This window comes from Panthera tigris, chromosome B1, assembly GCF_018350195.1.
Source record: "Panthera tigris isolate Pti1 chromosome B1, P.tigris_Pti1_mat1.1, whole genome shotgun sequence".
Taxonomy (NCBI): domain Eukaryota; kingdom Metazoa; phylum Chordata; class Mammalia; order Carnivora; family Felidae; genus Panthera; species Panthera tigris.
This window is the reverse complement of record NC_056663.1, coordinates 9,015,490-9,159,668: the sequence shown is the minus strand read 5'-3', so window position 1 is coordinate 9,159,668 and position 144,179 is coordinate 9,015,490.

Below are 144,179 nucleotides of genomic sequence, written 5' to 3'. Positions count from 1 at the left end.
AGAAGGCTATCTGGGCAAAGCCAACTTGTATACAACGGATCATAGATTTTCTAAAACAACTTCCTTAGAATTGGTGAATAGTATTGTGAAGTTTTATCACAAAGTGCATGATGTTTTTGTACCCACATCCTTTTGGGTATCGAGAAAAGATAAGAATGGAAAGAAAAGTTGGGACCAAACTCTACTGGGCCTTTTTGGCATGCCAAAGCTCTCGGACTGTGCCAGATGGGCAGTGGGAAACCAACTAAGTCTTCTAGATGGAGAATGAGTTAGGTGATCACATCGTTATAATATTAAAACAATAGCTACTATCCATGAAATGCTTTTGATGTACCTTCTCCATACACTTCTAGAAGTTTTACATGCAGTAACTTGTTTCATGCTTATAGTAACCCTCTAAAGTGAAGGTTAGTATTTTCTTCAATTTATAGGTGAAGAGACTAAATCTTGGAATCCCGTGTGTAAGATCACACAGGGTAAAAAGTGACAGATGCAAGTTTCGGTTTTTCTGACTCCAGGGACTGCGTCACTAACCTCTGCATTATATAAAATCAAATTTCTGGTTTACAAAATGCAAGGTACAGGTAAATGATTAAAATTTTGGTGATAGCCTCGTCTTCCATTCAAATCCCTCACCTTGGACTTGGATATGCTTGTTTTAGAGGTGGGGGGTGGAGCTGTGGAGGACAATGGACACCGACTGTACTTTTCTAAACATTTTCCTTGTACCTGAAAAAATAAGTAGAAGTGATAAGGGAAAGCTAAATAATACGTTCCATAAAAAATCTATTACTGCACTCCACTGCATTTAATGCTTGCTCTAAAAAATTATTGATATGCTCAATAGCTTCCTTTTAATTCCTCAAGTAACTTCCAGAGAATTTAGGTGTGGTAGATAATAAAAGAGATAATAAGTGGTACATGAAAGGTGATGAAGTTTAAATTTAAGAACATACTTTAAAAACCTTTCTAATAAGCATTGACTATTTCAAAGCTCTTTTTTTCAGTTTATGACACAGGAACAAAATGGCAGCATTAACAGAGATTCAAAATAGGTTCAAATTGAAAAAGAAGTTATACGATATACAGCCATAAAGAAGGATCTTCTCTCTGTTTTGATGTTCCATTTCTTATTCCTGGTGACCTTGAAACATCATCTTGATTCCATCACTTTTGCTCTTCGATTATGATTTCCAAATTCAAAACTAGATCTGGTAGTTTTATCCTGGTTCTTACATACCTTCTTCTTTCTGGAATTTGTTTTTTCATTGTGAAACTCCTTTCTCCTGATCCACGTTTAAAACCCTGACACAAATTCATCATTCTGCTCCCCTCTATTTAATACTTCATAAAAGAAGGTAACTTTTCACCAAGGGTTAGCACTATCATCCAACTGGATTGTGGAACTAATAAAAAGCCCATATCAACAGATCTCAAGGTATCCAAGAGTTAAGTTACACAAGTTGTAAACAGTATGATTATTAGATGACAATATGTTATTATTATCTCTTACAAATATTTCCAATTAATAACCATAACCCTACAAATCGACAATTTGACAACCTAGAAAATTATTTACACTACTGTATATTTTTACATCAAATTATTATTTCAGTAGGCACCTAAGGTGTATATACAATTCTAATCTGAGAACTTAACATAAACCTGAAATTGCAATGCGTCATTCAAAATTAGAAACTCCAGGTATGTATGGGAATTTCCCTTCCTGTCACAGTAATTTGTCTTCTCGGTCCCCATATGCAGTTAGGTTACTTAAGTTAGGGTCGCCATGGAACAAGCACCACTAAAGGTAACTGAAACAAATAAGCAAGTGAGTAAGTAAACAAATAATCTCCTTGTGAAAATGTAGCATTTCTATTACACTAAAACATCCACCGTCCAATTATCAGTCCACTTTACTATTTTCTCTGTAATCCCTTCTGGTATAATGGCATAATTTAACAAATGGATCAATAATATTTAGCAAAGGCAAAACTAAGGTATTTAAAGTTCATAAATCAAATCTAAGAAATGCGCAATTGATTATGATATGAATATTTCCTATAATTAATGTGCTCCAGTGAAGGGAAACTATCGGGATTTGACTTAATTTTCAGATTTGAACGTGCTGCATTTGGAGTGAATATTTCAACCATAATACAAAGAGGCATCAGCTTATACCTAGTTAGGGTGAGAGTCATACCATTGTATATGGCAATGTTCCACATACTTTATGTCTATTTTTAAATACCCACAGCTCTTTAGTATGGAAATTTGAATTCCAGGCCCTAAGCAAAATAAAATGTTTATCGTTATCCGATTGATTTTTTTTCCAAAACATCAAAAACATTTATCACCCCTGAAGTCTTTCATACCAAAATAAAAATACTTTCCTATTTTAAGACATCTTACATGGATAAGGCACTTGAGTTTAAAATCAATGTAAACTGCCTAATTAACCAATACCACACATTCATAACTTAAAAGGGAGAATTTTAGGGTTTGGCTTAATGTGCGTTTTATACTAAAACTGTGATAACACATAATTTTGGACTGATGTTAGCCTTTTATAATTTGGTGGCAGAGCCTTATTTGATCATCTTTGGAAGTATTCAAAAATCTGGGTAATAGAATCCAAGTGAGGATGAGCTAAAATCTTAAAGGATGTTTTATGTAGAATTATTGCATGATGATATAAATCCATTCACATATAAAATTTTACGTAGAATTGTTGCATAATAATGTAAATCCACTCACATATAAAACTGTATATGCTGGGGCGCCTGGGTAAGCTCTGTTGGTTGGGCTTCCAACTTTGGCTCAGGTCATAATCTCGCCGTCTGTGGGTTCGAGCCCCACGTGGGGCTCTGTGCTGACAGCTCGGAGCCTGGAGCCTGCTTCAGATTCTAGGTCTCCCTCTCTCTCTGCCCCTCCCCTGCTTGTGCTCTGTCTCTCTCTCTCAAAAATAAATAAACATTAAACAATTAAAAAAAACTGTATATGTCTGGATATACATAAATGTATTTTTTTTTAAGTCAAAGGAAAGTAGTGAAGGGTTACATATCAAATTCTTAAAGGTGATTCCTCTGGAAAGAATGGATGTGTATGCATATATATCTGTAGGTTTAGAAAGAATTTATACTCCTCTATTTTCATTTTTTATAAAAAAATATTTATTTCTTTATCACTTGTGTAATACTCTTTAAAAATGACTTCAAGTCAAGAATGTATAATTTCTCATATATCAGAATGAGAAGGTAATCAAGACCATTTTCAGTCAATTCTTCTATGTTACAAATTCATTGAGGGCAGACAATTGGTTCCATTTATATATGCACTCCCCTGATGCTAGTGAAATAATTTATACATAACAGGTTCTTGATAATGACATATTTGGTGAGTGAATAAACAAACACAAGCCACCAGCAGGTAGTGATCAGGAAATCTGTGTCATTATCACAGAGAAGCCACTGTGAACTGTAAAAATAAGGACATGTGACAGGAGATCATCACCATGATTACAGTTTGAGGGCAGAGTTCCAGTTCTCGGGTTCGAGGAATCGGAAGAGAAATAAAGTCCTGGCGAAACCAATAGAGAAACTCAGGCAGGGGAGTAAGAAGACATAAATTCTGTCCCTACAACTCTTAAGCGGATCTTGAAACTGAAGTCTGACTATAATAAAGAGGGTTTAAAAAAAATAAACATCTATCTACAGATGGCATTGATTCAGTGCTGAGCCCAAAGAAAAGAATAAAGTTCTTTTTGTATTACTGTTCCCAGTAATTCCCTAGTCATAGGGCCTTGGGTCAATGTGAAGCCAGTCACCAGAAATTAAGCCGTTGCAGGAAATATAACAGGGTAAAGAGACAAGAAGAGACAGACTCCAAACCTCAAATGTATGAGATATAAGTAGGAGAACCATGGAGGATTTCTAGGTCAAACTATTCTGTGTGACACTATAATGGTGGATACATGTCATTCATTATACATTTGTCCAAACCCACTAAGGGTACAACACCGAGAATGACCTTAATGTAAACCACGCAATTTGGCTGATAATGATGTGTCAATACAGGTTCATCAGTTGTAACAAATACACCCTCTGGTGAGAAATGCCGATAGTGGGGGGTTGTGGGGAGTGCAGAGAATATATGGGAAATCTCTGTCCCTTCTGCTCAATTGTGCTATGAACCTAAAATGGTGCTAAAAAACTAAGTCTGTTGCAAAAAGAAAGAGACAGAAATGGGAAATTAGCAGTAGAATAATAAAGATGAGGGCAGGTGATTCCTTTTTTTTTTAAGTTCACTTATTTATTTTGAGAGAAAGAGAGAGAGAGAGTGGAGGAGGGCAGAGAGAGAGGGAGAGAGAGAATCCCAAGCAGGCTTTGTGCTGTCAGTGCAGAGCCTGACACAGGGCCCAATCCCACAAACCATGAGATCATGACATGAGCCGAAATCAAGAGTCAGATGCTTAACTGACTATGCTACCCAGATGCACTGAGGACAGGTGATTCTAAGAATTTTTCATTGGTAAAAATGTTCCATACCCTAGAATAGAGGCTAGAGGCAACCATTTAATGTTTTGGACGTGTCCCAAGTTTTGTCATTTTTTTCCCCACTTCTATCACTATTTTCACAATTCAAAGCTAACTCTCTCTCTTGACAAGAGTATTTCAATCATGTACTAATTGGCCTCTCTGGGTCCAGTCTTTCCCTCTTCCAGTTCATATGCCATACTTCTTCCAGATTTACCTTTCACAAATTTCTAACATCACTGTCCGATTTGAATGTCTCAGTGACTTCGTATCATGCGCCGAAGGAAATCCAATTTATTAACATGTCTTAGTAGGTCTCAGCAGGTTAAGTGTTCAGTCACCACTTAGTTTACAATAAGGGAATAAATAAAACAATAAGATTATAAGTACAACACACACACACACACACACACACACACACCTTAGTGTATTCTTTCAAGAAATGTTGATTATAGTAAGGAAACAAGTTATACAAAGTAAATACATCTTTTTAATTAGTGCTTTCATTGTCTTTAGGTAAAATCCCAGTAGTGGAATTACTAAATCATAAGGTAGTTCTTACTTAATTTTTCAAGAAGCCTCCATACTGTTTTCCATAGTGTCTGTACCAATTTGGATTCCCTCCAACAGTATTATATTTATTTACAAGAGCTAAGATATGGAAGCAATCCAAGCATCCCTGGAGAGGTGAATGGATAAAGAAGAGGTGGTGTACACACACACACACACACGCGCGCACGCGCACACACACACAATGGAATATTACTCAGCCCTAAAAAGAATGAAATCTTGTCTTTCACAACAACACGGATGAACCTGGATGGTATAACGCTAAGTGAAATAAATCAGAGAAAGACAAATACCATTTGATTTCACTCAAATGTAGAATTACAGAAACAAAACAAATGAAGGAACAAAGAAAAAAAAGAGACAAACAGGCTCTTACACATAGAGAACAAACTGGTGGTTTCCAGAAGGGAGGTGGGTGGGAGGATGTGGGAAATAGATAAAGGAGATTAAAAGTACACTTACCATGATGAACACTGAGAAATGTGTAGAACTGTTGAATCACTGTATTGTATACCTGAAATTAATATAACACTGTATGTTAATTATACTTGAATCTTAAAAACAATACGATAAAATCTGGTAGATAAAAAAAATTTAAACAGTAAATCAGAAATAGAAAACAACATGATTAATTCTAAGGAAGAGACTGTCTCCTGATGAGTGCCTTATAAAGAAACATGGATATGACTGGCTTAGAGGCTGAAAAATTATGCCTGACTGAAACAATTACCTTAAAATATGTTCACTTTAAGAATCAAAGTAGACCATAAAACTAATTTGGGCCCAAACTGAAGAGTATATACAAAACAGATATAACCTCTTAAGGAAGAGGAAATCTCAGTTAGGTTTTTCTGATCTAGTCAAATGATAAACTAGCCGTCTGCAACACAAATATCCCGATGTGTGAGTTCTAGTTACATCTTGAGTTGGCCAGAGGAATTAAAGGTAGTGGATTCTGTTTACTCCAACCTGACCAGATGGCTATTTATGGGTATAATAAAATCAATCCTAGTTTTAAACTAATAAATTAATAAATAATAATAAAACAAGGATATTAATAAAAAGAGGCCGGGGAGGGCGGTAAGTAATGGCATTACAGCCTTTCCCCATGCTTGCTACAAAGGACTATGTTCCCAGTCTGAGCATCTTCCCTCAGGATGGGTGTGACTGGTGGCAGACGATGTTGGTGGTCATTGGATTATGATTCTGCGGTCAGTGATTATCTTCAGTATCTAGTGCAAAAGGTCCAAGTTAAGGCTCAAAATTTATGCACACCAGAATATATGCATTCGAGTAATCCCACTCCACAGACTCTTTCTCTTACTTGCACTTCCCTTTACTACCACCGGGGGGTGAAAGTTGATTTCTCACTGACTTATTTCTTCTTTGGTGACACTTATTAGAAGCCAGTCCCTAAATGTTAGTGGCTCATCATTTTAGTAAAACAGGAAATGTTTAGAAAAAAAAAACTAGATATTAAAATGCTCTAAACTTAGCACTCATTGATTATTCCGAGGTGGTCATTTTTTCTCTTTCATTCTACTACTTAGAATAGGCAAATTTGATCTTTGCCTTCCTTTACCTCGTGGCTAGTATACTATAATGCTTAACATTATGGACTCTAAAATCAGACCACTTGAGGTCAATCTTTGTTCATTTACTCACTGGCCATGTAATCCCATGGCCAAGCTGCTTGTCCTCTGTGATTTCAATTGTTGTATCTCTAAGGTGGCAAGAAAGATAGATTCTACTGCCTAGTTTCTTTTAAGGAGCACAAGAGTCAATACTTGAGAAAAACTTCAAGCATTGCCAGGCATATCAGATAAGACCTCTCAAGGTGAGAATTTCACAAATTGCAATCTAAGGGTCCTCTATCAATATTTAATTACTTCTATTAACCCTTCTAGGGAAATAAAGGTTATCAACAACCCCTACATTGGTACAAGCAATGGTCAAGACATCATCTTACTTGACGCATCAGGACTGGGAAACTCTCTTCCCACTTGGCTTCCTTACACCCACTCTCCTGGACCCCACCTACCATTACTTCCCTTAGTCCATCACTGATTCTCCTTTTCTCATGATATGCCGACAAGGGGGTGTCCTAAGATTCAGTGCTCAGACCTTTCTCTTTTCTCCCTTATTTATCTCATCCAGATCATGATTTCCTAGCCCTTTATCAGACGATGTTTCCTAAATTTAAATCTCCCACACAGAACTTTCCCTTGAACTTAAAATTCACGTATCCACTTACTCCCTGAAAATCACCATGTGGACGGCTAATGATAGCCCACATTTAAATTTTTCTTCATGGAAAATCTGATCTTTCCCAAAATCTGTTTCACTCACAGTTTTTCTGATGTTATTGTACAGCAACAACATCCTTTTAGTAGTTTTCGATAAGGGCCTTGGAAACATTCTGGGTTCCTCTTTTCTCTAAAGCCATCTATCTAAACTGTCAGTAAATTTTGTTGCTTCTGTTGTCAACACACACCCCAAATCTGACCACCTCTGTGCACTGCAACCAGCCTGGGCCAGGCCGCCATCATCTCTTGCTTGATTACTTGGATGGCGTTCAAATTAGACTCCCTGCTTCTACCTTTCCACCATCAGTTCACAGCTTAGCAGTGATTAGTGCTTCCAGAATATAATTCCACTCATGACACTCCTCTGTTCACACTCTGCTGATGACTGTCCTTGTCACTCAGCGTGAAAATCAAAGCCTCTTCCTGGTGCTGTAGGCTGCCCCTGACCCACTCGTTACCTCTCTGAACTTCTCTTCTTCCTCTTCTAACAACTAAGAAGAATTAATATAATTCCGTGTATACATAAAATAGATTAGCCAATACAAACAATTTATCTGTAACATAAAATGAAAGAACCAAACATGCTGTAATGCTTTGTAGAGGTTGATGGGGGGTGGGAGGGAGGGGAGGGTGGGTGATGCGTATTGAGGAGAGCACCTTTTGGGATGAGCACTGGGTGTTGTATGGAAACCAATTTGACAATAAACTTCATATATTGAAAATAAAATAAAATAAAAAAATAAAGCCAAGGAGACAGGAAAAGAGCTTCTGTCCCCTCCAAAATCAAAGAAAAAAAAAAAAAAAGAAAGAAAAGAAAGCTGATGACATTATTTGAGTGCCTGGACAATGATGACCAAAGTTCACTACTTGAACTTCCTAGCTATATGAGCCAATAAATTTCTCCACTTACACCTTAAAAAAAATGTGGGGGCCTTCTTAAATGTACATGTAGAATGTATGGAATATATAGAAATTGTATTCAACTTTTTCAATAACTTTATTGATTTTCTTGAAGACCACTTAAGGGAGTAATACATTAAAATGGCTTTGAAAAGGCAATTAAAGTTTTTACTACTTTGTCTTTCTTATGCTCTCTTTGCAGAAAACAAGGGAAGGGAAGGGAAGGGAAGGAAGAGGAGGGAGGAAGAAAGAGAGAGAGGAAGGGAGAAGAGTATGAAGAGAAAGTGGGGGGAGAAAGAGAGTGAGCAAAGAAAGAGGAAAGATCTGCAAATATAAATAAAGCTGTATGCCAACATACATTGAATTATTTTACATGATATTCTTATTTTTGAAATACATAGCGCAACAATTCATTCCAAGACAAATTACAGTCACACAGGAATCCTAAGTGTTTGTAGAACCACTTACACATTCAAACAAATTGCAAAGCATGTTAAATTACACCAAATATTTCAATATTGATACCTAGTGACACACCACAAGAGTTCCCTAATTAAGGAATTCTTGCTGATGATGACTGCCATAATAGCTAACATCTTCCAAAATGAGTTATCTATAAACAGAGAACCTGCATACAGTTGGCCAATGTACACTTCTACTTATGAATGATTTTTATTTAGAATCCCATATAGACTGGTCAGCCATATGCAAGTATGTAATTCCTGATGGGGTTGTTTTCTTTGTGTTTGAAAACGAGAGCAATCCTGTCCAAATGCCATACCTGTGGGTTATTAATTAATTTCACATTCACCATTATTAAAATATGATTACCCATGATTGAATGTGTTAATGAAAAATAAGTACTTGTCACTGGCAAATGGTATCAAAAGAGCAAGAGGGCATTGAAGGCCACATAACCAAAAATATAATCCATTTGTCTTCTCTTTGAAGAATCCAGTAATGCTAGCAACATGCCACAATATAACTAAATAATCTTGGTTTATTTGCGGGAGAAACATAAAGGAAAAGCAATGACAATGTTTTGGTTTTGATTTTCTTTAAATACTCAAAAAATTCTTATAATACCAAGCATGTCTAGAAACATAGGATAATATTCCTCATGTATGGAAAATATGAGAAATACAGCTAAATTAAGAAAAAGTTACATAGTCTGATAAAATACACTGGGGGAATTAGTTCAGGCCATAGGATGAATTGATCACATAAATCTCTAGCAAAATATATTAATAGCTACAGTAAAATCCAATAAAACAAAATTAGCATCCTATGCCTCAGGGCACATTCGACTTCTCTTACACATCCATTTCCAACACCATGTCAGCTTGAGGCCCGCTGTCTGCCAGGAAAGAGTTTGTGTTCAAGATATTCATTTTTCTCAAATGAGGAAGCTTTCTAACATTGAAAAACTCTGTATTAGAACTGTACAAAGCTTGCTTCGAATCACCATGTGGTCATATAACGAGGGAAAAACTTTATGTTTACTCGCCTTCCTATGATGAGTCTAAGAAAAAACTACAACAAAAATAATGTTTTTAACTGTGGTATAATATCTCCAGGGGTATGTCCATTAAATGAAAGAATACAGTGAAGATATTATAAAAACTGTACAACACTAAAATGTTAGTATGACTATCATTTTATTTACAAGAAAAAAATATAAGACAGGGACTTTGTAATGTAGAGTTGGCCAACAAAACATTACTACTTGTCCTAAAATAAAAGTTTAGATGAACGATCAGAACTCTGGTATTTTTACAGAGTACTCTTTTGCTGATATATTAAACCTTCTGATAGTGTTATTAAATTATTATTCAAAAGCTGACTTAAGTTACTGAACAGCTAGTCTTCAGAATGCTTTGCATAAAAGATCTACATTAGTTGTCTTCTACAATGAGAACAGAATCTGTACCTTCTCAAATAGCTCAAGTAGAGTTTACAGAAAGCCATTTTGTTTTTTCTTAAATCTCATTATTTAGGGTCTGGACATCAAGTACCCCAGGCAAACTGAAGTCATCTCTTGGTGATGAAATGAAAGGCTACACTACCTCTAAAGACCAAGACATGGCAGGAATATTCACTGTCAAGAACCTGAAGGAAGAGTTGAGTAAACCATGGGGTTGACGCGATTTTTCCTAATTGTATCTTATTTGTATTTTCTTGCCCTCTTTAAACCTTTAATGAAGTCCTATCAAAATATTGTAGCCTGGCATACACTTTGCTACAGAGAATTGAGACTGGTGTCTCCTTCCAGTACCCACTTCTTAGGCCCAAAGTAAACCTTCCCTCACATCAGGAGGATGGTGACAGTGGTAATATACGGTCATCATATTCTCCAAAAAAAAAAAAAGAGGGGGGGAGACAAAAACCTTTCTGACACACAAGAAAAAGAGTATCAGTATAATACGTTATTAGTAGACAAGCAGGGGCAAAACAGACAAGTAGCTTTCCTTCCAGCAAAAGAAGACAACTGGGTTTTGATGGAAAAGAGTTGCGTTTTTTTTCTTATTTGTTTAAAGTAGGTTTTTTCATAACACCCTAAATCTAGATGTAAAGTTAGTAAGAAACAAGACTAGAAGGAATTTATACATGTACGTATTTGGAATCAGTCTTTCATGGTTTAGCATGTGATTTGGACAAGCTGAAAAACAATGTTTGCAGATTGAGGACAACATCCAATTCATCAGGAAGATCTTGGGCTGCACCTTTAAAATATATTCAGAATCCAAACACTGATCAACAGCTTCCCTTCTATGGCCTTGGTAATCTACTGCAAAGACCTCCTGATGGGTCCACTTCCAGTCTGTTTTAAGCATGGCAGCCAAAATGATCACTTAAAACGGAAGCCCTGTCATGCCATTCCTTCAGTGAAAACCCTGAAATGCCTCATGGAAGCCATATGATCTGCGCACCCTGCACACCCACCCCCCACCCTGTATGTCTCTACCTCCCTCATCTACCACTCTTGCAAATGATGACTTTATTCACTCACTCTCCTCCAGTGACAATAACCTCCTCGTTCTTCCTCAACTGTGCCAAATAGGCTCCCATCAAAGAGTTTGTCTTATTGTTTTTCTACCCAGAAAAATCTTCTTTCCTCCCACATATTTATAAGGCTAATTTCCTCCTTCAAGTATTGGATTAAAGTCACCTCCTCAATAATACTATCCAGATCCTCTCTCCTCGCCTACATCCAAATCTTTCTTAACTTGTTCTAATTTTCCATTTTCCAAAGAACTTATATTTTTTCTATTATGCTACATAACTGCCTATTTATTATGTTCAGTATTTATCAGCAATTCTGTCTATCACTCACTACAATATAGGTTCTACAAGGGGATAGACTTTTGTTTTCTTTACTACTACATTAAAGCATTTAAAACAATGTCAGATAGGTAATAAGCACTCAGTAACTTGTTGCCTAATAAATTTAAGGAAACAACAGAAGACAATCCAGATAAGACCAGAAAGGACAGCATCTTAATCCCAACAAAAAATTCCAAATTATTGCAAAAAAAGAAGGGTTTGTTTTTTTTTTTTTTTTGCATTCATTCTTTTAACCGTATGTATTGGGTCTAACTATGAGTCAGAGTTGTAGGTGCTGGGGATATAATGGGGAGCAAACAGTAACATGCCCCCTAACTGCTTGAACTTGTGTACTAGAGGGAGAAACAAAAATTAAAGAAACAGAAAATCTCATTTGTTGTAATAAAATCAGTGTCTTACAGGGAGATCTGACCTAGGGAGAAATGCCAGGGAGGCTTTCCTAAGGAAGTAACAATTGAGCTTAAATCTGAGGGATAAGAATGATTTAATAGAGAGGAGGAAAAATCATTTTTGTGAAAATTGTGTAGCATGCTCGCTCTGTGGTGAAAGAAAACACAACACTTACAAGGCACTGAATTCATCCCAGTTGTGGCCAGAACTTAAAAGACAAGGTGAGGGTAGAGAGCTAAATAGTCCCTAGTCATGTAACTTGACAGGTCTGCTCATGAACCTTGTAAATCAAGTTGAAGATTTTCATCTTTGGCTGAGAGAAATGGGAAACTGTTCAAGGGTGTGTCTGTGTGTGCATGCAAGTATGTATGAGAGGAGACAGCGGCTAGTTGTTGGTAAGATCAAGTTTTGTTTTGAAAATGGTACTGTGACAATGGGATACATGTAAGAATGAAGTCGAACCCCATCCTCACACCTTATACAAAAATTAATACAAAATGGATCGCAGATCTAAGTTAGATCTAAGTTAGATCGCGGATCTAACACTTAGAGGTACCTGGGTGTCTCAGTTGGTTAGGCGTCTGACTTTGGCCCAGGTCATGATCTTGTGGTCCGTGAGTTCGAGCCCCACATTGGGCACTGTGCTGACAGCTCTGGAGCCTGGAGCCTGCTTCAGATTCTGTGTCTCCATCTCTCTCTGGGCCCTGCCCCACTGGTGTCTCTGTCTCTCGCTCTCTCTAAAAAATATAAATAAACATGTAAAAAATTTTCAATGTAACACTTAGGAGATGATATATGAGTAAAATGTTGGGGCACCTGGGTGGCTTAGTCAGTGAGGCAACCAACTCCTGATTTCGGCTAAGGTCATGATCTCATGGCTTCATGAGATCGAGTCCCACATCAGGTTCTGCACAGTCACTGTGCACAGAACCTTCTTGGGATTCTCTATCTCTCCCTCTGTCTCTGCCCCTCCCCACCTAGATTCTCTCTGTCTCTCTCAAAATAAATAAATAAACTTAAAAAGACAAGAGTAAAACGTTATGACCTTGATTTAGGCAATGGCTTTTTTAAACATGATATCAAAAGCACAAGGAACAAAAGGAAAATTTGATAAGTTGGACATGGTCATCAACATTTAAAACTCTGGAGATTCAAGGACTACCTTCAAAAATGTGGGGAAAAAAACCTACATTCTGGGAAAAAACAAAAGAGATCTATATGTAGAATACACAAAATTTGTAACTCAACAAAAAGACAATTGGATTTAAAAATTGGCAAATGATTTGAACAGAAACTACTCCAAAGATGATATGCAGGTGGCTTAGAAGCAAAAGCATGCTCCACATCTTTCGTCATTAGAGAGATGCAAATCAAAGCCACAAAGAGATGCCAATTCGTATCCACTAGAGTAGCTTCGATCAGAAGGCTCATAACAAACGTTGGTACGGATGTGAAGAAATCAGAAAGCTCACAGGTTGTTGGTGGGAATATAAAATGGTGCGTGCTTTGGAAAATCTTCCACCATTTCTTCATAAAATTAAATAGAGACTGTATTATCCAGAAATGTCCCTCTAATGTATACACCAAAGGGATTTGAAAACATACATCCTCACAAAAAGTTGGTCACAAAAATACTGCTGTCCTTAGCAGTATTATTCATAATAGCCAGAAATGGGAAAAGATGTCTATCACCTGATTAACAAATAAACAAGTATAATATAATCATACAATGGAGCACGATTTGTCCACACATGATATGCTACATGCATGAGCATATCGTGGATCAGTTTTTTAAACATCATGCTAAGTGAAAGAAGCTACTTACAAAAGGTCACCTATTTTACGATCTTATTCATGATGTGCCTAGAACAGGCACTTACAGAGCCAGAAAGTAGTTTTGTGGTTCCCAGGGTCTGGGAGGGGTTGGGGGGAAATTCAGAGCGACAACTAATGGATACAGAACTTCTCTTTCTAAACGTCTTCTCTTTCTAAATTGATTAATGTCTGGTACATCTCTGTGCATATACTAAAATAACACTGAGGGGTGACTGGGTGGCTCAGTCAGTTAAGTGTCCGATTTCAGTTTGGTCATGATCTCACAGTTTGTGGGTTCAAGCCCCACATCAGGCTCTGTGCTGACAGCTCAGAGCCTGGAGCCTGCCTCAGATCCTGTGTCTCCCTCTCTCTCTGCCCCTCTCTGTTCCCGCCATGTCTCTCTGTGTCTCTCAAAAATGAAAAAATGTTACAATTTTTTGTAAATAACAAAAAAATAAAATAAAGTAGCATTGAGTTGTACGTTTTAAAGTGAGTGAATTGTATGGTAGGTGAGCTATAGCCCGTAAAGCTGTCATATTGTTTAAAAGCTACTGGTTGATGGTCCAGACGGTGTCCAGACTGCCCGGTTGTGAGTCCTTCCAGCGCATCTGGCTGAACGTGGGCTCTTCACTTAAACCGGCTGTGATTGTGGTACCTACCTCGGAGGCCTGTGGTTGGGTCTACAGGAGAGAGCACTTCTCAAATGCTCTACTCCAGTGTTAGCCCTAACCACGTTAGCAGTCACTGGCCTCCGCACTTGAGCACCCTCAGCAATGCATGCCTGTACTAGCCAGCTCCCTAAAGTGCAAAATACCATTTTGCAAACATCACAAATCGTTTTAAAATACTACTTTGTTTCTCACATGCAACTATGTAAATAAATTCTCCACCCACGTATAGACAAAAACCCACAGCGAGAGAGAAACTTAAAATCACTATGTACACTGCTCAAAATAGGAACGTCTATGAAGAAAAACCAAAAACATTACTGGAAAATAAAAAGTAAGTCTTAGCTAAATGGAGAGATTTACCGCGTGTCTGGATGAGGAGACCAAACACTGTAATTTTTTTTTAATAGTATGTGTTTCCAATACAATTACAAGTCACTTCCTTATTTAGCTATAAACTTCACCTGGAAAAATAAAGAAGCGATAATAGCTAAGAACATTTGGGAAGAGTAATAAGGAGGGACATGCCTTTCTGGATATTGAAGGATTGTAAGCTATAAAATAATTAAAACAGGGCTGTACAAAACAACCCGGTCTAATAATTCAGTACAATAATAATCTGGTGCAATACCAGTTTTAACAGGCAAATTAATAGACTACAGTAAAGTGCCATAAAATAGACCTTCGCTGTTTATAAACATTGATTTCATGCTGAAGAAACTATCACAAATCAATGGAGAAAGGACGGACTACTCAGTTAATAGTGTTAACACTTTAAACTAAAATCTGTTTCAAATTGACAGAACAGTGAATATTTAAATAAATTATTTAAAAAATAAAATTTAAAGAAGTATTTAGCTCACTGCTGAACTGGAAGCAATTTGCTAATGACCAAAACAACAAAAGCAATTACAAAAGATGTGAACACACAGTAACCAAAGCTTCTTAATGCCAAAAAAGAACATTACATAAAATTTAAACTTGGTGTAAAAATAGGAAAGTATGCCAAGGTTAATGTTGTTTGTATACACACACACACACACACACACACACACACACACACACACAATTTTAAAATATGTGAAAAATAGAAAAATGTAATAATAAATAGGTGATTGGGCAGAAAAGCAAATAAGAAAATATAATTGTTTAATGAACAAAAATCTTCAGTTTCTGTAGTTACTACAGTGACTGAAGAAAAACATACTTTAACATATAAAATATATTTTTTAAAACATTATCCAGGGCTCATGAGGAGGAACAGGGAATATAAATTAGTTTGAACATCTGGAAAGCAGTCAGCAGTTTGTATCAAGAGACTTTAAAATGTGTGTAACTTTCAACTTAATTATTCTAATTCTGATATCTTTTCTAAGTACATCATTACATACGTAGACACAAAAATATGTTAAAATATCCTCATTACAGTCTTCTTACTGTAATAACAATCTTGTTATGAATTATATATATAACATATATAAGATATATAATTTATATATAAATTATAAATTATACACACATATATATACATATATATATATAAAACAGTCAAATTTTCAATACTTAGTAAATAGTTCATTTAATTAGGGCAAATCTATAAAAAAAAAATTTTTCAGTACCAACAATGGGTTTCTGAAGAATTTTCATGTCACGAGAAAATTTTCACAATATATTAACTCGTGAGAAAAACACTATGTGAACTAAGAATTCGATCGCACCTTGGGCATAGGAAATATATTGAACAGAAATATACAAAATGCAAACATGCTAATGATGTCTATGTTTGATGAGTATAAAGTGATTTTTAGTTTTTCTTAATCTGTTCTCTATTTTCTACAATTAGCAGCTATTCCTGCCCGAACACCGCAGCGGAAAGTAGCTTTTCTGAATATCTATTGTGCTCTTGCTTCAACAATTTTTTCCTTATTTTCTGCTACTTTGCGATTATTAAAATGTGACTGTGAGATGCAGAATTACTTTGAATTTTATTTAAAGGACAAAGCAATTATTTTGGCACTAGCAAAATTACGGTGAAATTGATTTTTATGTTGCCGACTCTGTTATCAACATGGATGAGTTTACGATTCATAAATAGTAATTTTAGAGTCTATAAGTACATCCACATCATGATATTTTCCCCCAACTCTGTCAAGCAATAAATGCTCAAAGAAATAAGTTTAAAAATTATGATTTACCCTTTCTTTAATTTCACACCTTTAATTGGTACTGATTAGGGGGGATATGTTCAAAAAGCTTATGAACAAACTTGAATTCGAAGTGAAATTTGTGAGCTTGAAGTACACATATTTAAATTACGGACACATACAGGAATACCTTGTTTTACTGTGCTTCCCTTCATCGTACGTCCCAGACAGCGCATTTGTTACAAACTGAAGGCGTTTGGCAACCCCGCTTTGAGCCAGTTTTCAGAGCCATTTTTCCAATAGCGTTTGCTCATTACGTGTATCTGTGTCACATTTTGGTAATTCTCACAATATTTCAAACTTTTTCTTATTATTATATGTGTTACGGTGATCTGTGATTAGCGATTATGACCCACTGAAAGCTCAGATAATAGCATTTTTTAGCAATAAAGTATTTTTTTAATTACAGCATGTACTTTATTTTTTCAGATACAATGCTATTGCACACTTAGTAGACTATAGAGTAAACATAACTCTTATATGCACAGGGAAACCAAAAAATGCACTTGACTCATTTTATAAGTGATATTCACTTTATCGTGGCGGTCTGGAACCAAACACGCAATTCCTCAAGGGAGGCCTTGAAATCTGTCTGGACAAAACCACTTTGTAAACAGCAATGAGGTAGAATGTAATACTAATTAATTTGCATTTGCTTAAATTCAAACGCAAATTAAGGACAGAGGATTTCCTCAGATCCCTGTTTCCATTTTAACTAACAATCATCACAATGATGTGACATGGGTATTTTGCTCACATGTGATATTACTTTCAAATAAACAAATACTGCAAGAATAATTTATACAGAACACTTTTTGGTTAAACCATGTAAGTAAGATAAGTGACAGATAATCATTACCTTTCCTGTTCCTTTACCCCTCCCAACCACATCCCCCACCCAAAGCCAAATATTTTGGGCAAATTTAAACACTAAAATGAGGGTAATATTTAGTTGAAACCCCCTCCTTCTCCTAACCCTAAGCCCTTTTTTTTATTATTCAGTAGAATAGCCATAATAGCCAAAAGGATTGAAACAGTATCAACAGCTTAATCTAATCTAAATTTAAGTCCCTTGACTCGCTTATCGGCCTGCATTCCTTAAATATTTTGTTAGAACTTGCTTTAATGAGAATAAATGTCCAAGCATGATTTTTAAAAAGACATTTACACATTACGGTGAAATCTTGTGAAAGATTGGTTCAGCAGACCTTTACAGTCTTTCATTATCATCTAAGCTATTTCAGAAATTGGCTATTGCCCCCCCCTTTTTTTTTTTTGGTAATTTATAGTGCATATTGTTACAAGTTAGATTGTTTTGCCCATCTGGTTTTTACTCCAAGTCTATTTCCCCTGAGCAGTCAAAACTACTGTAGTGTAACATTTATTACCATCTACTTTTTATTACTCCTCAATCCCATAGCTATGCATCACTTCTCTGAATTTTTCTCATTAAAATTAATACATGTATATGTTTCAATCCTATAAATATGTTTCATGTCATATCCTATTGGACTGGCGAAAACGATATTAATAAATCGATTCATGTTTGCAGGGTTTCCATCCCTCTCCTTTTTCTCTCTCTCTTCCTCTTACTTAACTCAGCATCCTTAAAGTATAGAAATGATCGGATTTTCATTAAGTCTGCTAACTACTTCTTCCCACGTTACAATGAGCAGCTATCACTTAGAAAATGTCAATAACCTTAGAAGTCAAACCATGCTGATTCGTTTCCATTGAAGCATGGGAAAAACTATTCCTCTGGATTTATTAGCTTGGTCATATTGAGAACATTCAAAAACAATTAAGCTTTTGAATACGGACAAGAGCCATGAGGAGTGTGCAAAGTGCACTATGTTGAAAACTGAAACTGTGGCTTCTCTTCATGGCTCTATCCCTGACCGACTTTGTGAGCCTTGAAGACAGGCCCATTTTCAGGTCTTTCCGGGATCTGGGATTCATCTGTAAAGACAATATTTGATGACGACTTCAAAAATTTTATTCGATTATTGTTGGGGAAATGTAATCAGAAACAAAATATTTCAACCCACAAAAAAGCAGATAACATAAATTTATATCTATCTATAATATCTAGATATTATATATATATAAAATATATATATAAAAATATAAAATATATATATAAAATATATATATATATATATAAAATATATATATGGGTTTCCTCCACTATCTGTTCCTATGAAAATGTTCATAAGCCAAAATGGCAAAAAGCAAAGAAATAATTACCATTAATCTATATGGAAAAATATTTGAGTGTTCCCAGACTCAAAAAGAAAAAAAAAAAACACCCCTCTTAGGTTTTTACCTTAGATCACCTCTTGCTAATGGACACACAAAACAAATTGAGACAAAGCAGAGATGCTCACAGAGATTTCAAAGCTCTGGTGGCCTGATGCTGAGGTGCTGAGTGTATGTCCCCAGGTACAGAGCTTGGTGGCATTCTCACTGCCCCACATGCACACTGTTTCTCTAAAAGTTCATGCCAAAACCAATACTGCACACCATTTCTGCGTTCTTTTTTCATAAAAGGAAAAATCCTCTTTGATTTATTTTGGTTGGCAAAACAGGTAATAATGTAGGTCTGTCAGAAAAACAAAGTGGCATAACAAAAACTTTCAAAAGCAGGGACACCTGTATATTATGTATACTGGGGGGAAGGCAGGAGGGAGGGAGAAAGGAGGGAGAGAGAGAGAAAGAGAGAGACAGAGAGAGAGTTACTATAGGAATTGGCTCCCATGATTATGGAGGTCAGGAAATCCCAAGATCTGCCATCTATAGGCTGGACAATGAGGCAAGCCTGTGTTATAATTCAGGCCAAGTCCAAAGGTCCAATAACCAGAAACAATGATTCCAAGGGCAGAAGAAGACAGATGTCCAAACTTAAGAAAGAGAGCAAATTCCTCTGCCTTTTTGTTCTACTCAGTCTCTCGGTGGACTGGACGATGCCCACCTGCATACGTGATGGAGATCTTTACTCAGTCTACTTATTCAAATGGTAATCTCTTCCAGAAATATGCTCACAGACATACCTAGAAATTATATTTTACCAGATATCTGGTGTTCCTTAGCCCAGCCAAGATGACATATAAAATTAATCATCACTAGCACAATAAAAATAAAATGTTCTTGCCATGGTCTACAATGTCCTAAAAAAAAGTATAAATGTGTCTAAGAAAGAAACCTGTGGAAGAATAACAGACTGAAAATACACAAACACACCGATAAGAATCTGTCAGTGATGGACATATCACAAAAGGTCCAGTGTGGTGACAAGACAATCAGGAAGTAGGTGAAAGGGAGGAAGTATAAGGGAGCCACTCTAATCCTTGAAAGCTCAGTGATAATTGTAAGACTCCTTGGGCTTTCAATGAATCATAGGTCATCACTGAAGTTGCTGGGAGTACTGACCTATGTTCAATTACACCTGTCCTCCTTCTAAAATCTTAGATTCAATAAAGAAAAAAATCTCGGTCTGTTATTCACTTTTCATTGACGAAGTAACACATGTATTTGGAAGGACAATGTGATCATGTAGAGAATTACTGTGTCTTTTAGACAGAAAATGCTACCGAACCCCTAGGGAAGCATACAGCCACTCCTTTCTAGGATTTGTTTGCATTACTCTGAGTCCTTCTTTTCAAAGAAAAAGATGGGCTTATTTTAGTCAGTAAAGTGCAGAACTATGCACTCAATAACTGCATAGTTGATTTCTTATAAAGTTTTTGAAGTACAGGTGTTGTTTTCTGTATTTTCTGTGTGTAATTTTGCACGAGGGAATTCTGGTGCTTGGGTCTATACTGTCCCTTTAGCATCATTTCTGCTCCTGTTAAGAACTGCATGGAACCTGAAGAAAAGAGAAGGTATTCACAGTATACTGCCTAACACATTTATGGGAATGCATTGAGCTTTGATTGAGATAAATTTGATTTAAACCACATCACGATGACCACAACATCAACACACATTTACCCCACCATGCCTGCAAAAAAGGAAAAAGAAAAAAAACAGGTAGTCAAAGAAAATGCTTTATTACATGTTTTACTTACTTTAAGGTGCTGACTCTTGGATAATTCTGCTGCCTCAGAACTAGGTTAACTACTTAAAGTTGTGTAAATGTTACTGATTATTTCTGTTGCTTTTTCATACAGTTAACATAAACTTGATCTATGTTGGTAATTTTAAAAAACACACACAAAGGATCTTAGGCAGCATTAAAAATGCTGATCTGCAATTTGCTCCCAGGAAGGCAGAAGATCATTCTCACATACCCTGAGGGTGAGTAAGTTTAGGATATTTTAATAAATTCACACATTAAATTATATAAAAGAGAACCATTAGAAGTTAATGCTAAACTCTAAACAGGTTTGGATGTACCGTACTAGATCATAAGTGATATGCAAATGTTTCTTTTCAGAAAAAAAAACTAGCATAATTTATAGAACTATTTTCAAACTATAGGCACCTGCAGAACTGCTCACAAAACTACCCTTTAATTACTGTTGACACGCAAACAAAGAACAAGGGATTTCTAGGGGCCTTCATCCAAAGGGTGGTTCTCAAAACCATTTGCATATAAAATCACCTGGGGAGTTGCCAGAAACTAGTGATCACTGTGACTGGCTCCCTGAAATTCTTCTTTAATTAACCTGAGACAGGTCTCTGATCTGGAGAATGACTGGATTATGCTTGGCATGTAAGCCTGGAATATTCAGACCTTGGCATTACATACATCGTTCCTACATCCCCATATACAAAATACACTAAGGACAGAGAATAACCAAGGAAACCAGCTTTTTTTTTTTTCGATGTTTCATAAAAATACTGTCCACCAGAACCATTAGAGCTTCAATTTAAAACTAGCATTGGAACTTTATGCTAAGTCAACACTCTGAGGGGTACTGAAAAGAGAAGGAATGGACCTGGGACCACATACTCCAGAAAGTTGATGTCCACTTGGCCTCACCTCAGAGGCATTTTCCCATGGATGAGCTATGGTGAAACCATTTCAGCTATGGTGAAAATCTCTGAAACCTCCAATAAGAGGGACTTCTTGGTCCAGGAGACTTTTTGCCTCTCTCCAAGGTGTTTTATGTCCATAGCTGAATGACACAAATTCCAAGTCCAATTTTATTGGTTCACCAACTGGCTCCTGTACACAGAGGGCAAGGAGATGTGGAAGACAGAGGCAGACAACTCCAGGTTTGTGGACAGCAGATTTAATAAGCAAGAGGACTTTCTTCTGAGGCTTGTCCTGGCCAAAAGATGAGTAGATCTCTGCACCTACCACCAAATCTTAAAAGTCTGAATAGAGACCCTATCGGGGCTCAGTCATGGCTACTGCCCAGATGGTCTCAACAACACATTGCTCTCTCAGGTTGCATCCTTGAAGTGGATCCCAGCTCAGGAATGGTGAGTGGACCACATGTTCCAAGAAAAGGGGAGGGATGAGACACCTCCAATTGTCCAGGCCCGGCTCATAGGCCAACCAACGGTCACATCCTCTTGATGACCTCCTCCAACAAGTTTCCCTAATTTGAGATGGACATTTAGAAATAGACACAAGAATGAAGCCACTCAACTCTTGAGGTGAAGAGAAAAAGGTTTGGTTTTAGATACCCTAGAGCAGAACTACTAACAGAGTAAGGTACTATTCATTTGTACTAACCCTAAAATTGTATGCCCCACTATCCAAATTCTAGTTCCTATCAACATTCAAAACTTGGAAACAGATTAATGTTAGGTATACAGAAACAAACCCATATCAAGGCTGGAGAATAACTGAGTATTTCCATCTCCCATCCCCCATTATTTGGGCACAGATACCTTCCTTTAATACTCAAACATGGAGACTTCTGCTTCAGGCCATTTTAGATTTCCTAATACTGAAATTTCCTTCCTGCTGTTAATAAATAGATAATTTGACAAAGTATGTAAGGAAACTGTTCTCAGAGAGTGGATAATCAGCAGCACAAGACTGCCATCTCTAAAGGAAAGAAAACAAACATGATGACTTCTACCAAACCTCAGCTTTCTGCCTAGAGGCGAATCAGTCTCTTTTAGTTGAAAAGAAAGAGATCAGAGTTTAAGGAGACTGAGACAGCCGGACCAGCATACTGAAGAAGCAAAATCTGCACAGAAAAAGAGCTCCAAAAATCTGCTTCCTTTTCCCTTAAGTTTATTGATGGAAACTAAGAGGCACAGGCAGAGTGAAACTCCACGAGGCCAGGTGAAGGATACTAGAAAGCTATGAACTAAACAATTCTCAGAGCTCAAACAGCAAAAGGGGGCATTTTAGTTCTAACCATTCAGAATAGAAAATCCTCACTGAACACATGAGGTATTCAGTAAGGACCACAGACGACTAGCACCTTAATAATAGGTTTAACATGCTCTACGTGAAGATTACACTCTATCCAACTATGGTAGGTAGAGCTCCAAGGTCCCTTCCAGGACTCTTGCCCTCTGTCATACAGGCTTTGTTTGGTCTCCTCCCCTCGAATGTGCACGGAACACTATCCATTTAACAAAGAAGTTACACTTATTTATAATTTTAAGACTCTCAGCAAAATAGGAATGAAAATAAACTTCCACCAAAGAGAAAAAATCAATAAAATAGACAACAAACAGGTAACAATGAAAATAAATTCTCTGAAAAAAATCAATAAAATTGATAAAACACTAACTAGATTGATCAGGGCAGGGGGGAGAGAGGACGCACATTATCAATGTCACAAATGAAACAGGTAACATCATTGCAGATGCTAGACAAATAAGGGAATATGAATAGGCAACAAGCCAGTAAACTTGATAAATTAGCTGAGTTAGATTTTTAAAACATACAAAGACTGACTCAAGAAAAAGTAGAAAATATGAAGACCCTTATATCTATTAAAGAAATTTGATGCTCAATTTTAAAAACCTTCTCATGAGACAATAAAATAAAACTTAAATCTTCTAGGCCCATATACTCCCCTGGCAAAAAAAAAAGAAAGAAAGAAAGAATAAACCTCCAGTAACCATTCATGATTATAACTCCCAAAAGTTATGCATAGCGGAGAATTTTCTTACCTTGAAAAACAGTATGAACAAAAAACCTAGAGCCCACATCACACTAAAAGTGGAAAGACAATAATTTCCCATTAAGATAAGAAATAAAATATCCACTCTCATCTCTTCTACTCAATGTTGTTATGACGCAAGAAGGGAAAAAAAGAAAATAACATTCAGACAGAGTAGGAATGATTTCATGATCCTATAGAGAGAAAATCTAAAGGAATATACAAGAAAGTTACCAGTATTAACAAGCAAATTTAGCAAGATGCAGAATATATAGTCAATAAAAAAACAATTATATCTTTATAGAAAAGCAGGGAAATAAAACTGGAAAATTGAATTTAAAAACGGATTCATCTTACAATATCATCCAGAAGCATGATATTTAAAATAAGTATAATAATTTTGGGCAGATACGTACAGTGTAAACTACAAAATATTGAGAGAAATTAAAGAAGGTTTAAGTCAATGAGGAAATATACCATATTCAAAGACCAAAGACTGGAAATTGTTAAGAAGCCAATTATCTCAAAATTGATCTTTAGAATCAATGCAATCCCAATAAAACATGTTTTATTTTTCCCTCCTCCCTTATTACTACCATCGATTTGCTTTCAGTATTACAGGTTGCTGAAGAGTGTTTCTGAGTGTTTGGAGTTGGGGTCGGGGGAGAAACAGGTAGACTAGAATAAAAGGAATAATAATTAGTGATTTATTCCCAAGAAGCATCAATGTTCAGGACACGGGAGAAGAAGAGACACTAGTGAGTGAGGGTAAGGGTAAGTTACCAGAGAAATCATAGAACAATTGGAGGGTTTCAAGAAGAAAAGCAAGGATGAGTATCATTTCCTGCGAAGAAATCAGGAAGGATAAAGAAAGAAGGCGAACAAAAAGATCATCGAATATAATAAGGAAATGTCTGTGGCGCTGTAACAAACACCTCTAGAAACGTGCATCCAGTTTGTGACATCCCTTCCTTTGAGAATCATCCCTTACCCCCCTACCCAGAGGGCTGTGTGCCTTCAGTCATATTCCTCCTTGTCCCATCAGCATAAGTTGATGATGGATGCCAATAAACTTCTCTCTCCAGATAAATTGGAGTTGCAATTCGTCGAGTTCGCTTACTCAGTACTGAATTACTTAGAGGACTTAAATTTTTTAAACTACCAGGTTAGCCTGTCATTGTGCCTGTCAGCAAATTGTCAGTATCAAAATGTGTCAAACTAGATTCCTGAAACTGATCATAACCTCCAACTTCCTATCTCAATGAATACCACTCCACACACAATACATAACATTTACACCTTCATTTATTCAACCTTGTTTAAGATGTGCACTCTATTTGGCATATATTAATAGTTCTCTTAATTACATTGTTCGAGCCCTCAATTGCTTCGTTACATTTCATGTATTTGACAATAATTTAAAGAGAGTGGTTTATTAATGACTCTTCCAGTAATTGTGCAGTTTTCAATTTACCTTAGATTTGTGCAGGCTTTTGTAATAGATATTTTGTTGCTGTATTATTTGCCACATAGTTTAATGACTGGATTTTCTTCATCACGAGGAGTTAATGCATATAATTAGCCTTCTGTAATCCACACCACCCACAGGCAAAAGCGAGTACTTATTGTCTCACCAATAAAAAGTTACCCCTCTTTGGCCCGTTTTGTTTAAAAAGTGCTTTTTTTTTTCTAGGAACACTATGCACTCATCACTGTGTCTGGCCTGTCACTGTGTCCCCGAAGAATTCACATTTCGGTGAGACTCAGTATTACAGCCTTATTAAAGAATGCAATAATTGTCTATCAATATAAAAATTACTGTCTTTTTAGTCTGATAAATGTGTACCCCTTCCTTGAAAACCTTCAGTGTAACTCTGTTTTAGGTTTTTCCATTGTTAGCAGCATACAATTGAATTTACTTGAGTTTTTGTTTTTAAACACAATCTGAGAGCATTTTTGTTTCAGTAGGGAGCTTTATCCTAGGGCCATTTAGAGGAATAACTGTTGATCTTGGTTCTGTTTCTATTGTTTTATATTTTTTTGGTTTATTAGACCCCCTATTGTTTCGTTTATTTTGTCTATTGTAATATGCACAAAACTCATCTTTTACTCTTCCCAATGATTAGGAAGTCAACCTGTGTTTAAATGTCCAGGGCTCTTTGTCTCTAAGTTTTCCAAAACCTACATAAGTCGACTTCTCCAAACACGCAAGTTAAGAAAATACACAAAAATGTTAGTCTCCTTTCCCTCATACTGAAAGAAAAAATATCTGTGGCCTGTCTACCTCTTACCTCTCATTTCTATTTCCTTATGAACTGAATCTTGAAATGTCAATCCGAATAATCAGTTTTATTTTTCACACCTCATAAGTAGTGCCCTTTTGTTTTATGGATTCCAACGGGAACTGATTTAGATTTGTCTTTTCATGTTAATATTTCAGTCATCCTGAATGCATAAGTGTTTAAATATTATGAGCCACACATTCTTAAATTCTTCCTTTCTATTTGCCTCTAAGTCCTTTGTTCAGTAGAAGTTGAGTCTTTGAGACATTCACTCTCCTGCTGTTACCTCAACATCTAGAAAGCCATTACATTGCTGATCCATTTATATGTAAACATCAACTTGCCTGGGTGTTGACCTTTGATTTCAAAACCGTTTACTCTCAAAATTTGAAGCTTGGCCATTCTACTGTCTTCTGGTATTTTGTGTTTTGGAAGACTATTAATACGAGACTTTTCAGTGTTGTTGTTGTTTTAGTAACCAAGTTGTATTACCTTGGTTAATAACAACCAAGGTTGTTTCTCTGGTTGAGAGCCAGTCAGATTTTATCATCTGCTTGAGACTGAATATGCCATGCCTACTTCTGTAGGTGACGGTCTTTTCCTCAACTATGCCTAGAGAACAGCAATCTCTTTCAGGCTTGAAATGGTATGTTTACTTCACTACCGTTGTTTTCATTCATACTACATTCATTCTGGTTTTTAATTGCTTCCGTTCCATTCGTTTGGTTTCTGATTCGGGATTTTATTCTTTTACAAGCTTAATACAAAACATTTCTACTCACTGTCTTACCTATCACTATTTTATCTATTTCTCTGCCTCTGTGTTCTGAGTAACATATAAAGTACCTCATGTGACTCACTCACTCAATTTTCTGTCAAGAGCTCTCTACAGGTGCCTGTAGTTCTCAGGCCTTTTGTTGTATTTTTAGGATTCCTTGCTCTTCTCATCTCAATGTCTCTCTTCATTTCTGCCCACCTCACAGCTCAGCCTTTTTCTTCCTCTGGATTAAAAGGTTTCCCAACCGTGTGTGGGTTCACTGTTCCCTTCCCCAGACTGGCTTCCCTGCTCAACATCCAACTTGGCCTTCGTGGTCCCTTTGCCACAACTCTGTACCTCTGGAAGGCAAATCTGATTCTTCACCCACAGCCCAATACACGGTTTTCTTCCTCTATTTCTTAACTCATTGATAAGCACATACTGCAGATCGATGTGGACACATCAAAGGTCGGATATGATATGCCTTTGCCAAATGGGGTCTGTCTCATATTAGAGTGAATTTCCCCTGGTAATTGTTCCTGAGGAATCATTTTAAATAACTATTTAGCATATACAACCTAATACACAAGTAGAGACTATCAACAATACTATCATATTTAACTCCTAATAGTTTACATGCATGAATAATAATTTTAAGTAAATCACATAATTATTTTCAGTAAAACTCAATGCACTTTATCTTTATAATTTAGAATCCTTTACCTGTAAGTCTTCTCGAATTACATCATGAAAGTAGGACAAGTGGAAGGACATCCAAAAATAAAAACAGGTATCATTAATTCCTCCATGAATTTTTCTCAGGTCAAAGTCCCACGTAGTACAGAGAGAGTAGGTATGGAGCCTCCAAAGTTACTATGTATAAAATAACATATCATGAAATACATGCACAATATAATATTTTTATGTTATAAAAGGATTTCCTATCTTGCACGCAATATGCCTATCCTATAATACAGTCCCTGTTATGAAAAGTACTTGTTACTAAAGTGAAGGGTCAGTATTTCCCGAAGCTACTTTGGCCGCCATATTGTTCTCTGAGCCTTCTAAACTAACATTTCTCTGCATTCCCCCAAAGATCACACGCAATCAGCCTAATCTCCCTCTGCATCTGAGACACACACATTTCAAAATTAAACGTATCTATTTTGAAATGCTTTCACTACCTGAGTGGGGGTGAATGGGAAGCAGCGTGATTTGAACTGCATACTGTGATTACTGAAGACGTAACATGTGAATTTTAATACCACCTCAGAACTCCTCTTAATGATGCCGCATACAAAATATTTGAAAAACAGTTACCAAAGTAAAAAGCATCAAGCCATGCATATACTTAATATACTCAGAATACTATGTGATTTGCACACATTCATTCATGTTCTGCTTGTCTCTCAGTGAACTTGAAATCATGGTAACACAACTTCATAAAGTATCTCAGAGATAGATAATCCCAGGTAAAATCTTTTTAAGAATGAGGATCCAAATGATTTCTTATTACTTCAGAAGGACCTCTACGTATATTAGATGCATGTTTTTTTTTTATGAAGAAATATGCTAACCCACTGAATTTCAACTCAATCCTCTATAACTCTTAAGCTTAAACTCCATATTCTGCTTCTTCTAAATTGGTTTATATGTGATTCCCAGAATCGAAGCCTGTGAACTAGGGATTGTCTGTTCTCTTTTACAGTGTAGACAGGGCAACATTTTTGTCTATTTCAGTAAGAACATTAGGTCTCTTTGGGGGGTTATTCAGAGCACTGCTAACCCAGGGTTTTATTTTAATGTTGAAATCATTGTTTTGCTATTTTGTAATTAAAGAGATTTTTCTTGATGCAAATATTCAGCAACATCCTTTAGGGACATTTTTAAGCAAATGTTCACATTTTGCGTGGTGTAGCAAATGAAGTAATTCTTGTATTTTTCCTATTATATTGTGTAAGACTGTGAGACAGCTTTGCAAGAATGCCCTACTACGGCTATAAGCACAGCGGTGTGAAGAAAAGCTTTGAGAATACAGAAACACAATTTGAAACAATGTGGAATAACTGTCGGCTTTTGGGAGAATAACAACAGCAGACAGACCCACCTGGCACACAGCAATCAGAAATGAGGTCATTCACATTTAGCAAAAGCCTTGGGCCTTTTAAGGGAAGAGAATAGCCAAAAACAACCATTTCCCCGAGCCAAAAGATTCTTCAGATATACAGCAAAAAGGCTCCCGATTCCATAGGGATCCTTGCAGGTACCTTTATGCCGACAGCTAACAATGACATCAGTCCCCATATTGTCTTCAGATATGGAGTCCACCAATATCATGTATGAGTGGGGTTTCCACAAATTTCAGTTATTTGACCAAGCTATTCAACATTACTCTCTCCATTTTCAACTGCTGACTTTAGCATTCTTATTCTCCATAGTTATTTCTTCAAGTAATTTTCTACATATTCAGAGAACTGGGAAAAAAAAAGTTTATTTGAGAATTGTGAATCATATTCAGCTAGCTAGTAATTGAAGTGCCTTCTAAGCACACACTTTTCAGTAGGGTGTTGCTATCAGGGAAAATCTACCTCCCGTGGATTGTCTTCAAAGCTATAAAAACTCCTTATTTTGTTTTCTTATGCTGAGGGTAGGGTGGGGGGTTGATGTTACATCCTCATTCAGATCAAATGATTTTTGTTCCATATGTTCTGTTTGAAGGCCTGTAATTTCACCACTGTTGATGGTGGAAATGAAGTTTGGTGGAGGAAATGATGTGGAAAGTCGCATTTGATATTTCTGGGCTGTCCCAGTGAGGTTGAGAGTGAGCAAGCTAACAGATTTTATACACAGCATCTTCCATGCCATCAGAAAGCTAAATATCCTTTCCTTTTCAAAGAATAATTATTTTGGTTTGATTTATCAATAATGCTTTCGCTGTAATTATAACAGAAATAATGAATGGATCTTCTGTCTCCTAAGAATTATGCTCTCTTGTATGGAGCTTGTTTGGTGGGCTCTACCAATAAGTCAAACAAATTTAACATATTAAGGTTGTTATGCACAGTAATTTTCAGCAGAGCAGCACGGTAGCTCTATTTCCAGGCAATGGTTTCTTGTAACAAATTGACATCAAAACAAATGAAAAGTTGGAAAGTTATTTCTGCTAATACAAAAATATGTATTATATAATGAACCTGTTTCCATGCAGGTTTATGGTGAAATCAACACTTCATCTCGATGCCTAGTACAACGTTAAAATGTAGAAATGAACCAGGCTCAAGTCGAATGGACATAGAAAGCTCTGAAGTTGATGGTAGAACAAAGCAGAAGTTCAAAGACCATCATTGCTATTTTGATGGGCTTCCCCGCCTTCCCTTCCTTCCCCATTCTCTCTCCTTCCTTCCTTCGTCTTCTTTTCATCCTTCCTTCCTTCCAACAGACCTTACTAAAAAATGAATGTAACCCTTTGAATGAAATAATGCCACATGATTTCTCAATCACTTAGCCTTTGCTTGGCCATTTGGTGTGGTCACGCCTGTCACCTCATGGCTACATGCAATAATGAAAATGGACCTTTTAATTAGTTATATACAACACATAATGGCTGCAAGCCTCTAACATCCTTTATGCAAATGATTCTTTAGAGATTATTAATTAGTTTTTGAGGAATATTAATTTCTCTAACCCTCCAAAATTATTACTACTGGGAAATAGGCCTGAATTCATTTTAACTATGATAAAATTGCACTCAGTGACAATTAATCGAGCACAGCAAAAGAGACCTTGGCGTTAAATGAGAAGTGCACTCGCTATCGCTGCTTGTGAAGGCTTTTAACTTGTAGGCACAAACATGACTTTAAGCACAGTAAGTATGATCTCTGGTCAAGCAAATGTTTTGGACAGCTGTCTTGAAAATAATTTATATGCAGAAACACTGATTTCAGAGGTGATTTTATAATCAACATGCGTATGTTTACATATAGCTTTAAAAAGAAAAGTAGAAAGTCAAAGCACGCCCAGAGGAGCTGATAGTGTTTTGCAGGAACACTATTTAAACTCAACCAATAGGATTGTCACATGATGCCAGGGGTCCGTCTTTTCTGACTACAAATGAGGCCCTTTGTTTTAACTAGAGATACCTTGGGGCAAACCTTAAAAAAAATACATAAAACCCTGATGAAGCACAAAGTTAATTTTATTAAAATTAACAGCATTTTCTCTTCTACCAATTTACTACCAGATACAATACCTTAGGCAATATTATGAAGCAATCTATATTCAAATTCGTGGGTTAGGTATGTCGAAAGTTCCATTTTTGTTTTCTACCTTAGTAGAAAGTGAATATCATTACAGAACTCAAATATATTTTTTCAAATATATTCTCGGAAGACAAAGTTGAAAACTCCACATCAAAAAAAATGTTTAAAAAAAAAACAAAGCAAAACTAAATATTGTGAACCGCATGTTGTGATTTATTTTTTCCCTATATTACATGCTAGTTCAAAAGATTAGTAACCGTGACCTATTAAGAGAGGAAACTGACAAGAGAACAATTCATTTTGCAGAGAAAAATACCCCATGAAGATTTGGAGATTCTCAGGGAAACAAAGGACAAGCTGTATTAATGAGTAGCAAACAAATGTTTCAAGGTGTGGCAAGCTGTTTATGTAAAGAGACACCACAGCATATGCACTGTGTATGTATGTATATACATACGCAACATACATCAAGCAGTAGAGTGACAAGAAGACAATAGCGACCATTGGAACTTTTCACTAATTTTTTCATGCATGCATATGTGTGGACTCCATTCAAAAGTGGTTCTGAAGTCATTAAAAACAGGTCAAAGGTATCTAACCTGTTGAAAGATCTCAGATCCCACCGAGAATGTGAGTAATGCTTTGGACTATTTTTCCAGGAAAATAATAGATATAGTATACATATAATATGTATCTTTACACACATGTATGTGCCATTGTTGCAACTATTTTTAATGTCGTATGTTCTTCACAAACATGTGGAACTCTGCAGGCAATTGTGGAGTCCTCTTGTAACCCAAAGATCCATGGTAACAAAGTATGACTTAACCAGTGAAAAGCTTCAAAAGTTGCTGAAAAACTAACATGTTTTCTTAAAAAAAATCTGAAAACATTACTCTTATTAGTCTGCCTTCATGCCTAAAATGATCCACTATTAATATTACAATATTATATCTCAAAAATTATCCACATGTATGATAACTGTAAAAACATAATATTATAACAGCAATGGCAATTTTATCAGAATACTAGGGTATAACTTTATCAAGAAAAGCCAGGTAGATGTTCAGAAAAGTGTCTACACTGAGGTTTAAAACAAAGTGGACAAATAGAAACGCAGGTCCATTCAGACCCAGGTAAGGTGCTGGGGGAACCAGGGAGAGCATGAGGGCTCTAGGGTCCTGGGGAATGGTTGGGGGCAGGAGCCTCGTAAGAAAGAAGTAGAAGAAGCTGAAGGCCAACATTTCCTCTTTCAAAATTTCTGTACTGAATGTGCCTAGTTTTTGATAGAGCTGATGTGCTGCATATCATGCATTAGGCTGGTGACCATAGAGAACTGTATGAATCCAGAAGCTTGAAAATAGGCTAGTGTTTTAAAAACCGTTATCCAGACTGAATCATTTCAGTACTGAAAATTCCCAGGAAAGAAGCTTTTTCTTCCTGTTAGGAAATTATTGGGAAACATTTCCAGTAATCAGAAATGTGGCCTACTGATCAAACAAGGGCAGAAAATCAGCTTAATCAAGCCCCTGAGTCCAGTATGCCTCAGTAGTCTGTCTTTGTCATTTCCATTTCCTATTAAAATAATTAAATAAATAAATAAATAAATAAATAAATAAATGTATTCACTGCAGGATATGTTATTCATTCACATATACTTATCTGTAACTCCAATCTTTCCCCCTCTTTTTTTAAAAAAATAAGTTCTACACCCAACATGGGGCTTGAACTCATGATCCTGAGATCAAGAGTCACATGGTCTACCACCTGAGCCAGGCAGGCACCCCTCCTTAACTCTAATCCTGATACTCTATGGTAGGTGATAGAGACATAGCAAACTCCCCCCAAATAAGGAGGTAATGATTATAAAGGAGTGGACTAACCTGCAAAGAAATAATTCTACCATGATAAAATGAGGCTATGGTGTAGAGAGCTAACTTAAGGGGAGCACATGTTGAGATGGAACTCTAAAGCAAGTAGGATTTCTACACTTAGAGATTAGAAGCCTGTAAGCAGAGGGTGAGGACACAGAAGGAAGAGGAGAAAGGTGGAAAAATGTGAAAGGCATTAAGTCCAGGAGGCATTTTGAAACCCAAGATTGCCTTGATAATTCACTCTCTTCATGATTCAGAGTAGTATTGGAGGTATCATGAGATCCATCTAAGAGATGGCCTGCTACGCTATTACTACACCAACAATAATCTTGGAAATAAAAATGGATGGTTGTTCCTCTGAGATGAAAAAGTACGGGAGAGGAAAGAGCGATGAGGCCGTTTTAAGGCAGAGCAGAAAGAGGTGGTATTAAATAGCCTTGGTCATTTTATTAAAACCGAAGAGAAAGTCATGTAATGAAAGGGAAGGCAGCTCTTGATGGGAATAAATGAGCTGAGGACAGCTAATGTTCAGAATTCAAAGGCGAAAAAGAAGTGAAAAACTTTGTGGAGCAGCAGGAAGGATCCAGTTAGTGCTGAATAACACGAATTTGAATCGAACTCCATCGGTTCCAACACTTAACTTGCCATAACATTTGTCAGAATAGAAGCGGAGGCAGTGGAATCAAAACTCAGAAATATTCGGGGAAGAGAATTTGTTTGAAAGAAACGTGTTGATAAGCTACTCCAAGGGCAAGGTTAGCCGAATTGACCAAGGACGTGATCTTGTAACAAAGGGTGGTTTCAAACCTAAATGGCACTTGGGTTGCTGAGCGCTGCCATGAGTTGCGGTCAGTAAGTCTGAAGACAGAAAGCAGGTGGAGTAGAATAGGTTTCCGTCATATAGAAGAACGGCACTTGGCTAGGTGATAAATGACTGACTATGCAGCGTGAAAAATTTGCCCTGTCTTCATAAGTGTGTTGGGAAAGTGCCAAGGAATGAGATGATAGAAACAGAATGCCCCTAGTCTTTAAGCCCTGTTAAGAAGTACAGCCCTTTTAACACAAGTACTACAAGGATATTGAAGAGCTTAGTGGGAGCCTCTAATATGGGGGTCTCCATGTACAGCAGCCTAGGTTGGGTTGAGGACAACTCAGGCAGTTACACTTAACTCTGCACAGTCTGGAATTTTACCAGGTAGGTGACACAGAATAGTGACCGCACACAGGGAAGAGAAGGAGGGGATGACAAGACTTAGAATCCAAAGGACATACAGAAGAAAGTAAAAACAGAGGGTGCCATTAAATTGGATAAATATGGAGGCAACAATAGATTGAAATATCTAGTTTAGTCCCTGCGGCTGTTTCCCATGTTCCACTTTCTCTCCAGCTGCTTTTGGGGAGGGGTCCTTTTCCCGTATTCTCCCCCCCTCCCCAGTCTCCATCCTCTCTCCGCCCGCAAAAGCGGTTCCCAACCCTCCGTGGCTTCTCGCTCCCCAAATTCACCTCTGCGCGCTGGGTACCTGCTGAATACTGTGGTTCAGGTTGTGCAGATTGTTGTGTTAATCCTCCAATCAGTTTTCTAAGTGTGTTGGATGGTTTAGTGTTGGTCTGGTTGTATTTCATGGACGTGAGACACACAAACAACTTCCATACTCTTCCGCCATCTTGGCTCCTCCCCCAATAGATTGAAATATCTAAAAAAAAGAAAAGAAAAGAAAGAAAGAAAAAGAGCATACTTAAGAACAGCTGAGTAAAAACTGAAAGGATGTGTTTGGATTTTTCTCTCAACTTTATATTAGTAATACACTTTCTTCATGAACCTCTCTTCACTCAAAACAGTTCTGTCCATCCTACCACACACATACAGTGGATACTTAAAATATTCCAATGGCGGGGCGCCTGGGTGGCTCAGTCGGTTGAGCGGCCAACTTCGGCTCAGGTCACGATCTCACGGTCTGTGAGTTCGAGCCCCGCGTCGGGCTCTGTGCTGACGGCTCAGAGCCTGGAGCCTGTTTCGGATTCTGTGTCTCCCTCTCTCTCTCTCTCTGACCCTCCCCCGTTCATGCTCTGTCTCTCTCTGTCTCAAAAATAAATAAACATTAAAAAAAATTTTAAAAAAAAATATTCCAATGGCATTACACATTAAGGCTTTTTCCGTCTCTGGCAAAGCTCAGGAGACTTAAATATTTCTGTTCTTCATCTTAGCTTCATAATCTCAAGGCTCTTACAAATGGATTTGCTTATAAAATGGTTTTAAAACAGAGTATTATTACCCAGTATGATTTAAATCCTTGCAGTCTCTTCTGTACATGGGGGAAGGGCTCCTGTTTATATATAAATATATATCTATATAAATATATATAAACGTATATATAATATAATATATAGAAGTGTGGCCAATGAATTTTGTATTCCTCAAAAGAATGGTGGAAAATGTATCTCTAGGTCTTTTTTTTTTTCTTTTTATCGATGGCCTATTATTTTATACATGATATATGAAAAATGAAAAGCACGGGGATACCTAAAACTTGGTGAGGAAGTGACTTCAATGTATGATGGGTACTACTCTTTAAGACACCTGTGGGAGCAAACTTAGATGAGTTTGTAGCTTCTTCAGGGGACCCTGGAGTGTCTCATGTAAAAATGTCATTTTAATTATTTATGCAGGAAAAAAAAATTCCATCATGTACGTGAACTTTTTTTTATTAGTTTCAACGCACTTGTAGAAAGAATGAAACTATGGGTTTATACAGTACATTTTGCCTTAGGAGTACGAAGTGCTTTGAAAGCGTTATTGTAGGTTTTCCAATAGAGTGAGATTTGATTTTTATTCTCGCACACAGGGTAGAAGATTAACGTGGGCAAAGTTAGCCAAGTTAGTAAAAGATCTCAGAATTAAATTCAGGACTGTAAATTCCAAAACAATGCGGTATCAACAAGGATAAATACTCCAAGACAAAAAGACTTACTCAGAGGAAAGGAGCACAGAATTTTTGTCCTTAAAATATACGTTATCAGATGGATCTTAAACAGCTTTTGAAAACCAGAATTCAAGACAGGATATACTACTAACAGGATTCTTAGAGGCACATAAGGTAAGTCATGAATGACCCAACCAGTTTAACTAAAATACGCAATGCCGAACAAATGCAAAGTAACCATTTTTCATTTTTCTCAGGAATTAAGCTTAATGACTTAGGAATCATGAAAACACGATTTCCTTCGACAAGAACACAGTGCTGCTTGTTTGGTCTTGCTTGTCATTGAGACTGAGGTTGAGATGACTTTGCTGATTGGGTGACGGCAACCTTAATAAAAAGAAAAGTTCTATGCCTTACATTTTTCTTCAAAATAAACACATATGAGCAAACAAGTCATTCTAACCCCAGAAGAGGGTTCTAGGGTCAGCATTCTCTTGGTCCTCCATTGGAGTTTTCACACTATTGCAAATACAACTTCTGGAAACATTCAGCAATGGTGTCCTTGTGTCTTTATTCTCCTGCTATCTAGTCACATACTGGGGCTTCCTTTACAATCTTGGAAATGTTTTTAACGTAGTAATCTGTTGGCTCAACAGATGTTTATTAAATGGCCTGCTCTGTGTCAAGTTCTGGGGACATGGAAACGAGGGAGAAAGCGGTTCCTATAGTCACAACCCGGGGAAGAGGGCAGTCACATAAACAAGTATTACGCCATGTAAGGGATGTGTCAGCAGAAATACTTACGGAGTAAACCGGAGGAAGCAGAAGGACGGCTGAGGTGCAGCAGAGAGAGCCTTGCCTCTGTTGTGGGTGCCTGGGCAGGCTCCGTGGGGAGGAGCAGACAACCATGGGTGGAGCTTTGGGTGAGAGAGGTCACACTGGTAACATCACCATGCATCCTTTCTAAGGCTGGAAACTATATTTCCCAGAAACCATTTGGCTTAAACAGTGTGGGTTAGAATCTGCCCCTGGGAGGAATCTGTGGAAGATTTGCAAGGAAGAAGGAAAGCTTGATGTCAACCATTAAGCTTGACATTTTGTAGTAGCCTGTGCTGCAAGACTCTGGATCCCTCCACAAACTTCCAGAATCAGCAGCAGCCTCCAGGCAGACATACTGACTATTTCTCTAATCTCCCAGCCTCGGCCTTCTAAGGCTTTTGTCTCCCAAACCCTACCGTATCCAGATAAACTCTAGTTCCCGTATTAGAGGCTACAAAGATTCCTGCACTAAATCACTCCTCTTCCTAATACTCATAGACAATCTTTGCCTGACTAAACTCAGGTGATGCAGATAATTTCAAAGAGAAGTTAAAACTTGGACAGGGTTTTGAAAGCGGAATAGGAACTGATCCGGCAAACAAGCTATAGACATCATTCCTGCGAAACTGAAGAGCGATGGGCATCGGATGCAAATTAACCGTTATAAGCCCATGAGAGAACAAAAAATAGTCATGTCTAAATACCCGCAGAAAGGTCCTTGCCTCTAGCCACGAGGACAGAGGATGCATTTTCCTGCTTAGTCTTAGCTCCTTACCCAAATTCTAAGGGGTGGCCCTGCCTTGGCAGAAAGGCTTCGGTCATCCTTCACCCACGTCACCACCTACAGGTAGTTCGTCTGACAACAAATCCCAGAAGGCAGCTAGAGCCGGACGGCCAAGACTGAGTCCTAAGTGAAATTGGTTTGTCTCTTGGATTTCTCAGTTGTATAAGGAAAATTTAAAAAAAAAAAAAAGAAAGAAAAAAAGAAAACCTTTTTTTCTATAAAAACACTTTGACTTCAAGTTTATATTCACTCAGAAACGAGGGCCCTTGTCAACAATACAGTGAGAAATGTACACAGTTGAATAACATCGAGCTCACTTCTTGGGCTTCGTACCGATGCTGCGATTACCACAAACTGCACGGGAACGAGGCCTCACAACTGTAATTCGTTTTTCAATTAATACTTATTGGGCCAAATTGTGCCTGGCACTGTACCGGGTACTAGGCATTCAAGAAGACAGGCAAAGCTGTTAGCCCTCAAGGAGCTTAAGTTCCCCCCGGGTAGAATTATAAAATAATTGGAAACTTTTCACAAATAAGTATGTAGCACACCACACAGATGTAATAGATTTGCCCTTCCTCAACCACAGGTGACGGAAACAAGAGAGTGTCACTAGTTTGTGACGTCTGAGTGACGGCCGCTTGACACAAGTTCCCTTTGACCCAGGGATGCCCCCAGCTCCTATCACTGGACTCTCCCCAGTTCCCTCCTTCCTTAAATGACACCTTACAACTCAGTTGATAAAGGGTCCTTACGACCTGCTGTGATAAATTTAGAAGAACAGATGTCCTTTTTGGAGACACCTGCAAAGGCTGGTTAAGGTTCAAACCCCGTCAGGTGATGACTGATAAATACAGTCACTCCTGGATCAATACATAAATTCTATTCCTTCTATAATCCTGCATTTCTCTGATGAGCCTGTCACCGCCAATCTCCCGCTGTAACTCCTATCGTCTTCTGGGAGTCACTGTTGGTATGTATATTAATAATAAACCTTGTTCTCTTATGCTTGGGGTTGGTTATGTCCTTAGCTCAAGCATCTGGTACCTTCCTCAGTGTGAAGAGCACAGTGAGTTTCGGGGTTTCTCTAGGTGTCTCTAGGGTTGACTGAAACATGGTTTTATTATTTCACTTATCGGCTCACATCCCCAAATCTCCTCCTTCATCCTTCCATCCACACCTTTAGTTAATGAATTTAGTCGTACTTTACAAAGAAAAATGGGACAACTGCGAGGTAACATTCAACAGACTCTCACCACCACATCTATCACCTACCAGCATCCATCTGTTCTCCCAACCTGTTCTCTTAGATGAAACTTCCATAATCCCATCCAAAACCAATTCCTACACTTTACCCAGGATCCCCTCTCCTCGTGAGGCCTCCAGGACATCGCTGCACCAGTTTTTTCCTCATTTTCCTACATCATTCTCAATTTCTAGATGGTTTATACTGATAATACACAAGTATGTAGTTATTTTTTCATGCAAAAAAATATGTGTATATATACACATCATTCTCGGGTGAACTTGAAAAGGAGCCTGAGAAGAAGGAGCCAATGAAATAGGAGGAAAAGAAAGCACATGTGATTTTGGCAGTTCATGTGAAAAAAAAAAAGAAATAGTGTTTTAAGGAAAAGGAAGAAAACGTCATGCCACTGCCGGTAAATCAGACAAGATGACGACGTCTCGCAGCACGAAGGGTGGTATTAACACAGAAGTCACTGATGAGTCATAAGAGCAATTCTGATGGAAAAGTGAGGGTAAAAACTTGATGGCACGTTTCACAGAGGCTGGGACAAGAGGATAGGAGCTAGAGTGTCAGCTCCTTCGAGGAACAAAGTGCTGTGATACTGACAAGGGAAATGGAGATACTGGTTTTACAGAGTATCACAGAAACTCCTTCTGTGGGAACAGGAAAAAAGCAGTCAGGCATCAGCACAGGAGACAGAGAAGGAGCAGGGAGAGCCTGTGGAAGGACTTCTCTGACTGTTTCATTTCTTTCAGTGAAATAGAAAGTGAGCCCAGAGCGAGGATGATGAAGGAGACTTTGAGGTAGAAAAATAGAACACATGGGGACCCCTGGCTGGCTCAGTCCATGGAGCGTGTGGCTCTTGACCTCAGGGCTGTGAGTTCGAGGCCCACACTGGATGGAGAGATAATTTAATAAAATGTTTTTTTTTTTAAATAGAAGCTATGAAGCGGTCTCCTTGGGAGAATAGACTCTGAACACACAGTATGATCCAAGCAGCCTACTTGAGGTTCATGGTCATGAATTCCAAGTGAGATCAATCAGCATGGTTGTGTGTTGTCTTTAGCCCCATTACAATAAAGGCACGGAATTAGGTGGAAAGTCGAATTTAATCAGGACTTTAGGTTTGCTGAGCCAGTACAAGCAAAAAAGGTGAAAAGAAAAGTTGAGATTATATGCAAAGGACTTACAATAGTGATTGACCATGAAATTTGTGCTGGCTAAGGAATGAGGATGGTAAGCACGTGAGGGATGGTTAAATGATAGTAACACCAGAAGATTAGTGATCTGGGCGGCAGTGATAGATTTCTAGGCTAAGGGTGAGCTATCATTTTAGGAAGTGTGGTAAGGAGAATAGGACACATGAAATTTAGGTTTTAGAGAGGTTATAATTATTGACAAAGTCTAGTACCATTTGTGGAAGTAGATGCCGAGGAAAAGAACGAAAGGCAAATACGATAATTCGAGTAATGTTATAAGGTCTTTATCTTTAAAATTATTGGGCAGCTTTTTGTTATTTGCAATATGAAAGTCACAGCGTCGTAGCACATGACACAGGCTCTTTAGTCTTTAACTCTCTCCCTGTCCTATCTACTCTAACCGCCCCCCCACCTCTCCCTACTGCACCTTATCCATCAGAAATGCTGAACTACCTCAGTTTCTCTGAATATTACTTTCACTGAAGCACATCTTTGTATATAAACATTGTTCCCTCTACCTGTAATTTTTTCCCCTCCTTGCCTGACTGATAAATTCCATTAAGCTCAATCATCTGTGAATTTTTTTCCTGATGAATGTATATATACACATACATATGGGATTTCTCTTTTTAAAATATGACTTTTGGAGAAAAGAGCCAGATTACTCATGTTTGTACATTTTGGCCTCATACCATGTCTGACACATAAAATAAAAATATCTGAGATGAATAAATGGAAAGATAAACATTAATAGTTTTTCTTGTCGATAAAGGGTTCATACTCTATTCCCTAATTCTTTTGACACTTTCACTTATAGATATTTAATCATGAAATCAAAGGTTACTGAGTTGATTGAAAGGCATGTACTAATATGAATATAGAGAGGAAAAACAAATTAAGCTTCTCTTCCTCATATTCCTCTGTGAGCCAAATATCTTCAGATTGCCCTAATCCAGAAGGTCCAAAACTCCGATAGCTCCTCTCCTACATAAACTAAGCCACACATTTACAAATCATCCTTACAATATATTTGGAAAAACCTTGCTTTACAGAAGTCTATACAGAAGATATTATGCTTTGTTATAACAGGAAGGGTCATATTGAATAATGTTCTTAGTTTTTCAAATAGAAAAATAATATTATTGGGCACATGGGCGGCTCAGTTGGTTAAGTGCCCGACTTCGGCTCAGGTCATGATTTCACAGTCTGTGAGTTCAAGCCCCGCGTTGGGCTCCATGCTGACAGCTCAGAGCCCGGAGTCTGCTTCAGATTCTGTGTCTCCCTCCCTCTCTACTCCTCCCCCGCTTATACTCTGTCTCTCTCTGTCTCTCAAATATAAATAAACATTTTTAAAAAAACCTTTAAAAACTAAACAGAAAAATAGTATCGTTAACTGAATGTTGTAACTTAATTAAAAAGACCCCCGGGAATACAAGAAGATATTTAATAATTTCTGAACTCAGCAACTAATGCACGTTTTGATTTAGGGCAAAGGGAGTGTGGCTTGTAAGGAATGGCCACTCCTTCCACTAACCTCAGAAGGAGAAACAACTAAAAGAATCTAAGACAGCCAGACGATGTGAATCAGAGTAACCATAACTGGGCTTGTAATGTAACAGAAGTCTCCCCAAGTCACTGGAGGGTCTCCAACGGGCGAAATTGTAGCAAAAACGGTTATTTTGCAGTTCAGCCCCTTTCTCCGACTGAAAATATAGGCGAGGTCCCCAGGATGTGTCCTATCTGCTGTGCTGGTCCTTCCCACACGCTGTAGGGACAAGTGCCTGTATTTGACCATGACATTTACAAACTGCCCAGAGAATCCAAGCCTTTTTCAAAGAATACAGCAACTGTTGTTTCTCTATGTACAGATTATGGGTGCAACGTTATTTCACATTCAGTCTTTGTGGGGCCTGGGAACCAGAAAAGGGCTACCAGATACCTTTTATTAGCCAGGTAGTCCCAGGAGGTTCCTGCTCCAAACAAGATAGTAAAATCTCCTTCACCTCCTCTGTGCGGACCCTGGGATCCCTCCACCAAGCAAGTAAGCTTCTTTGTTTCAATTCTCTCCCACTCAAGAGGAAGAAGCCCCGGATGAAACCATGAATAATCTCTCAACACAAAACTTTTATTTAGAAAGGCGTAAAAACAGTGGTGTGTATGTGTGTGTGTGTGTGTGTGTGGCATCTGTAAGTAAAGACACGGCTGATTAGAAAAGTATAAAGAAATCCTCAGAAACCAGCTCATGATTATGCCCATGAATGGAGGCTGTGATTGCCTGAGAAACTGTGGTGCTATGGGTAAACTAGGGCTTGAGTAAAAGCCACAAACCAGGACGGGCAAAGAGGCCTTGAGGAATTGTTACTACGAACCCCACATATACTTTAGATCAAGACTCAATACAAGTATATAATAGGAGGAAAAAAAAGGTTCCCACTGACCGAGGAAGACCAAAAATATTTTTTGCCTGGTTTAGCCTGGGCTCTGGTCAGGAGAATTAAAAATCTCTTGGAAATTCATAAATACAATAAGCCTGAGGCCTGAATTTCAAGTATAATCTAGGAATCCCTACTTCAAGAAGTCAACATTAAATGCAGGCTGAACTGAGAAATCTGTAGCACCTGAGAAACACAGACAAAAAAACAAAAAAAAACCAAAATATGCTTCTGTTGAGAAGCATGCCCTCTCTACAGCCCCAAAGTTTTACTGCAAATAAATTCTCACTGAAGATTTTCTCACAAATCTTGTGGAATGTACTAGAAAACAACCCACTGTCAGCGTGAACCAGGGCACAAGAGGTTGAGGAATACTTAGGAACCACAAATAATAAAACTATCAGATATAGGCAATATAATGAGTTCAAATGACTAAGACATAAAAGAATTCATAAAAAAGAAAAATTCCAGATCAACAGACTATTAAAAAAATAGGCATACTTAAAGAAAATAGAAGTTTGAGCACTGAAAAATATAGTAATTGTAGTAAAAAAAGTTAATTGAATGGGCTAAGCAGTCAATTAGAAAGCAAGAGAAAAATGGTGAATTTGAATATTAATCTGAGAAAATGACTCAGAATTTAGCAGAAAATGAAAATAGACATGAAAAATATGAGAGTTTAATAGATACAGAAATTAAAATAAGAAAATCTAATGAAGGGCTAATAAAAAGCTTTTTAAAAAAATTTTTTTAACGTTTATTTATTTTTGAGAGAGAGAGAGACAGAGCATGAATGGGGGAGGGTCAGAGAGAGGGAGACACAGAATCTGAAACAGGCTCCAGGCTCTGAGCTGTCAGCACAGAGCCCGACGCGGGGCTTAAACTCACGGACCTCGAGATCATGACCTGAGCCGTAGTCGGACGCTCAACCGACTGAGCCACCCAGGCGCCCCAGAAGGGCTAATAAAAAGCTTTAACACTGAGAGAAGATGGTTGCAATCCAGGACACGGACACGGTGGGTTCCTGAACTCACCTCCTCCCAGAGACACACTGAACCTACAGCAACACGCAGAATAATTACCTCTGAAAGAAATTCTGTGCGTTGAGTAAACAAATAAACACAAAAAAACCCCACACTGAGTAGGATAGGTGAGATACACTCTCACCTTAAACCTCACCCCAGCACAGGGACATATAATCAGGAAAGAAATCATCAACCCCAGCTTCTTCCTAAGGAGTGACAGGTTTGAACCCCAACTCCCAAGACTTCCGCCTGAGGGATGGGCCCCCAGAACACCTAAGCCTGAAAGTCTACAGGGCTTGTTTCCATGCAATCCTCTCCAGAGGCAGGCGAGACCAGTGGGCACCATTTTCGTGTCATCTGTCTGGCCCACTCCGGGTCACTGGTATCTCTCTGAAAGGAGGTTATGCATCTATCTGACAGTCCGGCTTTTGTGGCTACCACTCAAAAGACACACCTGTTGGCTGCGTGGCTGTATGGCCAGTGAGTCCTGTAGTGGCCACAGGACCATAGCAAAGAAACAATTCTTAACCACTCAGAAGATGCCCCTGTTGACTGCCTGGTTGTAGTAGCTAGTGGGTCCTGTAGTGGTGACAGGACAGTGGCAAACAATGAAACAATTCACCTATTCCCCCAGGGCTAGCTCCTACACAGGAAAAATAATGATGAGCAAAATAAAAATGCAACCTACAAAAAAAAAAGGGGGGATATTTGCAAATTGCATATTGGATAAGGGATTAATATCTAAAACATACAAAGAACACTTGCAACTATTTGGGGGAAAAAATAAACGGTCCAATTTAAAAAATGGGCAAATGAATTGAGCAGACATTTTTCCAAAGAAGATATCCAAATGGCCAAAAGATACACGAAAAGGTGCTCAACATCCATCATCATCAGGTGCAAGCAAACCAAAACCACAATGAGATAGCACCTCATACTTGTTAGAATGGCTATCATCAAAAAGACATGAAAAAGCAGGGGCACCTGGATGGCTCAGCCAGTTAAGCATCCGGTTCTTGGATTTGGTTCAGGGCATGATCTCAGGGGTTCATGAAGTCAAGCTCCACCTTGGACTCCATGCTGACAGTTCAGAGTCTGCTTGGGATTCTCTCTCTCTCTCTCTCTCTCTCTCTCTCTCTCTGCCCTTCCCCCACTCGTGTGCACACTCTCCCTCTCTCTCTCAAAACAAATATATCGACATTTTTAAAAAGACTTGAAATAGCAAGTATTGGTGAGAATGTAGAGGAAAGGGAACTCTTGTTCACCGAGAGTAGAAATATAAATTGATGCAACTACTATGGAAAACATTATGGAGATCCCTCAAAAAATTTAAAAAAAAAAAGAAATACCATATGATCTGACAATCCCACTTCTGAACATTTACCCAAAGAAAATGAAATCAGAGTCTCCAAGTGATATCTGCATTCCCTTGTTCATCGCAACATCACTCACAATAGCTAAGATACAGAAACGACTTAGGTGTCTGTCAGTGGATGAATGGATTAAGAACTTACGGTATACATATGCAACGGAATATTATTCAGCCATGATAAAGAAGGAAATCCTGACATTTGCAACAACATGGATGGACCTTGAAGGCATTATGCTAAGTGAAATAAGACAGAGAAAGACAAATATTTCATGGTATCACTTATCTGTGGATTCTAAAAGAAAGAAAGAAAAAAAGAAAGTAAGAAAGTAAAACCCACAGAAACAGAGTAGAAAAGTAGTTGGCAGGGCCTGGGGCATGGATAAGGAGAGTTTGGTAAAAGGGTACAAACTTACAGCTCTAAGATGAAGATTGTCTAAAGGTATAATATAAATCATGGTGACTACAGCTGATTTAAAAAAGGGAAAGAGGTAATAATATTGAAAAGGATAATCTTAGAGAATTTTCCTTAAACAATAAAAATATATGATTCCTCAAAAAGAACATGATTCCTCATATTCAGAACAAAATATACTACATATGGATTTATTTTAATGGAGAAATAAAGAAAGAAAGAAAGAAAGAAAGAAAGAAAGAAAGAAAGAAGAAAAGGAAATAAAGGGAAAGGATCTTAAATGTTATAATAAGGCAGATTACTTTCAGGGGAACGATATTTAAACTAATGGGAGGTTATTAAGTACGCAAAATAACATATAAAGACAATGGAAAAATATCACCAATGTACTAGTGAAGAAAAAAATCAGTTGTAAGTCTGGGTATGTTGTATATCTTGACTAAAGTTTTGGCTTTGCAGATGTATACATTTGTCACAATGTCTCCATTATATAGTTTAAGTTAATGCAATTTTTGCACTTAAATTATACTGCAAGAAAGTTGGTTTTAAAAATCCAACAGGATCGCGTTTCCAAGGACATCAGACAGGAGGACGGAAAAAAAAAAATTCAACAAATTCAGCAGTATTATGGGCTGAATGGTATCCCCCAACTCCTATGTTGAAGTCCAAACCTTAGTACCCCAGAATGTAGCTATATTTAAATATGAGGCCTTCAAAGGGTGATTATGTTAAAATAAGGAGCTTTAGGACAAGCTTCAGTCCAATCTGACTGTTGTCCTTGTTAGAAGAGATAAAGAGAGAATTAAGGCATGAATGTGCATACACAGAGGAAAGTTCATGTGAGGACAGAGAAAATTTCACTGCAAACCAAGGAGAGAGACCTCATGAGAAACCAACCAGCTGACACATCGATCTCAGACTTTCACGGTCCAAACTCTGAGAAAATAAATTTCTGTTGTTTAAGCCACAGAGTCTGTAGTTTTGTTTTGTTTTTTTTTTTTATGGCAGCCTTAGGAAACTAATACAACCACGTTTCGTGATTAAATACAAAAATCGTAAGTACATTTCAGTGGATACATAAAAGTCATAGGACAAAGTTCAAATTCTTTACATAACTTTAAAAGGAAGTTATTAGCAAAATAGGTATAGAAGGACACTACCGAAAGTGATTATAGGTATCTTTCCAAAAGACCTTGATCAAACATGACACAGATAGAAGTTTTCCTTTTAAAATTCAGGTGCCTAGGTGGCTCAGTCAGCTAAGCGTCTGACGTTGGCTCAGGTCACGATCTCACAGTTCATGGGCTTGAGCCCCGCATCAGGCCCCGTGCTGACAGCTCAGAGCCTGGAGCCTGTTTCGAATTCTGTGTCTCCCTCTCTCTCTCTGCCCCTCCCCGGCTCATGCTCTGTCTGTCTGTCTGTCTCTCTCTCTCTCTCATAAATAAACATTAAAAATTTTTTAAATAAAATATAATGATAAAATAAAACAAAATTCAGGAATTTACAAGGATTCTTACAATTACTACATTTACTCAGGATTCTACTATAGTCCCTAAACAGAAAAATAAAAAGAGTAAAATAAATAGAACCATAAATACTAGAAATAAAATAGGAAAACTCATTATTTGCATATGTTATAATTGTATATTTGGGAAATGTAAACATGTCTACAAACTTTAAGAGCAAAAAAAGTGAGTTCAGCAAGTTTGATGACAGAAACATTGTAAAACATCGATTGCTTTCCTGTAACATAGCAGCAACAACAAAAACAAATCTTTAAAAATTCAACTTTACGATAAAAAATGCAACTAGAATTTATCTAGGAAGGCCTCTGGCAAAGATATGCAGTATCTTTGTGGAATTGTAAATACAAGAAGTAGTATATTAATTGAAGATTCAATATTGGAAAGATGTCAATTTCTCCCAAAATTGGTCTCTAGAGCCAAAACAGTTCCTTTCTACATTAAAACAAGTAATTTGTATTTTTTGCTATTGTTTTGGAGAAACTTGACAAATTGCCCCAAAAAGTATATGAAAATTGCAATATCCAAAAATGGCCAAAATTCTTAAAAACAACAGTGGAAGGAGAGGTAGTGATACTAAACAGTCATATTATAAAACTATATAATAAATCAAAGAGTCTGAATTTGTCAAACATAGAAAAGAAGACAAGGAGAACTCAAAAATGCTCAGAAATGGAGCCACATATTTCTGGAAACTTGATATCAGGTAGATTTATCAGTGCAAATCAGTGGGGAAAGAAATAAGGCCTTTTTAAAGTAATCTGTTCTGGGACAGTTGGGTATCTGTGTGTAAAAGGAAAAAAAAATGACATTAGATCCCTATTTTCAAGCCATACACAAAAATAAATTCTAGGTAGACTAAAGATACATATGTGGAAAACATTTCCATACAACTTTTGGAATATAATATGCAAGAGAATTGTATGATTTCAAGAGCAGAGAGGATTTTTATATAAGGCAAAAATTCATTAAACTTAACATGAAAGATTGAGTAATTTCTGTAAAACAAAATTCAATGTAAACAAAATAGAAAAGAAACCACAAACTGGAAGAACATATCTATAATCTATGCAACCAAAAAAGAGTAAGTATCAATGTATTTAAATAATTGCTTTAATAAGAAAAAGAAAAACTATATATATATATATATATAGGCAAAATATATTAATAACCAGTTTACAGAAAAGGCATATGGCTGTCAAGTACATGTGAAGTGTCTTCAACTTACTAGTTTTCACAAAAATGCTAACTCTAACAATAATGAAATACTGCTTTGGGATTTTTTAGATTTGTCAATATTCAACATTTGATGAGATTTTTAAAATATAAAAGTTTAGCAATACCAAGTGTTGACAAAAATAGGAAGTAATCAGAACTCCTGCAAACACCCTGCAGGAGTATAAATTAGTACGACCTTTTTGGGGAAATATCCGAATATGCAATTTCATACCCATTTACAAACCACTGAAATAATGTTTGCAAGGAGAGCACATATATATATGAATCTTCGCACAGCAGGATTCAGTGACATTCCTTGGGTCACTCAACTAGTAAGTGGTAAAATCATAATTCAAATCCGAGAGTCTGACTCCTGAGTCTCTAGCCTAACCACACCACTGATGTGTAACCTATCAGGATCATAAAACACTCAGTGGCCATTAAAGAGAATTACCCAGCTCTGTGCCTAATAATATTAAACAACCTCTAAAATATACTGTTACACAAAGAATCAATGCTAATGAATGTGAATAATGGAAAAGTATCTACAGATGATATATGAGAATAAGTGAGCTTGAAAAATTTGTTGGCTACTAGGTCAGTATGTAAAAATCATTTTTATTTCTATGCACCAGCAATTATTACAAAATTAAGGGCTTTTTTTTTCAGTTTATTCATTTATTTTGAGAGAAAGAGAGAACCAGTGGGGGAGGGACAGAGAAGGACAGGGACAGAGGGCTCAAAGTGAGCTCTGTGCTGACAGCAGAGGGTAAGATATGGGGCTCAAACTCATGAACCGTGAGATCATGACCTGAGCCAAAACCAGACAATCAACCCGACTGAGCCACCCAGGTGCCCCCAAAATTAAGTTTTAAAAAGGGATACATTTTTATAAGCACATACAAAATAAAATACATAGGTCTAAATCTAAAAGTGTACAATTATTGAAAGAAATGAACAAATCCTAAATAAATGTGTGTGATAATACATATATATACATATATATATATATACACATATATTTTAGCCATAAAAGAAAAGACTGATAAATTAGAATATAGGAAAATTTAAAGATTCTATTCATCAAAGGTACTATTAAGAAAATACAAATCAAATCAGGTAATGAGAAAAGATGCTTGCAATACATATAACCAACAAACAATTTGTGTACAGAATACAAAAATCACGCCTTCAAACCAATAAAAAGTGTATCTAACTCCATCATAAAATGGGAAAAAATATTATCTCACCAAAAAGATATACAAATGACTATTAAAGACATGAAAAGGTGCTCGCCCTCATTAGGAATGTGGTCAATTTGAAATAAGACTTCCATGAGAATGGCTTCAGTTAAAATGAGATTTACAGCCAGGTTTTGGTGAGCGTGTGAAGTAGCAGGAACTCTCATTCAGTGCTAGTGGGCATGTAAATTGGTACACCCACTTTGCAAAACAGTACTTTATCGAAGCTGATCTATGACCCAACATTTCCACTTCTAGTACGTACCAAACATCAATGCATCTTCGTGTGCTCCAAAAGACATCTCCTAAATATCTACAAGCAGTTTTGTTGTTCATCTTCCCAGACTAGAAAACAAATCCATCACCTGTGAAATGAACAACGAACTTGTGATACAGCCATATAATAAAATCCCACGCGCTACTAATGCAATGAAATAAAGTGCCATTACAAACTCACAAGCATAAACTCACAAAGATCACTTTGAGCAGAAGCAGCCAGACACAAAAGGATATAGGTGGTGTTATTCCAGTTGTATAAGTTTAATAAACAGGCAAAAACAATTTTCTGTGATATTCCAAGTCAGCAATGGAGGGGAAAGTACACCTTGTTATTGGAAGGGCACCAGCGGTTATGGTTTGGGGTTCGGGCAAAGTTTGAATTCTTGACCCTGGGCATGGGTACATTGGTGTTAGCTTTGATCATTCTTTGGGTTGTATATTTATATGTTGTACACTTTTTAAAAAGTTTATTTATTTATTATGACAGAGAGAGAGAAAGAGAGAGCAAGCAAGCAGGGGAAGGGCAGTGGGAGAGAGAAAAAGAGAATCCCAAGCAGGTTCCATGCTGCGGAGCCCGAGGCTCAATCCCACCAACTGTGAGATCATGACCTCAACTGAAATCAAGAGTGACACACTTAACTCACTGAGCCACCCAGGCGCCCCTTTGGTACACTTTTATATGTGTGTATCACACTTCAATGAAGAAAGGTGTTTTTTTTAATTCAAAAAACATGCATTTTTTAAATTATCTGCCTATATGTGCAGAGTTTACTTAGATGTATTACTTAACTGATAATGGTTACATTTGAGAGTAATGCAGATAGGTGAAGGACAGGGCTGTCCAACATATTTGAAAATCTTCCCCACATTTAGATAACTCCCACTTGAAATGGCAAGCTAAAACACCTAAAACTTGGTTTTCTATTCAGACTCTCTGAGCTTCCGGGTTGGTGAACAGGAGACGCAGGGAGAGTGGCATACCTGATGAGGGCACCACATGTCTCGTCTTCTACATCTTTTCCATCTGGATGTTCATCTGTGTCCTTTATCATGCTTTTACGTGAAACCGGCAAACAAAAGAGGATTATCAGGGCAGGGTTAAGATGGCGGAAAAGTAGGGGGACCGGGATTTTCCTCATCCCTCAAACACAGCTGAACTGAAATCAGATCACTTGGAATATCCAGGAAATCAATCTGCGGAGTGGCAGAAGGAGACCTCCACAGAGAAGGAGGAAGCTTGGCAGGATTGAGGGTTACTTCAACAAACAAATCAGAGCACCCCTGGTTGAAGGCCCAAACACTCCACCACAACAAACTCTGCCGAGGACTGACTAGTGGGACAGAGCAGCCAAAACGCAACAACACAGTGCATACAACATACACCAAAAACACTCCCTGAAGTGACCGACCCTGGCCAGTGTATGACCCCTTTTTACTACGGTACTACTCACAGGTTCAAGACGTGTAACAAGCTATTAAAACACGAAAAAGACAGAAACTTAGCCAAAATGACAAAATGGAATAATTTTCCCCAGCAGAAAATTCAGGAAGAAATCACAGCCAGAGAATTGCTCAAAATAGATATAAACAATATGTATGAACAAGAATTTAGAGTAACCGTCATAAGACTACTAGCTGGGCTTGAAAAAAGCATAGAAGCAGAGAGTCTGTTGCCACAGAGATCAAAGACCTAAGAAACAGTCATGATGAATTAAGAAATGCTATAAATGACGTGTAAAATAAACTAGATACAGTGACAGCAAGAATGGAAGAAGCAGGGGAGAGAATAGGTGAAATAAGACAAAATTAAGGAAAATTATGAGGCTGAAAAAAGTAGGGAAAAAAATTACTAGACCATGAGGGGCGAATTAGAGACCTAAGTGATTCCACGAAAGAAAACAATATCTGTATCATAGGAGTTCCAGAAGAAGAAAAGCGAGAGAAGGGGGCAGAAGGTTTAACTGAACAAATTACAACTGAGAACGTCCCTAATGTGGGGAAGGAAACAGGCATCCAATTGCAAGAGGCACAGAGAACTCCCTTCAAAATCAACAAAACAGGTCAACACCACAACATACCATAGTGAAACTGGCAAGACGCACGTAAGAGAGAGAGAATTCTGAGAGAGAGAGAGAGAGAGAGAGGGAACGTAAAGAGAGAATTCTGAAAGCAACTAGGGACAAACAGGCCTTAACCTACAAGGGTAGGCACATAAGGGTGGAGACAGACCTGTCCACTGAAACTTGACAGGCCAGAAGGGAATGGCAAGAAATAGCCAGTGTGCTAAATAGGAAAAGTATGCAGCCAAGAATCCTTTATCCAGCAAGGATATCATTCAGAATAGAAGGAGAGATAAAGGCTTTCCCAGAACAAAAACTAAAGGAGTTCATGACCACTAACCAGCCCTGCAGGAGATTCTCAGAGGGACTCTGAGTGGAAGCAGCAAAGACTACAAAGGACCAGAGACACCATTACAAACACGAAATCTATAGATAACACAATGGTACTAAATTCATATCTTTCAATAATCACTCTGAATATAAATGGACTAAATGCCCCAATAAAAGATAGAGGGTATCAGAATGGGTAAAAAAAAAAAAAAAAAACAAAAAACAAGATCCACTGGGGCGCCTGGGTGGCTCAGTCAGTTAAGTGTTCTGACTTCGGTTCAGGTCATGATCTCATGGTTCGTGGGTTTAAGCCCTGCGTCAGGGTCTGTGCTGACAGCTCAGAGCCTGGAGCCTGCTTCAGATTCTATGTCTCCCTCCCTCTGCCCCTCCCCTGATCACACTCTGTCTCTCTCAAAAATAAATAAACATTAAGAAATTAAAAAAAAACAAGATCTATATTCTTCCTACAAGAGACTCATTTGAGACCTAAAGACACCTGCAGATTGAAAGTGAGGGGATAGAGAAGCATCTATTTTGCTAACGGACATCGAAAGAAAGCTGGACTAGCCATACTTATATCAGACAAACCAGATTAAAACAAAGACGGTAACAAGAGATGAGGAAGGGTATTGTATCATAATCAACAATTATTAATAATATAATAATATTAATAATGACAATTAAGGGGTCTATCCATCCAGAAGAGCTAACAATTGTAAATGTTTATGCCCCCAACGTGGAATAACCCAAATATGTAAATCAATTAATCACAAACATAAACAGACTCTCCAACCACCTTGGAGAATCTTCAGGCTCTCTGATATCTTAGTCACATCCCCTTGCTCCAGGAAGAACCAGGGTGGCATCTGTTGCTTGCGTTGGAGAAATAAAATTAAACTAAACTTAAATGGAACTTAATAGAATGAAAGAATGAAAGCACATCTCCCAACTCAGAACACCTCCCATGAAAGTAGAAGAGAAAGAAACCAATTTTATTACTGAGTAAGCAATAAGCCAGAATGTGATGTGCGTCACACAAAAGCCTGTAGATTACAAAGACAGAAGGAAATCTCACCTTTTATAGAGCCAGGCAGATACAGTCTATTACACACAAGTTCTCAAGATAAACGATAACTAGCCCTCACGTCAGAGGACTTGACAAGACCATATGTCACACATGGTTCATCCACCCCTAGTTGGGGCAACCATCTGTTAGTTAATTGGCTCTATCCAAAGGAAAAATAAACTTCTAATGGCTTTATGAATGGGGGTAGTGTAGCACCTTGGAGTGAGGTACCCAGTGAAGGCTCCTAGCTTCCCACAGACACTGAAGCCAGGGGCACTTTCTTCCTTAACAATTACATTTTAACGGGGCACCTGGGTGGCTCAAATGGTTGAGCATCCAACTCGTGATTTCGGCTCAGGGCATGTTCTTGCAGTTCGTGGGCTCAAGCCCCGCATCCGTCTCCACGCTGATGGTGCGGAGTCTGCTTGGGATTCTCTCTGTCCCTCCCCTGCTCCCTCTCCCTCCTTCTCTCTCTCAAAATACACAACTAAACTTCAAAAAATAATTACATTCTAGAGATATAGCTCCTGGGTCCTTGAGAAAGACAATCCTGGGTTGTAAAGCTGGCCAGAGGTTTATTTAGCTATTCAAAATATTCACATACATTTTAAAGAGACGGAGAAAGAACTTGCAAGTTTTGTAAACTACATGCTTTATGAAACGGGGAGAGAGGAAAGTTGCTTTTCTTACTCTTGACAGAGAAAATTAAGTCTCCTATTTTAATTTGCATTTGCCCTAACATTTGCCACCAAAAACCTAATGAATGAAGAGAGAAACATCACTTTTAATGTAACATTTGATGCATATTGAATTTTTTACTATGTCCATGTATTCACCATGTAATTACATATCTCTATACATTTATATATACATATATGCAAATTATACATTGTGCTTAAAAAAAGAGAGAACTGAAAGAGAAACATTAATTTAGTTCAGAGATATAGAAGGTTAAAAAAACTGACTTTAATCATTTCCAGCATAATATCTATAAGTTTCCCAACCATTTTTCCCATTCACATGGCAATATTGAATCAGGCTAAATTCCTAGCGGCAATTCCGAAGAAAATTAATACTTGTTAATTCAACAAAACACTGTCATGAGCTACTAGGATGAAGGGAGATACAGATTCTGATTTGTGGCTGCAGCGGCAGCCCCGATTTTGTCATCACTGTATTTAAAAATAGCATTTTAATATTTTGAAACTCAGCATCTCCATTTTTAAAAATACAGCAAGTCTAATTGCTAGCCTCATCAGGGTCTTACCTGGTTGATTAAACCTTATTGAAAGGTCTAGTGGGGGATTTTCAAACTGCTCGGTTGTCTAATAAGCTTGTATTAAGTGATTCTGCTCACCCACAATATAAGCAATTCAGACGCGTAAGGGACCTAGTTAGGGGATAGTATTAAAAGGTGTCTGGTGAGATTCTTAATTAAAAGAAAAAAAATCTGTGATACAGTGAAAATAGGAATAATTTGTTTAAAAGACTCTGTTACCCTTATTTCACTCCCAAAACCAATGAGGTACGCGTGAAATGGGAAAAGTATGGCTATGCATTTTATTAATGTTATTTTCAAACAAATACAAAACACTCTGTGAAATATAGTTCTTTACTTAATCACGGGAAGCCCAAACCCAGGTAAAATTGAGAGGGAAGGAAGGAGGAAGAACAAGAATTCTTTTTTTTCTTGTCTCCATCTATGATGGCATTTAAACAATTTAAAAAAATGAATAACACCCTGAGACATAACTATCCACAGCAATATATTCCAAAAGCCTGACACCCTTTAACAGGAAATTCTTTCTTATGAAATCAAACTCTATGATGCCAAATTAAATATATTTAAATTTGCTCTTGTTATTTCTTATGCGGACTGTACCAGTATACCTCTCATTCTGTGTTCATCAAATGCTATACATCCTGACAAAGTCGGAATCAGTCGCAATTCTTTTTTTTTTTTTAATGTTTATTTTTGAGAGATTGAGTGCACGTGCAAACAGGGGAGGGGCAGAGAGAGAGGGAAACAGAAGATCTGAAGCAGGCTCTGTAGTGACAGCAGAGAGCCTGATGCGGGGCTTGAACTCATGAATCGTGAGATCATGACTGGAGCCAAAGTCGGACCCTTAATTGACTAAGTCACCCAGGAGGCGCCCCTCATTTCTTTCTAAATAGATTGTTTCATGTGTCCCAAACCCACTGATGCTATTGTCTAAAAAAATACTCGGTGATTAACCCGAATCTCACAATTTAGTAATCAATGCCTATAGCCTCACACTGTTCTACAACTGTCTTATTTTCCAGAATAGATTATAAATTTCTGGAAGCCTTTTCTTAATCATCTCTTCACAGGTAAACTATTTCAAATCGATTCAGACTTTTCAACATCACTATGATATTCTTATTAAACCTCTGAAATCCTCTGCATTCCTTTCACATTTGGCTCTAATACCTTTCTCAGAAATGCTTCACTCTTTATCGATTGTAATTTCACGCATTTTTAGAATGGGACCAAACATGAGAGTCCAATTTAACTTTTGAATTTGACCCCATTTTTTCTTGTGTAGGTACTTAGCCATTTATTTCTTTTTATTTTTTGGTTGTTTATCCAGGTTTCTTGTTTGTTTGCTTATTTTCCTTTTGTGGGGTGTTCTTTCCCAAGAACGTCTGTTCTTGGCAAGCCTCACTGAATGCCTTCATGGTTGCAGTTCCAATTTTCAAGGGTCAATTTTATGATCATCCTACCGCTACAATTCATCTCTCACAGAGTAGCAAAGGGCAGAGTTCAAACTGGTAAACTGGATAAAAGACAAACTACCAGGATCAGATTAAATGCATTTAAGGTGTCTAAAGGAAGTCAAGGGGAAAAATAGGGGAGGCATTAGCAAAGATACATAACCTGCCATTGTGGAAGGTGATTATTACAGAGAACTGAAAGTGCCCAGAGAATTATCAGTCACGTCTGAGCCCCGCCTCCGCCGGCTGGCAAAATAAAGGCCAAGACATGGACAGATTGCCACAGCCCCCTCAGCAATCGGTAGGATCTGGCCAAGTGCCATATCTATATTCCCCTGGCCCCGTGAACTTGCAAGATCTGAATATAGTCTGGATTCCCACTGAATCCCATCTTTCCCTCTACCCTTTTGTTACAAGCTTCACCAGAAAATCAGGTTTCCCTCAGGTCTCTGTATGAAAGTCTTATACGAACCTTCTTTTGGAAATCTGATACTTCAAATGGGAAGATAAATATCTTCCTGACCATCGTTAAAGGATCAAATATTGCCCCTAAGACCACCACCACCATTAGCACCACCAGCATCATGCTACCTGCTACTGGGAAGGTTAAGCAGCCACAGGGGGGAGAGGGTAAAGAGTTACCAGTGAAATGCTCTTGGTGTTCCTCCTATATAAATTTTACTTTTAAAAACTAAAGATAACTCATTCGTGTCTTTAAACTTCTCTACTATCAAAAACTTACCAAATCTCTAACAGTTCACATAGGATTTAGTAAATTCACTTATTTTATTTATTCTTGCCTCTCTCTCCCTTGTTTTTGTTCATTTCATTTTATATTTTTGTTAATGCTTTATTATTCCATTTTGGATTCTGTATTGCATATAGCCTATGAGTTTGTTAAACCTCTTTATCAAATACCCAGTATTAGTTTTTGTGGGGTTTTTTGGTTGCACTAGAGTTACTTTGACCAAAATAATAGTAAGGGTGGGTTAGAATTCTCTGTACTAAATGTCAGTTGTATTGCCAGTCATCAAGGATGCAGGGGCAATAACCAATCATCTCATCTGCAAAGGACTTCATAGCCCAGCACTGCAGACTGACCCATAGACAAGTCATTCTAGGTACACAGTACAATGACAGACACGCACAGGAGTAGAGTGGTGACACAGAAACGTCTGACAAACGAAACTGACAGAACCGAAGGAAGTTTCCTAGAGAAGGCGATATTTCAACTGGGACAAAAACAATGATCGTTGGACAGGAGATGTTAGACATTTTGGGAATAGATGAAAGAGTAAATAAAAGTTTAGTAGCGGTAAGCATCTCTAAGAACGTTCTGTATTACTGATGACCAAACTCTGATGCTTCTCTCTGAATAGTTTTTATCTACCATTCTAATTCAGCATGAGATGACCCACACCCCACCCCCGCCAAAAAAAAAAAAAAAGAAATGGTTAAACTAGGAGGGTTCTTCTGCTGATTTAGTAAGTCATGAGTAAATAAAATTAGTATCCGGAGGCTGAATGGTCTCAGATGGCCTGGTCTATATTCTGGAGGCAGTGAGTGTGCTTCTGGTCTCCACCTGGCCTCACATCCTCCGGAAGGCTGGCTCAGATAAAGACCTGCCTGCTGAACACAGATGCATGAGAAACCCCATCAGAAATCAAACAGGATCAAACCAGAAGAGCTGTGCAGCTGGTCTTTTTAAACCACCAAATTTTGGGGTGATGCTGACACCCATGCGTACAATGAAATACCATGGATGCATTTGAAAAAATGAGGTGGAAATATGTACAGTAGTGTACGGACATGGAAAGTTTGCTGAGACGAATTAATAAGAAAAAAAACCCCAAAACCTTGTAATTCTACAAGCCATCCTATAGCCTTCCGATGAATTCTCTTTTTTCCTCTTAAAAAAAAATTACTATCAGTTATGAGACAGATAAGTGAGTTACGAAAGAAAGAAAGAAAGAAAGAAAGAAACAAAGAAAGAAAGAAAGAAAGAAAATCTTAGAAAAACTGTGTCAACCCTGGAAATGTTTTCTGCTTAGCATTTAGTTAAAATATTATCAGCAAACACACCGAAAATTACCTAAAAGATGAATTGCTTTTTGTCAAAAACTCGGCCCCTCACTGAATCTCTTGTCCTACAAAGTTCACCGAGGATGCATGCTGGTTTCTTTCTCCTTGTAAGAGACAACTTGCCTAAATTTGATTTGTATGTGGGTGAAACATTCAACATGCTAATTTACTGGTTAATATTCCCCTTTGGCACGTACCAGCGAAGGATAATTGGCAGTAATGTGATTTAAACCTACTTGAATTTGTAGCTGTTAATGGAACCTTCACTTTTAGTAACTGCATCACAGCATAGAAATAACCGCATCCACGTAAGATGTTCCCAAAACTCCTTCTGAACAGAGAACATCAGACCAGGAAACTTTCCGTATCCTCCCTCCCATCTGGAACCTAGGGAATCAACTCTAAATAACCTCTAGCATTATCTTCTAATCTCATGATTTGATGATTATGGAATGGGCTACTTATCTATTTATCTCTCAAAGAAAGGCGAGCATAGCACAGTGCGAGGAGGAGTCATTAATCCAAGGAGGGGACTTTGAACTAATTTCAGTGAGGGATGAAGACAGTCAAGAGGTAATTTTAAATTGTAATGATGAAGAAAGAAATCAGCTGATGCAGATTTGAGACGTTGTACCAGGAACAATAATGAGAAAAGAGGCTACTTAATCACATTCACAAAAGAATTATAGGAATACATAATTAAAGCAATGATAATGAGTAACAAAACTCTTGGTGAGATATCTTTCAGATATCGCCAGAAGTAGAGGAAGGAGCAAAAAAGACACTGTCTTCTGTGTTAGCAATAGAGATTTTGCATGGAAGTTCAAGTAGGCAGTTGGGAAAATGAGAAAATCCTAGGGCTACATGCAAACGGCCGTTGGATACGGGCGAAGGGGTTTAACAAATTTGTAGGGCATACACTGTAGAGAGAGAAAAAGAAAAAGGAAAACAAAAACAAGGAGACAATTTAGTACTTTAATATATTCTAATAATAGAGAAGTAACTAGGATTTCATACATGAAACAGGAAAACTTGTAGGAAAAGCAAATGCCCTTCAAAACTACAGATGTTAGCACAGGGAAAAAATACAGAAGGTCTCATGAATCAGAGGAAGAAAAAAGGAGCTAGGAAATGTGTAAAAATTATTCTGTGCAAAAAGGAAAAGAGGACAAATTAAAAATAAGGTTTATAACCATCCAGAGACCAAGTACAATGCAATAATGTAAGCAATAAATAGCAAACTGCAGGGGAATTAAAATTACAAAGAGTGATAGAAGATATATTATCACATATATATTCATATATATGAGTCGATCATGAAGCAAAATTTTTCCAACATTTCTAATGACCTGTATTTGTGTGTGCATGTGAATTCTTAATCCTCCTTTAAATCTGTTTTAAAATCTTGTTGGATGAATGGATAAAAAAAATTGTGGTTTATATACACAATGGAGTACTACGTGACAATGACAAAGAATGAAATATGGCCCTTTGTAGCAACATGGATGGAACTGGAGAGTGTGATGCTAAGTGAAATAAGCCATACAGAGAAAGACAGATACCATATGGTTTCACTCTTATGTGGATCCTGAGAAACTTAACAGAAACCCATGGGGGAGGGGAAGGAAAAAAAAAAAAAAAGAGGTTAGAGTGGAAGAGAGCCAAAACATAAGAGACTCTTACAAACTGAGAACAAACTGAGGGTTGATGGGGGGTGGGAGGGACGGGAGGGTGGGTGATGGGTATTGAGGAGGGCACCTTTTGGGATGAGCACTGGGTGTTGTATGGAAACCAATTTGACAATAGACTTCATATATTGAAAAAAAAATCTTGTTGGTTCCCTCATTAATCAGTATGCCAAATATTTTTGTATTCTTTTTATATTTGTGAGAATACTCACATCTTCAAAATACTTTAATTTATTCTTTAAAAATCTATAATACATACATAAGTGTGTGGAATAAGTAACAACATACGAAAGAAACAAAATGTCATGTGTGTATGTATGTATGTATATGCTTGTATTTAGGAAATATAATATGATGTATGTATATATTTAGGAAATGTAATATATAGATATATACATATAAATATTAGGTAACTAAATGAGAATTAACACTCATAGTGTCCACCAGGTGCCATATACTGTTTTAAATGCTTTGTGTATTAACTCATTTAATCCTTGCAGTTGTCCTACAAAGTGGGTAGGTCCCGCTACGGCTCCAATAAGCAAACATGCTCATGAAAACAGAGAGCGGCAAAGCTAAGATTGTGAACCCAGAACACTGGGCTCCAATGGCCACACCCTTACTCTTACTACTGTCTACTGCTTTCCCTTGTGTGAGGATGGTCATGCATCAGCAGATGAAATTGCCTACAAAGGAAATCAACAAATATTCTTAAATAAATAACAGAGAAAAATCCAATACACCAGACCCTCAATTGTATCTTCTCTCCTCTTCCCAAAAGGGATTAAGCGCGATCACGGGCCTCACATAAATTTCAACACTGATGCCAAAGCAACTATAAACAGTAGCTTACCAGGCAAAGGAGTACTTAGCCAAGCTACATGCTTTCAAGTAATCTAGACTTGATGAAACCTACCCTAGGGCACTCAGCAACTACCAATTAAATCTCAGCGCCATTACCTACTATACTTAAAAACTCACCGAGGAACGATAAGACCCCAGCTGTCTGAGCAAATGCAAACATATCACCCACTTTACAAAAAATAAATAAATAAATAACGTTATCCTCGGGAATTATCGCCGAGTAAATCCACAGAAGGATCTGGAGAGGTTCTGCAGCAATAAATGAAGGAATCAATGGCCAAGACTGCTACAATTACAGGGTAACAAGTAGGGATGAATATAGATTTATCAGAATAGATAAGAGCTCCCCAATGTGCTAGCTTCCTCTTCCTTTGAAGCAAAAACCGAGTTTGTAAATTGTAGGGGATGAAGGAAGATGAGTAGAGAAAATATGCCTGAACCTTTCAACTCGAATGATTTTCACACAACATTTTCACACATTCCAGTTTCCCTGGCCAGTGTCATATTACCACCTTCCTATTTGTACTTACACACTAACAGAACTGACCCCGAATTTAAGCAACTTAGAAATACCCGACCCTGCCAACGTACGCCTGCGTCACTGTTGTGTCCCACAGTCAGCATGGGGCTCGTGAGAACAACACCTAACTAGGGACAGAGGCAGAAAAAGGATATAACAAGCTCCAGCTGGAGAACCTTCCTTGTGATTCCCCCTCATCCAACACATGTGCTTCCGTATCTAGCTAACGATGAAAATATGTGCCCATTATTTCAAGTGAAACTGTTCTATTGTTAACTTTTTCCAAAGCAACCTTTTTGTGTTCAGTTTCCTTCCCAGTTCCTACTGCCCAAAGGCTGCAGTTTAACCCCACTGATTCTTTTAGAAATGCAACACCCCCTTGTTAAACAACATGGCACATTGCACGTCGCATGAAGCTTCTCACTTAGTTCTGAAGAGAGAGTCTGTGTGGAGGGTGCCTTTCTACAAGCGGTCCAGGCCGGTTGGAGGTTCGGGGAGCATAATGACGCAGTTGGTATCAAAGTGCCTGAAGCAAATGATTAAAAGTCTATCAATAAAAATGGGGAAAAACTGAAATCAGAGGTTAGCTTGTTCCCCTTTTCTAAGAATTTGGTCTTATTGATCCTTTTTTGATGTGTTGAAACATTTTTGAATGTGTGTTCCTCTGTTTCCATTATCTATAAAAATATAATTTTTTATCAAGACTTATTAATTCATTATCTTGTTGAGAATCTTGTATTTCCAAATTGCCTGTGTACTGCTAGGCAGTACATTGAATCCTGTTACTTACACTTCCCTGGATTTTATTCTGGGAAAGGCAGCAAAGGAACGGAGGTAGCCGAAGCACTGTATTTGTTCGGAGTCATTTCTCTGTCAAGTGTACATGCTTACATCAGATGGTAACTGCCCAAAGTTATCCAAAAGCGCAATCAAAACTTATTATTCGAAGTGGTTTACAGATATTGATTCAGTCAAAACGCAAGAGGCAGTTAAGATTATAGCCCCATGTTAAAGATAAGAAACCTGAAACCCAGAGATTTTAAGCAAATCGCCCAAGGTTACTCAAGTGGTAACTGATGGAGACAGAATTCCAATCTAAGGAGACGAAGTTCTGAATCCTTGATGATATGAATTCCTTAAGAGAGACAAATCTCTTCTAAAAGGAATTTATCCACTGAGTCCTTATATGAGGAACAGGCAGAAGCATGGTGGTCATTTTTTCAATAATAGTGCTTTTTTAAGAGTGCACAGGGATTTTTTTTTTTTTAGTGGTTTAATCACATAATTAAGTATCCCTCAGTAAGAAAATTTCTGGAGCTGGTAAGCTGACTTGTCTATTCATCTATTCAACCTTATTAGGTGATTACTCTGTGCAAGGCACTGATAAGGAACACAAAATGAACATAATCCCTGATCTCCAGAAGCCTGCAGGCCAGTGGGGAACAAAACAAATGAAACAGCATGGAAGGAACAGCAGCGAGAAGAGATGTACATGGTGTTATGTGTGCTCAGGGGAGGGAGACATAAACTTGCTGGGTGCAGGGGTAGGGGAGTCAAGACAGGTTTTAATGAAAGATGATATATGAAATGCTTAATGAGCAGTAAATTAGAATGCCAATTGAATTTAAAAGAAGAGTAGAATGTAAAAGAATACACTTAATGAAATGCAAAATCCCTAAAAATATGGAAATTTTGTTGAAAAATATGTGCTTAGGAACCTGAAGCTAGTGATGTATAGGTATGTAATTTTCTTCTGTTTTATTTCTATTTTAGTAAAACAATAAAGCTTCTAGCAAAACCATACGGTATAAAATCCAGAAATGGACATACAACTATATGGTCGGCTAATCTCTGACAAAGCAGGTAAGAATTTCCAATGGAAAAATGATATCCCTTCAACAAATGGTGTTGGGAAAATTGGAGAGGAAGAATGAAGCTGGACCACTTTCTTACACGATACACACAAATAAATTAAAAATGGATGAAAGACCTAGGTATGAGACAGGAAACCATCAAAATCCTAGAGGAGAACACACATGCAGCAACCTCTTTGACCTTGGCCAGAGCAACTTCTCACATATCACCAGAGGCCAGGGAAACAAGCAAAAATGAACTATTGGTACCTCAAGCTTCTGCATGGTGAAGGAAACAATCAACAGAAATAAAAGGCAACCAATGGAATGTAAATCACTTAGCAAACTCCGCACCCAAAAAATACAGATTTGAAGATAAACATGCACCCCAATGTTTATAGCAGCATTATCACAAGAGCCAAACTATGGAGAGAGCCCAAATGTTCATCGGTTGATAAATGGGTAAAGATGTGGTATCTATATACAATGGAATATTACTCAGCCATCAAAACAAATGAAATTTTGCCATTTTCAATGACATGGAGCTAGAATATAGTATGCTAAGTGAAATCAATCAGAGAAAGACAAATACCATAGGATCTCACTCATATGTAGAATTTAAGAAATAACTCAGATGAACATCTGGGAAGGGGAAAAAAAAGAGGAGAGAGGGAAATAAACCACAAGAGATTCTTAATGACAGAGAACAAACTGAGGGTTGGTGGAGGGAGGTGGGTGGGAGATGGGCTAGATGGGTGATGGGGACTAAGGACGGCACTTGTGATGAGAACTAGGTGTTGTAAGGAAGTGATGAATCACTGAATTCTATTCCTGAAACCAACGTTGCACTGTATGTTAACTAACTAGAATTTAAATTTTTAAAAAAGGAAAGAAAAAAACCATGATGTGATTGTGAAAAGTGGCAGTTCCTTAACCACTCTTAAACCTACGGCTTTAGAATCTCTCGTAGCACAGCCCCGAAAACTGTCCATTGAACAAGCTCCAGCAGTGGCTTTATGCACAGGAAACTCCAAGCATAATGAAGACATTTAGTCTGTAATGTTTTTAGAGATTTTCCGGTCTCTCACTTCAATCATCTTTATTTTGTGCAATGCTGTATCAGGTTTAGGGGAACACTGCCTCAACAATGAGTTAGTGGAGACTTGAATTAGTGTCAAGATAACACATGCCTGTAAATGAACAAGTTGGTCTGCTGGGTGGAATTTTTAATGCTGATCATTTGTAATTCTAATTTGGAAAACATCTACACAAAATAAAACAATAAATTGAACGTTTATAGTTAGTAATACACTGTTCTTTATGATAATTGTTAGATAATGGTCACTTGAGTCTTAAGACTTCTCCATTATGAAAATAAAATCTCACATTGGAAATCATTGGTTACAAAGGCTATCGCTACCTACACAGGGATGCTCACATGTTTTGCTCTATTATTCAGCCTAATTTTTACCTGGTGGTCAGACATCAGCCTGGAATAAGCTTGTTGAAAGAGCAGAAAGGCAAATCAAATCGAATATACGGTAACAGTGGTAGTATGCTAAAATTTTTGTTTTCTTCTAGGATCTATATTGTGCAACAAAGTTCAAATAAGAGAGAGAAATGTAGTGAAGTATTTTTGATGTCTTCAAAAATAATCATACTTCGATAAAAGTCAAGATAGATCTCCCTAATGACAGTACCGTGAAATACAATTCAGGAGTCAAGAAAGGGATGGTCCATACTATTGTGATGTTCTTGGTTTTAGCAGAACCATTCACCTTTTCCCCATAATGCCAAGGTTTTCTGTTAGAGGCAGAGCCACAGTGGTGTGCTGGAATGACACAGACTGGCTCAAAAGAACAGGTACAAAATATGTGGGAATTTTTAGAGATTTACAACCCTTCATAATCTAAACGTGGCCATAATGGGAGTATTTACATCACAGAAAATCACTTGGTTTTTTCTTTAAATGTTTATTTAGAGAGAGCGTGAGTGAGGGGGTGGGTGCAGGCGGGCAGAGAGAGAGGGAGAGAGAGAATCCCAAGCAGGCACTAAGACATCAGCTCAGAGTCCGATTCTGGGCTTGAACTCAGGGAACCGTGAGATTATGACCTGAGCTGAAATAGACAGTGGGGCGCTTAACTCACTGAGCCACTCAGGCGCCCCCAGTTTTGTTTTTTGGGATTTTTTGTTTGATCCAGTTTTTCAGGATATGAGTGCCGTACCTTTGCAAGCACACGACTTACCTCAAATCTGTACTCTGCAGTCACTACCGGTGTGAATTATGTATCAACCTCTCTGAACTTCAGTTTATCTTCTCCCCAGTAGGGATAAAGTTTCTTACTGTTATAGAGAAGTAACTTTATATAAAATAACGTTTGGCTAAAACACATCAGCATTTTGAAATGATGCCGAGTATTTCATGACGGCCTTGTCATCTGTGTGCCTTGTATTTTAATATAATAAATATCCTGTGGTTTGAAATTTCCACGTATGTCCTTTATCGAAAGAAGTTTTCAGCGTAGGAAAAGCTAATTTCTTCAAAGGATTGCTTTGAACGTCAAACGTCTGATGCAATTACAAAACAAGACATTCTGAAGAAAAATTCATTCAAAGAAGGAAGTTTCAAGAAAGGCAACACTTTTTTTAAAGCTTGCCTTCAAACAAATCAAGGTAAATGATTTTACTATTTTTTCTGAAATGCCCATCATGTTTTCAAAGTTTTTACTTAAATTCCAATTCGTTATCCTACAGTGTAATATTAATTTCAGGTGTACAATTTAGTATATAATTGAGGTAAATGATTTTAAAATGTTTTAACTACAAAAGTAACCAACATGAATGTTTACTCTGTTTCCCCTAAAAAAAGTTGATCTTCTTTGCTCTATAGTGGGCTTAGTACACCAAACTGTCCTGTTATTTCACGGGCATGTTCTTGCAAACGTAAACTGGAGAGCAAACAGGGGTGATAATGTTTTTAAATTCGAGGTTTGTGACATATACATGGATGTCCATCACAGCTCTGTGCTATTGGACAGAATATATGACCGGACATTCAAATATTGAATCTACAATAGCAAGAATGAATCAAGGGTATTTGAAGATACCTTACTTCACACTGAGAAGTCAATTAGTGGGGCTTTCCAACAGAACTTTCTGTGATGACAGAAAGGTTTTAGATCTTTGCTCTTCAAAATGTTGCCAACAGCCACAAACAGCTTTTCAGCGCTTGAAATATGACCAGTAAAAATGAAGAAATAAACTCTTTAAGTTAAAATTTACTTGAATTAAATTTACAGTTAAATACAGGTGGAGAGTGGCTACCATAACAAAAGTACAGAACAGACATTTTAAATGTGTTCTTCTTCATGTGTGTGTGTGTGTGTGTGTGTGTGTGCATGCATGTGTGTAGAAAGGTTGGTGAAAAGGATAGAATAGTGGAAGAAGTAATTGTAGCATTTATATAATAGACTACAAACCTCATGTCTCTTCCTCATTTTAAAGGTCTGTGGGAGTAATGAGTCACATCTCTTGAAGTGCTTTATTTCATGTCCTGTTATGCCATAGAGCTATGAAAAGATATTACTTTTCAGGCTTGACAAGTGGCCTAATACATTTAGTTCTTACTGTATAATGAATTGGCTGACATAAACATATAGCAAACAAATAGTACAATATTGTATTTTCTCAACAAATATTAAATAATATTTGTGTTTCCAAAGCATTGGACTGTGGAGCCACTGATGGAGACAGTAACTTTTAATAAAGTATCTTGAGATTCGGACATTTACAATTTGCTTTCCTTTTATGTAATAAGTAGAAGTTATTTCTTCTTCTAGCTCTATTCGTTTTTTCTCTCCTTCATGTTTTCATAATAGACATCATCCTTAAAATTAAAATGAATACTGTCTTTCATTGGATTTTTACCCCAAAGGTTCAAGGTTTTACTCTTTAAGCTAGTACTACCACTAAAAGTCATTTAATCCAATTTATAAATCTATGAATTTATAAAGTACTTTATAAATCCAATAACTTTAACGTTGATGATTCCTTTCATACTTAGAAATATGTTGGCATTACACTAAATGCCAAGACACCTCAATTAATGTATTCTTTTAAAATCTTCACATGTTTTTTTTTAAAGAACACTTTTTAAAAAATCAAATGTCAATATGTCATTAATATTAAGAGAAATGAGGTTAGCCAGGTTCAATATATGAGGGGAGTTTTTTCCTTGACATTTAACCCATCATATTAAAAGCTTCTTCAAAGGAAAGAAATATCAGCTTGTCACCCGGAGATCGAAATTGAGCTGCTCTGAGACAAACTACTGTTTCTTTCCCATGATGAAATTCACAGGATGGACAAAAATGTCAGGATAAAAATAGGCCGCCTGGGGGAAAAAAAAGCCATCAGGGAAAGAAGGAGAGCTATTGTTATAATTACGACTAAAAATCATTTAAAAGTCAGTTATTTTTCTCCGGTAGCACAGGAAAGAACACCCAGCACCTTGATTTATATTGTTAAATACTTAGGTGAGAACAAAATGTTCAAAGGCTATGTTTATAGGAGTCCATGGATTTAATTTTTAATAAAAGATGAATCATGGATAAGAAGGTACTTTAAAGAATGGCAAATATTTTAATTCATCGTGTACAAAGGACATACCACAAGCTGGCATTCTGAAACTCCAGAATGACAAAAAGATATGTATCAATATTAAATCATGCAAGATGTTGGAGGACTGGATGCCAAAATGTGCATATCTTATAAGGAAAGCCTCTGACAATTCCAGAATGACAGAATTATCAATAAATCTAGTAAGAATCAACAAGTTGCACTTTTCTGCAATTTAAAACTTATCTTGAATAAACACCACATAACAGAAGCAGAGAACTCAAGATGAAATCTCTTATTCCTGAAAACATTCCCCTAAAGAAAACTTAATACAGCAATCTATCAGATTTTGCTGTTTCTGTGTAATAGAAAAATATAAATTAATCCAGATTCTGTTAAATGCCACTCTTTGCCACTGACCACTCCATATTATTAGTTGCTAATATTTTAATTTTACATACTAAGAACACTCTTAGCTACTTTCATGGATAGTTAATCCTGTAGGTTTGATTACATTGTTATCTACTGGGATTTTAATCATTGGCAGATGGTTACAATTATACCAATCGTATAGGTTTTATTTAAGAATTATATCACTTTTTTGTAAATCATTTTCAATTATTTAGGGAAGTATTTCCTAGTCTCCTTATCTTTATTTTCCATTGCTTTCCCAATTGGCATTTCTTCCACCTAATGAATAATGCAAAGAGAGAAGTTTAGGTCAGGTGTGGGCCAAAATCCAATGTGCCCTTAAAGTAAATAAATAAATATCATAATGTGTGTTACAGCCGGCACATCAGATTGAAAAAAATATCCTTTAATTTGATAAAAGTGTTAGATTTAGATTTCACCAGTAAAACAGGGAAGGAGGGGAGAGAGGGCTTCCTGGATTAATTGGGATTGGGCAGAAAATATGTTACAGTAGGGATAACATACACAATATGGTAATCACCGAGTCCTCAAAAACAAAAACCATTACAGTGTGATTCTGTACAAGTTAGACCTAGACTTGGTATGTGTTACTTTCTCAGAGCGAAAATATTGGCTAATGTTAGAAGAACAGAATAGCAGACTCATCGGTTTTCCCATGACAGAAATGTGTTATATATTCGTTGTGTGTTCAATGGCTTTGTAAAGACACGAAGAAAAAGCTTTAACCAGAAGTCATCCATACCACATTCAAAATTGCCTAACATTTTAAAGCCTAATAGGCAGAAAATTTTAAGGAATAACACTGAACATTCTGCTCAGTTTTATTAAGAGATTTCAAAAAAAAAAAGGTTTAGAAGACAATATGTATGATAAATTGTCCTTACGTATTATAATATACTTTAACGTGATATTTGATTTTTATCACAGGTGCAAATAACTAATCAGACATGTTGCACAAATCACGTTTTCACTTTTTCAGTCACCATTAGGTTTTGTCGATTGGACATATCGGTTAAGTATTCCACAGTCTGTGACCAATACATTTCCCATCTTTTCCCTCAAACACCTAAGTTGTCTCTACGTCTCTACTTCCATGAACATAATTAGGTGTGACCCTCTTGGAAGTGAGGGCCAGATTTTCTGGGTGTAATAACAAATACTGGATTGTTGGATAATAAGATACGAGCACTCTCATCAAACTCCACACCAGAAAAACAAATAACCCAGTGAAGAAATGGGCAGAAAACATGAATAGACACTTCTCTAAAGAAGACATCCGGATGGCCAACAGGCACATGAAAAGATGTTCAACGTCGCTCCTTATCAGGGAAATACAAATCAAAACCACACTCAGATACCACCTCACGCCAGTCAGAGTGGCCAAAATGAAGAAATCAGGAGACTATAGATGCTGGAGAGGATGTGGAGAAACAGGAACCCTCTTGCACTGTTGGTGGGAATGCAAACTGGTGCAGCCGCTCTGGAAAACAGTATGGAGGTTCCTCAGAAAATTAAAAATAGACCTACCCTATGACCCAGCAATAGCACTGCTAGGAATTTATCCAAGGGATACAGGAGTACTGATGCATAGGGGCACCTGTACCCCAATGTTTATAGCGGCACTCTCAACAATAGCCAAATTATGGAAAGAGCCTAAATGTCCATCAACTGATGAATGGATAAAGAAATTGTGGTTTATATACACAATGGAATACTACGTGGCAATGAGAAAAAATGAAATATGGCCTTTTGTAGCAACATGGATGGAACTGGAGAGTGTGATGCTAAGTGAAATAAGCCATACAGAGAAAGACAGATACCATATGGTTTCACGCTTATGTGGATCCTGAGAAACATAACAGAAACCCATGGGGGAGGGGAAGGAAAAAAAAAAAAAAAGAGGTTAGAGTGGGAGAGAGCCAAAGCATTAGAGACTGTTAAAAACTGAGAACAAACTGAGGGTTGATGGGGGGTGGGAGGGAGGGCAGGGTGGGTGATGGGTATTGAGGAGGGCACCTTTTGGGATGAGCACTGGGTGTTGTATGGAAACCAATTTGACAGTAAATTTCATATATTAAAAAAATAAAAAAATAAAAAAAAAAAAAAAAAAAAAAAAAAAAGATACGAGCACTCATAAATTCACTGCGATGAGTTTCTTTCCAGAAGGCCGAACAGTCCGTGTTGCCATGTTGTGATCATTCCTCCTCATTCTTGTCAACACTGGGTTGTATCACTCTCATTTTGTGAATCCAATGGGGGTAAAGTTGTATTTTATTTCTGTTTTTATTTTCCATTTGTCTGATTATTAAAGCCGCTGTGCATCTTTCACGTAATTTGCATAATTTTGTGCCTCTTTACATCCTTTGCCAGTTTGCTTACCAATTTCCTCATCATTTTTGGTTGCTTAGAAGACAGTCTTTATGTAGTTTCAATACTAAACCTCTTGCAAACATCTTCACTCAATCTGTCATCCATCATTTAATTCTTTCTTTGATATTCCTAATTGAACAAAAATACTAAGTTTTTACGTGGATAAATCCATTGCGGACAAACCCATTTGCATTGTGCTTTCAGGGCTCTGTAAAGAAATTTCTCCCTGTAGTTTTTATAATTTTACTAGTTACAGTTATATCTAGTTCCCAAACCAAGGGTTCTGTTTTGAACTCTATTTTGTTACCTTAATCTTTTTACTATTTCCTACAATGATATTAATTGTGTTTGTTACTTAGACTTCGTAGTGTATCTATATATCTCTTAGGAGATACCTTCTTTTTTATCAGTTGAGCTTTTCATGGATATTTATATATGTATGCTCAATTCTTCAAGATGAATTGTTATTGAAATCACATAGAACTTACACGTTATTATAGAAAAAATCTTTATATTGTCAAAGATGTACTATGTCTCTACATTTATTCAGCTCTGTTTTTGTTTCCTTTACTACAGTTTTAAAATTTCTATTATAAGGGTTTTGCATATTATTTCCCAGGTAAATTTCTACATCCTTTTAATTGTTGTTGCAATAATTTTATATTACATTTTTAATTAGTAGTTACTGATTTAGATAGATGCTGAAGAATTGAGTAAGCTGACCTCATGTTCAGAACACTTATTCAATTCTCTCATGAACTCCTAGGTTGTTTATTCTGCTAGGAATTCTATAGAGATCATATCTACAAAATGATAGAGTTTTACACTTTTCTATTATTTTTCTCAAAATTTGCCAAAATTTATATTTATTTTATAGGAATCTACAGAATTATCCCTAATCTCCAGTAATTCTTTGAACTGCAGTAATGAAAATTGGACACACTTGTTTTCATCCTGGTCAAAGGTAATGTCTACAATTCATCTTTAAATATGATATTTAATATAATTATATTATATAATTAAATATAACACATTAAGAGAACTTCCTCTGAATTTTCTTAGCATTTTAAAATACATATTGTGAACAGAAATACAATTTTATAACTTATTTCCGTCTTTATATTGTTTGTTTCAATATTAAAAATTTTGTTTTTAATTTTTATTTTTGAGAGAAAGACAGGCAGAGTATGAAGCAGGCTCCAGGCCCTGAGCTGTTAGCACAGAGCCCGATGCGGGGCTCGAACTCACAAACCATGAGATCATGACCTAAGCTGAAGTTGGACTCTTAACCTACTGAGCCACCCAGGTGCCCATTTCAATATTTTAAAAAGATAGTGAACCTTGTCAAATTCTTGTTCAGCATCTATTGCTATCATTATATGACTATTCTCACCTATTAATGGGCTGAATTACATTAGCAAATTCTACAAAGTAAAACTATCCTTTCATTCTTATGATAAACTTTATTTGATCATAAAGTACTTTTCAATACACTTCAGATTTAGTAAACCAATCAATGATATGCTCAAATGGGATTATTTCCATAATATGTATGGTGGAAACTAGGAAGACAGGTGTCAACCACCCCCTTAATCCACAGCAGGCTAGCCAACTCCCCTCCAAGCAGCACTTGCACTCATTACTGTTGGCTTAGAACCCACCTCCAGCTCATTGGGGGAAAAAAAAAAAAAGTAGAGAAGCTTAGAAAAGTCAGAGACCTAGGAGATCATTTTCTAGGAGAAAACCATCAATCGGTCTCTGAGTGGACAATTTTGTCACCGGGAAGTCGTTGGGAGTATCTGAAGCTTCAAGGAGCCCTGGATTTTTAGGAAAACAATTAACTGGAGCCTGATCAACATCTGTGAAACAAAGGTGAGTAGGTGTGGTAAAGACAGCGCCATGCAGACAGAGCAGGGGCAATGCTGGAAACCAGCTACTGTTTCCCCAACAGCTGGGGCAAGGCATGCGTGTTTCTCACAAACCTAATATGGGCTAAATCAAAATAACATTTTGAAGAAAGTTTAAGAAACAGTTTAAGAACATTTTAAGAAATTTTAAATCCTTCCAACAAAAGACCAAGTGACCCCAGCGCTGAACCACCCAATTTCAAAAGACTGTGGAAGAGGACATCACCTGCTTTGTGGGAAATACAGTCACGTTTTCCCCTGGAGGCTTTCAAATGACTTAAAAGTACTCACATAAGACAATGAGTAAAACACAGACACTGTGATCATGGCTAGAGAAACTAAAAAGAAGACAATTTAAATCAATCCCGGTGGGGGTCGGGGGGGAATGTTACAATGTAGGTAAGTCTATTAGCATTTGACAATTTTTTTTTCTGATCACTCCCAGCTATTAACAACAACTCCCAATTTTTAAGGGTGTAAAAGTCCTTTCCCGCCTAACATCTGAGTATGAACCTCTCACCCAATTCAAAACCTTTCTCATTCTCTCCTCCCCAGTCTCACACAATCGCTAACCTGCAACCCAATTCTTCTATTCTGTCCCATGGAAGAGACAACTTCTGAGACTGCTCGATGACCTTCCGTCACTGGGATTTCCTACCGGTGGATCCTCTCAGAGAAACCAGCCTTCTTCAGAGGATTCACTTCGCCCCGCTGAGCCCCCGTTACAGGAGTCCACAGGCACTGACTCTTGTGTTAGTAACATCCAGGGGGCCTTTCTGACGGGGCTCCTTTCAAAACCGCAAAGCCCGGCGTGTCCAGCTCCTGCGGAGTGCTCTATGTCTGGCCCCGACATCAGTGGGTGTGCAGCTGCCTCTCAGGCTGGCCATCGTTCTTCATGCTCTATCTGTGACTATGAAGCTGTTAGATGTTTCTCACACCTGAGGCAGGTACTCACCCCTGTGTCTACAGCACAGAGCATACAAATCAAGGTTCCTAAGTGCTTCTCCAAAAGCTTTTCTCACTTAGTTTAAGGAGAAAATGTACCCCCATGTCCCTAAAATCTTTGTCCGAGGACATTCCCATTAAAAATGTTCCCGTAATGCATGCTTAGACGCCTTTTACGCACCTGTTAACGAGTGACGCTCTCATGGTGCAGAGTAGTTTGTGAGTAGTTCACAGCCGGTCTAAAATAGCATTTTAGAATATGGTAGCACCTGGCCTCTACCTCATCTCTGTGTTGGTGCTTCTGCTAAAAGAACAAATACCATGTATCAAGTGCCTTCGATATGATTTTTAAAATTGAATTACATAAAATCCCAAAAGCATCAAGATTTAATTATCTTCCAAGTTCTTGCATAAAGGAGTTTTATATGCTTTGTATCCATTCTTTTCTATAACCAAGGTATATTAATTGCTTCCTATGAGTCAGGGCCATTCTAAGGACTGGGATCATAAATAGGAAATAAAGCAGAAAGGCTCTATGCTCATGGAAATTACATCAGAGTGAGGCAGATACATATAAATAAATAAACTACTTTATTATAGGCCAGTGCTATGACAAAACTATGCACGTGAATGACTGGGCAAGAGGCAGCAAAATTTGTGGTTAGGAAAAGGGAAGGTGTTGACAATTTAGCAGAAGTTCTAAAGAAGTGATAGAGTAATAGGGTGAGGCTTGCTTATTCTATGGAGAAACATCCCGGGCAAATGCAAAGCATGCGTTGTCCCTGTTCAAAGAACAGCAGGAAGGCCATTATAACTTTGAACCTAAATGGTTAAGTTAGATGTCAAGTTCTGGAGTCAAAATCTCCTTTCTCTCATGGTCCACTTTCTTGGTGATAAAATTCACTTTTCAATCTATACCTGGAAAGCAAGGTGATATACACTCTTCTTGCCTTTTTTGTTGTTGTTGTTGTGGTTGTCTACTTGATGAAGCTTTCCTAAAAACACTGTCCCCTTCCCAAATGTCCATCTCTAGAAAACTGTGAAACAGTAGAATAAATGAAAAAAACACAGATTGTGCAAGTATTCTGATTTAAGGATGAAACGTTATAGACTCATGCCGATCAAGGTGTTCAGGTACAAATGACCACATTTAAGAGATAAACCATGTAATTTTGATTCTCTTCAATTATTACTCTTTAATTTTCTCTAGGAATGTTTGTAAACATTATTCTTGCTTGATTTGGTAGCCTAATTTTAGTGGATACTATGTTAAAACTTGAATTTTAAAGAAGATTTAGAATGACCTTGGTCTTGCATGGACTCAGTCATTTGAAAAGAGAAAACAAATAATGTCTAACAGAGCGACAATGAGGCATTACCAAATGTCAGGAGAAGGTACTACGGTTACAACATCCACAGTCAGAAAAAGATGGCCTCAAATTCTTTGACTTTCCTCTCATGAGGAGGTCAGGTCTCTGTCTCCTCCTTTCAAATTGGGGCAGGCTCGTGACTGCTTTGAGCCACAGATTACAGAGGAAGCGATTCTATGTAACTTCCAGGACATGGTCCTAAAAGGCATACAGCTTCTATCTGGCTCTCTTGGAAAGCTCGCTGTCTGGATGCTCCCTCTCAGAACACAGCCCTGGGAGCCAGCAACCATGTTGGAAGAATCTGGAACCTCACAGAGCAAGAACGTAAGGGCCTGGCCGGTAGTCCCTGATGAGCCTTAAGTCAGACTCAGAGGTAGACAAACACGCGGGTGGCTTCGGCCATTTAAGTCTTCCCAGGAGCAGCCCCGGAAATGGGGCGGAGACAGCCTGTTCCCAAGATGCCGCTTTCACTCCCATCCACAGGTCAAGGCACAAGGAAATGACTGACACGTTATGTCCTCAAGCGTGGGGTGGTTTGTTATGTTGCAGGAGACAACTGAAACGTATCATGGTCATACATTTCAGAATTTTCAGATGGCCTTTATTTCAGATACTCGGCAACTTTAATCCTCACGATCCCTCAGACTGTCAGAGTCTGGGCTAAAATTTTATCTGTTGATCAAAGCTGTCCCTGTACCACTTATTCTGCCTGGGAAAGACGGGGAAGGCTTCACAGAGCACATGCCATTTGTCAATACTATTGAAAAATTGTCCGATCTAGTTCATGTGTCCTCTGGGCCACTGTTCAGGGCCAACACGCAAAAGCCTTTAATATTTTGAAAAGCGCCTCAAAATCATTTTTTTTTTCAATTGCATATAACTGGATCTTCAGTTTTGTCATCTGCCTGAACTTGGGACACATTCTGTGTCACTCTGGAGGTAATTTTGCAAGGCAGGCCAGTCAGCATTGTGACAGCGGATGATGGAAAGAGGAAGGCTGCCTTCTTTTGTCCCAACAAAGGACAAGAAGGAAGGTGAGAGGGAGACGTGGGCCCGGATTCTGTTGCCTTTCATCTTTACATTATCACCGCCTGTGTCTGCTCCTCAATTAGACCTACCATTCAGGCTGCATCTGCAAAGAAAACGGGTCTGTTTTTGTTTTCTTTTCTGGCGAACCTAATTTTTAAAAAATCATTTAATTGGGCCCGAGGGCTGAGCAATGGGAGTACATAGAGTTTAGGGAAAATAAGACCAATGAGTGAATCAGGACATTTTGTACACTTTAAGCTTTTAGCACAAGAGCTAACTGAGGACACTGTCACATTGTTATTATGACGGATTAGTCACTGCGGGCATGCTTCCAGAAAGAAAAGGAAAGGAAGAAGCAGCTCGGCATTGCACACAAGGAGCTTACTGTCCATTCTCCACAATGACCGTGTGAGATACAGGACAATGTATTCAGGTTATATTCACATATTATTCGTCTCTTGTTCCTCTATGCAGGCTTCACATTAATCTGTTTATTGTGAATAGGTTTCACGTACCACGTTTCTTTCCGGGTTTTCCTACTTGATTTTCTGTCGCCTACCTTCCGTTCGCGTGGCACCAAACCCTGAGCTACTATCTGTTCTGATAAATTCAAATCCCACAAGATCTCTCTCGCCACAGTATCACAACCAATTTTCTCCTTTCAATTAAAGGTCATAGTGTGTTTGAGAAGAGCAAAAAGAACCGCAAGGAGCATATTGACATTGTGTAAATGAGAACGGAACATCAAGGGGTGGGGAGTTAATGAACAAAGGATCGTTGCTTAGTGTCTTAACTGCAGCATTGCGGCATCAGAATAAATTCACCAAAAAGGTGATGCCCCAGAGGACAGTCAGCCGGGCGAGAGGGCACTCACCCCCTGCGGTGGGTTCCCCAACCTCCTCTCCCCATTTCTTTCTATGTAGAGTTGGATTCGTAGGATTTCGACACCCGTTGGAGGGAAAAGAAAGCATTTCTCCCTCTCGTACAGAGATCTAAAGTACTTATAACATATGTGCTGGTATACATTATTCAGCACAACAATCCATATCATGAAGTTGTGTTTGCTCTCTTGTGGGCTGGGAACAAACATGTCAGGAGAAAGGTCACTCTGAAGAACACAGGAGGTATCACACCTGTTGATTCAAAGACTACATGTTACAGGCGTTCCAATAATAAAGGCAGATCTAACTATGTCTTATAATTTAATCACTTTACAATGCAGAACGATAAACACTTATTTCAGAGGAAAAATATGAAAAGTAAATTGCTGGAATACATTTCTACCTTACATACATATGCTTTAGGTAGACTCATGCTTTTGAGAAAGCTCTGCCATGCTGGCATAGTTCTGTGTGCGTGTCTCCCAGGAAGAGGACATAACATATATTTTAATATTTTAAATTTCAATGTTAACTTTTCATTAGCATGTAACTTCAGGGTTTGCTAATAGCTTATAGATTTAGGGTTGTAGAAAAAGAGACACTGGTAGATAGACCAGAAATTCATTATAATATTACCTGCTATGAAAATTATAAAATACATAGAAATCTTACTTTAATACAAACTTAATGCTTAATCCCCCACTAAATGTGAATACTGGCTGTCAGTTATACATCATTACTATCCCTCTAGTCAACAATTAACGATTTTGGTGTTGGTGAGAGATGACATCGTTTGTCTAAGTTTCCTGTTTTAAACAGGCTAAATTTCACATTTTAAATATATGTTAAGTCACTCATGTAAAAGAAAAAAAGGATACTATTTTTAGCAATTCACCAACAAAGATGCTAATACGCAATGTTAGTGTAAACACACTATAGAAAATCGCAAACAGTGCAAAAAAGCTAAAATAATTTTGCGATTTATTTCCACATTTACATAATTTCTACAGATAGCTTTCTTTACCTATAGAAATTAAAGTTTAAATTAATATGCTTGCATCTCTATGCTGTTATTGTTAATGGCTAATCACATGCATAAATATCCTTTGTTTAAACGCTTGTTGAGTAACAAATTCAGTCTTCTTATTAACAATGAAAGCTTTGGAATTCTAGACGTATTGGGAATGTACAAACATAACCTCTGTCCTAAAATACCTTATTATTTCCTTCAGGAGGCAAATCTAACACACATGAAATGATTGAAGACAACATAAAATTAGGACAAAGGTGTGTTATTTTAGCTGCAAAAGCTGTAAAAGTTCACAGGCGAAGAGATGGCGGAAGCTAGAATAATTGGAAGCTTTTATGGGGGAAGCTCTCCCATTTGACAATTCACCGTATTGAATGCTTTCAGCTAACCACCTCCTGGTAACAGTGCACCTGAACTTTTACTATAAAAATATAACTGCATTTAGAAATGGAAGCAAGGGAAATGATTCTTTTTAAATTTAGGAAGTGTTTCTTGACAAAAATTTGATTTTCTATGAACAACGTGATTTCACTTACAAATTTTTAAAACACGCCATTCCTCGGAATAGAGGAGAACGAGTAATAAATGAAACACTGATGGGCAAAATTTTTGTGGCATAAAGACCAAATAAAATAACCGGAATCGTACTTGTTAGTTTTACACTCACAAGTTTAGAAAGCAAACTATTCTGGAGGAAGAGATTATCCCTGGAAGAATGAAAAAGAATGCCAAGCCAGAAAACTCTACACTGGCTAGGGAGTAATAAAAGATTTTCTCAAAGAATTCAAAACTGTATCATGGGACAGCAGTTCCATAATATAAAAAGTATTTGGGAGAAAATGTAGATAATAACTCATTATATGATCACTGAGAGCAAAACCTCAAAATATTATTTTGAATTTACAAATAGTCACAATGGAAATTCAAGCATCTAAGAGCACGTCAGGATGAGAGGAGAGGAAGAACATATCAAAATGGACTCTTTGCCCGCCTTCAAAATTTATAGAGGAGAGATCTTACATTGGCGGGAGAGATGGAGACAATCAAGATAAATTAAATGGAAAAGTTATAATGATCTGTACTGACAGGGGCCAGATAAATGTGCAACAGCTCAAAAGAGAACAAGAGAAAATCTCCTGGGTGATTTTCTGACTTGCCAGTGTTGAACAGACAGTACACGATTAATAAGTGAATATTCCTTAGTTGACTCCACATTCCAACATGAGAATAGTTAATATCCTAGAGCGGCAAAGTGCATGGAATATGTGTGTGTGTGTGTGTGTGTGTGTGTGTATGTACATGTATATACACACACATATATACATACATACACACACACACACACACACACACACAAAATGGGTCATGAAAAAATCAAACAACGTGAGAGAGCACTAGTTACATGCCACTTAGAAGTACAGTTAGAATTTCAAAAACACACTTAATAACTTATGAGTACTAATCATTATTTACAGCTGTGCATGTGAAGAAAAGAAAGAAGGAAAAAATTTTAGAGCAAAAACTATTGAAATAATCAATAGGATACTATAAAACGTTCAGATGCTGTTCAAGCCTTTTAAGAGGGAATATGAAAAAAACAAGTCGTACAAAATTGTGCACCAAATTACATTTTCTTTGTTATTCCCCAACATGATCTCAGAAACAATAGCTAAGTAAACTTAGCAGTCATAAGTAAATAAGAATCAGATTGAAGCTGGAAAGGATAAATCCAGTGGACTATTTCTGATTTCATAAACTGTGAGGCATTAACAAATTTAAATAAATGGAGGAAAATGTACACATAAATTCAATAAATTACTTAACTGATAATATATTTGAAACATGAATATTTTCCCTTAATTGAGAATAAATGTTTATTTTCCACATGAAAAGCTTGTCAAGGAAAAAGTCAAAATTAAGTAAACCTCTAAAATAAATAGTAAGCATACATCTACATTAATAAAATGGGGCTTTTCTTTAGCTTTTACTTTTCCTTTTGCAGATTTAACATGACAAAGGAAATGACTGGCTTCCAGCTTATTACCTGTGTGGTTGGCAACCGGGATGCATTGGACCCATCTTTCGAAGTGAATAGTTAATATCACTATTCTTAATTTATCTACAAGAAAGGACAGAAAAGCAAAATACCAAAGGAGCCCTGGGGATGACTTCACTAAAAGTGAGGACCCTTTGAGCAAAAGAGCCTCCGAGGTATACTTCAGTCAAAAAGACCATTCGACTGTGACTTTATTAACTCACAACATACAACATGGCAATGGGTACCAGGAGGGCTTTGAGCACAAAGCGACAAGAGCACATTCTCCAAACAGAGGACAGGTGGTTTGTTTTCCATTACCCAAATGCGTTATCTCCAAAGGGAAAAAAGTAATGATCTCTATGGTTTTCTGTGTTCACATTAAGACATACATAGACTTACTATGCTTTTTAAAAAGCCATGGATATATATTTCTCTTGTATCTAAAATGTAGCCAAATATAAATAATACAAAACACATTTGGAAAGGAATCTTAAATGTTTTTCATGTAAAGCAAGTCACAGTTGTCATGCAAGTCACATTTATACTTATACTAACACCTTTGAGTGCAATTTTTCAAAAAGTATACAAATTGGAGTACATTTTCATAAATTCAGTGTCATGTTATTACAGATGATAAAGGAAAAATCAGAAGGAATATTGACTCTAGAGAGAAGGACTAAGGCACAGTTGCAAAGGGTTAATTTTTTTTTTTTCTAATATGTCTCCACTGTCCCAGGGGTCTACCCTGATCTGGGATGGATCCCTAATTCTCCAATGTGTCTACCATGACCTTGAATATCTCCCAAATTCCCTGAAATTCCTACTCTAACACTTTCACTTCCTCCCCAAGGGTGTCTATACCAGCTAGCTCCCTAATTCCCAAGTGTGTATACACTGACTTGTGATTCCTCCCTAACTTCCCAGGTTTGCCAACTATAACGTAGGATGTCTCTCTCATGCGCAGTAGTTTCTAAACTATCCTTGGACATCACCCTAATCTTACAAAATAGGAAAGTCTCTCTAAATCCTCAGGCTTGTCCACACTGGCCAGTGCTGGATCTACACTTGCCCAGTTCAATCGCTATCCTTGGATGTCTTTTCAATTTCCCAGGGACATCTTTTCTGATGTAGGATGTCTCTCTAACTCACCTAACCTTCCAAGATTCTACCCTAATCTTGAAAGTCTCCTTAGTTCCTCATGACGGTCTAAATTAAACTGGATGCCTCCTCATCTTCCAAATGTGTCCACCCTGACACTGTATGTATGCATAACTCCCCTGATATGTCTACAGTGACTTGGCATATCTTCCAAATTTCCCAGGTAGTTTTATAATGACTTGGCATGTTAAACGTTCATTCATTTTATTTTAGAAAATATAATTAAGCCAGAAGCAAATTCATTGGAAACATTAGAAATACCTTAGATGTATATTCTTCATAAAATATTGATAAATTTTCTGTACCAAAGAAAATATTTCAATAATAAGAATTCACAGAAGAATTGAGCCAATTAAGTATACAGAATAGTAAAACTTGAGGATCTCAAAATGAGTATGGCTTATATATGGGTGTACTAAAAAGATAATATGTGTTTGTCCAAATGCATGCTTTGCTAAAAGGAGTTAATTTGTTCTAATGGTTTAAGAAAAAGTTAACATTTTTATTGTCAAACCAGGGGTATGTTAATGTTAGCGAATACTGTATCTCAAAATTCTCTAATGACAGAGAAATGCTAAATACAAAGTAGAACTAAGTCTATGTATCGATGGGGGCATGGGGGGGTTCTGTTGCCAAAATAAATTAATTCTGCTTGCATGGATATCCTAATATAATGCAAATAATTATTCGTTTCTTTAAAAGAAATGCATAGGAAATAGCATTTCAATATTTTTCCAAATAAACCACTTCACTTTGCAAGAAAAGGAACGTCCTTAGGGAAATTTTCAAATAAGGATTAAACTCGGAGACAGATTGCCTCAAAACAGAGATCATCAACTGTACTTGCAAATGAGGCATCAGTGCAGAGCATTTTTGAACATTTCCATGTTAATTACTAGTTAAATTGTACTTATTTGTAATTGTGAAAATCAACACTCTGAAAGTTACGTTTAAAGACTACTGCACGGAGCAATCATTACACTTACCCTGTAACTTAAATCCTCACGTATATGAGCAACTCTTAAGGTTAAGGTTTCACATCTCTGGTGCTCATTCCGAGGCTATGGGCACTTAAAACAATCCAAAACTTGTCACCTACCTCCTCTGTACTTCAGTTACTAACAGTTATATACCAGGTGCAAGGAATCAAGTCAATTATCTGCATAATAGTAAATATTTTCCCATTTCGTATCACACAGGGGAAATTAGGCTACTTAGGACTCAATTTTAATTACTTATTCAGACATTCAGTGTCCTGTGGATAGGATTACACGTGAACCGGTTGGACTTTTGGACACTTATTTAAAAGTATCCGGAGGGGCGCCTGGGTGGCCCAGTCAGCTAAGCATCTAACTTTGACTGGGGTCATGATCTCGCCATTCACGAGCTCGAGCCCCTTGTCAGGCTCTGTGCCGACAGCTCGGAGCCTGGAGCCTACTTTGGATTCTGTGTCTCCCTCTCTCTCTGCCCTTCTGCTGCTCATGCTCTGTCTCTCTCTCTCTCTCTCTCAAGAATCATTAAATATTAAAAAATATATTTTAAAAAAGAGCCTGGATATCTTCCATTAGGAAGGCAGCAACTGAAAATGCATCATAGTCACATTTCAATTTACTTGGAATTAAAGAAATTTTTTAAGTTTACTTCTGTATTTTGAGACAGACAGAGACAGCACAGATGTGGGAAGGGCAGCGAGAGAGGGAGAGAGAGAATCCCAAGCAAGCTCTGTGCTGCCAGCACAGAGCCCAATGTGGGGTTCGAACTCAGAAAGTCATGAGATCATGACCTGAGTGAAACCAAGAGTCGGATGCTTAACCAACTGAGCCACCCGGGAGCCCCCAGTTTACTTGGAATTAAAATGTACATGATATTCCAGGCCAATTTTTGGTGTACAGTTTTATTTTTCATCTACATCCTAATTGTTTGAACTGCAGAAATTGGTAAATTACTGTAATATTCATTAAGGAGTAGGGATTATGTAAAATATGTTATATATATTTGTATTTTATGCAGCATTTAAAAATATGCACATATTTTACACACATAAACCTGATTTGTTTTGAGGTTTTGGGCTCTAAATTACAGAGATGACTGCTAATCTAAGATGTTGAATATATGTTAAAAATAAAGCTATAAGATCATTAAGCTTTCAAGTCAATAATCAGATATACCTTACAGTTTGATAGACAACAATATTTTGTTTTCCTAACACAGAAACCTTCAGGCAGTGACTTCTGCTAATGTTATCTGAATACAACAACCTTAAAAAAAATAACTACTTAGTATTAAAAATTTGTTTCACTATTTTAAAATTATATCAGTGAAGGGGCACCTGGGTGGCTCAGTGGGTTAAGCATCCAACTCTTGATTTGGCTCAGGTCATGATCTCACAGTTCACGATATTGAGCCCCATGTGCGCGTGCACACTCTCGCTCTCTCTCTCTCTAAAAAAATAATAACAGTGATATATTAATGAAATTCAACCTTCCATAGTTGAAGAGAAAAATTTTATTTATATACGTAGAGAGAGAGAGAGGGGAAGAGAGACATTTAAAACATGTGTTTTACCATAGTAAATGGACTTTTTAATGATCCATTTAGTAAGGAAAAATTGTTTCCCATCAGAAATTCCACAGATTTCAAAACTGCCTGAAATGCACAACAGTGAAATTAGTCAAGCTCAGGTACTGCCTTTTTTTAATTATTTTTAGTATCTGCGATTCTTCCGTGAAAGCACATTCATTCATTCTGTCATCTAATTAGCATCATGGCAAGTTATGACAAACCAAATAGTGTAGGCAGGGAATCAAAGATAACATATGTTGTCCACAAAAATAATCCTATTTGTTTGCCTTATTTTTCAGACACATCTCACATTTTATTGACTCAGTCTCTGAAAATCAGACTTAAGTCCAGTTTCGTTACCCTGGATTGTTCTGAATAAAATCTGCATTCTTTGGGAAAGTTAGTGATCTGAATATTTGATTACAATAGAAATGGCTTTCTAAATTGGGGAGCTTCTGAAACTTTATTCTTTCTACCTGTATAGTGAAAATACTCCTACATGCTCATTTTAAATTCCCTCTGTATTTTGCTCCAGTTATTTTTAAACCACAACAGTGCTTTGCATTAGAGCAGATCCACCTGCTTTAATAAACACCAGTAAGACTGTGTGTCTGTTAACTTTAAGCTATTACCATGACAACTGCCTTTTTCACACAAATGAATAAATGACCTTATGAAATACATTTACGAAACATTACTGGGATAAATTTATGAAACTAAGAGAGCATTTATAATTGTTTAAAAACTAGGAAAAAATAATAGTATACATTTCGGTGTGATCTTATCCCTGATTATTTCCTTGGAACAGATTTTGAGAAGTGGGATTAACCAAAGAAGACTATACAGACATTCTTAAGATTCTTGTGATTTGGGTTGAGAAGTTGAGCACCAGTCTACTCTATAATTTATAACAAATTCTGAAAAAGGTAGGAAAACTTGTTAAAGACTATCATTAACATATCTGCTTTTGAAAGTTGAAATTTGGTTATTTGGATTGAGGAGAGAGGCTCAAATTTATCACTGAAAAATATATTTTCAAGTAAAAAAATAATTTAATATTATAATTATGGAAGTCATCTTTGAACGACAGGAGTTTATATGTAGAAATTTTATAGAGAACTTCTAGACTATTTAGACAAAAAAAAAAAAATCCACAGATTTAGAACCAAATCACATCAGGAGTTTAACCTGCCTCAAGTGAGCCCTTCACTTTGTGTGTACACAGTTGTCATAAGTCATTGTGAGGCTGTTTAATCAACAAACATTTAGTGACTGGTGTTTAAGTGCCAGCGATTGTGCTAGAATGCTGAAGAACGAAGAACGAAGAACGTGATGATGAAGGACACAGAAGACCTCACAGAGCTACAAAGTTACAATCCAGCAGGGAACACAGCCCAGAAAATCAATTACATGTTAATACTGCTCTACAGGAGTATAGCAGGTGCAATGCGATTGAAGGCAAAGAACGGAAAACCTGACCTGAAAGAGGGTCAGGGCTGGGTCTCCACCCAATCATCCCTGATGGCAAAGGTAAAGTCAGCGAGTCCAAGAAGATGAAAAGGGTTTTTTCTTGCTCTTGCTGTTTGTTTGTTATGAAGTAACAGCAAATGCATAAAAAGAAAGACACTGTAAGTTCCATACAGCTAGAGCAGAATTTGGTGATTTCCACTGACCCAGACAACTGAGGTTTATTTTCATAGTTTAGTTGTTTCTAAATGTTCTATTCTGTATTTCTAGTTGTAGAAATTCCCTTGTGTGGAACTATTTAAAAATTTTTGAAATATCTAGGAATTCCATCATACAAACATAAGTGACATTAATATTTCTGTGTATTTCTTTGCATTTTTTTCTTTTCTTAATGTTTATTTATTTTGGAGAGAGAGAGACAGAGCACGAGCAGGGGAGTGGCAGAGAGAGGAGGAGACACAGAATCTGAAGCAGCCTCCAGGCTTCAGCTGTCAGTACAGAGCCCGACATGGGGCTCAAACCCACGCACTGTGAGATCATGACCTGAGCTGAAGTCAGATGTTTAACCAACTGAGCTACCCAGGTGCCCCTGCATTGTATTTTTTAATGGAGCTATGTAATTTTTTAGTTGGAGTTATTGAGTATATATAATTTTAAACCTGTTTTTCTATGTAACATTGCAAATATTTTCCCATATCAATGAATAGTTTAAGTTCTTTTTAAAAATAATATTTTTAGTGACTGCAAATACATCATCATCGTCAAAATGTACCAGAATGTATTTACTCAAGCTCCTATTGTTTTTTTAATTTTTTTTTTAATATTTATTTATTCTTGAGAGAGACAGAGACAGAATGCGAGCGGGGGAGGGGCAGAGAGAGAGGAAGACACAGAATCCGAAGCAGGCTCCAGGCTCTGAGCTGTCAGCACGGAGCCCAATGAGGGGCTGGAACTCACAAACTGCGAGATCATGACCTGAGCCGAAGTCAGATGCTTAACTGACAGAGCCACCCAGGCGCCCCTCAAGCTCCTATCTCTTTTGCAATTAGGAACTTGCTATGAACTAACTGTATCCTCCCAAAATTTACATGTTGAAGTCCTAACACCATTATCATGGTATTTGAAGGTGGGCCTTTGGGAGGCAATTAGGTTTAATGATATCAAGGGTGGATCCCATGAGAGGGATATATAGCGTCATCATAAGAACACAGATCAGAACTCCTTCCCCCTCAGCCATGTGAGAACAAGAAACCAACAAGACACAGCAAGAAATCAACCTTCTGCCCACCTGGGAAAAGGCCCTAGCCAAGAACCAAAACGGCCAGCACCTTGATATTGAACTTCCCACCTCCAGAACTATAAAAAAAAATAGATATCTAAGCCACCTATGGTATTTTGTTACAGCAGCCAAAACTAAGATAGCATTTATAATTTTTTTAAGTTTATTTATTTATTTCGAGTGTGAGAGAGCATGCATGAGCGGGGGAGGGGCACAGAGAGAAGGAAAGAGAGAATCCCAAGCATGCTCTGCATTGTCAGCCCAGAGCCCCATGTGAGGCTCTAACTCATGGAACTGTGAGATCATGACCTGAGCAGAAATCAAGAGTTGGACACTTAACTGACTGAGCCACCCAGGTGCCCCATTTATAATTTTTTTAAGCAGAAAAAATATTAATATACATTTATGTGTAATATTATTCCAGATTACTTCCTTTGGGTAGATTTTGAGAAGTGGGATTACTGGAGAAGAGTATACAAATAGTTTTAAGGGTCTTGATGTAAATTTCCAAACCAATTCTAGAAAGAATACATTCCTACCAATAGCATATGACGAATTCCATCTCCTATGCATCTTTTATTATCACATTATCTTTTCATTAGGTGGATAATTTTTTTATCTTGGTCTAACTTTTCATTTCAAATATGCAAAATAAATCTAAAGGCTCTTAGTCACATTATATGTAGAAATAATTCTAATTAAACTATTATGATAGCATATACTCATGGCTAACAAAGTTAAGATTTTTTAAACCTGGGATTGAAAACTTTGGTTTTTCAAAATAAGAAGATTATAACAGGTATAGCTTTCCTCATTAATTGAAGTTTTTGAACACTCCTTATCAAGTGACTATTATTCACAGGCTCATAAGGGAACATAAGGAGGAAAGACAGGGTCTGTGTTTCCCTCCCCTGCTCACACTCTGTCTCTGTCTCTGTCTCTGCCTCTGTCTCTCTCTCTCTCTCTCTCTCAAAAATAAATAAATATTAAGAAATTTTTTTCTAAAAAAAGAGGAACAAAAGAACTTATAGAGAATTAAATTCACCTTGACTCCTTGAGTTTTTCATCCACATTTTTTCCCTTATGTCAAGACTACATAATATGAAACTTCCCTTAGAATTCACAATACCTCTGTACATTTTGTCATGCTTCTGCATAACCCATAACAGGATGCTCTTAAGTTGAGCATTTTTTACCTAAGACCATAAAAAGAACTTTAAATAAAATCCCAAACTACAGCGTTGAACCCCTTGACCAACCACTGGCGAGTTGTATTTTCCACTAAGATCAAAATTAATAGTATTTGCCACTAAGCTCTCCACCTTTCAGAAGATTCAGAGATGGTATGGACAATGTGTGACACCAGAACGAAGTCAGAGCTGACATTCACTGTAGCTAAGAAAATCACAAAATGCATGCCTCTGTTTTCTGTAGACAGGAACAGTTTCCATTTACTCAGAAGTTCCTACGTAGGTACAGGACTCTATGCAGTTCTGGATTAACATCAATTTCTGGATCCTTAATTACGATCCTATAAAACATATATACATATAATCAAAGATTCTGTGTAATATATATATATACAAAGCTTGTTAAATGCACGCTCCTGAGAATGATTAAATTCGCTTTTGCAAGAGACAAACATTAAACATTAGAAGTAGACTTCCTGTCCACCTGAAATCCAACACTGCCATCTGGAACACGTGCTTCCAAAGGCACAAGAGAAGACAGTGATTTGGGGAGACACATCCACTCCTACCTACCTCGGCTGGAAGTGACATGTCTTTTGTGCTCAGAGTTCATTAGCCAGGACAGCACGGAAGGCCAGGCAATGGAGAGGAGCTGAAGGGAAGAGTGATGTGCCCTGCCACCAACCCTAACCAAAGGTTATGAAAATCTGTAATGCAGAAAGAGTTAACAGAGGTCAGATGTCTACTATGAAATCTGGATTGAATGTGTCCTCGACTTTGCATTAGACAGTGTGGGGAAACAGAAGACATTTTAAACATATTCCCTACCCACAAGAATTCTAAAATTCATAATATGGTTAAGGAGTTGACGAAAAAATGTATGAATAATTTAAGGGCTATTTTTTTTTTCAGTACAAAACCTGAAAACTTTAGAATCGAAGGAGGAGATCCATGAATAATAAGGGTAGGCTTCATAAAAAAAGGTAGGGCAGGAGTTTGTCCCTAAAGGACAGCAGAGTGGGATTTATATAGGAGCAGGAAAAAGAAAGCACATTTGAGGCAAGATGATGGGCTCCAGGGAGAACCAAGGTGAGAATGAGCATGACAGCTTCAGAGAACCTTACGGAAATGGGCCTAATTAGAGAGTACATTTTGAGAAATGGTGGAAGATAAAATTAAACAGACAGAGCGGAGAATCTTGGAAACCCCACAGAGGAACTTAGAACTGATACAGTAGAAAAGCGGGAAACATATAAAATCCTTGAGCAAAAGGCTGAGATGTATTTGTTTAAGCATTGCACTTCACCCTTTTCCATGAGGACACGAAGTAGCTTAGAAAATGAGGCGTCAAGGAATAAAAGCGAGCAAAGTCTGCTTTGAATTTAAGGGACTTAATGAACTTAATGAAACAGAAGGAAGAGATGCTGGCCTACACAGTACTCGAAACAACAGCTGGGCAGCGATTACTCGCCTGTGCAATGAGTCTAGCTCTTAATTTTCTTACTTAAAACAAAAAAGGAAAGTAGATTAGGTTAAATAATGTGTACTGATTGGGCCAAAAGGAAATCACCTTCACCCGTGTGTCATGATACAAGGAGGGTTTCAGGAACACTTGACGGGCAGCGGTCTGCAAGGTGAGTCCAGGGACTGGCAGGAGAAGGAAGGAAGGAGGAACACCATCGGCACAAGGGCCCCTGAGCCATTTTGGGCAACAAACACGCCAATGACCAAAGTAATATGGCTGCTGTAGTAGAAAGTGCTTTGTGTGAGTCTATCTTGGGAATCCCTAAATATTCTCTGAGAAGTGTTAGTAAACGAGGGTGGGCGCAGTCTCGAGTTTTCACAAATTAAAAGAGACATCACTGAAACCGAAGCCAAGAGCCACACGCAGAGCTCAACACTGACACTCCCATGAACGTAATTAGACTCCCTTTCCCTTCGACTCGTCCCTTTTATTTCCGCCAAGGAGCATAACGCTGATGCTGCTCAAGCTGCACACGTGCTAGCATTGATTATTTAGACAAGATAAGGAGATGGCTTATGAATAATTTAACTCACCATGACTAATGGTATTGCTTTGGGAACACCCAAACCCCAGTCAGAAAAATCGCACCATCTTAAAGCTCTAAGAAACCTCTGGCGATCATTCACAGCACCTTCTCTTCTTCGTGTAATGCACATCTAAATCATTATGATGACTACTATTTTAAAGTCTTTTGGAACAGAAGACAGTATATTCTATAATTGATAGATGGCCTTAGACATAGTAATATATATCTAGTTTACAGGCTGTCGGTTTTAAAGAGAAAGATAACTGAAAGCTTATTGTCTGTACTAAAGAATAAGAAAACCAATACAAAAAAAATGTTTTACAATGCACTAGCGAGGTAACAACTCTCATTCTTAAGATTTTAAAACAATTTAGTTGAGGAAAATTAAGATAACATTAAGATAAATTTTCTAACTCTCCTCTTTGAAGCCTGCACTGTTCTTTTTTCAAATGCCTAAAACGCTGTTATAGATGTTCTTGTGTGACCACTAAGAAAAAGTGTGGCCACTTTTTGTTTTACAAAAGTGTGCTGTTAAAAAAATATACATTTTATTATTAGAGGGTAATGACAACTGGTTTGATCTCATTTAATACTAACTCCTAGGTAATATAGAGAAAATCAAATTTTAAGCCAAATTCAAGAAAATATGAAGAACTAATAATTAGAGTGAAATGTCAACATGGTAAATCAGTGGACTTTAAGTCACATCCATCATTTTTTATTATTTCTAGGTAATAAGTAAACCAACATTGTTCAGTCACAGATATTTACAGATACTCTCACTGTGCAGATGATACAGTTTTGTACCTTGCATTAACATGGGACAATCCTCTAAGCCACTGGCTTAGACAACAGACTGTGGGTCTCAAAACTTACTTAACACATTAGGACATGTTTGGGGCTTCTTTGAAAGAAAAGGTACCAATCTGTCCATTCTAACATCCACAGGTCTTGATGCAGAAGGAATTTATAAACTTGACCGACCACTGTACAAAAGGCTACTCTACAACGAAAACAGAAAAAAAAAAAAAAAAAAAAAAGGTTGAATTTGATGAAGTATACGCATGACCAAAAAGCCACATTTCCTGGGGCTCCTGAGTAGCTCACTCAGTTAAGGATCCAACTCTTGATCTGGGCTCAGGTCATGATCTCAAGCTCCATGCTGGTCATGGAGCCCACTTAAGATTCTCTCTCTTCCTCTCCTTCTGCCCCTCCCCTGCTCACGCACACACATGCACACACACACACACACACACACACACACTTTCTCTCTCCAGCAAAATTAATAAACATTTAAAAAGTAGATAAATAAATGCCATGTTTCCTTTCAATCAAATAATAATATCTAGCAATCTTTTGAGAATCTCCAAACAACAGGCTGATTCTTTTACTGTCAAATTACATTAAAAATAACAACCTACAAAGTTTTTTTAACTCTTTTTTATATGGTCTTTCTTTGTTTGCTTGCTTCATTTGTTCATCAGTTTTGCTCATTTATTTTAAATAAAATCTCTTTAGGGGCACCTGGGTGGTTCAGTCAGTCAAGCGTCCAACTTCAGCTCAGGTCATGATCCCACGGTTCGTGGGCTAGACCAGGCTCAGAGCCTGGAGCCTGCTTCAGATTCCGTGTCTCCCTCTCTCTCTGCCCCTTCCCCGCTCACGTTCTCTCTCTCAAAAATAAATAAGCATTAAAAGTAAATAAGCAAATAAGACAAAATAAAACAAAATAAAATATTTTTTAAAGGGAGACAATGAAAAATACAATGAAAAAGACCACTTAGAGAAATGGTTATATGGATAATTTTGAAAACATTAATCTGTAGCTTGAAATCTTTGAAAGCACACTGCGATATTGACCTATATGTGTGAAAAAGAAACATTATTGACGATCAAGTTAATATGTATTTAGGTATTTTTGAACCGGCCCAAGAACTTATGACAGCTTCTTTGTAAACATCACGATCTAAACAATTTTCTAAACATATATCACCCTTTTCATCATGTAAGGATTATGAATGTAAAAGATCTAGTAAAAAGTTTAAATAAGCAAATAGTTTATTCAAAAAGTAAACTCCAGAAAATTTCAAGGCAGGTGGTACAACTTTCTGTTCTTATTTTATAAACTGACAAAATTTCAAATACCCCAACTTCAGGTCAATTTAATTTGTTAACAACCCACCTAAACTGAGAAGATCATACTGACTTTTCTACAATTTACTAATGGCTAAAATAGTGTCACTTTTAATGTTGAAAAAAAATTCTAGGGGGTCTCGGGATATGGACACAGAACAAAACAAGTTTACGATTCAGCTTCCATTTGTCAGAATAGCTAACATTACTCTCGTATCTCTGTGCTGCCAGAATGACATAATAAATCATTAAACTTTAATCAAATGGCAATTTTGTTGGGGCTAAAGTTCAATTCTCCACGGTGTAAGCAAAGAAGCTCCCTTCCAAAGAGGCACTTTGGCCAAGGCCTGTAAAACACCAACGCTTCTCTCAAAGCATTTAGCAATAAATTTATTTGTAAAACTAATTTTTCATGTATTTATTCCACATGCAATAAGGGAGTGTATATGGATATATAGTCACGATAAATGTATGTACATCATTAGTGATAACTGCTATGTATACGTGAATGCATATGAGTATATTATTGGTCATATTTCGATGTTAAGTTCTTAACAGGAGTATACTATACACACCGTAAGTATTTACTACAGGCATCTTGCAGAAACAGGTAAGCCTCAGTCTCATGGCTGAGAACCACGGCCTCTGATAATAAATATAGCAGATATATTGGTACAGTTGTATATGTCACAAGGCACCTATATTTCTGCTAGCTGTAGTTTCATGAATTCCAGTTTTGCTTTGTAGAATATAGAGAAGGCATGATATAGACACACATTTTTAAAACTTACAAGTACTACAGTCCCACAGAAATAATGTAACTTGTCAATATTTTTTCTAAGAATAGGCACCACTGTCTTTGATGCTTTAATAAAACAGATATTTTTCAACTAATCTCTTCTCTCTGCCAGCCCTTCTCCCCATAATGTATCCAATAAAACCTGGCATTTCTGTGCAGATCGTACATTATGCAGAAGATAACAGATGAGCCTATCAGCTGTTTTACAAGTGCAAGGATAAACGTATTGATAAAACTGTAAGACATGAACCAACCTGACTTTCATCAGTAACATCTGACTCAATCAGTTTTGACCAGTTACCTGTTTGGAGTACTCCTCAAGGCGCAGTAAAACAAATGACTTTGTAACATTAAGAAAATGGGCGCCGGTGAAAAGGCTCAGAAATTTTCTTTTCCATAAACTTAGAAAAGGCTTGCTTTAAATTTAGTGTTGTAACCTCCTGTGTGAGTATCTTACCACCCGTTCTCTAATAACGTCTGCACCAAAGTGTACTCACTATGCCATCTTCAGGACATTTTTAGAAAACATCTCTACGAAGGAAGTGAGAATAGACCACTTTGATGGGTTTTTTATTATGTTAAAAATATAGAAAGTTTTGTATATGTATTCATTATAAAATGTGTTGGCTGAAATTCTATTACAAAGCAAAATAATGCACACTTTCATTCATGTTGGAATATAAACATGAAAAATTTTACATGTAAATATATACATATATACATTTTTAGGTACTTAACAGTTTCCAAAGGGATTATATATGATCTTATTTCATATTTATAGCATTCCTGTAAGATGAGGAGAACAGGAATTAGTATCATCTTTTTCACAAACGAGAAACACAGACATACAGACTTTGTCCAAAGCTTGAGTCATCGAACCATATAGCCATGATTCAAGCCTACACCTTTGCACTCCAACAAAATTATTTCCACTAGCAAACTAATTATTACCTTTGTAATCAATGAAGAAAATTAAATGTAACTCCTAATTATTCTCGGTCAATACCTTCTTAAAGTATCTATACTGAAAGTTGGAATAATTCTTGGCTATAATGATCACGTATCAGAGAATCAGACATGTATATAGAGCTCAACTGTTTCATCATTTCTGGACTTTATTTCACTCCGAAACCTACAGTAAATCAAGGATGTACTTCACTAATAGAAAATTACAGTAGAATTATACAAACCCATCCAAATATGTAAAATAAATGGTCTATGTGATAAACCTGAATATGCAAATACAAATTTGCTGTTCTTATATCTCTAAGATGTCCTAGAGAAAACCCACAAGATGTCATACCCACTGTCATTTTGGATGACCATGTTTCCTGGTTTGTTTGGAATGGTGGTAATTACCTGGTGAAGCACATGTTTGCATTCAAACGTGTGCTCATTCGGACAACATATTAAATGACCAACTGAAGATGGTGTGTGAAGGAGAGTGGCCCACCTGATCCAATGGGAGTAACTGCAACCTGAACGGGGACAGTGAGGTAAGTACGACAGCACAATGAAACGCTTCCCAATTTTCAAAATCCACTTATTTCATATACAACCTGGACAGCACAGTAGACTTAGGATCAGAAGACACATGTTCCAATTCTAGCCTTGTCTTTTGTGAAGCTAGTGAATTTGTGTGTATATCTCTGAAATTCTCTAAGCCTCAATTTCTTATAAAGGACAATACCTCCTCCCCGTGGTTTGTGCAAGGACTAAATTAGACGGCCACGTGAAATCAACTAGAACTCCGCCTGGCAGCCAGGACTTTATGAATGAATGTTCATTATAAATCTTTAGGTCTCTGAGGAGATGTCCTAGACATGAATGATAATCAAACAGATGCATTTACTGAGTGAATTTTAAGGGACAGGGAAGGCATTACCTTTACAAGAGGAGATCTTTTTTTAAGAAATTATCGGTTCTAACAAATAAACCAACCACATATGGGTTTCCCTAGTACAAAAGAAATACCAAAAACCCACTACATGCCAGTTGACTTAGGGCATCGCTGATTCATGGACTTTTCTAATGAAAATATCTCTTCCGAGGGATAAAGTTCCTAGACGTATGCGTTGTAAGTCTAACTTGAAATCCAGAAGGAAGCTATGACTCGCCCTAAAAACAAACAAATCGTATATGTTATACAAATCACTGTACATATATATACGTACAAGTTATACATACATATGTAATATACACATATGTAAAACTAAACACACAATTTCAAGAAGTTTGTGAAAAACTCTAAAGCCTCTATCATAGGTTTTTAGTCAAGAATGTCTAAACGGGGGTAGTGGCACATGCTCTTTGTTGACCCCACAAGACACATATTATTATCGATATTAAACAACAGCAATGACTGTTTAATGAAGCAATACTTAGCCGTACCACATAGCGGTGTATCCTGGCATTTTCTACTCTATTCCATCCGGGACTGTTCCATTCCATTCTATTCTACACTGTACTGTTCCAATTAAAACAAACAAACAAAAAAGGCTGATTTAGCCAACTGTATTGATTTCAGATTTCACGCTCAAGATTGAACATTGCTGCAGGGTGTGACAGGAGCAGGAGACCACGCAAGGCAGGATAACACCAGCTGGCCACCACTGACCTAAAGGAGAGCGCCTTGGAGGGAAAAAAGTGTAGGACAGAACCCCTGGCTCAAAGGACCTGGGGAAAACAAAGCCTTATGGCCTCCTCCTGTTTGCACATAGACCTCTGGCACAGGTTGGGGATCCCCTACAAAGCCACTTTTTGCTTTTATTGTAAGTAGACTACTTACTCTACGTTTGCATAAAAATGATGGGTGGATGGGAGAAACAGGAGACCTGGACAGCTCTATAGTTCCTTGAAATAAACCGTCCTGATACTCTGCTTTTAAGGAGAAATCTTTTCGTAGCAAAAACTCCCAAATAAAATAAGTGGGAAGTGAAAATGGATTCAACAGGAGATTTATGCATTTATTTATACTGACCTGATCTCCAAAAGGATTTGGGAGGACTTCAACAGGAATTAAGAACGTGTTTTTTTCAAATTAATTTGGAATTAAGAGCGTAAGTAATGAAATACTTAAGAATCGTCTAACAGTTGGTTCAATGATAATATTCAGGGAGGCACAAGAATAATGCATTGCTGAATCCACAGTATTTAGACTCAGCCAGGCAGGCTCTAGCTGTGATGAGGGCAACCCGGACCATCTTAGTTAACAGTTCGCATGAAAGCCACAGTTGGGGTGATCCTTGCTGCCACTGTTTTGAATGAAGAGAAGGCTAATCCCGTGGAAAGGGTCCACAGAAATACTCAGAGTTAGATTCATATTTCAATTTAGAAACAGAGACCGGGAAACATTCATTGATTCTAGAGTGTGCGAGCGAGAAGAGGGAACTGACAATAAAGCACATGACAAGTAAGCAAAGTGTGCCATCGATTGAAAGGCGGTCGATGTTGCAAGAGAAAAATAGAGCAAGGGAAGGAAGAGCAGGAAAGCAAGGCTGGGGAGAGCACAGGTGGCATCAGTGAAACGGTGCGGGGACGGGACAAAAAAGGTTTAAAACAGACGCAGAGAAAACAGGCTTTTCAGAAGTCCTGCCACCCAGACGATTTAGATGTCCTTATGTCATCAACCCAGCTGCCCAGGGTCTGTAGCAAATTATAGCTTGTGGTGAGTTTTCAATAAATGAGCTTATTTACTTTGTTTAAAAAAAACAACAACTGTGAAGGTCTCAATTTTGTCAAAAGCAAACTCCAATAAGCATTATCTTAATGTATCAAATGAAAGGATGAGTTAGAAAGCAATTTGAGAGCTTTATGAATGTTATTTTGGGGAAGAACACGAATACCATTTTCTGATAACCTATGGTGCCCAAACATGATGGAAGCAAATGACACTTCATTACAAGCTATGGAAGGCCTCATTATTATTAAATCTTGTGTATCTTGGTGACAGGAGCTAGTCACTAGGAAGTGGTTTAAATACACGTCTAGAGATAAAACATCGAAGTGTTTCCTAGCTTTGAATCGGAAAACTCAGTAGGTTTCGACCGCCAGCTGTACCACAGTTACAAAACACTTCTGAAGGAATAGATCATTCCTCAGACATCAAATAATTTGAATTAATAACCGATATCATTTGATTGTATGTATTCGCTACTAATCTTTTGTCTTATACAAGCAAATATGATGGTTTGAAGTTGCTCACAAATTGTAACCTAAAAAACACAGAGGACATTGTTTCACGGCTGACATCCATAATTCTCAAAAATGTTCCCGATAGCCTCTATAGTAAGAGGTGCTAGTATATCATATATCATAAATACTACAGTCTAGGGGAAAAGACATAAAGAACTGCTCACGTAAGAGGTGAGTTTGAAAGCATGAGAGAGAGAATACACAGTGTGCATGTGCACATATATGAGTGGGGACCCACAGTATGGACCTACTGATTAAATACATAGCAATTAATCATTATGTTCCTTTTTTAAACCATTTTCACTTGACCCACCGTAGCAGATTAGTTTTCTTACACTTAGAGCCCTGGCAGTTTACGTGAATATACGTCTGCAACACCTCTACAACTAAACATGATTTTCCTTGCAATGTATCTTTTACTTGGTTGCTGCCCTTGAGAGTTCTTGTTATACACAAATTCACAGCTGTAGTCTTGAGACCTCAGCTCAGCCTTCTTCTCACTGTTGACGTCTCAGCGATCTCCCAGAGCTTTAGAATTATAGCTTCTACCATTTATTCTAAGGCTTATTCTTGGGCTTCTCCTTGAGCACGAGAAAGCGATCTTGCATACCATACACTCTGTGGAAACACTGAACCCTTGGACGCTGTTGCGAATGCAAAATGGTTCAGCTGCTATAGAAACCAGATGGAGTTTCCACAAGACATTAAGAATAGAACTACCATATGATCCTGCAACCCCACTTCTTTGTGTTTTTACAAAAGAATTGAAATCAGGATCTCAAAGAGACATTTGCACTCCCATACTTATTGCAGAGAAGGAAGAGAAGGAAATCCTGGAACATGCAAAAACACGGGTGAACCTTAAGGCCATTATGCTAAGTGAAATAAGCCATTCACAGAAACAGAGATACTTCACGGCTCCACTTACGTGAGTTTTCTAAAATAGTCAGATTGATAGAATCAAAGAATGAAATGCTGGTTGCCAGGGGAAATGGGAAGTAACTAATCGACAGCCAGTGTTTCAATTAAGCAAGGTAGGTTCCAGAGATGTGCCATACTGCATTGTACCTAGAATCAACAATAATGTATTAGACAAGTAAAAATTTAAGAGGGTAGATCTCATGTTCACTGTTTTTTTACCATAATAAAAATAAAAATTTTAAGGAATTCTATTACTTCATATGTTCTACTCTTGTTTAAAAGAAATCTAAATTTTAAAAGCAAAAACGAAACTCCTAAAAGGTAGCATAGTAGACAGATTTGTAAGAATGAGATAGACTTCTCTCTTTCTCCAGAGCGTCAAATACTTGATAAGAGAGCACTGTAAAATAATCAGTGGTTAGCTTCAGAATTCCTTTAGAAAAAGTCTCAAGGTTATAATCTATTTCATTTAGGCTTCATGTTTTATGTGGGTGACTTGGAAGTATCATATTATGGAGCAGGGCCCCCAGCCACCCCCGGGTGTAGCACTATAGGTAATGGATTCTATTTATCCTGTTTTCCTCACCGAAAAGGAACACATGTGTTTTAACATATGCAAATGGGGACTAAATGATTTTTTTAAGTATGTCTCGTACTAGAGTTCAGATACTGAGAAACTAATTGTGTGGAATTTTCAGTGGCTGATGAATAAATCAAGTTCTATTCCAATGAGACAAACTTCCCATCCCCAAAGCACAATCTCTCTCTTCATCTCTCTCTCCCTGTCTCCCTTCTCTCCCATCTCCCCCAAAATTTCCAATAGTAAAGACTAAAGGGAACCCCTTTTAGCTTCGATGATACTACACCTGAATGGTCCCAGAGTCACTTTCCTAACTGTGATGTTTGATGAATATGATTCCTCCCTGCAAAAGAGTCAATGATATAATGAAAAAAAAAAACACGTTTGTTCGGTATGGAAATACATATTAAGAGTTGCTTAAGAACAACTGAGAAATAGATTACTTATATATTCGAAAGATGCTGAGGCAATCAAATTGGAACCGAATTTAATTATTGATTTGAAAAGCAATTCTGTATCAGGAACTGTCATTACTCAAAAACTAATTTTATGCTTTTAAGGAACTTCTACCATTTTCCTTCGTAAGATGTTGAAGGCTAGGAAAGGCAGAAATGAACTGTCACCACTACCGAGAGCATATTTGTTCAAACAATGTTTTGTTACATGTGATAAAAGGCTGTAGCTGAAGAGATTTTTATTAACTTCAAAAAGTGTCACTTTTTCCTAACAAAGACACCAGCACCACCAATTAGTTCTTCCAAATATAGTCAACGTGCTACGAGGGAGTTCTCTAAGTGTGTAAGCAATGATGATGGTAACCAGTGGGGCACATAGTTAAGAAGCCTGCCTTGGAATACTTACCAGGCAGGTTTCCGACATCGGGGGTTTAGAGTCTGGATAACAAGCCTGACAGGACAGCAGATCATGGTCTATAGATTATTTACTCAGCATGCGATCACTAGCTTTAGCAAAAGAGGAAAAAAAGCAAAAGTTTGAAGTTTCGCTAAAGTTGAGAAGAGAAAGTGGGCCAAAGAGCTCTTCCTGCTGTCAAAAAAGCAAAGCATGCTGCTTCGGCTGTGGCAAAGGCTTAGCGCCTGTGGGGCTGGTCGGAAGATCTGAAGTCTTTTGAACGGCAAATGGCCCTGAGCAGTCTTCCACATATTCGCCTCCCCAACTGAAAGCCGGAGAACGATTAATATCGGGCATTTTTCTAACAATATGATGTGCTTGCAAAGTCAAAGCTCTCTGGCAGGCAGAGCTAGTGGAGTAACCCTACGTGCGGTTCACCGTCCGAGGGCTGTCACCAACCACAGGGGCGAGGGAGCAGAGAAACGGTCATTTCCTCCCGATCACAGGTTTTCAAAGAAAAGGGGGATGGGGAGCCCATTCTTCCAGAGGCCTTTGTCAGAGAAGCCAAGAGAAAACCCTCCGTTGAAACACATCTGGTACAAAAGAAATTCATTCAGGTCGTTTCGGAAACAAAGATCCTGAGTTTGTTACGGCATCTAATGAAACGGTTTTGCACGTGGCCGTGCCGTTAACTGAACTTGAGAATTTAAAAAAGCCCTTAAAATTATAGGGCCATCCCCATTATTAAATGATCATGGTTAAGTCTGCCTTCATTATAAAATACGGAAATACGGTGCCAAGACTCAAATAATCTGAAACTCTAACAAAGTAGAACCAAACGTCGCACAGAACAGTTAACGCAGACATTTGAGAAGCCACGTAGGCTTCGACTTTTGTGTTTCTGAACTTTTCAACCATGGTCCCAATGCTACATTTTTATCGTACAGAAGTACGGAAATATTCACGGTAGTGGTGTTATTAAATGTTCACAGCATTATTTCCCTAGATCCCTTCGATGCTGCCGTTCTAAAGGTCATGCCACTCCCCCAGATGCATATTGCTAAAATTTCCGCATTCGCTTTGTATGCTGAAAGAATAAAAGAACAAAAGGATAAAACGCAAAAATAAATAAATAAACTCTGAGTCCAACGTTAGGACCGCTTAAGCGTGCACTAATCCTTACCTTTTTTTTCCCCACCATGTGAACAGAAAATGGCTGCTTTTATATTCACCTGCCAGAATGGCAATGCCGTTCTCAAGCACCATGTAAAATGCAACAATTGCATCCAACTGGTGATCTACACACACACACACACACACACACACACGCACACATTTTTAAAGTATGGCTGAAGATTCTCCAGAAATACCAGGATCTGTCCTAAGTAATGGTTATAACAGATTAACAATAGTGTCAGAGTATTAAGTATCACAGATATAATATGTATCTAGTGTGCCTAGGCACGTGAATAATGTCACGAAGGGACATGCTATGAATGAAACTGTCAACATTAAATTCCCATTATGCTCAAATACGCTACCGTTATTTTTAAACCAACGTTTGCTTGTTTGTGCGTGTATATATGTATATACACGTATATAAACATATACATATATGTGAACGCATACATGTACGTATATATATTTATATATACTAGAGGGTATATTCACATCCACTGTCCTACGTCATCTGGGTTCTTCTAAATTAATTAAAGAAGGCCATTAGACCCACGTGGCTCTGATACCATGGCAGCCAATGTAAGCAAACCCAAATGTAAGCCCCATAAAAGCCTCGGGGTTACAAAATCAAAACTTGAAGGAAAACCAATTACAAGCAGCCAAGTAGGTTTTAAGTGATAGCTGATCAATGATTTTCTTACTTTGCTTCTCCCCTGTCTCTGTAGAAAGGTCTCCCCACACTCCTGTTGCTGGAGCATTCCCAATCGCTTTTGGTTTGGCACTGATCGATGTGAATGGATTTTCTTTTTGCTCAAATACATTCTTAACATTTTTAATATGCCTCCGTTTACCTTTTAATGGTTCTGGCATCAAAAAAGGAGACAGCAAAGGAGACACCCGTCGCTCAGGCCCCAGCAGCAACAAGCAAACGGAAGCGAGTATGAGCTGGGCTACTTGAGCTTGCTGCTTTCCTGCTGGGTCCGGGGGTCATGGGTAGGTCCCTCCCACACCCTAGCTCTGCAGATTTCCCATTATGAGCTTCTAATTGGGAGTCACCTAGAACAAGGACTGCCCTGGAACCTCCTTGGAAAGGACCACACCAGGTTCTCCTCACTACCCTCGGGGCAGCCAAACCAGGGATGTGAACCTTCAGTCCCATCCCACACTTGAAAAGGGGCTGCTTGAGACTCTTAGAACTGCACCCCAGCTGGAGAGACATCATTAAAATGGAAGCAGATGGAATCTTGGGGTGGACAGCTCTCCCAGGATCATGGATCGAGAGCTTCATCGCAAATAAGAAAACGTTACTCCTTCTGCCTTCTTGCTACTTACTTTTGTTTCTGTTAATGCACAGGAAGCCGATGCTCCTTAACTCTGGTAACTATTGTTGAATCTACCGCTGAGGCCACAGCTACACAACAAAAGTCCCTTGACTTTCTTGCTAAGATGGTTTTAGATAACAGAATTGCTTTAGGTCACTTACGGGCTAAATGAGGAGTCTGTGCCATTGCAAATATCCCCCACCGTACCTTGATCAACCCTTCTGATATTATAGCAAATATAAGAAATTTTTAAAAAAAGCCATTTGGCTAAAAAATGTTGATGCCCCTTTAGGAACATTCGTTGATTTCTTTGATACAAAGTGCTTGGCTCATAGGGCTCTGGCTAAGGAGTATACTCCAGTCTCGCGGTGTTACCCTCCTCGTGGTTCTCCCTGGTATGCCACGATCTCTCCAAGGTCTCACATGCATGTTCACAGCCATCAGCAGCACATCATGTGATGTCCCTGTGCTCAGAGAAAGAGATATGAGATGAACAGCAAAAAATTCTTTCCCGGTTCTGCATTTTCACAACGAGACCAGAGCAACTTAATTCTGATGGTGACAGAGAGTGGCACTAATACCAATACACGGTGGATCTTCCGTGTAGGACAGGACGACCAGAAGGGGGCAACTGTTAAATTAGTTCAACAAGGAGGCCATTAGAGTGATGCGGCAGCCTGCCTGAGCAAGCCAAAATCTAAGCCTGCGAATGCCCCAGTTTTATGAAGTCAACATGCTAAGAACAACCAATCACAAACACCCAAGTAGGCCCTGAGTTATAGCCAGGTAATTTCCTCACTTTCCTTCCGTGTTTTCTCTGTCCAAGTCTCTCCCTGAGCTTCTATCAGCATCCTGCTCCTAACCACTTCCAGTATGGCATTGCCCAATTTGAATTGGGTTTTGCTCACATTGCTTCCTAAAAATGTTAATATGTCTCCGCTTCTCTTTTAACTGTATACAGTACATGCTGTAATTCTCCAGCTTTACAGAGCAAATAATGCAGTTTTCAGCTTAACTTTTCCTGTCTTGTCTGATTTGCAAGTCCATTAATTTGTTCAGAAAATATTTGAACAGCTAAGCATACTCCAAGAATCGCAGAGATCCTCTTTAAGCCATTTGATTAGAATACTAGAGGAAATGAAGGACTTAAAACAAATAAAAAGGAAGGATCACAGGAACTGAGCCAAATTTGGGGCAATGTGGGGCGGTTTTTAGTTCACTTAATATTCCTGAGATGGATCACACTCACACAGAAAAACAGTGAACTTAAACTCTTTTCTTCAAAACTGAAAAGTCATATCCTCAAACCAATTACCCCTCTGCTCAAAGTCTGTCAGTATTTCACTGCAAATGTACCACATTGAACCATTATTTTCTGGATTTCTTTTACCCCTTCCTGCCTTTCATCGGGTGTTTTTAGATTACCTTATATTCCTTCATTCTCCAGACTTTGTTTGACTAACACAAAGAAATTTTCTCCAAGTCCTATTAGTTTTTATTCCAGAGCCTTTCTCCGCTTCTTCCACCGTAGTAAAAATTGTAGCTGGGCACAGAGACACAAAGAATAAAGACCAAATTTACCATTCTCCCTTGTACTTATATATAGTTATGTGATTATGTTCTGGTCAATGAAATGTAAATAAAATTACTGTTGAGCAGTTTTCTAGACACTTCTGGAAAAAAAAAAAAGATAGGTCCTTCTTCGTCTCTTTCTCCATCACTCTATAATACTACCTGGAACCATCTTAAGCCATGAATCACAAAGAGCCAAGAGACAAGACAGAAAGAACTTCGGTCCTTGACCACGTGGAGTGCTACAGTGACCATGGACCAGTTATTTGGACTTTACTGTGTCAGGGAGAAATAAACTTCTGTCTTGTTTTGAGCCACTTCCCCCGCCCCCTCCCCTTTTCAGATTGTCCTCACACTCGGCTCAGTGAAATCCTAACATAAAAGTATTTAGTCAGGGTTTGAAAGGTTGGACTAGTTTTTCCAACTCCTCCCTCCCTCCCTGTAATCTCTCTCTATGCCTCTGCCCATTTTTACGTGACATGCTCTGTGACTCCGTAGGAGCTTATGGCCCTCACTCAGGACTGCTGTCTTTGGACTTTGACGACACATCCCTGACACTTGGCACAAAATGAGCAGAAGCTTAACTGTGACGGCGATGGGTTTGGCTGGCCATTATTCCTGCTCTCCACCCTGAAGCCCGATTTAGCCACATGAAGGCCGCTCCGGCATCTTGGGCCTCAGAACGAGAAGACATGTGACCCAAGCCGGGCAGAAGAAAATGTTTATTGAAGCCCCTGAGGGTTTGATTCTTTTGTTGCTGTTACCTTACTGAAAACTAACACTGCATCAAGTCAAACAATCATAAAGAGTCACGAGGGATCCAAAACTCCACCGTCTAGTTTAAGCATGGTTTTGAAAAATAAACCACAAATGTTAAACGCTAATGGCAATCACGCCATATAGCCATCAGACCCCCACATGGTGCAACATTGGGTAAGTGAATGAATCTTCTGTGTGTGTGTGAAAACACTCAAAATAATCACAAGGCCAAAAACCATGGGCTTTGTGGTTTGTTTATTATTTTAAACACTCTATTCATCCTTGAACTTTACCTCCCAGCTTAAGCTAAGTTCCCTTCTTTTGTGCTTCTAAAACTGATACAAACCTCTATCATTACCTGTTGTGTTTTGAATGACCATTACCTTTAACAGGTCTGTCTGGTTAAAAAATGAAAAGTCACCACTTAAAACAAAAAGAGGCAAACAGTGATTTCATCCATAAAATACAGGTGATACCAAGAAGGGATTATAAGTAGCATATCATTACCAGCCTATTAAAGGATGCAGGCCACCAATAGAAGGTGGCAATAAGATACCTTCCCTGTGACTAGTATCTAGGCTAAAATCACAGGAAAATGAGAATCAAAGCACATGACGACATACGCCCTGATCAGTCGAGAGTCCTAGAAACAACGGTTTTACTCCCTAGCAACAATATCGAGCGCCCAGATTATGGTTTCTAACACCCTTCTAAAATAAAAGGAATGAGGGATGTTTGGAGAAATGGCTAATTCTAGGTTCGGGCACTGGAGGGTAAGGGAGGCCTGAAGAATCCTGTGGTGACTGAGAGTAAGGAAAAGCTCAAAACAAGATCTTTTTAAGGCCACAATGATGTGACTGTGTCAAAGAGGCAACTGCAAGACTTTCCCAAGACCGAAGTTGGAACGGTTTGAGGAAGACAATAAATACAGTAGTATTGGATTGCATCTCAAAATAAGTATAAATATCCACGAGGCCAGAGAGATAGACATGATTAAACAAACAAAAAAGAAAGGATAACATCTCCAATGCTGAAGAATTCTAAATAATTTACACAGATACAACATCTTCAAGGAGGCAGAACATAGTAACTTATTTGTAAAGACAACAGCATGACAAGGTGAGGGGAAAAATTAACTTTATCCTGCAGCAACCTGTCACACACTGTTCTTAGTCAAGTAATGCTACATCAGCATCGTCCGTGGTTAGCCGTGGGCTAGTACGCACCCTTGAGGTCATAAAAATGGCAACATCGCCTCCGTGGTTTTCCTCCCCAAACACATAATCTCTTTCTAATGACGAGACAATCCCAAATGAGGGACAGTCTACAAAATATCTGAGCATTAATCCTCAAAACTATCATCAAAAATAAGGAAATTCTGAGAAACTCGCACAGCCAAGAGAAGCCTAAGAAGACACAACGGCTAATGCATTTTGGTTTTGGATGAAATCCTGGATCAGAAAAAGGACCTTGTGGAAAAACTAAGGAAACGGCAGAGGCACCTGGGTGGCTTATTCAGTTCAGCATCTGATTCTTGATTTTGGCTCAGGTCACAGTCTCAGGGTCACGGGACTGAGCCCCACATGGGGCTCCACACTGAGCACCCTCTCCTGCCACCTTCTCCGGCTCTCACTCTCTCAAATTAAAAACTAAGGAAATGCAAGTCGAGTATAAACTTTTAAAGTAAAAATGTAACCATTTTGGTTCATTAAGGGCAACAAATCTATCCCATTAACATAAGATATAATCGAGAAAACTGGGCAAAGGGTATACGGAGGCTCTGTACTATCTTCAAATTTTACTGTAAACATAAAACTATTCTAAAATGAAAAGTTTAGGGGCGTCTGGGTGACTCACTCAGTTAAGCATCCGACTTCGGGTCGGGTCATGACCTCGCAGTTTGTGAGTTCGAGCCCCGTGTTGGGCTCTATGCTGACAGCTCAGAGCCTGGAGCCCGCTTCCGATTCTGTGTCTCCCTCTCTCCCTGCCCCTCCCCGTTTTTCACTGTCTCTGTCTCTCTCTGTCTCTTTCTCTCTTTTGTTCTGTTTGTCTCAAAAATAAATAAACATTAAACATTTTTTAAAAATGAAAATTTTATTTTAAAAAGCAAATGCAGCTTTAAAATTTATTTTAGGAGCCACAAAATCCTCCTAATAGCTTACATTTTCTTGATTAAAATTTTTTAAAAAATCTTTCAGAATACATTTATTTTATTGCCCATTCTGCAGTATCAAAGTACTAAAATATTATCTATATTAAACTTAGAATGCAATTTCACATTTCTAAAGGTTTCCACCATTTTTAAATATCTAGAGGTGATTTAAAAGTCATTAGAAATTATGTAGATTAAAAGCTATTTCAAATGAATTAGATTCTTATTCATATGTTAAGTCTTATTCTATAAATATATGAAGTCTTTCAGGGAAGCGAACAGTATGTGTTTTAAATACGTGGATAAAATAGTGGTAAGATTCATACTGTGACTAAAAAAAGGAAAATCCAAATGTTGCATTTGGTCAGAATGGTCTGAATACCAGAGAAATGGAGAAAAACAAAACATCTAAGTTGTAGCATCAAACCAGTTTTGCATCAAAAATCAATTCGACTCATATAGAATGAGAGAAACAGTACAACCTCAATTACAGAAATGTATCCAATAGCTAATTGATGACAATGCATTCGTGTTGATTCTAGCTTTTCTTTGCTTCAAAGGCAAGCCAAGGAAGGCACCCCAGCACAACTCTCTGAGGGACTAGCATTTCTACGATAGTTTACATTAAGTGATTCTGTACATTTTACATACACTGTCTCCACTTTCTTCTGGAACATATATTAATTTTCTTCACAAACGTTACCATAGGACTGACTTTGCTGGGTGTTTATTGATTTTCTATTTCCTCTTTGAAGCACCTGGCTTACTTTACTTGTTGATGTTTCCATTGATTTTCTATTTCCTTTTGGAAATGAGATGAGAGCTTTTAAAGAGGTCATGCTACTTGGCAGGAGTAAGATGTTAAGTTGTCTTATGTTCCTAGGGAATTTCACCATTAAACTTACCACTTCTCTTTCCATAGAAAGTAGTGGGGTTTTTTTTTCACTCTGCATTGTACACCATTGTGCTGTCTCTTTAGTTTTCATTTAAGAGTGTCATTCGATGGATTAACTTTGTGAGAAAAATATGATTTTCAACTGATTTAAATGACCATGCCCATTTCCATGACAGTGACTTCTCAAAGGGAATCTCTAAGTCTTGGGAGGCTATTTCAAGTCTCCTAAAATAGGTATACATAGTCTTGCAAGCTGTGACAACTTAAATAATATCAGAGGTATTAAATGTTCAAATATTACCTCTCAAAGTGAACAATTATTGGGCTAATTCAAGGAACTATCACCTTCACCACCCCAATTGGCGGGACAATCGAATAACTTCTCAGAATGTGGATTTCTGTCCTAATGGGATGACTGTCTACCTGGATAAGAACACACATGGGGCTTCCAAGTTTTCTAAGAGAATACAGTTTTGCCACCTACAGTGAATCAACCCTCCCAATGCCATCCAACGTCAGTCAAACACACCAGAAATATTTGACTTTTTATAGGAGCTGTATGAGAGATGTAATAGCCGGTTATTCCTCTAGAACTGCCCGGTTCAACTCAGTAGCCACTAGATACACGAAGCTATTGACCACTTACAATGTCACTAACATTAATGGAGACGTTCCAGGAGTATAAAATATATACCAGATTATCAAGGAAAAGAATATACTATATCACATTAATAGTTGCATATTCACTATATGTCGAAATAATGTTTGGGATACACTCAAAGAAAGTACATTATTAAAATTAATTTCACCTGTTTCTTTTTCCCTTTTTTGTTTTTTAGTGGGACCACTGGCAAATTCAGAGTTACTTAAGTGGCTTGCATTAAATTTCTAATGGACAGTGTTGTTCCACAGTCTCTAAACTGTAGTCCTCTGATAGATTTTTGGAATGCAATATGTCTGGACTATCTTATATTAGGTCCTATAGACAAGACCTTATCAAAGTAAAATGTAGTGCTCTGTCCTTGATTTTTGTGAGGTATGATAGGAGAAGAAGTGAAATCTTAAAATGGGATATTATGGGCCAGTGCTATCCAACATCATTAGCCAAAGGGGGTTACCTTATAAAAGAATTCTATGTGTAGGATGGATGTGTGTGTCTTAAATGAATATTCGCAACTAAACACTCCAAACAGAGACCTGTTTTGCCAGCTTTTCAGCAGGTGGTTCAAGCAAGAGATAGTGATAGCTAGTCACTTAGAAACGGGACAGAAGCACAATTTAGAAGAGGCAGCTGTCCCTAGTAGCAGATGGCCACCCTGCCCACGGTCTGCTTAGGGAATCAAGCCACAGGAAGCTAGCAGAGGGGCGGACCCAACAGGAGGCCATGCTGGCACTCTATGGGGTTTTATTTGTTTGTTAGTCTTTGTTTCACAGGGGGAGAGAGATTTATTTGTTTGTTTCCTTAATTATGGTGGAGGATTTCAGGCTAGTCCCCACATGCCCACTCTCTGGGATCGTGGAAGGAACTTGGCAACAAGAAAACTAACTAAGGCGAGCAGAATCATACCCATAATGGAACGTTGGTTCAGTTCACAGCACTATATACCTGTTACCGCTTGTGAGTTCCGAAATCGAAATTCAATCTTGAAATTCTTGCCATTAAATGAAAACCGGAATGAAGACGTACTCTGAATTTTGCATGTCAGTGCCCACACTTGCTCTGGATCCCAAGATTCAGAACAAAGACATGGTTTCCCAGAGGCTGCATTCTGAGGTAAACACGGTATGCTAACATCACTTCCTAACGACGTAGTTTGCAGTAGAGCTGTTAGGGAGTAATGCCTCTAAGATGAAACTTACGGGACTAAGGTGCTGAGCAATTTTTAAAGGGCCACAAATAGTATATTTCTGAAATCTCATATCAATAATGAAAAAAAAGAAATGTGACCTTTTTCTTTCTTACTCTTTTTTCTTGTTTATTTATTTTGAGAGAGAGAGTGTGTGTGTGTGTGTGTGTGTGTGTGCGTGAGCATGGAGAAGGGACAGAGAGAGAGGGGGAGAGAGAGAATCCCAAGGAGGCTCTACACTCAGCATGAAACCTGACACGGGACTCGATCCTACAACCATGAGATCATGACTTGAGCTGAAATGAAGAGTCGGACGCTTAACTGGCTGAGCCACCCAGGCGCCTCATCTGATTCTCTCTTGATTATAAACCCGACTGAGCTTTAACATTAATCTAGTGCTTTTTGTAACATGTGGCTGATTAGTTCGGGCTTTCTTTCCCTCTGTGATCTCTTATCTTTTTTTTTTTTCAATCATTGGTTAATTCTCTAAAAAGCGTTGTGTGGACCTGCCATTGGAACACTAATGGCTCTCTGCTGGCAGTGACCGGACTGATTGGTCACCCAGGGAGGCACACTTCTTATAGACGGACCAGGTAACCAGAACAAATGGAGCAGAGGGGGTTCCTACTGCCATTTGGAAAAATATGTGTTTTAGAGTCTTTGTAATCATGAAGAAAAAAAAAATATTTCACTATATAATCACCTACATTTTGCACATTGAGAAACTGATGGGAAAAGGTTAGAATTCTATTTCTGCAAATGTGACAGGTTCCCAAGAAGGTCAGCACAGAGAGAAAAATGAAAGCTGTGTGTTTTGGCTATTAGTTGAATATACTGCCTTACCTCTACAGAAAGTGCCTTACCTTAATGGAACCCAAGAATTCCCTAATAGAAACAAAAAGAAGCATTTGCTTTTTTTTTTATCCTCCAACCTTTTACATATTCTTGACCTTGAAAATAAGCCTTGAAACTATTCAAAAATGAGAATTAAGCCTGAAAGGTAGCATATAGACCTGAGTGAAGCCAGTAAATATCATGTCTTTACACTTTTGTCCAAATCCTTAATACTCCTGCACCTCGATTTTCTTTATTGAAAATGGTAATAAAGACTAGTGCTCCATACAAATAAATAATAAACAGAGGATCGGTTTGAAGCACATATAACTTCATTTCCTGTGAGCCCTATTAACAAAGAAACCATCTGCTGACTTGAATAATTCAGTCTTAAGACACTGACAATAAAGGAAAAATTCAATAGCAGTTTGCTTACCCCAAAACTGGCACACATTCTTTAAAAGGCCTCCGATTTAATTCCCAAATCTCTTTTGTATATAAAAAAGAAACCTTCACTTAGAGTGTTATAAATGATATTTAGCCAATTTGCTTTACAAATGATGCCTCTAAGATCTTTGAAGATCACACAAGTAGAGAAGTCCCTACTTTCCTTTTATTCCCTAGCACTAAGCAGTGCGTTCTGATATATACTCACACCTAACCAAAGCCGGGAAGATATGTTTCTGAAAGCAGTTGTCAATCACAGCAGCAACAAATCTCCAAGTGGCGGCCTGCCAGTTTCCTAAATATCAGAAATCATCTTCCATCAAAGTGCCTCAGAGCCTACGGATAGGAAGTACATTCTAGAGATGTTAAATCCTACTGTGAGGTGCAAAGGCTGAGTTTGTATTCTGACTGGATCATTCCAGGTTTAAGAAATTCTGTGTCATACTTGTGAACTGATGTGTTTTGACTCAGCCATTATTACTCTTCTGATACTGGGGTTATACCACACAGAAACATGGAGATTTCATGCCCGTCTGGGTGCTGCAGGGAATTTCATGTGTTTTACTGCCCATTCTCTCTGAGAAACATAGTATATTACACGGCAGTAAAGATATCCCAGGGAGAAACTCCACTTTAACACATATTCCCATGTTACATCCTGGAAAATTAAGGCTGAGGGCGTAAGATTAAGACCAAGAGGCCACGATCTCACGGGTCATGGAAAAGCCAGGACTTCTCAGGCCAAATTCCTATTTCCTCTAAAACAATGCTTCCTAGAAAGAGATTTATTCCAGGAACTAGCCACATGACCTAGTGGAAATGGAGCTACCTTGAAGAAGAACATACGCTTCTCTAAACTAGAAATCATGAATTAGGTCATGAGGCAATCATCCAGGTCTGGACTCTTGGCTTTCTTCTTGAAGCTATAGCAAAGTCATTACACTTCAAACCTGGTCTTCATAGAAGACCAGTGAGGTGGGCTTTGGGGTTATATATGTCTACTCAATATTATATTCTGACCTTTGTCACGTTTATTACAAAGCAAATGATAAAGAATGAAAACTGATTGACTTGCTGGGTTGTGCTGCCTCCTGGTGGCCATCTAGAATACAGATTTGTTGAGTTCTGTCACATCTCCAGTGTATCAACTGAGTAGCGTTTTGTTTAAGCACTTTCTTGATTCAAGTTAGTGATCGGCCATTTCATGGAAGACGATTTGTGAAGACACACAAAAAGAAGGGGCAGTGGCTGGCCTGCGTAAAAGCTAAAAAAAAAAGGGGGGATGGGGGGCGCCTAGGTGGCTCAGTTGGTTAAGCGTCCGATTTCAGCCGAGGTCATGATCTTGCCGTTCAGGAGTTCAAGCCCCACTTCCCGCTCTGCGCTGACCGCTTACAGCTGGAGCCTGCTTCAGATTCTGTGTCTCCCTCTCTCTCTCTCTCTGCTCCTCCCCCGCTCATGCTCAGTCTCTCTCTCAAAAAATAAACTCTAAACAAAGCCAAAAATCAAAATTACATTTAGTAACATGTAATGAAGTCTAACAACTGGAGTCCGGTCCTCAAATCATCATTATTCACAGATGATATAATTAAAAACCAAAATGAAAACTGGACTTGGAATCAAATGGATTGGGGTCCGGGTCTGACTCACTCATGGTCCAAAGTCATTCAACCTCTTTGACCTTGGCTTTCTTACCTGCAAAGCAATGGTGCAAGAACAGACGAGCGCAAAGATCACTTCTGCTACAATCACACATGATTGTAACACGATGATGAAAATAATTCATTTATTCGTTTACTTGACACTATAAGTAAAAAAAATCTATCATGTCCTTGGCAGTGTCATGGTAGATTAATCAATGAGGCTTTTCAAGGGAAATTCTCCCATGCTGTGGGGAGAGCAAACATCACATCCTGAAATTAAAATGCTGGCTATTTATTGTCTCTCTGGGTTTTGATCTCCAAATCCAGTAGCATAAAGATCCTCGCCCATTAAGAAATAACCACCTACCGTACTTGCTCCTACAGCCCTTATTAATGTATCACTACAGGGGACAGATTAAGATCTGAATTATTTTGACATTCACAATAAGGTTTGTGCTTATAAACACAAGACCATTCCATATTAAAACCTATTAGCATATTATAACAGATTAGATGCTCACAATGTGCAAAGACAGTGGTTCTGCAACCCCCTTGGGGGGAAAAAAAAAGCTAAGGGCAGTAACAGCAATAATCTCAAATCACAGAAACGCCTTTGAAAGCGTGTCCTTGGTTTTATAGCACTAATTTAGGAGGAAAACATAATAAAAAGAAAAATATCCAATTGAAGTCATGGTTTAGGACATTCATCAGCACCGGACTACCGAGCCAGGATGCCTCATTAATTCAGTAGGATAGTTCAAGATCCACTGACTGGGGTATCCAAACAAAAGGGACACAGGAGCCCCAGGAGACTTGACAACACGTATGAATGTGTGTTTTCCCTCTGACAAGGGGAGGGGCAGATAGAGTCATCTCTGGTTAATAAAAATGTGTCTCTATGTATATGTATGTGTGTCTGTGTGTGTGTACATAAGCACAATAAGGAGACGAATAACTGAGCCTTCCAATATAGTCAGAATGTTTTAAAAGCCGTGAGACCCTAAATTCCAGGGCTAAAATTTGTGCAGTTAGGTTGGTAGAATTCTATTTATTAAAAGTAAATAACTTCAAATAATAGCTAGAATTTACTCATTACTATGTGCCAAGGACTGTTCTAAGCACTAATAGGTTTAAAGTCATTTAACTGTTATAGAGATCATGATCTCCATTTCTCAGGTGAAGAAACCGAGACAAAAAGAAATCAATTAACTTGCCCCAAAGGATGCACCGCTAATAGATGACAAAACTCATGCTCATAAACAAACACTTTGGCCACAGAGGAATGAATCAACTCATTCCCCCATCCTGCTTCTGCATTCTCCCAAGCAGACTACTAAGCAAATAAACTCACCGGCTCCTCCCAGAGCTTAAATGAACGGGTAAGACCCAAAGGGGAGCAGGGGAAAAAGTGAAAGGATAACTTGTTCTTCTAAGATGGCGTCCTAGGGTACCAGGGCTGCCATCACAGTACCACAGGCTGGTGTCTGAAACAACAGAATTTAACTTCTCACAGTTTTGGAGACCTCACTCCTTGGCCACCTTCTCACTGTGTCCTCACATGGCCTTTCCTCTGTATGTCTGTCTCCCAATCTCTTCTTACAAGGACACTATGCATATCGGATTAGGGCCCACCCTAAGGACCTCACTGAGCCCTGATTACCTCTTTACCTATCTCTAAATACAGTCACCTTACCTATCTCCAAACACAGACACATTCTGAGGTACTGGGAATTAGAGCTTCAGTGGATATATATTTTGGGAGAATACAACTCAGCCCATAATGACTGTTTTTGTTAAGTTTCACGAGAATTCACACAGGTCAAGAAACCGAAGCTGTTACAAAGGTTGGGTTCTTTGAACGTGCTGCAATTCGAATAGAAGTAATGTAAGTAATTACCTAATACTTATTAAGCATTCACACTGTGCACAGTTCTATACAAAACACTCAGAAAAGGATTATGAATTTCAATATGCCTGAATGTAGTTGCTCTCAGTGTCCAGATGCACAACACTCTCCTTGGCGCCATGAGAAATGGTAAGAAATGAAGCAGCCCCAACCTCTATGTATTTAAAATCTTACTGGAAAGGAAAGGAAAAGACACGTAGAAAACACTAACACAAAAGCACAGAGCAGCATTACCACGGATGCCAAATTACAAATGGGTGAGGAGGAGGAGGAGGAGGAAAACAAGTAAGTCTGAACTCAGAAGAGAAATGTGAGTTCTACAGAAGATCTCATGGAACAGGAAGGCTTCCAGAGGGAATCAAACTTGACACAGGCCTTCAAGTTGAACAAGACTAGATGGACAAAGAACAAAGGAGGCATTTCAGGGAAGCGAAGCCCAGAGGAATGACGAAAGAATAGTGAGAAGAAAATTTTTACTAAAATTAAGGATTCTAGAGGAAAGTGATCCAAGTTGGTTAGAATGATAGACTTGGAAAAATTACATACAATACGTATCATCACCCAATCTTATGAGTATTACCATAATCATTAAGTTATAGTACAGGAAAGTAGGGCCAAAATTTTAGTAATTATCAACAATTACAGTGTAATAAATAGGTAATAGACAACAGAGCTGGGACTTATGAGACTTGCACCTTAAAGTTTCAATGAATCTACAACAAAATTTGATTATTAGGACAAATCCACCCTTGACACATTATCGTGTTTATTTCCTCCCTAATCAAAAATAGAATAATAATTTTCTTAAAGACATCAATTTTTTTGGCTCTGGTATACAAAGATTCCATTATTAAGTTCCCGACTCACATGGTAGTAAAGGTGTCTCTGAGAGCAGGTACTAAGCCCTGTTTCAGGCTCAGTTTTCTTTTTTTTATTATGTATTTTTTAATGTTTACTTATTTTAGAGAGAAAAAGGACAGAGCATGAGCCAGAGAGGGGCAGAGAGAGAGGGAGACATAGAATCCGAAACAGGCTCCAGGCTCTGAGCTCTCGGCACCGAGCCCGATGTGGGGCTCGAACCTACGAACCTTGAGATCATGACCTGAGCCGAAGTCAGACGTTAAATTGACTGAGCCTCCCAGGCACCCGGAGACTCAGTTTTCAACTGGAATAGGAATGTCAAGAAGCCTATAATTAATACCTGAAAAACCTTCTTATAAATGCTTCTAAATAGGAAGCAACGGCTTCCAGACACCACTCTTCCTGTTGGAGCATCTATCTCTTTCATTACTATCTCAGAGCATTAAATGAGCCTCTCCTTGCCAGGCTGGGCCCCAGGTACTTCTTGAGTACTTATGCAATCAATAAATGAACAAAATGACCATGTTAATCACTTACTAAAGCATTTCGAAGTTAGTAACTCTAAAAGGACCCAGGAGGGTAACTCACTGACTTCCAATCAGTCAGAGTCAGCGGGATCTTACGGAAAGATTATGAGCTCTGAAATCGTGGACACACCTCGTAGAGAAATTGAACTGCAATTCTTCTTATCTGTGTGACACTGGGGAAGTAACTTAGCTTTTCGGAGCCATAGTTTTCTAGTCTGAAAATGAGAGTGATACTAAAGTCACTGAGTTGTCACAAAGAGCAAGATGTAACATAAAAGATCTCAGGAAGGAGGGACACCTGAGTGGCTCCGTCAGTTGAGCGTCCAACTCTTGGTTTCAGCTCAGCTCATGATCTCACAGTTCGTGTGTTCGAGCCCCACATGAGGCTCTGTGCTGATAGCTTGAAGCCTGCTTAGGATTCTCTCTCTGTCTCTACCCGACTCATGCTCTCTCTCAAAATCAATAAACTTTAAAAAAAAAGCCCATAAAGAAAAAGTAGGTCAGTGGTGTGCTTGTAAACTGGATTTCTTTTTAGAAAAGCCCTAATTTGTAGATTTTCCCATTTTTGTGGTGTAGATACACCTCACTATAACTACCAGCTCTCGAACTTCCTGAATATTTAAAAATCTGTTCTCATAAGCCACGCTAGCCAGCTCCACGCAAGAAGAAACTTGATAATTGTTATTTTCCTCATACGGTACTAGGCTCTTTTGTCTCTGCTTCCTGTCTTGTCTTCAAAGCACGGGTGCAGGGAGTGGTTTGGCTTTATTCAGAATAAGCCAAAGTAATGTCGACAGTTGGGAGAAATACTAGTGGCTGAGCAACTCCATAATACATGTAGGTAAATGTAGAAATATATAAGCTATTTGGTGAATTACAAAGTCCCAGATGCACCTTAGGCACCTCTGATAGTGCCTGATACATATTGTTGCTGTCAATAGGTATCGGTTGAATGCATTGATTAGATATTTTCCTTTCGTGGCAGTTGAAATCAGAGTCAGTGTTGTATTGTGTTTTCAGGCAAGTAGAAGTTTGAAGTGTAACTGACATAGTTATAGCCTGTGGGCTCTCAACCCACCAGTCTGAAAGCTGGGATGATGATACGTATTTCAAAGGGCTGTATACGTCTTCAGGCACAGAGCCTCCTCGAGATGTTGGAAGGCAGACATTCTACGCATATGGACTTGGAAGCCAAATTGCCTGCGTTTAAATCTTGGTTCTTCTGCATACCACCTACGTAGAATAGTCTAGTGACTTATTCCCTGTGTGTCTCAGTTTTTTTGTCTTCAAAAATAAATCCAAATTGTCATACCTTCTCTGGTTGGTCTGAGGGTTCTAAGAAATATAGATCACGCAGGGGCACCTGGGTGGCTCAGTCGGTTAAGCGTCCGACTTTGGCTCAGGTCATGATCTTGCAGTTTGTGAGTTCGAGCCCCGCGTCGGGCTCTGTGCTGATGGTCCTAGTTGCCAATTTAACCTTCTTTTCTGTCCTTCAACACGTAACAACTGTTCTACTGAGTCTCCTCCGTGACTCACATTCAATACCAAGATTTTAGGGCTGCCAAAAATATCTTTCCTATTTTCTTCCACTCATCCGAGTCTGACCCAGCCCTGAGGGATCCCATCTCCCCTCTACCTCTCATGGCCTCCCCTTCCTTAACTCCTCCAGCAACTTTAGTTAATAATCATTAAGTATACCTAAGAATCATTAGCAAATATACATAATTTACCATTTAATTACATATCCCCTTGTATTTTTCTTTCTGCTCGAGAAGGGATCATGTTAGGATATTTATCCGAACTCTAGAATACATACAGGAAACACTTTCCACGCTGATTATGCCTTAACTGATTTATTGTTTAGAATTAACTTTATCGTGATAGTATCAACAGAGCCTTTATCAAGTAAGTTTGGTTTGCAAATGATACCATCTGCATTCAAATGCCAGCCATTTCAGTGAGTACAGTTAGGAGATAATATTTAATTGCTTAAGATCATTAAATCATTCACGGGTAACAGCACGTCTTTTGAATGATGGATATTTCTAAGGTTTTATTTTTTAAGTCTATTATCATGGAATCAAACTCATGATATTATGATAAATATTTTTTTATTCTGGTACAGGTAGAGATTCCACATCCGGAAATACAGAGGAAATATACCACATTAGTTCTGATTTAAGTCACACAACATAAAAAGAAACAAAGAAACACCCTTAACTGGGTGTAATGTGTAGATTTCTTTTCACTCTGATGATGAATGGAGTGTGGTTGTCCGGGTCTCTAAAGAAGTCGGAATATCACACGGGATATCCTCAGATAGCAGAAAAAACAATTAAGAAGAAGCAATGTGTTCCCAAAGAGTTCAACTCTGCTCTTAAAAGTAAGCCAGTGCTGATGTCAGAGTATCAGGGGATCGGCTAATGCTCTGAGGGCGCATGTGCGGTTGTTTTGTGAGACACACAGTAATGTTTGTCAGTTGACTTGCACTCTAAAAGTTATTTGCATTTTTTAACTCTACTTGATCCCATGAGACTAGTCTTCTGTCTGTTGCCCTACCAAAGAAATTGCGTGACTGCAAAATTGAGGCTATCTAGACCTGCGAATGTCACACCCAATGGAAGAAAAGTCAATCATTCCAACATTTAAAAAGTTCAACTAAGATCCACAAGGGCTCCTCAACCAGTGATCTCCTGAATTAGTTATCTGGGATATAGGATTTCGGTTTTTTCTTTTAATTCCTCTCTGGAATGTAGTGCGTGTCTTGTTTATACAATCCTACTTTTCCAGGAAAGCACTGACATAAAGCAGACACTTAAGAAATGTTTGCTTCTCTGTACCCTGACCTTTAAAACATAGAACAAGAGACCAAAAGCAATGACAAACCCAAAGCCGAATACCATACTGTTTACTGGTATATGAGCAAACCAAACCCCAAATATATACATTTACAAAATTAAGCGCCCAAACATACAGGACGTTTTAAAAGATGGGGTTTGAGTTAGAAGCTTGTGAATTTTAACAAGTAATCCTGAGAGGAATAAGTACATCAAGGAATATGATCCTGGTCACCACATCTTGGGTAGGTAATCGCAGCCACGGTTTACCTAGTGTGAGAGCAAGGGCCGGGGGCAGGATTCCCTGATATCTCCAGCAGAGTACCTGGTTCTCAATAACTGTTTATTAAAAGAATTAAAGTAGTTCAGAAAAGGGGCGCCTGGGTGACTCATTCAGTTGAGGGTCTGACTCTTGCTCAGGTCATGATCTCAAGGTTCGTGGGTTTGAACCCCGTGTCAGGCTCTGTGGTGACAGGGCAGAGCCTGCTTGGGACTCTCTCTCTTCCTGTCTCTCTCTCTCTCTCTCTCTCTCTCTCTCTCTGCCTCTCCCCTGCTGCCTTTCTCTCTTTCTCAAAATAAATAAACTTCAATAAAAAAAAAAGTAGACCAAGCATACGTTAATATAAAAAAGATAATAAAGGGGGCGCCTGGGTAGCTCAGTCAGTTGAGCGTCCGACTTCAGCTCAGGTCATGATCTTGCGGTTTGTGGGTTTGAGCCTCGCATCGAGCTCTGCGCTGACAGCTCAGAGCCTGGAGCTGCTTCAGATTCTGTGTTTCCTCTCTCTGCCCCTTCCCTACTGGTGCTCTGTCTCTCTCTGTCTCTCAAAAATAAATAAATGTAAAAAAAAAATTTTTTTTAATAAAAAAATAAAGATAATAAAGTAGTTAAGAAAAAAGAAGGATTTTCTGGGTGAGCGAAGGTAGAAAGCTGTCTAGCAGCTTTCTAGGTAGAAACCTGGCCAAGTTTCAGGCTTAGAGACCAGGGAGGCTCCCTCCGGAAGAGACAGGACAGGGCGGGAAGGGAGATCACTTTAACATTGGTCTCTCCGTCCCTTTGTCTGATGTCCTATCCTTTCTTGTTTCCTCCTCACAGTTCTTTCGCTTTTCTGTTGCCTTCTTTATTCTAACGCCCTTTGCCTACGCCTTCGGTCATATCTCATTACTTCTCTTTATGGATTTTTTTCCTACCTCTCGTCACCATTACTACTGACTCCATTCTCTTTAACTGACTATTAATTATGGGTTGGTCCAAAGTCTTGAAGTAGAAGTGGTGATAAATTGTTTCTCATGGGCACATTCCGTCACTTTCAACAGATTTCAATAGAGAGGTATGGGAGAGTTGAGACAGGGCCCGGAGCCAAGATAATGACGTAGTGTCACAGTGCTCAGCCAGCTATGTTGAAAGAAGAGTTACTCTTCCTGCATACGAAAAGGTAACGAGAGGGAACTGAGGAGGTTTTCTGCCCCAGTCATAACCAGTTCGAAAATAAATCACGGTTCCACTGGGAGGCATCATACCTGAGCGTCCCTGCGGAGGCGACCTTTGATACAGGTGCAGTAGTATAGCAGGGGTACAACAACAGTAACTGCACAATGCCTCTCTAAAATGAAGCCCAGATACGAACAGCACTGTAGATAAAACAACACTTCTCCCAGGTGAAACTCTGAAAACAGGTCTTGCCTTTAAGATACGTGGCTGAAGGGATTGAATAGTTTAGAGAAGTGTGATTATACTTCCAAGCAAGGAAGCATTCAGCTTGTCTAAGGTAAACTTTCTACTGAAGGATGGGACACACAAAGAAAAGAAGGCCCATCATATGCACACAGATGGATGACTTTTCGCCAATCCTGTGTCTAGTTCCTACATCGAGAGACAAAGCATTTTCAGAATCCAGAAGTAGCCCATCCCCCATCCAGTTACACCCCATGACAGCCCATGGGTAACCACCAGCCTTACATCAAACCTAACAGTTTGCTTTGGTCTGGTTTTGTACTTTGTACAGTACTGAACATATTTCTCTTATTATTCACTTACTACTGATAACTTTTAATATTTTTAAATAACTTTCACACGAGCGGATTTTTTTTCTTGGAAGGAACATGAATGGAATGGAAAACCTCTACGAATTGCTAATTTACGTAAGAATTTACCAAGGCTATGATTATCTTTGATGCATTTAAAACAATTATGTCAGTGATTATGCGGCATAGTCAGAAAGTTAAAGCAATATGTAATCCCAAGGAATCTTATAAACTGAAGGAAAAGGGAAATACTTCACTGACCTATATATTCATCTATTGGGGCAATTGGGTGGTTCAGTCGCTTAAGCATCTGACTCTTGATTTCGGCTCAGGTCATGATCCCTGGATGGTGGGATAGAGCCCCACTTTGGGCTTCTCGCTGCCTGTGGTGCCTGCCTGACATTCTGTCTCTTTCTGCCCTTCACCCATCGCTTGAATGTACTCACTCTCTCTCTCAAAATAGTAATAATAATAATAATAATAATAATTGATAAACACACAAACTTATATGTTTAAGTTGTCATACTATGGAATTAACTTAAGTAATGTTTATTTATTTTTTAAATGTGTATTTATTTATTTGAGGGAGAGAGCGTATGCATATGTGCACAGGTAGGGGAGGGGACAGAGAAAAAGGGAGACACAGAATCCGAAGCAGGCTCCAAGCTCTGACCTGTCAGCACAGAGCCCAACTCATGGCTTGAACTCACAAATCATGAGATCATGACCTGAGCCGAACTCCGATGCTTAGCCCACTGAGCCATCCAAGCGCCCCAATAATGTTTACTTAAAAAAAGCAATTTGCCAGTTATTACAAACAAACACAAAGTTCTATCTTGTTGTCCCAAATCCTACTATATAAGCAAAGAACAGATAAAACCTCAGTTTGATAACAGATGATGAGGACAATTCCTGGGGCATTTTGATGATCCAATTTCTTGATTCAACTTCTAAAAAAGCTGATGTAATCCCACATTGTAGAAACAGAAGTAAAATACCCAGAAAGAATATCCTTATATGCTCTGAAACTGTCATACCCCTTCTGGCATCTCACATGTTCTTGTTGTACCTTGAAAGAGACATTTGCAAACGAGGTTGTCTGGAGGACAGCAACCCATTTGTTCAAAAGGTGTGGTAAGGATGTGCTGTAATGAATGGTTGAAGAAATAGAACTTCAGGCTAGAGAACAGAGTTTGGGGGACATGACAGCTGTCTTCAAATATTTTAAGAGTTGTCAGGTGAACAGTGAAATGGATTTAATCTAAACTTTTCTTGAGGATAGAACTTGCAAAAGTTAAGTAGCAAGGAAAAGATTCCGCTAAATATATTTAAAAAAATTTTTACCTAATTATTACAGTCACCCAACAGTGGGATTGGCTGACTCAGAAGACAGTCTGCTATTAGAGAACTTAACCCTCAGGAAAATAATTTGCAACAAATTTAAGAAAGTTCTGCCTAATGATGATAATTTTCAACAACAGAACGTGCTGACTCAAAAAGGCAATGAGTTACATAGTTTCCAAACATCCGCAGAGGGAAGACCACGTTTAGGGATGTTTCTGCCTACACCGGCAGTAGGACAGAGGACAGAGCTCCAGTCTCTTTGAATGTTAAATTTCAATGATTTTATATTTTGTAGTCATTAAAAAAGGTTTACTATGACCTATTTTTCTTTTTTTTAATGTTTATCTGTTTATGTTGAGAGACAGAGAAAGAACATGAATGGGGGAGAGGGAACAGAAAGAGACAGAAAGGGAGAGAATCCCAAGCAGGATTCTGCACAGAGCCCGACACGGGGCTCAAACCCATGAGCCATGAGAGCATGACCTGAACCAAAATCAAGAGTCAGATGCTTAACCAACTGAGCCACCCAGGCACCCCTACCTATTTTTCTTCTAAAAGGTTGATATTATGTGGTTAAATTTTTCAATTATGTTTTAACCCTTGGGCGAATGCATTTTCTTAAATAACTAAACCTATGGCAACATTCTGCAGTAGCAGCTGGTGAGTTGCCAAACTATATCACATACCCCTCGTATCACTAAGGATGATCAGAGTAATGATGCAATAAACTGACGGCCCGGCAACCTTAGTGGCTTTAACGAATAAGGTTTATCACTTGCCCTGACTGCGTGTCCCTTTCAAGATGCCTGGATCTGAGGTCCACGCCTTCTTCACTCCGGCCCCAGGGCAAAGAGCAGCCACTGTCTGTGGCACTGGTGGCTCGAAAGGAGAGAAAGAAAGAGCGGCACGTCACCCCCACTCTTAAAGCTTCCACCAGGTGGGCATTTTCATCACATCTGTGACATTTCATTGGTCAAAGGACACTGAATACTCAGGGAGTTCAGCAAAGGCTGGGGAAACGTCTCAATTACACTTCCTCTATTTTGCTGCTTTGCTTAACGACCAGCCTCCTCCCCTGAAACGAGAGCCCGTGTGGCACACCTGTGACACAAAGGCACACGCTAGATCAGAGGTCGGGACGGGAGGTTCCGAACCAGAATTCGTACATTTCAGCTCGCTGTCTTGCCGGGTACTAATGAGAGCTCTTCCTTATTGACTTGGTGTTACGCAGCGAGGAGAAACGGCCTTCATCCCGATTAACTGTGAGGTGTATGTACTAATTTCATGCTAATATGTACCAATCTTGAAAAGATTTTGTTTGATGTGCTTCACAAGATGAAGGTGGAGAACAGATCTCACACACACACGCACACACACGCACACACCACAAAAGCCTCCCTGGCTCCTGCTACAGGAGCTAAGGAATTAAAACGACGTTCATATAATACGATGCTGCCGTCGCCACGACCCCCTCCGATCACTGTGCTTTTCTCCCCAGGGATAAAAAATAAAATTTAAAATCCTCCCCAAGGATATCTATCTTTATGTCACCAAAACCCATTTTCGAGGGCAGCAGACAAGAAGATGTAGCTGTGAGTAGTGCCATCCTGTCACAACAGCGTAACACTCAACACACTCAGATGCTTTCTTTAAATGACCCAAAGAGGCAGTGACTGTGTGTCCAATTTTAATTGTTTCAAAATCACTTCCTCCGTGCCTTAAACATCTACCTATGTCCCTCCCTATGTCTGCTTTCCTGTGTTCTTTCTACTCACTCCTCTTTGCCTAGCGAGTTATTTCTCTCTTTTGTTTTCATAATCTATCATTTTAAATGGAACTGTCCTGACAGATTCTCACGAAGCCATGCCCAATGATAAGAAGCAGTTCAGACAGTTTCTATATTTAACAAATCTGTGTGGAATGTCCTCATGTGTCAAGATGGAGACGAAGTATAAGGATTTAGTGATGACCAAGCCACCGCTCCTGACCTCAAAGAGAGGATGACAGTCCTGCAGGGGAGTCTAAAATCAAATACACAGTCATAATGGAGAACCTCATAAATGTAGACATATTTCCCATCTTCATTGTTTCATTTCCCTCTAGTATTTAAACACATTTAGTCCCAAATGGAAAACCATCTAACATGGAGTCTCAAATGCCCGTCCCCGGCCAACTCGCCTAAGATTCTCAGTGGGAGCTCATTATAAATACAGCTTCTTGGGATCTTTACCAAGAAATTCAGATCTATAAGTTTAGAATGAGTCCTGGGGATATGTAATTTTCCAAAGCTTCCAAGAGGACTCTTGTACACAACCAAGTTTTGGAACTTGTGCATTAGAGCAAATAGTGAGAGTGCCTTTCCTCACACTTAAACCAATATAGACAAGGAAAAAACAGACAATGAACAATATTTTAATAAAATTAATAAGGGCAGATCAGTGTATTCCTGCAAACCAAAATATCAAAGGTAATCTAGATCTAAATTTAGAATAGAGGTTTTATGAGTAACTTGTGGGTATGGGGAAGATGCTGTTTCTTAACATGAAATGGTAAAAATGGACCAATCCGTAACATGACCTGTGGTAACATGAATGACGGGTTAGGAATATATAAAAGAAAGGCTAAACTGACTATAACCGATTTTTATCAAAGTCACATTAAATGGATACATAGCTTACATAAAAACTTTTGGAAAATTACACAAATTGGGTGGAATTAAAAATACACGATCAAGAATCTATACCAAACCAAAGGCAAGAGCAATTGTTCAAGGACAATTTATCTTGCCTCAGAGGTAGGAGGCTCATCTAGTAAGGAAAATATCCTGAATAAAATGGACCAAAATGGCTAAATAAGAAAAACAAGAAGTAATCAAGTTTGAGAAAGAGGCATTTGGGAGAGCTAAAAAGATTATAAAATGAAGTTAAGGAAGTGATAAATAAATCAATATACATCAGCGATGGGTCAGGAAAGGGAGATTGTGTAGGAGTTTAAAGTACATGCAAAGGCAGTTTTCAAGTACCCGAGGAACGGATATGAAAATTTATTGAGCAAAAAGACAGAATGTACATCTCATACATAACCACACAGCTAAGTGCCCTGGCTTATTCCCAGAGCTGAATATGGGAATTCAACTAGCAAAGTGGGGTTTGGGAGAGGATCATTTAAATTCTGTTGTATGTCCAGATCCCAAGCCCTGGGAATAGCACATCCGTCCACAAAGAAAGGAATTGCAAATATTAGATCCAAACCAGCTGACGGTGCAGAACTAGAAGGCATCAGACGAAGAAGAGATACAATAAAATCCTGCAACTCATAAATAAACTAGTAAGCTAGGAGAGTCCACGCAATTCCAATAAATCTGTAAAGCCACAGAGTTCACGTTTAGGTTGAAATCAGCAGAGTTATCCGACATCACATAAGGCTACTACATGCGGGGAAAGGGGAATATTAATTCCTCAGAAATCAGAAACATGGAGTAAGATGAAAACAGCCACTGCAGAGTTGATAAACCTCGAAGAAGCCAAGCAATTTAGGGTTTCATGAGAAACCCGGCTACAATGTGGGGCACCGTTCTTGGAGGAGAAGGTAATATTCCAGAACATATCAAGTGCTCCCCAAGTACACGAACACAGATTAACACCGTGAGCAAGTCTGAGAATTAAGGCTAGCTTCGGAGCATTATGGACACTTTAGGTCATCTCATCAGGGGACTGGTCACAGTCCACTGCATGACATCTGACACTAACTGTTTTTAAGCACTGGCCTGCTTCTTCTATTATTAATTTCTACCTAAGGGCAAATGCCACGAGAACTTACTTTCGTTTCTGCCTCCTGCTGCCATTTCAACTGTCAGGAACAGCAGGGGTCAAAAATGAAAGGCACCACCTTAAAGAAAAGCTGTGCCACAGTGTCATTTCAAAAACTGACAGCTTTGTGCAGTCCCAAATCGTAAGGGAAAGGGATTGTCACTTGTGCCTCCCGTTGCCATTTTGACAAAGGAAGACATTCTCCCACATCCAAAGGCAACAGTAATTTTAAAATGGCAAGTAGAAACATTTCGCAAGTGGTAAGTGGGAATGGTCTTTACCCCAATGACTGTAAACCATTGTGAGACGGGGAATAGCTCAGAGACTATTCACAGAAACAAAAACAAAAACAAAGAAAGAAAGAAAGAAAAAAGAAGAAGAAAGAAGAAAACAACCTGAGAAAATGGATTTTTTTTGTTTGACCTTTAACATAATAATGAGAGTCTAATGTACAATGTGAGAGAGCACGCCATAAGCCAAAATGATAAAGTAATGCCAGGACCTTAGTTAATTTTATTTAAAAATAAAGAAACTGTATTATGTTGTATTCTGTAGAAAAGGTGATCAAGAAAAGATAACTCTGAAGGGGTTAAGACTCTAAAATGGATAGAGTGGACAGCTGCTTCAAAACTAATTCATAAGTCCAAGATAAAGAAAGAAAGAAAGAAAGAAAGAAAGAAAGAAAGAAAGAAAGAAGAAAGAAAGAAAGAAAGAAAGAAAGAAAGAAAGAAAGAAAGGAAAATTTACTTTCAAACATCAAATTCAATGTTAAGAAAGGGCTGGTATCATTTTTTTTCTCCTCTGAGTGCAATTGATTTTAAAGAGGCAGAGAAGTAGAAAAGTTTACGATAATGAGGTAAATTTTTGGAGGCACAAGTGTGGGAAAAGGCCATCAATTGAAAGGAAAAACAGGATAGATACACATCTTTTCTTCCCCCTTGAGATATCTGTCAGGAAATATAAGCATTTGGAGGAAATACAAATTGCTGCACTTAATGACCTTACTTTCTAGTAAGAGACACATTGAGTTCAGTCTGTCTTCCTCCCGTGAGAATGGGACGGTATTACGACGTGCAAGAAGACTGCACGAAAGACTTTGGGGGTACCGTCCATGGCTGCACGGAGTTGGTATTCCACTGCAAACGAGGACGGGGTCTGGGACGGATAAGGATGGGGCAGAAGGACAGAGGTAGCTTCCTGGAAGATCTGCCTGACCTGGGTTACAGTCCACTGGAAAGTGTGGACTCAAATCCGTGTCAGCATCACACAACAGGAGTGCAGATGCGAACCAAGAACATGATATTCTCTCATGAAATGTAAGGTTAAGCCCGGTTTGGTTGGAGAATGTGCAAAGATGGTCAAGGAAGCCACATCACGCCTCCCAAATGTAACAGTGATACAGACCATCAGAGGAAAATCACGATCCGCAACGTAATGAGAGACAAGGATACCTTAAGGAACAAGAGCCCTCCCCCCTCACAAGTATATTCTTATCCAGGACTGAGCTACAAATGCAACCATATCACACAGAGAGCTGCAGCAGCTCGTTCGTGTTCAGAACACTCTTAAGCAGATGAATGGTTTCTCCTACTGAGTCAGTGTTAGGAGCTTTGAAAGGATGGGTTGGGCACTTGTCGGTAGTTTGAGTCGTAGTCTGTAATGATCCGAGTGGTATATGGGGTTACCCGGGACAATACTCTGGGCACCCTTCTTCTCCCATCTTCTTCTCCCATCTTCTAACTGCCTTCATTCAGAGCAATCAAGTAATTCTGGATTTAAGTGTTATTTTTCTACCACTGTATGAGGATGCAGGGCATCTATAGGTAGCTTAATTTCTGGCTATTTAACACATGAAATACTAGTCAACAGCAGCTACCTTATAGGTGTTGATCAGATCTTGAGTGCTAAATTCACTCTCCTTTGTGGGGCACCTGGGTGACCCAGTCAGTAAAGCATCAGACTTTTGATTTCCACTCAGGTCATGATCTCACTGCTCATGGCATCGAGCCCCTCATCAGGCTTTGCACGGACAGTGCAAAGCCTGCTTAGGATTCTCTCTCTCTCTCTCTCTCTCTCTCTCTCTCACACACACACACACACACACACACACACACTCCCTCCCTCCCCGCTCATTCTCTTTCTCAAAATGAAAAAAAATTAACTCTCCTTTGCTAAGATGCTTTGAAGGCAGACTAGTATATCTGAAATTATTTATGGCCTTTTGAGTGAGAAATACCAAAAACAGGTCTTTCAAAAATCTACCATTTACTAGGAGAACAACTTTGGAGAAATCAGTTACCATCTTTCATCTGAACATGGGGATGCCCCAAACCTCAAAGACTGGGGAAAGTAAGCCACGCAAAGTACCTGTCACCTAAGCACACACTAGATGGTTCCTTTAACCAAAATTCCTTCGCTCGGAACAGCCGATAGAATGACACATAACAAATCAGGCCAAAGGAGAATGGATCCCTTTGTATGGGACAGAAGTAGAGGTGGATTGATCTTTATGTTTGAATCCATTTTTGCATCACATGTCTGGATGAGGGGGCTGGGTATTACATCACTGTTGGTCACGTTCACCTTAGACTGACGGAAATCCAAATGATGGAGATCTGACCCCTCAGGCCAGCCCCAGCTCCCCAAGTTTTGGGCCGCCCTCAACCCAGACATCAAGTTTGGCCCTTTCAAGAGTAAGGGGGAATGAGGACTCCTGTGTGTATATCACGTCCACTTCTGCCTCACGGTCCCCTCCTCCCTTTTGACTTGCCTGCTTTATGGCCTGCCCTCTGCCGACCTCCAGCCTGCCTGTGGTCTTAGGCATTTGAGAAATCACAGAGCTCTGACCTTCCCCTGCTGTTGACCTCGGACTTCCTGATCCATCGTCTTTTCAACCCGGCCCCACGTTTACTTCTCGACTTCCCGCTTGCTCTCTGAGTCTGGGTTTCTAGGTCAGCCGCTGCCCATGGATCAGTCTGACAGCTCGGGCGACCATGTTCGGTGCAGGTTGACAATTTAACACTTGGAGTGGGCGTATTCGTGTCATGATTCCTAAAAGATTTAACATACATCACGCAGGGGTCGTGATCAGGTTTTACAACGAGGGGAACTTGCTCACTTGCGACTACATCAGGCATGATATGCCTCCCATCTGACAGCCCAATCAATTTTGTGTTCCCTTTTGGCCAGTTGCCACATCCACCCTCCGCTTAGGACCTTCTGGAAAAAAACGTGTTCCTTGCACACGGCTTTACCGCCCCCACAAACATAGAGCGAATCCCCCTTTTATTTCCTGCTCTTCTTTTATAAAGAAAACTGCAATATCCCATTGTTTTCCTAATCTTTCCATTTAGATGACCTAGAATGGGATGCAAATTAAATGCTTTTCAGGGTGGCTAACCCCTTCACTCTCCTGAAACTGCATTATCGTTGGTCATCAGTGACATTTTAACTGTCTTTTGTATTCGTCCTATTTTATAATTCTGCGTCAAACCCTAAGTCCTGAACGAACGCCAGGGATCACCAAACAAAAAGGTAACGAGGACTCGAGCAAAACCAGCCAAATTTTAAGGAGCACCACCGGGCACTGGATGATGTCAGTCTCAAAGACAACCCGTCCCGAGCATCACACAAACCACTCCAACCAAAATGTTTAGGTAAGTAGCATATTTAAGTGGTCAGGGAGACACCAAAGCCAACGAACACTATTCGATTCAGGAAATGGAAGAGGTCACGGCAGGAGCCAGCAGGTGGTAGTACACGTTCCCAGGTAAATGTGCACAGGGCGGAGGGCTTCTGGGGACGTGGGCCCAGAGCAGCACCATCTCCCAGCCGACTGGGAGACGCAGGAATGGAGACCTAGAGCGGAGAATCGAAGGCTGGGAAATAACGGCACATCCTGACACCGCCACAGAAGCTGCACAAGAATTCTGGCCGTCGACTGCGTCCTAAAGACCCTTCTTCCTTTTTCCTCAGGCATCCTAATTTTCTGCCAACCTCTTTTATTCTTCAGTCTCTATCTTCTTTGAAAAATCTGTCTTGTCTGGACACGAAATTTAGATCAGAGCTTGGCTCTTTTTCTTTCCAGATAGAGACAGAGACGGAGACAGAGAGACAGAGAGATGAGCACTTGGAGAGTTAAGCATGCTGTTCCACAGGTGCCTAAAGGCCAGAAGACACAACACACACACACACACACACACACACACTCGGATGGGTATGTATGTGGCCATATGCATATATAGATGTATAATATGTATAAAATATATTTACATATATGCATATTTTCAAATATATACATTATAAGACATGTGCACGGTATATGTGTGAATGTATGGATCTGGGTTTGTGGGTGTGTATTCTCACGGCAGAATATCTTATCTATTCGTTACTAAAACCATGACATATTAATGTAAATAAACTGACAGGCAGAATAATTTTGCCACAGTCTTACCACAAAGGAACAGTCCTACATCACAGCAACTGAATAGAGGGATACATTCGGGATCACCTACCTTACCTCGAATTTAACCTATCTGATGCTAAACACATCATCTTCGAAATCAACTTAATTCGATTTTTTTTAAATTTTTTTAACGTTTTATTTATTTTTGAGACAGAGAGAGACAGAGCATGAACAGGGGAGGGGCAGAGAGAGAGGGAGACACAGAATCGGAAGCAGGCTCCAGGCTCCGAGCCATCAGCCCAGAGCCCGACGCGGGGCTTGAACTCACGGACCGCGAGATCGTGACCTGAGCCGAAGTCAGACGTTTAACCGACTGAGCCACCCAGGCGCCCCAATTCGATTTTTAAAAAGCAGGTGGAAGAGGGACCTGTCTGGAATCCTATAACTGAGAACCTCACTGAGCACCATTGCACACGGACGCACAGATGACGGACGTCATTGGAACACGTCTCTTTCCTTTACTGGGCTCCTTCCTCAAACACGCTGTCACTTCACTGTGGTCCCTGGATCCTTCCAACGTACCCTGACAGGAAGAGATATTTCTTCCTTAAATGGAGGCCAGGAATTTAATCTCACTTTCCTGGTTTGGGTTCGGTGTCCATCCCCAAAGTAGTTATTGTAGCCAGAGGTAGGGCTCCGCAGGCCTGAGCCACAAGCACCAGAAAGACGAACACAGACTCTGAGTGGGAAAGTGGTGTTTCCCCACAGGAAAGTGAAAATCGTTCCTGGAATGACTGAGAGATGAACACTGGGCACAGGAAAGAAATTTCCAGAACGGTTCCTCCTTTTACTGTCTATGGAATTAGATGGTCATTTTCTTTACTGCTTTTTCTAAAATAGGCCTGCTTTTAATTGCTTATTTTAACACATTGCTGGGGTGCCTGGGTGGCTCAGTCAGTTGGGCATCCAACTTTGGCTCAGGTCATGATCCCATGGTTCATGGAGCCTGCTTTGGATTCTGGGTCTTCCTCTCTCCTATCCCTCCCCTGCTCATGCTCTGTCTCTCTCTCTCTCTAAAAAAATAAATAAATGTTAAAAAAATTAACACATTTCCTTCACATAACTTACAATATTTGTAACTGTGGGGCACCTGGGTGGCTCAGTTGGTTAAGTAACCGACTTTGTCTTAGGTCATGATCTCACGGTTAGTGGGTTCGAGCCCCACGTTGGACTTTGTGCTGACAGCTCAGAGCCTGGAGCCTGTTTGGATTCTGTGTTTCCCTCTATCCCTGCCCATCTCCCACTCACACTCTGTCTCTCTTTCTCTTAAAAATAAATAAACATTAAAAAAATTTTTAAAATAATGTGTGAAATTTTTAAAAGTATTTTCCACTTATTCATCATGTAACACATGAAAATCAAGCTCCATTAATTGCAGGCATCTTATTTATTTTAAATCTTGAGTGACTAGCACATCTCTGGTACATTTTTTTAACTCAATATACATCTTTTTTAATGTTTAATTATTTATTTTTGAGAGAGAGTGTGTGTGAGAATGAGAGAGTAGGGGAGGGGCGGGGAGAGAGAGGGAGTGAGAAAATCCCAAGCAGGTTCCACAATGTCAGTGCAGAGCCCGATGTGGGGCTTGATCTCACAAAATGACTAAGAGATCATGACGTGAGCCAAAATTAAGTCAGATGCTCAACCGACTGAGCCACCTGGGCACCCACCGCAATATATATCTTTAAAAAAAATGAAAGAATTGCACATGATGTATGTGAAAAAATATATGGAAATACTTTCTTAAATGTTAGCAGACATCAATGTGATGAACCTCGAGATGATTTTTTTCTTTTATTTCTTTTTCCTTTGTTCAAAAATGTGTAAGCATAACATAGTTTTCTCTTTGCTTTTTTATATACATATAAACAATACCACTTTTTCCTATTTGTTTTGGTTGTAAAAAGCTATGCAGTTTCTCAGAATCGCCTGAAGGGGGCACACTCAAGGCGCACGCGATGTAGTTATCCAGACCAAAGATAAGAATAGCTTCAAATGGATAGGGCCAGAGGGACAGGAAACTGAAGACAAGATTCCATCTACGGCTTTCCTCCCACTTTATCTAATGCCTCTGTTATTCTCCAAAAAATTCAAAGTTATTTACCAAAAACCATACCTCACACACCCAAACTGGTTGCTTTTTTTGTACCAATTCTGACTTGAAGTTACATCCCACATAGTATTTTTATAAACAGTGATGCAGACAGCCAACGAAGCATATAAAAGAGGTGATGTGGCAAAGCAGAAACACGAGTTTTACAAAGAAAGGGCAAGGGAGGGCACAGGCTGTGGCCTCAGGGAAATGTGGCCTGGCTTACGTGTCCCTGAGCCAGGCAGTGAACTACACTTTTACATGTAGGGAGGGTGAGCGCCTATCGCATACGGAGAGCCGAATGCCGCCTGTGGTCATCAGAGCCACTTGAAACGTTCTCTTAACCTGATCTTCATGTTTGCCATTAACAAATGTCTGAAAACTTCCTTCTTAATGAGTCCGTAAGTGATTCTTCTCTTTTCACTCTTAACGTTAAATCTTTACCTTACCTTCTCTTGATTATCTCAGTAAATCCATTCATTGGGCCACCATACTTGCCCACACAAAAGGGACTATCTCATGTTTAAGTCCTCACCAAGACTTTCACATTGGAAAGTGGCTGTCAATTACATCATCTAGAGCCACAGCGACCCGTTCGGGAAGACACGATAGGCTCTATCAGTGATCTCTATCAATGGTGATGGTAGAGGCTTACAGAAACACCAAACGGAGTAAATTTTTTTTTTTAAGACAAGGAAGTTTAACACAAATTTCATCCGGTTTCTGTTGGTTTGATCTTACGCGGACAAGTGTTGGATGTTAAAGAAAAGACTCTTCAGAATCACTGTTAAAAGCCGACAGTAAGTGGTTACGCTGTAGAGATAACAAAAATACAACAGAATGAAAAAAAAAAAGGAAATGGGAACTTTTGGGTAGGGATAAATCTTCCAGTGACAGCATCGTACACATTTTTAACAAGTGCTCTCAAACAACCTAGATGGAATTAAAGATCTGTTCTAAAAACTGTGCATCTGATAATGGTAAAGACCCTTGTGATGAAAAATACATGAAAAGGGTTTGAAAAAAACGGTTTCATGGAAATTGAGAGGATGTAAAAAAGCAACGTTTTGAAATTAAATTACCGTTTTATATAATATGTGTTTGTAAAAACTTGTGTTGTGGCAAACTTCAATAAATTAAAGAGTTTAGGGGCACCTGGATGGCTCAGTCAGTTAAGCATGTGACTCTCGATTTCGGCTCAGGTCATTATGTGGAGGTCATGAGGTCAAGCCCTGTGTTGCCTCTGCCCTGACAGTGAAGAGCCTGCTTGGGATTCTCTCTCTGTCCCTCCCCTGCTTGCGCTCTCTGTCTCTCTGTCTCTCTCTCTCTCTCTCATTCTATCTCAAAATTAATTAATTAAAGAGTTTAATAGACATTTGACCGCTTCTGCTAAATCGCATAGCCAGGCAGTAGACAAGTAAAGAGCATGAAGTGGGAATCTCTGAACCCACACTCCATCACTTGCGACCACTTTGACCTTGGGCAAGTTGCTTAACTCTGCTTTGCCTTAATGTGCTTCGTAACACAGGGATAGAGTACTTACCTCATAGGATTACTCTGAGAATTGAATGAACTAAGTCCACTACATGTCAGCTCTCTAGATACAGACTTCACAGAGCATTTATCTACTTCATCTATTGGCACTTATATACAAACTTGATGTTTAGTTGCCCTTTCATTTATTTGTCACGGTCCACTAGACTAGAAACATAAAAGAGAATAGCGGTTAGGTTACACATTTGCAGATCGCCATTACACTGCCACGGTCCCACGCACAGTGACGGCACTCAGTGGTCATGTTGACCGATGACGTCTGATTCCTCACTAACCACCTCAATATGTTGAGAGTCATGTGTGTCGCAGAGTTTTATAAATGCATCTCATCAATTATTTTACTAAACAGGTAAAACAACATGTTGCTAAAACATTGCAAATCACTCAGTGAGAATCTCAGGCACTACAATTTTTCCTACCTCTGTCTTTACCTGACTTAAATCAGAGTGTCTCTTTCCAGTTGAATCACATTTCATGTGTGTACATTCCTGGTCCATCTCTTTTGAGAATAGTTGCCTCTTCCCAGACAGGCCACGTATGGCAAAGGAAATGGAGTAGACTTTGTCCTTCATACATATTATCTTTCATCAGAAACCAACCGCCTTCTCTGATGTCCAGTCAATGAGGTCACAGGGCAAGCAAACTCATGGGGATGTGAAGGATGAGAGATTCATAATCTATAAACTATGGCTATTGGTCACCAGGAATTGTCAATGCCCCAAATACCTTCCTCACTCTCTCTGTCAATCACCCCTTTGCTTGGTTTCATTGCCCGAAATATGTGTATTAACAATCACTTGGGGATAAAAACAGTCTGTTATATTCAAATACCCTAGAGAGATATGCTGATAGAAGAGAGGGAGGAAATTACTCAATGACTCAGCAAGGAAGTAATTCTAACTGAAAACCCTTCTCTCCCCACCCCCACCCAAGAGGAAGGAACTTCCTCATGAATAAGAGAAAGGAAATGTCTTAACATCACGGGAGAAGAGATGAACTAGCAAGGATAAATCTTCTGTTTCAGGGACATCCGTGAGAACTGAGCAAGGCAGAAGAACAGACAGCACTAGATAACTAACTACCATGGAACAAAATTCTATAGTAAAAAAGAGATTGATGAGCACATTAAAGAATTTTGCTCTTCTGCACAGTGAAGGAAACAATCAGCAAAGCTAAAAGGCAATGGATGGAATGGGAGAAGCTATTTGCAAATGACATACCAGATAAAGGGTTAGTATCCAAAATCTATAGAGAACTTATCAAAGTCAACACTGAAAGAACAATAATCCAGTGAAGAAATGGGCAAAAGATATGAATAGACACCTCTCCAAAGTAGACATCCAGATGGCCAACCGACACATGAAAAGATGTTCACCATCACTCATCATCAGAGAAATACAAATCAAACCCACAGCGAGATACCACCTCACACCTGTCAGAATGGCTGAAATGAACAACTCGGGCAAAAACAGAAGTTGGCGAGGATGCAGAAAAAGAGGATCTCTTTTGCACTGCTGGCGGGATATATATATGTATATGATACATATGTATACATACATATATATATATATATATACATACATACACACATACTTACATATATACAATGGAGTATTACTCAGCAGTCAAAAAGAATGAAATCTTGCCATTTGCAACTCTGTGGATGGAAGTGGAGGGTATGATGCTAAGCGAAATTAGTCAGAGAAAGACAAGTCTCATATGACTTCACTCATATGAGGAATTTAAGAAACAGATGAACATGAGGGAAGGGAAGCAAAAATAATATAAAAACAGGGAGGGGAACAAAAGATAAGAGACTCTTAGAGATCAAACTGAGGGTTGCTGGAGGGGTTGTGTGTGGGGGGGGTACTAAATGGCATTAAGTACATTAAGGGCATTAAGGAATCTACTCTGAAATCATTGTTGCACCATATGCTAACTTGTATGTAAATTAAACTATAAATAAATTTAAAAAAAAAAAGAATTTTGCTCAATTTTACTTGATTTTAGTTTTATAAGATTTATGAATGCACAGTGATAAACTCCTCTGAGCCTCCATTTTCTCAACAAATGACAGTCATAGTGACAATATGATGAGGTTGTGCATAGGAAACGAGATCGCCTATCCGTAAATGTTAGCATGGCGCCCAGTAGAAGCTAAACCAACATTAAAGTCCTCCCCTATTTCTTGGATGGATGAATAGAACTTTTATGCCACAGGGGCTACTGGAATGACTGAACGAGCTAAGATATACAAAACGAGCTTTGGAAGGTGTAAAACACCATCCTAAGGTCCATGACAATTATTACTACTAGCACAAGGATTGTGCATGGTCAGTTGACAGGGATCTGTGTCTCCAAACTGAGCACGGATCAGCTGTAGTCAACATCAGGTTATAGACGATTGTTTCACTATGGTACAAAAGCCTCTGTCCTGGGAGTCAGAGACCCTGGGTTTGACTTCAGCCCTGACATTTAATACTTCGGAGAGCAGGTAAGATCATAACCAACCTTGGTTTCGACCTCTTATATGATGGAAATGATCATAATACCCATAATACCTACTCAACAGTAGTTACAGTATTTAAGCAAAGTGACGGAGGTGAAGCCTTCTAAAATTGTAGGGAAGCAGTGGGTCAAAGAAGGAGCTGGAATCTCAGCTCAGAAGGCCCACAAATTGCTTACCTTCTCTGAGTCTCTGTCTTTCTTTTAGTATTTTTTTTTATTTTTTATAACATTTGTTTTTGAGAGACAGAGAGAGGGAGAACATGAGCAGGGGAGAAGCAGAGAGAGAGGGAGACACAGAATCCCAAACAGGCTCCAGGCTCTGAGCTATCAGCACAGAGCCCGATGTGGGGTTCGAACCCACAAACCACAAGATCATGACCTAAGCCGAAGTTGGACACTTAACCAACTGAGCCACCAGGCACCCCTGAGTCTCTGTTTTGCAACCCTGCAAGATCGATACCTCAGGGTCATTGTGAAGATGAAGTAACGAAGCAGGTCAGAGCTTCTCAGACATTTCAGCCAAGTGCCTTTAAAAGCAGAGGAGTGACCTGTGCACCCAGAGGAATCAGGCGGAAAAGGGAAAAGTGCCACTATGAGCATGAAATTTCTCTGAGGTTTTTGAATTAATTGTTATCTTTTATGCAAACGGCGCATTTTCCCGCAAACTATGAGCATTTCATTTTTAAAATCTTTTCCCCCCAAATCTTTCAATAATAGTAATTTTTGAGGAAGAAACACAATGTTTACCCACTGATTTCAGATAATCCAGGGCATCACTGCCTGGTTACAGAAACACAATATTGTAAGAAGGGCTGGCAGGGCTTGGATGACAGCAATTATGGCTTCATTTTCACCCCCTCCAAATGGCAGCCGTATTGTTCCTATTAGAGGTTTCCTACCTCAATGACCAACCATACCTCCTCCTCCTCTCCATTCCCTGGGAGGACACAACCCACAGGCGATCTCTGCTATACATATCCTTCCTGCTACCAAGTGACCACAGGTTCTTTTGCAGCCTAACCTGTCCCCAAAAACGTTTGTTCAAGTCTCATTCTGAACACTTTCAGGTTATCTAGAATGCATCGAAATTGTTTTAGACTCAAATTATGTTGTGGTTAACTTACAGATGACTTTCAATAGCAGCAGAAAATTCAATCTTGCACGGCCGTGTCCCAAGTTACATAATCTAAGAATGTAAAAACGGATTTACTGTTTTAAGTAACTGTAAAAATTGCTATTTCATCCTGTATATTTAAAAGATGTGTCTGTCCGGATTTAGGCTCCGGATGTAGTGGATCAATTTAGGCTATTTTCATCTTACAAATTAAACATATAGAAACACTTGGTTAAAACTGTAATTCTGCATTTCAGTGGTTCAATTTTCTGTCCTAGCTGTAGCATTAAATCCATATATTCCTTGAATACAGCCACCAGGCCCTATTCAACTCTGTATCCTGACTACCACTTGGCGAGCAGCCTTGCCCATAATAGGAGCTTGGAAAAGTTGTCTTCGATGCATGAAATACAGATCTGTCCATAAATGCCCTTTGAGATTGAATAGCTAACTTTTGCAAGAAACTTTATGGGTACATAAGTGATTTAACCTGTGTCTGTAACCTTTATCACAAAAATTCTGGAATCAAATCAAATTTGTTTCTCTGAAGTTGTATGATTTATTGGAATTCTTTAAGTCTGGGTCATTCAAGTAAAAAGCCTATATGTTAAAATTAGGAGAATCTTGTCTAATGAAAAGAAATTATCATAGGCACTGTAAGAATTTTCTGATTTTCTACTTTAAAAAATCAGTAAAGGGGCGCCTGGATGACTCAGTCGGTTGAGCGTCTGACCTCGGCTCAAGTCATGATCTCACAGGTTCTGAGTTCGAGCCCCGCGTCAGGCTCTGTGCTGACAGCTCGGGGCCTGGAGCCTGCTTCAGATTCTGTGTCTCCCCCTCTCTCTGCCCCTCCCCTGCTCATGCTCTGTCTCTGAATAAGAAAATAAACATTACCAAAAAAATTTTTTTAAACAGTAAATGGTTTCAACTAAACACATGTGAAAAAGCAATTATCTTAGGTAACCAAATCTAGCACATTCCCACAGGCTTCAAGTCGATTCAATGTTCTGCTGTGTGGCTTTTCATTATTGTCCTGTTTCATATGGTAACAGTGTGAGTCCTTGGTAGTAACCTATCAGTCTCTTTGTTCTTATTGGCCTTGGCTGGTGAAATACGGCTTCATTATTTAAAACCGTCAGATATCAGGGTGCCTGGCTGGCTCAGTCAGTAGAGCATGGGACTCCATCTCAGGGTCAGGAGTTCAAGCCCCATGTTGGGCATGGAGCCTATGTAAAAGTTTTTAAAAATTAAAATAATCAGATATCTATATTATGGTGTCTTTATGATATAATTTTCCCTCTTGTGTTTATTCTTTAAAACTCAAGTAATCTCTTCCTCTCTGTTCCCCTCTTTGCTGACTGATAATAATTTGCTGGTTATTTTGATAGAAATAAGTTTGATTTAAATTGTGGAAAATAATTCTAGGAAGGATGCTAACTGAATAAGAAATGACCCATTGTACCTATTACTCCAGAATTTTATATCTTCTCAAAAGAAAATGTTTTTTTTTTTTTTAACGTTTATTTATTTTTGGGAGACAGAAAGAGACAGCCCATGAGCAGGGAGGGGCAGAGAGAGAGGGAGACACAGAATCTGAAGCAGGCTCCAGGCTCTGAGCTGTCAGCTCAGAGCCCGACACAGGGCTCAAACTCATGAACCATGAGATCATGATCTAAACGGAAGTTGTACTTTTAGATGACTGAGCCACCCAGGAACCCCCAAAAATGTCTTTTATTTTAAAGAAAATATCCTATTAAAATATTTCATACTATTAAATAACTCATTTTAAAAATAAAGATGTTAATTACTGGGGACACTAAATTATATAAACCATATTTTAAATATTTCATACTTTAGGTTGATATTTTCTTCCACTTTCCAAAGACCGAAAGTCAATTTTTAGATGTGCTAAAAGCAAAATGACTCAAAAAGTACTAACTGCCAATTTTTTAGAGATATCCATCAAAAATAAAACAAACAAAGAAATCTAAACAGGTATCAACCCCAATCTGGACACAAAATGCCCACCATTACTGCCTCCCTGCCTACTAATACCAAAATGTAATTATCACTTTATCAACTTATAAAAGAGTACTATTCCATTCCTTTTATCTATGTGACCAGCAGGTTTACAAACTATCAGTACTGTTGCTACATGTGAAGCTATAAATATTGTACGGTTATTTTTTTTTTATTTTTTTAATGTTTTTATTTATTTTTGAGACAGAGAGAGGCAGAGCATGAGCAAGGGAGGGGCAGAGAGAGAGGGAGACACAGAATCCGAAGCAGGCTCCAGGCTCTGAGCTGTCAGCACAGAGCCCGACACAGGGCTCGAACTCACAGACCATGAGATCATGACCTGAGCCAAAGTCGGATGCTTAACCGACTGAGCCACCCAGGCGCACCTGGATGGTTATTATAAATAATCACAAGAGGTGTCTCCAAATCCTATACAAAAGGAGATTGTGCCACCACTGACTTCAGTGCAGTCTACTGAAATAGTCTGATTCTCTGCACACGCATTCCATGAATGTCAGCTTGGATTAGAAATGTATTCAGGGGCACCTGGGTGGCCCAGTCTGGTGAGTGTCTGACTCTTGATTTCAGCTCAGGTCGTGATCTTACGATCCTACGGTGAGATCAAGCTCTGCATCAGGCTCTATGCCATTTCTCTCTGTCCCTCCCCTACTTGTGCTCTGTCTCACTAAAAATACATTTTAAAACATTTAAAAAATCGTTTTAAAAATATATTCAAAGCGTATCATGCTGCAAATTTTTTTTTCAGGGCTGCCTCCCTGCATCTTTATTGCTAAGGGATCAAGGACTTTAAATACATTTAATTGTTTCTAAAATGCCACTGAGAAAACAGACCTGCTACCATCTAATAAATTGCACAGAAAAATGTAATTAATGTTGGCTTACAAGGTCCATTTTACAATGCTTGTACACCCAATCATCGCTCTTCGTGTATTTTTTTTTACTTCTTTTTTTTCCTCTTTTCTTTTTTTAATTTAAATTTTAGTTAGTTAACATACAGTGCCATATTGGTTTCAGGAGTAGAATTCAGTGACTCATCACGTCCGTACAACAAACACCCAGGGCTCATCACAACAAGTGCCCTCCTTAATGCCCATCATTCATCTAGCCCATCTTCCACCCACTTCCCTCCATCAACCCTCAGTTTGCTCTCTATCATTAAGAGGCTCTTGTGGTTTCTTTCCCATACCCGCCCCCCGCTTCCCATATGTTCACCTGTTTTGCTTCTTAAATTCCACCCTTGAGCGAAACCATACGGTATTTGTCTTTTCTCTGATGGACTTATTTCGCTTAGCATAATACATTCTAGCTCTATCCATGTCATTGCAATTATGCCACACTTTAAAAGGTACAAAGATCTGAGGAGAAAAAAATACTAACCAAATTAGGGTAATCAAATTAGGTAACAAATGATTATGGTATAAGGTTGTGAGGAAATCACACTTCCTACGTTTGCTTCATTGTGCATTTTCTTACAGAGTTAGTTACCTTATGAATTATGCTGATATGCATCTTGAAGATGCTTATTTTACTCTGAATGAAAAAAATATTAAGTAATTGAGGACTATAGGATATGAGCTACAATTTCGCTGAGAGCAGATGAATGAATGTTCAGAAGAAGACTTTCCAGAGTGGGAAGATTCTAAGACCCGGTCTACAGAAGGACTCTGGGTATCACGTGGCAGACGGAACAGAAAAGACAAGAATGAGCAAAATGCATGCTCTACGACTGCCTCAAGTGTGTTTGAAGTGCAGTCACAGGAGTGTTTCAAGTAAATAAAAGGGTGTAAGGGGTGGGGGAATAGGGAAGGATAAAAGAGTCTGGACACCTTAAGGGCAAAGCAAAACATGTGCACTCCATCTAGGATAAAAAGGGAGCCCAGAAGAGCATTCACACCTAGACAGAGCAGGAAAGTTTTAGAAGTTGAAGGTCTTTGTGAGAAGGGAGTGGTGAGTTGGGAATTTACGGCGCAGTGTAGAAGGTTGGGTAGATAAGGAACCGAGAGACAGAAAAGGACTGAGCTTAATTGGAGACCTCAGAGTCTGAGCAGTGTCTTGAAAGACTGAGGTCCAAAGGGTGGACATTGCATTCTGACAGTATGAAACACAAACAGAAGCCCACAGAGCCTGGGAAACTGAGCAACTGGGAGGAGCCTGAGAAGAATTATTAAAATTGATGTTGAAATAACTAAAGATACAGAAGAAACATAGATTATGACCAAGTGCTGCAATTATGGTGTAAGGTGCACACTGGTGAGTTAATTCTTTTTTTTTAATGTTTTTATTTATTTTTGAGAGAGAAAGAGACAGAGCATGAGCAGGGGAGGGGCAGAGAGAGAGGGAGACGCAGAATCGGAAGCAGGCTCCAGGCTCTGAGCCGTCAGCACAGAGCCCGATGAGGGGCCCGAACTCACAGAGTGTGAGATCATGACCTGAGCCGAAGTCAGACTCTCAACCGACTGAGCCACCCGGGCGCCCCGAGTTAATTCTTACTGAAGACTCACTTTGGGGCTTGCTGAAAATCAACATTCTCACACATAAATTTTACATAAATTGCATCTTTTGAAATGTTTATTTTTTTATTGACAAAGAGAGAGTATGTGCAAGCAGGGGAGGGACAGAGAGAGAGGGAGAGAAAGAACCCCAAGTAGGTTCCACACTGTCAACGCAGGGCCTGATGGGGGGCTCAGTCTCACCAACTGTGAGATCATGACCTGAGCTGATATCAAGAGTCAGATGCTTAACCAACTGAACCACCCAGGCACCCCATAAGTTGCATTTTAAAGCAATCAGGTCAAAGGATCGAGATTTTGGCAAAGACAACCGAATGCCATCGGGCCAGGGATGTGCAGTAAACATATCACCCCTTTCCCTCCTGGGAGATGCCCTCAGGTTATAGTGATGGTTTCCAGGCCATCCGGAGGGGAGACACGCTGAGACACGGAAAGCCATGAACAGGAAGAAACTCCCTGGACATCTTAGTCCCCAGCCAGCCTTGACATATTTACCTGTTACGCTTGCAAATGACTTTGATAAGCCACATTGCCCCAATCTCACCTCTGGTTTACAGGTACAGTCTCTCAAGTACTCCCAATGCCATATTTCTGTGTTATCCAAGGATTATAAGTAATGAGTAGGCAATCTGCATGTACAGTTACATTGTAATTACATTTTAATGACCATCGTGTGGAAATGGACCATCATTTATCTTCTGTACCACATGGCCTGGGGAACTGAGTGCGGCTGGCCTAGCTGAGATCTATCAGCATGGTTTAAAGGAAACAGGAAGACCTACAGGGAGGAACTGGGGTCGTAGGAGCTCTGATGGAATTTGATCCTAGCAATAAAGAACTATTGTTGAGTTTCTGGTCAGGCAATTTAAAGGAACCATTAGATCTTGAACTCTGCAAGATTACGAATTATTTCTATAGTACTGAGTCTAAGTAGACAGCCATCCTCAAGGTAAAACAGACAGGCTTTATTTATTTGGAGGGAAAAAAAAAGTCTTACATCAATTTATTTCTTTATTCAGCACTAATGTTACATTTGCAGCACGGTGTCTTTTCTCCAACTCCATCCTGGTCATCATTTTTATCAGTGCCTTTCAATGGAGGCAGAAAACACACAGCAAATTCTGTCATATGAAATAGGACCATTTAAAAAAATGTACTGAGTAAGAGTCGAAATGCAAAACAAAACAAAGCAAAAACCTAGAGGCTAAAACAATGAGCTTAATACAACAGAATCTTTAACTGAGAAAGAAATAACATATCGGTGCTAAATGCATCGCTACGGTTTCTATCACGCCACAGTCGCCCCTGGTAAGGGTCTCCCTCCAACCATCTGGGCTTCAGCTGTGTTTTGTCCAATAAAATACACCAGTTTGGAGGCACAGGATTTAAAGGTGGGCACCTGTTCCACAGACCCTACCCACAGATTGTCCCATGAGTTATAGGGGAAAAAAAAGAAACATAACAGAGTCAGATTGTAATTCTTTCTGGAATATACAAAAATCACATGATAATTTTCAAGAAGAGCTAAAGTCGAAGGAAAGGAGCGGTGCAAAAGAGGAAATCATATTCTTAGAGGGGCACCTGGGTGGCTCAGTCGGTAAGGCATCTGACTTCAGCTCAGGTCATGATCTCACGGTTCGTGGGTTCGAGCCCCGCGTCGGGCTCTGTGCTGACAGCTCAGAGCCTGGAGCCTGCTTGGGATTCTGTGTCCCCCTCTCTCTCTGCCCCTCCCCCACTTGCACTCTGTTTTTCTCTCTCTCAAAAATAAACATCAAAAAATTAAAAAAAAAAGACGAAGAAACCATAATCTTAGAAAAGCAGCTGCTGTTAAGTAGATAAAGATGAAAACAGTGACAGAAAACACTTTGTCAGGGGACAAAGGCAGCCACTTACTGGTAACTGGTTAACAGGCAGGGCCTGGAAGAGATCTCCGATTCGCAACATTTGAGAAGGGGTCAGTTTCCATGGTGTAAACACTCCCAGTCTGGACAAGTGAAAGCTACCGATGTGAAGTCACTGAATGTAGTTAAACAGCAGCCTCCACAACACGGAGAAGGGGACTCCAGGAATATTCCTGCCACCGAGCTCCTTGCACTTCTTGAATCTGCTTCCAGTCTCCATGAGGTTTTGCCTGGCTGTCTTTATGGTTTGGAGATGGCCATCAAATTACCATCTCCCTAATTAACCCAAGGGAGTCCATACCCAATAGAACTTGAAAAATCCCCTGAAAAAAAATTTTTTTTAATCCAATACAAAAAAAATAAAAATGAAAGCTAAAGGAAGCTCACGATGTGGAAGATTTCAGTAGCAGAAGCTAAACATATTCAGGCGCTTTAGACTGGAGATGCTGTCGTAAACTCTCCATCCCTGTTCAACCCCATAAAAGCCGAATTTCCAACTTCCTTCATTCATTTACCTCCTCGAAATTAACGGAAATAACAATCGTGACAGAAGCGTCTGTGGCTCCGCTCTTGCTGGAGAAGAACAGCAGGAACAAAGTCCTCCCTGCTGGTCCCCTCCAGGAAGCACGGGGCCTGGGGGGCGGAGGAGGGGTTGAGTTCCTTGCTCTAGCTTCCTGTGTCTCAGGTGTAACAGAGGATTTCACAAGCTCACCCCAGACCACCAGAAAGGAGCAGCCTCACCTGGGAACTTTTGGGAATACACATTCCCATCCACACACTTCCTAACTCGGAAACTCTGCCGGTGGGGGCCTGATGATTTTTGCTTTTCACAAGCCCTCCAGGAGACACCGATGCACATTAAAGTTCGAGAACCTTTGCTCTAATACCTCGTGCCCTTCAGTATACGCTTCTTCTCATTCCAGGCGCCCTGACAGTTAACTCAGAATGTCAGCATTAGGGACCACTTACAGTTTCTACCTAATTAGCACTGGTATGAACGGCGATAATTCCAATTCCGCTGGCTTTCTGCTTGCTCACCTCTGCCGAATTCACAATCCTACCCTCCCTCAAAGTCGCTCCCCACATCTGGAAGTCTTGCAGGGTCTCACCTAAGTTTCTGAGAAGCAGTGCACACGTTCTGGCTCTGCCTCCCCTTGGTTATGTCCACTGGCCCTGAAGCCACGTGGAAGCTGCATGAGAGCCGCAGAATTTCCAGATCACAGTGCCTGGAAAAGAGGCCAGAGCCTTTCTCTTGAAGTTACATTTTAGAAGCGGGTGTACCGTCTTTGTGTGGTTTATGCTATAGATCAAAAAAAATGGCAGTGTTACCAAGATGCCTCCATGCACATTTTCCGTGAGATTGAAAATGTCCATGCTTTTCTATTGGTTTTCAGGTGGCTGTAGAGCTGACAGGGATATTCAGGAGAGGGAACTATAGCTCCCTGCCCTGTTCCCAGTCAACTCTTGATGGACGGGGAATCTAAGGGATTATTCGGAGACCCCCTCAATGTGGGTACCCTATGTAAGGAGGGTTTATAACACCTTATTGGGGAAGAAATGCCAAAAGCGATCATCGTAGTTGACCA